This window comes from Protomyctophum parallelum, assembly GCF_964188405.1.
Source record: "Protomyctophum parallelum genome assembly, chromosome: 20".
In the NCBI taxonomy this organism is placed as follows: Eukaryota; Metazoa; Chordata; class Actinopteri; order Myctophiformes; family Myctophidae; genus Protomyctophum; species Protomyctophum parallelum.
In genome coordinates, this window is record NC_139718.1 from 21,150,404 (window position 1) to 21,293,019 (window position 142,616).

The 142,616-nt window shown below is 42.4% G+C and overlaps 8 protein-coding genes and 1 pseudogene across 10 annotated transcripts; 3 read left to right on the forward strand and 6 right to left on the reverse strand.

The window, feature by feature from the left end:
* The first annotated feature begins 1,488 nt into the window (after positions 1–1,488).
* Positions 1,489–8,781, forward strand: klhdc2 (kelch domain containing 2). Its single transcript, XM_083791363.1, has 14 exons — positions 1,489–1,611; positions 2,889–3,164; positions 3,300–3,379; positions 3,495–3,612; positions 3,821–3,933; positions 4,930–5,014; positions 5,154–5,237; positions 5,389–5,469; positions 6,024–6,082; positions 6,215–6,324; positions 6,424–6,496; positions 7,101–7,188; positions 7,294–7,346; positions 7,445–8,781. Exons 2-14 carry the CDS (start codon positions 2,904–2,906, stop codon positions 7,563–7,565), a joined length of 1,326 nt encoding a protein of 441 aa, XP_083647489.1. The 5' UTR covers positions 1,489–1,611; positions 2,889–2,903; the 3' UTR covers positions 7,566–8,781.
* Positions 8,782–8,975: 194 nt separating this feature from the next.
* nemf (nuclear export mediator factor) lies at positions 8,976–22,560 on the reverse strand. Its single transcript, XM_083791357.1, has 32 exons — positions 22,383–22,560; positions 22,057–22,125; positions 21,664–21,766; positions 21,384–21,509; positions 20,253–20,401; positions 19,932–19,999; positions 19,707–19,796; positions 19,487–19,560; positions 19,210–19,280; positions 19,037–19,112; positions 18,707–18,847; positions 18,044–18,252; positions 17,423–17,611; positions 17,274–17,337; positions 17,096–17,184; positions 16,870–16,973; positions 16,353–16,415; positions 15,183–15,295; positions 14,942–14,999; positions 14,689–14,747; positions 14,475–14,595; positions 12,920–13,196; positions 12,520–12,562; positions 12,342–12,391; positions 11,887–12,040; positions 11,227–11,304; positions 10,879–11,082; positions 10,575–10,610; positions 10,231–10,337; positions 9,886–9,929; positions 9,330–9,409; positions 8,976–9,196 (listed from the first exon to the last, which is right to left on the reverse strand). The coding sequence occupies exons 1-32, from the start codon at positions 22,439–22,441 to the stop codon at positions 9,119–9,121; spliced, it is 3,246 nt and encodes a 1,081-aa protein (XP_083647483.1). The 5' UTR covers positions 22,442–22,560; the 3' UTR covers positions 8,976–9,118.
* Positions 22,561–22,661: 101 nt separating this feature from the next.
* On the forward strand, positions 22,662–31,100 carry mok (MOK protein kinase). Its single transcript, XM_083791362.1, has 12 exons — positions 22,662–23,108; positions 23,817–23,931; positions 24,457–24,546; positions 24,675–24,745; positions 26,321–26,399; positions 26,500–26,548; positions 26,658–26,836; positions 27,159–27,260; positions 27,396–27,569; positions 27,810–27,969; positions 28,085–28,282; positions 28,530–31,100. Exons 1-12 carry the CDS (start codon positions 22,937–22,939, stop codon positions 28,605–28,607), a joined length of 1,467 nt encoding a protein of 488 aa, XP_083647488.1. The 5' UTR covers positions 22,662–22,936; the 3' UTR covers positions 28,608–31,100.
* On the reverse strand, positions 24,779–25,615 carry LOC310878451 (UDP-N-acetylglucosamine transporter-like; annotated as a pseudogene). The gene has a single exon. The product of its transcript is annotated as a UDP-N-acetylglucosamine transporter-like (transcript).
* Positions 31,101–31,630: 530 nt separating the features above from the next.
* On the reverse strand, positions 31,631–38,393 carry wdr20a (WD repeat domain 20a; the record flags this gene model as incomplete). The annotated part of the gene is made up of 4 exons (XM_083791361.1): positions 31,631–32,728; positions 33,608–34,960; positions 36,069–36,251; positions 38,133–38,393. The coding sequence occupies 4 exons, from the start codon at positions 38,391–38,393 to the stop codon at positions 32,675–32,677; spliced, it is 1,851 nt and encodes a 616-aa protein (XP_083647487.1). The 3' UTR covers positions 31,631–32,674.
* Positions 38,394–44,687: 6,294 nt separating this feature from the next.
* Positions 44,688–84,395, reverse strand: dync1h1 (dynein, cytoplasmic 1, heavy chain 1). Its single transcript, XM_083792617.1, has 78 exons — positions 84,021–84,395; positions 82,327–82,414; positions 82,006–82,179; positions 81,323–81,578; positions 81,007–81,193; positions 80,282–80,553; positions 79,911–80,138; positions 79,099–79,752; positions 78,530–78,952; positions 78,119–78,298; positions 77,829–77,978; positions 76,900–77,046; positions 76,585–76,725; positions 75,902–76,078; positions 75,678–75,788; positions 75,436–75,555; positions 75,108–75,347; positions 74,854–75,009; positions 74,629–74,742; positions 73,109–73,219; positions 72,738–72,947; positions 72,344–72,490; positions 72,087–72,253; positions 71,715–71,888; positions 71,173–71,527; positions 70,599–70,793; positions 70,175–70,457; positions 69,991–70,091; positions 69,665–69,824; positions 68,961–69,201; positions 68,089–68,272; positions 67,769–67,981; positions 67,350–67,588; positions 67,055–67,211; positions 66,516–66,740; positions 65,958–66,188; positions 65,575–65,715; positions 64,656–64,889; positions 63,896–64,102; positions 63,430–63,551; positions 62,911–63,076; positions 62,566–62,729; positions 62,241–62,370; positions 61,640–61,773; positions 61,114–61,228; positions 60,867–61,028; positions 58,977–59,191; positions 58,638–58,842; positions 58,172–58,345; positions 57,689–57,808; positions 57,402–57,522; positions 56,895–57,090; positions 55,973–56,090; positions 55,606–55,821; positions 54,995–55,207; positions 54,282–54,409; positions 53,989–54,142; positions 53,703–53,849; positions 52,909–53,059; positions 52,386–52,639; positions 51,946–52,080; positions 51,198–51,292; positions 50,908–51,082; positions 50,652–50,727; positions 50,372–50,532; positions 50,081–50,192; positions 49,924–49,984; positions 49,725–49,848; positions 49,501–49,614; positions 49,168–49,338; positions 48,493–48,710; positions 48,157–48,260; positions 46,995–47,203; positions 46,603–46,756; positions 46,108–46,250; positions 45,770–45,938; positions 45,371–45,495; positions 44,688–45,117 (listed from the first exon to the last, which is right to left on the reverse strand). The coding sequence occupies exons 1-78, from the start codon at positions 84,268–84,270 to the stop codon at positions 44,989–44,991; spliced, it is 13,923 nt and encodes a 4,640-aa protein (XP_083648743.1). The 5' UTR covers positions 84,271–84,395; the 3' UTR covers positions 44,688–44,988.
* A 1,043-nt stretch (positions 84,396–85,438) lies between these two features.
* Positions 85,439–92,712, reverse strand: tmem30b (transmembrane protein 30B). The gene is made up of 8 exons (XM_083791927.1): positions 92,616–92,712; positions 90,600–90,804; positions 89,469–89,576; positions 89,259–89,366; positions 88,966–89,053; positions 88,735–88,875; positions 87,561–87,767; positions 85,439–86,242 (listed from the first exon to the last, which is right to left on the reverse strand). Exons 2-8 carry the CDS (start codon positions 90,792–90,794, stop codon positions 86,064–86,066), a joined length of 1,026 nt encoding a protein of 341 aa, XP_083648053.1. The 5' UTR covers positions 90,795–90,804; positions 92,616–92,712; the 3' UTR covers positions 85,439–86,063.
* A 1,231-nt stretch (positions 92,713–93,943) lies between these two features.
* On the reverse strand, positions 93,944–100,565 carry pole2 (polymerase (DNA directed), epsilon 2). 2 transcript variants are annotated; one of them, XM_083791419.1, is made up of 19 exons: positions 100,454–100,565; positions 99,897–99,997; positions 99,679–99,754; positions 99,256–99,333; positions 99,024–99,117; positions 98,784–98,858; positions 98,548–98,631; positions 98,331–98,387; positions 98,110–98,158; positions 97,932–98,004; positions 96,759–96,931; positions 96,181–96,270; positions 95,848–95,902; positions 95,683–95,742; positions 95,520–95,597; positions 94,839–94,947; positions 94,371–94,547; positions 94,189–94,256; positions 93,944–94,091 (listed from the first exon to the last, which is right to left on the reverse strand). In XM_083791419.1, exons 1-19 carry the CDS (start codon positions 100,519–100,521, stop codon positions 94,073–94,075), a joined length of 1,584 nt encoding a protein of 527 aa, XP_083647545.1. In that variant the 5' UTR covers positions 100,522–100,565; the 3' UTR covers positions 93,944–94,072. The 2 variants fall into 2 exon arrangements, with proteins under 2 accessions (XP_083647545.1, XP_083647544.1); XM_083791418.1 differs by having other exon boundaries at positions 93,944–94,256.
* Positions 100,566–100,894: 329 nt separating this feature from the next.
* Positions 100,895–105,408, forward strand: LOC310878081 (kelch domain-containing protein 1). The gene is made up of 14 exons (XM_083792191.1): positions 100,895–101,003; positions 101,508–101,652; positions 101,763–101,833; positions 102,013–102,130; positions 102,316–102,428; positions 102,590–102,677; positions 102,842–102,925; positions 103,084–103,164; positions 103,294–103,352; positions 103,700–103,818; positions 103,905–103,977; positions 104,131–104,215; positions 104,617–104,669; positions 104,851–105,408. Exons 2-14 carry the CDS (start codon positions 101,527–101,529, stop codon positions 104,996–104,998), a joined length of 1,218 nt encoding a protein of 405 aa, XP_083648317.1. The 5' UTR covers positions 100,895–101,003; positions 101,508–101,526; the 3' UTR covers positions 104,999–105,408.
* The last annotated feature ends 37,208 nt before the right edge of the window (positions 105,409–142,616 follow it).

Consider the following 142,616-nt stretch of genomic DNA (forward strand, 5'->3'; position numbering starts at 1 on the left):
CATGTAAAAGGTTTTTAAAGGAACACAGACAGCATACAAGGCCTTAATACGGTGTCTGGCTTTCAGACATGATGCCATGTGGCCTCTATGGACTTTTAATGTTTGTCTTATTACGTTTGTCTAAAACCCAAAAAACAGGGCCCCCGAAAATCATCATGCCCCCATGTGTGACGCGGCACTGCAGAAATAGTTGTAAAGTTGCATTGCCTCCGCTCCATTACGTGTGTGCGCCTTTGTATGTCTGTCCCTGTGTCTGTCCATCTGAGCACGGAAAGCTGCAACACGGTAACGGTAACTCTGTAATTTCTCAACCGCCGCCCCCATGGGCGCATTCCTGGGGATCTAGATGTTACAGTAACTATAACAATTAATGTACAGTTGCACCGCTCACTTCACACAGGTGTGAGGTTTTTACAGTATAAAATTTTACAGTATAAAGGCAACTTTAGTGTTAAATTGTGATCAACTAGCTTTTGCTTCACTCATAGCGAGGAGACTTATTCTCCGCAATTGGAAATCTGATAAACCTCCAAAATTTACAAGTTGGGTCAAGGATGTTCTATCCTTTATACCATTGGAGAAGCTCAGATACAACAGGTACAAATCTCACCAGAAATTTGAAAAGGCCCCCTTTTTTGGTCCCCTTTCCTTGAATTCACCCTTTCACTGTCTTCTGATTCACTGTCTTTTGATGATGTGTCCTAAGTGTTTTCCTACATGTAATTTGGTTCACTGTGTAGCCCCTTAATCTAGTAAAAGGCAAATTTTATTTTATTGTATTTATTTAATTCTATTTTATTATTTATATCCTTTACTACCTGTTTATTTTATTTTGTTGTTGTTGTTTTTTTGTGATGGGGAGGGTGGGGTATATGTGGGGTTTGTCTACAAAAACAGAAAATCTTATAAATGAAGTTATATAAAATAAAATAAAATGTGATCAACTCTCTCTCTCTCTGTTGAGGGAACAAAGATAATTTATCTTTCGAGAACTTCAAAAGTAACCATTTGGTGTTGTTACACTCTCACAAATAGTTAACCCCTTTTGGACGGAATTAATTTCTAATGATGCAATAAAAATCAATCAATCAGATGCTAAAATAAGTTGAGATACTCAATTTGGATTTAGCACAAACAAATATGTAACTATGTGTCAAATTTGGCTCTATTACACTATTACACTAATTACACTATTACACTAATTACACCATTACACTGTTACACTATTACAATATTACACTTATTACACTTACACTACTACACTTATTACACTATTACACAATTACACTACTACACTTATTACACTACTACACTATTACACTAATTACACTGTTACACTTATTACACTATTACACTACTACACTTATTACACTATTAATAAGTTGATTAATTCATAATAATATTAATTACACTTGAGGGAACATAGGGCTGAGGGAACATAGGGCTGAGGGAACATAGGGACGAGGGAACGTATGACCACAAATGACGGATGTTATAAGACAACAACATCCGGCCTGCCAGCAGTGCCAGGCCCCTGGATGGACATATAGCGACGTAGCGAAATAGACGTAGCGACGTAGAAATCTGCAGCATAGCAAACATCATAAAAAGGTAAGGCCTAAATATAGACACGAACAAATAGCCTATCACCAGTTTTAGATGCACTGTTGTTTCGTGGCGATGGTAGTGACATAACTATGTTGCTGTAATACATAAGATAAATAGGCTACACGATTCAGCCTAACAAAAACATGCTGTGTGGTGAGGGCATGAGCCATGATGAGCGAACAGCTGAGCTGTTGTGAGTTAGCAAGTATGTTGATCGATCCGGGCTCATTATTTGAGCTTTATTAGTTATCTATAACTCTTTAAACACGGCGGCCCGCGACATTATAGGCGGATTTTGTTTCTTTACGCCAAACTTCGCAAAATCGAACCCAGTGTCTTTCAGGTGAGCTCTTAACTTGACTGAAAAGGTTCCCATTTATTACTAGCCCTAGAATGTTTGTTACATACAGGGTAGTGGTACAGTATTCCACATAACGGAGCCATAGAACAGTGTTCTATGGCTTGCGGTTGCAGCGACAGAACGGCGGCATAAATGTGATAAATGCTCCGTTTGTAGGCTACTCACCCATTAAATAATTCCAAAGACGTGGAGTGAGATATTGTCCTAGTTTCACATACATGTGAAAGTTTTGGCACAAAACGTGTATTTAGTCAAATATCTCCACTTTTTCACGAGCTGCACCCCAGGCGCGTAGCGTGGATCAAATGATTGACTGGGCAAGTGGGTAAATTAGCATCACGGGAAGGGGTTCATCCAAGATGCGATAGGTGTCGTCGATAGGTCACGGTGTGGACGATTTTGCCGACGTGCTAATGGGGGACCATTTAAACAAAGGCGGCTTGCATGCTGTAGTTTGCTACTAAACATACATTTGCATGCGCAAGGGCTGCCAAAGTAGGCTATCTTTTGTTGTTGAAGTTAGACTGGGCCAGCTCTAAACGGACTGGGCCACGGCCCACGTGGCCCCATGGACCCCGGACGATGATCACAAACGTCATCATCACCAATTGACCAGGGAAGCACAAATGTTTGGGTCACACAATTGGCAGGTGCCTTGCGATATAGGTGCTGGGTAACTAATCACACCACCTGCCAATTGTTAGATAACGCTATAATTTTTGGTGACCGTTGATCGCAGTTTACTATGAAAACGTGTCAGTCAGTCCGTCTGTCACGCCTTGTGACATGCTCCATATATGCAGGGCCGGATTAAACCCTGTACACTCAAGACACGCTCCATATATGGCCAGTACAAAATTCATTACATATGTTGATCTGCCCCCCTGAACCACTGCTTTAATCCTCTGTTCCCATGTAGCTAACCGTGGCAGAGATGGAGGACATCGGAGACGTTGCTGCAGCTGGGGAAAGTGATGACGAAAGTGTGAGTGATAGTGTGGAAGACATATTTGACTTCAATGACTTGATAGCTGATGAGGAGGAAGAAGATGAGGAAGAAGATGAGGAAGAGGTGGAGGATGACCAGCCAATCGATACGGAGTCTGAGACTTATGAGCTTGACTACCCTGCAGAACGCAGTGGTCATGTTGCAGTGGCTGATGGGAATCACATGTATGTCTGGGGTGGTTACAAGGTACGGATCAGTTAAATCACATTATGTCCTCAAGAGTTTTATTACTTAATCAGTAGGATACACTATAGGCGGTAGTTTGACTTCATGTATTCATTTAATTATCTGAACAATGTTCTATTTCCCTAACTCATCAAGAATGCGCAATCCCTTGGATTCCTCGACTTATACTTGCCAAGAAATGAGATCTGGGCATACAATATGGAGACTGGAGTATGGTAATAATATTCATACTTCCGTTGACAGAATAATAGCAACTAGTCTAGCACACACATTAAACATAATTAGTTAAATGAATGTGCATGAAAGCTGATTATCCATATATATTTACAGGACAAAGCATTTAAGTGTTGGAGCTCTGCATACGTCCATGTCTGGCAGCTGTGCAGTGTGTTTAGATGGAGTGCTGTATCTCTTTGGGGGACATCACGCCAGAGGAAACACAAACCGGGTAAAGTTTATATATTCGACCATAATTGCGCAGCAGCAATTTAGCTTGTGTGGTTGGAATGGAAACCCCCTACCCCTGAGTATGATGAAGTAAAAGCAAAATGTGAATATGGAATTTAAAAACATAATGTACTAGCTAATTAGAATGCAAATGTGAGTTTGCTGTTTATATACAGGTTTTATCATCTGATCTGTACTGTGTTACATAGATCTATCGTCTGAACCTGAGAGCTGCCTCCCTAGTCTGGGAGGAAATGAGGGATCTGAAGGGACTCCCTCCATCCTGTAAAGACAAACTTGGATGCTGGGTCCAGCGAAATAGGTGAGAGATTATGGGAATGAAAATAGAGTAAACGCACAGTATAACTAAGTTTTGTTTTGTCTGTTTTTATGCAGACATGAATCTTTGCCAAATGTAGAGAACTAAGAGATTTGTTAAAGGTGACAGCTTATTCAGACCAGCCTGTGCTAAGGATGCAAAGTTGCTTTTCATCAAGTGTCAAGTTCTTAGTGGACCTGAGATGCACCTTGGATTAAAGTTTTCAGTCATTTGGATTCCATAGCAGCTGGCATGTCTTCTATTGAAGCATTGTTGCACAGTGAGAATAGCCTATCTACAAGCTCTCAATGTGTTGCAGACATTTCTTTTTTCTTGGCATTTGAAGTTGTCAAATTAGCAATATGCTCAGAAGCATCTTCCATTAAATCGTAATAGTCTAGGCTATTTCATAAAAAGCAAACGTTAAATCCTCAATATGTAGAAAGGAGAAAGGAAAAGGAACAATATTATTACTAATATTGTGTTAATTGTTAGGATTCAGTGTGGGGAGCTCCTTTCACACTTAAATAGACTAGAATCCGACTGGCCTTACTGTACCGTACTGTAGCATACTGTACTGTGCCGTACTGTACTGCTGTGTGTGCGGTGGAAAGGGGAGTGGCCTAAAATGTGATGTAATTTGCATCACCGTGAAATGTGGCGCAATAATATTTCATGCAAATGACAGTAATTATGACAGTTGCGTGGATGCAACATAGTGCGTTATGTCTGGACAGGCATGCAGTAGGTATTTGGCGAGATTTGTGCAAACAGTGTGGTTTGGTAGTAGAAGGCGAACAAATGCGAACAGATAAACGGGCACAGGGCTTTCAATTAGTGGGGCGAGATTACTTTGAACAAGGAAGGAGCAAAATGCTAGTCATTCTGGGATTTCCTGCACAGTATGGGGAGGGAGCAGGTGCTGCTGGCGGTCGTTCTTGATAATAAATAATAAAGCAATTTTTTTACCCCCTCACATTTGTCATTTTCATGTGTCAGGTTAATATTCTTCGGGGGCTATGGCTATGCTGCACAAGGAGCTTATCGGGGCATATTTGAATTTGACGAGACATCCTCATTTGTGGTGCGTTAACAAATATACTCGTCATATTTTGAACTGAAACATAATGTTATATTTAGGAATCCATTTAAAATTTCATTAAATACATGGACACAATGATGAATTGTAAAATGAAGCTGATTTTCTATGTGTTCCACTACAGTGGGACAGCCCTAGGCGTGGATGGAACAACCATCTTCACCTCTTAGACTTAGAGAGTGGTACATGGAGCCAGCCCATTACCACGGTACAGCCAACATCACACCTGTTCACAAATTCAAATTTTCATCTATGAAGTGAGACAAAAGCTTTAATAATCAAATTATTTCCATGGTCACATGGATGGGTATCTTATGGTGGAATTATAAATCTAATTGAAACACAATTTTCTCATGTAGGGGAACACTCCATCACCGAGAGCTGCCCATGCATGTGCTTCAGTGGGCAACAGAGGTTATGTGTTTGGAGGACGATATAAGGTAAGAAAAAACACTGTCCTATTGTCTTTGGCTCGTTACCTCACATGTATGGTGGGAGTGATCCTACGCAGTAGACACAGAAAACAGTAGTAGATCTTTTTTTAATTAAGTTGTGCAGTTGAAATAAACATACCATGCATATTTGTGTAGAAATTCTGTTCTCCTGTCTTATCTGCTGGTAGGAACAGTGTGAGCTCCCCATTGCCTGTGTCTAGCCCATCACTGTGTGATCCTAGTCTAAATACACACCCAGTGCTGTCACTCAAGCCCGCCACCAAGTGTTCAATAATAATACTGAAAATGTGGGTGTAATATCCATCCTAATAGCTCCAACACAACCGATGTTTAGGCCCACATCGGTTATTTGAGAATGAGATGGTCCAAGAAACCATTACAAAGCACATCAACTATTATGATATAGTATATAAATTAGGTTTCCATATTTAGCTGGCTTCCATATTCTACCCACCACAAAATTAAGTGGAGGGTAGAATAAGGTCATCACTCAATCAATAAGGTCAATCACTCAAAAGATCTTGTTGTTCTATCCATAGGACTTCAGACTAAATGACCTGTACTACATTGATATGGACACATGGGAGTGGCATGAAATGTAAGTGTCACTTGCATCAGTCTATTAGCAATTCTAGAACTTTAACTCCTTAAGTCTGTCCTTTTTGAACATTACTTTCCATCACCCTTTCCATTAACCCTAATGCCAAGCCTCGGTTCTGACTCCTTGCAGGAGTGTTCCCCAGAATGGTCCAGCGGGACGATCTTGGCACTCATTCACCCCTGTGTCTTCAGACTATATCTTCCTCTTTGGAGGCTTCACCACAGGCAGAGAGACGTTGAGTGAGTCCAAGGCTAATTAAAGTGGCAGATTTATAGTTTATAGCCCACACTGCTTGTAAACCGTTAGATTCCACTTATTTACATTTTACTGTCTTAAAGGTGACGCTTGGCTGTACTGTGTGAGTACGAATGAGTGGAAGCCATTCAACCACAGTCACACAACAAGCCCCAGGTAATTCTATTTTTGTATTAAACGCATGTTTGTGTGCTTGCCTGCTTGGTATAACTTTTGCTATTCAGTATTTTAGCTGTGACGTGAGCGCCCCCCTCCAGAGATACTTCTGGGTCCTACTTTTGTGTCCCCATAGTTATACTGTGACGCTCCGTCGGACAAAATCTGAAACTAAAACCACGAGTCTCATTTTGCTGCTCTCCCAAATCTGGCTGTGACAGTCCGTCTGCCCCACACTGGATACTATCGCCATTTTATTTCATTGTCAACTAAATCATTAATTGCAAACTAGATTCAACATACTCAAGCCTGCACACATTCTAAATATGCCCCCGAAATATTGTACTGAGCAAATGGACTGTTACCACCTTCAATAATAATGATAATAGTCTGTCTCCACATCATATATTTTCTTTGTCATGGACAATTGTACAAAACATTAATAATTCTACTCTAGTTGGAAGCATTAAGACCCATTCTAACCCTCAATGGCTTACTTTCTGAAAAATAAAAGATAAAAAAAGATTCACGCGCGCGTTTAGATATTCTATTTACCATGAGATGCGGACGGGAGCTGGTGCTTATTACATTTTCTATGCTTCAGGTTGTGGCACACAGCATGTCCTGGTACAGATGGGGAGGTGTTTGTGTTTGGTGGTTGTGCCAACAACCTGTTATCTCACCATACAGCTGTGAGTTACACATTATAATTAAAAGCAAATACAAAAATCATTTTCACTTTCTTCAGTAGGTTACAGTGTTTGCTTCCCTAATCTTCATTAATTTTTGTCCTACAGGCCCACAGCAATGAGTTGCTCGCTTTCAGTGTTCAGCCCAAATCATTAGTCCGGTGAGTACTTGCACTGTAATGCAGTGATTGAGAGAAGTGGCATTAGATTTTACATTCTCAAAAGGTTCTGACTCCAATACCATTTGTCTTGTTATCAGGTTCTGTATGGAAGCAGCACTCAAGCACAGAGATCGTCTATCTAGTTCCTGGGACTACTTGCCTAAACACCTTCTCCACAGCCTCCAACAGAGAATGAACGGCAACACACTGGGATCTTAAGTCAGGAGAAGAATGGCTTATTTATGCTTCAGCGAACTCGTGTCAACACTTATTTTCAGTAGAAAAATACATTAGTTGAGTGACATTTCACACACTTGTTCACCTAAGCTTAAATTAGCCTAAAGCCATCAGACTGCTGCCAAGGATAGCAGGATAATATTTGTGAGTGAGAGAAAGGCTGAAAGTTATAGGTGGTGTTCAGAGGAAGAGTGCTATATGCATGCAACAGTGTGATAGCTTACTGCCACAGCTGTGGCAATGTAAATTTTTGTACTGCCGCTATGTTGCACAAGGATTTTCAAACTAGCGGATGTCAATCAGTTGCCCTTAGACCTAAGGTTTCAGTGGACTTCAGTAGCCAGTGCTCAGGCTTGTTCCAGCTTTGTATGTGCTTTAGCCAACCCTCTGTTCTACAGGTACGACTAAGTTTTCCTGAAATTTCTGAAATCAAACCAAAAACACACAGGTTGAAGTATTGGAAGCAATGCTGGTCCTTTTCTTTTTCTCCAAATTTACCATGGAGGACTTCTAGTGTCCAAGTGGGGGGCAGGAACTTTTATCCCTGCGCCACACATTTTAGTACAAGATTGTAAAGCTTTTTATTTTTTTTTGCAATATGGTTTTTGCACAAAGTCCATACTGTTAGTCAGAAATTGTATATTTGAGATTTCAATATGGAAGTTAAAAATCAGACCGGTCTGACTCTGAAGTGAGTGGTCCTGTACTCCTCCCGGCCTGTGTGTGCACTCTACTGGCTAGGTGTTGCAGCACAGACGCATACATAGCTCTGCATAGGAGTGGCTCTAGCACAATTCAAAAGCCTAGCGTTCAGCTTTCCGATTCGATGGGACAATTTGGAATTCTAATTGAACTGTGTGTCTGTCCCTACTGCCAGCTGCCGTTCTGAATTGTGGAAATTGGTCTTTATTGTGCCTCCAGTATTGATAAAGCAGCAAACCGGGCCACTGAGATAAACCTTAAATTCTGCAGATTCTTGATCAGCAGATGAAACTCGTCCTTCCCAGGATTGGATGGACCCAATACTGACTTTTCAGTGCTCGACTCTTTTTGTTATGTGAATTCTCTCAATAGAAAAATCTTTGGACAGTGAGAGGTTCTGTACTTACTTACCGATGACTAAGAAGTACCTTTTTGTATATATTGTAATTTGTGTTGAGTGAGGTGCTTTTGTTAATGTGGTTTCTGTAGCATTTCCATTCCATTTATCACAACATACAAGCTTTGTGTAGGTACACTGATGAACCACATTGCACTGAAATATAAGACTGTTTGCACAATTTTTGTATTTGTACTGTAGAGCACACCAAATTTGTGTTAAAAAAAAACAAATCAATGACATCTGATTTAAAATGCATTTACTGCACTAGAAGTCAATTTGCAAAGACTTAGCACAGTCTTCTCGTCATTTAATCAAATAAAAGGCATTGGTACAGTCAACAAAGAATGTCTACTTTCTTGGGTTCCTTCCTTGGTTTGCCCGATGAATAAATCGCACATTGGCTACTTGACAGGTCTGTATTCAACCCTCGCTCTTATTTCTTCTTGGCAGCGAGCAGGTTTGGTGCAGACACTTTGACTTTACCTGGCATGTTTCTAGACAGGTCTGTATCCTGTAACACGAGAGGATAACATGGTAACACTTATGCACAGATCCTGAACTTAATTCATAATCATTGTATCAGTTGCACTCAACACACTGCTTATGAAAAGTACAAGTTCATTATCTTAGATGCGTTAGCTTACCTTAACACTGCGGAATAGGTCTTTTTCTCTTGCTGAAGCCTCCCTGGCTTTCATGAAGCTGAAAACTGCAGTACGAGCAGCTGACAAGTAAACGGTCACAAACTGGGATCAGACTAACTTTCATTGAGATTATTTCTTTGAATCATATTGAAGTGGTCATCGCCGGGTCTAATGATTTCGGGGCCACTAGCACACATTCAGTGGTTTTACATCCCCCATAATAAGGACTTCATACAGTTTGTTGAAAAGCTGAATACGGTATACCATAATGCAGTGTGGTTATCACTAAAAGCGGGGGGAAAAACTGTTTTTTATCCATTAAAATATTTGCGGACATTTAATGAGACTAATTAGCGCCGACTTGATTCTGCTATGGATGGATATTATTTCTGTCAAGCATGTATTATGGTTGCTGTAAAACCACCAAATAGGTAAACACTTAAAGTGCACATGGAACAGCATCAGCTGAAAACACGCTTCAGGAGCAAAATAACAGAGAAAGTGTCATAATGTAAAAGCATACATCAGGCTTATAAGACTGAATGTATCATCGTACCTTTGCCTTTCTTTTGAGCGCCTGGTGTCAGTTTCACCTTGTGTCTGAAAACAAACAACTCATTAGACCTTTAGACTCTACGCTTTTTAACACACCATTATTAATGCAGGGGAAAAGGTGTTGTGCAGTGAATATCAAGTCTTATTTTCAAGGACTCACAGTGTATTGGGCCATTTACTTGGGGAGACTGGGACCCAAATCTACACATACAATCCTCATTAACAATGAATGTCCCGTTTGTTCACTAGGTGCTGCAGATCTGTAAGGGTCCATTTGTTTCACCAAGTATCAATCATCTAGAGCTGAGAACCAGTGGTGTAGAGTATGTAAGTGTATTGCACATACTTGTAATTGGACAGTGCGGTGTACGGAGCACAGACCGGCACAGAGAACAGCAGCACATCATCAGGATGAGGCTGGCCCGTAAGAGAGGTGAGCAGATTCTCTGCTTCCTAGGAAAACACAAAACGCCCACGAGAAGATGACATATTGCCACAAAATGGTCAAATAACACGACTCTGCTTCTCAGTAAAATCATTTGTAACATCCCATGTGATATAACACGTACCATAAATTGAATAAACACAACTACATCCATGTGTAGAATACATTTATAAACATAAAATATGTCTTTGTTAGCCTCCCTGCGTTTAGAACTATTGTTTGCACTGTAAAATAATGTTATGCACCTCTGCTCCAGGGTTGTCCGGGTCAACATCATCTTCCTGAAAGACAGGACATTGGGTATTTAAAATAGAAAGACAGGACATTGGGTATTTAGAATAGAAAGACAGAACATTGGGTATTTAGAATAGAAAGACAGGACATTGGGTATTTAGAATAGACAAACTGCATCTTGTGGGCTCAGACAGAACATTGATAGCATTGCTCATCAGCTGGTTTTGTGACGTAACAAATGGCATGTGATATGTCAGATCTGCAGTACTGGGTGGGTCTACTTGACATGCAGCAGGAGAGCTGGTCATCTCCTACCTTGTCCTCATTTTCAGCTCCAACCGCCTCCTCTCCAGGCTGTCCCTCCATGTGTTCTACTTCCCCTGTCCGCTCTGGCTTCCTCACAGCAGCCTCCATGCTGCGGGGTTTCTGTGGGGGTTTCTGAGGGACTTTCCTAGCAGGCTCTTCTCTCCCTTTCCCCTTCTTTCCTTTCTTTACCTTTTCCTCCTTGACACCGGCCGACTGTTAAAAGAGGACCAACGGTGAAGAGTTTATGGTGATCAGGATGTAGTGCCTTGCTCAACAGAATGCATTTTGTATCTAGGCTGTGATATTAAAAAACGAATTTACAGATCATATTGTGGTCAAATAGAAAGATCTTCTCACCCCAAGTAGCTTCATCATCAGCTCTCTGTCCTCTTCATCTTGGTCGCCATACTTTTCCTTCATCTTCTTCAGTTTGTTCTGGAATCACCCAAACACAGGTGGATACATCTAAGGGGTAACAGGACAACTCACCCCTTTTCCGTTTCCGTTTCCGTTTTCCTCCTGAAATTTTCCCCAGTGAGGGTTGGGAGAGGCTGGACAGCAGACGGCTGAACATTGAATTTTTCTATACTATAAACTAAATAAACTTTCAAGACAGCAGACAGCCCAAGTACAAATTTATATAATTTATGAAAAGCTACTACAGTGAAGTCGGTTCGGAGGTTGTTGTAGGCTATGTGGGGTTTATCTGACGAGGTACCATTTGAGTGGGCAAAACCTTACATAATACGAAATAGTTTTTAGACTCAATATAAGTAAAATAATATAGCCTTTCCATAGCAGTATCTTTTTATATTTTTCCAAAACAGGGGTGAGTTGTCCAGTATTCCATCAAAGGTATCATCTTAATCTAATTCATACTACAATATCACGTAATTTAAATGTATCACATGATACATACAGCAGCTCATTTATGTTACACAGGCAAACAACACATGCTGTGTTAGCAATGTGTAACATTGTCAAACTAGAAGAAGAAAAAAAAAACCTCTACCTCACCTTCTGACCTCTCTTGGGGGGATGCTGGGAGGGTCCTTCCCCACCCTGGGCTCCCTGGTTGGCTAACAGGCCAGTAGGCGAGTCCTGTGATATACCCTCAGCTTCAGCCTGGCACTCAGCAACTCCTGGTTTCGGCTTCTTCTTCTTATCCTCCCTGAGGACAGAGACATGCCCCAATAGGTTAAATGGACTATTACTGTAGCTTAATTGAGCAGATCTGATATGGAGAGGTCTGTGGCTTATTGATACGAGGCCCTATTTGTTTCCTGCGATAAGCTGAGAAAGGATTTCTCCCACTTAAGCTCATCTAATTGTCTCAGCAGCAGGAAGTGGTGTAGTACCTCATTACAGTACAGTAGGTGTTGTGTACTGTTGTAATGGAATTGGAGAAGAATAGACTTTATGCTTCAATGTAAGCCATGCTGGGGTGTTGTGTTTCTGTTCCATTATCTCACCTTCTCTGTTTGGCAGTGATGTGTTTTGTCCCTTGAGTGTCTATTTCAGGCTGGAGGGGAGAGAAGAAATAACATTACGATACAAGTATGATCTTTGGAAAGTGCACGTTTGCTTCTTCAAAGTGTAAGCTATATGAATGACAACCATTGTGTGCAGTTGACTGTAGTAACCGATTACCTGAGTGGTCACTTCCTTTTTAAACCCAGCATTCTGTGAGGTCCTGCAAAAATATATTGTTTTTATTAAATTAGTAGATACCGTGGTGGTTAAAGCCTGATTTATACTCATCGCAAGACTGTGTCGAAAAAAGAGCTACAAGCTCACAACGCATCACATCTGCTGCAATGCATTGTGACTCGTGAGCTTGTAGATTGGCTATTTTCGGTGTGAGACACCATTGTACGAGAAAATATAAATAAGGCTCAACTATGAATGTACAGATTCATGTAAAACTCAACTGATGAATAGTCAGGAAGTGTTTGTTTGGCAGCAACATATGTGCATATGTAAGAGCTAATGCCAAGCTGAAAATATCACCTGCTGGACTGCAAGTGAGAGAGGGAGATGAAAATATCACCTGCTGGACTGCAAGTGAGAGAGGGAGATGGTCGTATCTGGAAAGCTGATCTCTGCACTTTCTCCATCACTGTTTGGCGGTTCCTCCGCATCTATTTCATCTTTCACGTCGTTCTCCCCAGTGTCTCCTCCCTCCTCCGTGTCGGATGTGGATTCCTCAGGAACGACAGACAACTCTTTGCTTGCAATTTCCCCCTCCTCTCCTTCCCTTTCCACCTTCCCTCCGTCCCCTCCTCCGCCCTGCTCTTCACACTCACCCTCGTTACTGCTGTCATCCCCTGCAAATGGGCAGAGGTATTGGTGCTATAAAACATTGTAGGAAGTACCAAACCAAACAATTAGTACGTATTAGTGTTATCACATTTAGATTATTGTGCAGTGATCTGAACACAACAGAAATTAATTTGAACAGATTACAGGTGTAAAACAAAGCAGCTCAAAGCAGTGCTTCAATGCCCATATTGAACAAGAGTAAGTACAATGCACAATGATCTAGTGTATATAGGAGGTTGGATTAGTCATTACTGTGTTTTGTCAAAAACATCATCACAACTAAAACCCCAGCAATAATTTATCATTGTTCCACCGGCGTAGGGTCCATTCGGCCACGCGGCCCAGTCAGTTTAGAGCTTACCCAGTCTAACTTTGAAGTGAGGGGGCAAAAAACAAGACCAAAAAGATAGCCTACTTTGGCATTTCTGTTTAGTAGCGAATCACAGCATGAAAGTCGCCTTTGTTTTAAATGGTCCCCCATTTGTCGGCAAAACCGTTCACCTATCGGCCGGAGATGCTAATATCCAAGCTACGCGCCTGCATTGTTCTCAGATACACACAATTATTTTACTAGGCAGTCAGAGGGTCGGTTCCTGCTTCCTTCATGTAGAACAAATGTTAAACAGTACATTACTGAACAATGGTGGCATGGAACTCATTAACGATTTTATTGATCGCTGAAAGTGGCTATATGAGTTTTAGTTGTTTTTGTTCACGCAGGAGATGTAAAGGAGATATGAGCTATATACAGATCCCGATATAATATGGTATTTGTTTTGATGTCAATGTGAAGACTGAATAGTACTTGGAGCTAGCTATCAAATGTATTACTATGAGACGTGCTATGAGGTGATGTGTTGTATTCTATTGGTGTGTTGTATGAATCTTTCTTAATTGAGTGCGTGACGCCGTGACGCAGGCGTGCACAGTGTGGGTTGCCTCTCTCTCTCTCTCTCAAATAGTGTTTTTTTGTTTTTGTGGGCCACGGGCCGGGCGGGTTGTTGATTAATATATTGTTTTGCGGGGCAGGTTGGTGCGGGCGCAACACTAGTGTATGTAATGACATGAAATACCTGATGGTTTTGAGACCCCAGGAAGAGTAGCTGATGTCATGTACAGCACGCTAATGGGGATCTAATCTAAATCAAATGTCCTCATGTATGACATGAAGATGTAAAAATGTGTGAAGTGAACTGCTTTCATTTGCCAAACAACCTCCCTAAATTGCTGAAACGGGTTATAGACAAATGGATTATCAGCATATTTTATGTGCGTCTTATTACCAATCAGCTCTTCTCCCTCCTCTAGAAGCTCGGCTGTGCTGGAGGAGATCTGGTCCATGTCTTCCTCTATGGTCTTCACCTTCCTCTCCCCCTTGTGCCTAAACACAGACTCGTCGTCTACCTATTTAGCAGCACACAAAGTACATATATTACTGAAAATATATACAGTCAAAATATATATAATTGCAGTATACTTGCAGAATGTTGTATTTACCTTAAAAAGAAAACTGAACCCCATCATCAAGTAGGAAGGTGGCAGGAAGTTCTTCTTTCCTAATGAGTCAAATGTGTCATGTGTTCCGTCATAAAGCCTTTTTAATCATATCCACATTTATTCTCAATGTATGTTGGTTATTCGTTAGACTGCTTTTTGTTTAGTTGCTCATCTTCAGAGCTTCCCAAGTATAGAATATTAGGTGATAGTATTTGAAACATGTCTGTCTTGAGACAATAGGTTTCTACTGTACCTCTGATCATGAAACTTCCTGTGGTGAGGTATTCTCCAGTAGGAGCCGTCTTGGACACCTGTCCCAAGTAAGCACAGAATCATGCTCAGGAATCAGTCTCAATAAAAGCACATTTTTGCATATTATTATGTGAGATTTCTTTCCCCCATCATCAACTCTTTGATGCTTTAGTCTTTAGTCTTCTTTTACTCCAAATATAAGCACACCCACACTTTGAACTAGTACAATGGTACTCACTCACCTGGTGATGGTAGACCCACCAGGCACTGGTGACGATCTTGGCATCCCAGGCAGCACTGTAACACACAGACATAGTGCCAGCCTCTGTCAGGGTACGAGGAGGGATAGGATTGCCTGAGGGAGAGAACAGGAGTGGGCAAGGTACAAAGGAAAAGTGTTTGAGGAAAGTGATTTAACCACTTAAGCCCTATATACTTTGTCATATTATATGACGAATAGTGAAAATAGCCGATCTACAAGTTTTTAACACACACAACACAGTGTGAGCTTGTACTTGTAGTTTTGCCATTTCCATTAATTTTGAGAAACAATTGACGGGAAGATGTTATTTGGCATGGCTGTGTTGTTGAACACATACTGTACACAGCTTAACGTCGGGAAAGTTACACGACTGAACCACACAGGTGTTACTAATCACCGTAGTCTTACAGTGCATTACATGAAAACTCCCGTCGGGCAGTCGTTAAAGTTGATTGAGTTGGATACGGTTTCCAGTGTTTTTGGCAGCAAATTTAGATTTTAGTTTTAGTCACATTTTAGTCACGTGGAATGTTTCAGGTTTAAGTTGACTAAATATCATACGATTTTAGTCTACTAAATCTACAGTTCATTTAGTCGACTAAGTCGGCCTTGATGCCGTCGTAATGACTGATTTTACAAATCTACAAGCGCATCGCAGCGCGTTGTGAGCTTATAGATCGGCTATTATCCACTATTCCCCTCCTAACATTTTAGTCTAGTTTTTAATCTGTTGATGAAATTGTCAATATATTTAGTCTTAGTCATCGTAGCTTAGTTTTCATTTAGTTTCCATTGAGTTTGTCAATGAAAAAAGGAAGTCGAACATTTTTCGTCTTAGTTTTAGTCGACAAAAACAACACTGACTGTTTCTCCCTCTAACATTTCCTCATATTTCGAGTTTATTGAAATGATGTCATGCACATTTGTCCAGTGCATAGCCTACTGCAGACCTTGTTGACTAGATTTAGAAGATACATATTGTGTGGGCCTGTGGGGGTGGGGTGGAGTGGAGTGGGTGGGGCTTAGTGAAGGGTCAATTGCACATTAGCAAAAATAGGGACACCAGGAATGAAGTGGTTAATATACAAATGCCAATATTTGATATTTTCTTACCAGGAAATGCAATTGTGTGTGAAAAGAGTGGTTGTACCTGATGGGTTTTTGATGACACAGCTTGTTGCTCCATGGAGGTCAGCATGAACATAAACATCACCTAACAAGAGAAACACTTCCATGAAGTGCATACATATCTTAGCCATGACCTACCTAGACTATAATGAGGCTCATCCAGTTGTTTGTGTGCGCGCCTGTGTGTGTGACTGTGTGTGTGTTAGGCCTCACTCACACATTCGCATCTAGCATACAACATTGTTGGATGCTAGATGTAAACAAAGGGTAAGTGTCATGGCCGCCCCAATGCATTTCCAATGGAAGTCACATGGTTTGACAACATTTTTGTTGTACGGCTTTTGGCTGTGTTTCGACTGCCCCCCTCCCCGTCATACAACAAAAATGTTGTGTCAAACCATGTGACTCCCATTGGAAATGCATTGCGAGCTTGCATCAGTAAACATGTCTCATGCATCAGCTATACATCAATATGTTGTGAAGGTGTGAGTCAAAGTGTACTTTATGCAGCCTGTTTATACACAGGGTGGAACTCTTACCTGCCCTGAGATAGCGCTTGACAATCATCTCGTTCTGTTGCTGGTCCCGTCCTGCTATGACCAAATAGTTCTCTGAACTAATGAACCACAAGAACTTCTCAAACCTCAAAAGAGGAAGGAAGCAAAGAGATGTCATGTGTCATTAAGACAACATATTTAAGCAAATTGGGAAAAACTGAACATATTCTTATTCGTTTGATATAAGATAATCCACCGTGCATCTTACCAATAGACCTTCCTGGCCTTCTGAATGGTGGTCACAGTCTGCACATCCTTTAGTGTTTGCTTTGTCTTTTTCTCTGCTGATTTGAAAGCCTTGAATGACAGAAATGTGATAAATAGCATTTTAAATCAAAGCTGCTAAGGTTTAGGAAGGGCACACTATATTGACTGTGCCTTATCACCTTCTGTGCTGCCTCAACAGTCTTCTGTTCTTTCTTTGCAGCGGTCCGTTTGTGGTCATAGTACCTGAAACAACAGAGTGGTGTTGAGTTATTAGCCCTGCAACATTTCTTTGTTTTCTATACCAGTCGCCGTCGGCACCCACACCTACTTCTTGGCATTGGCGTAAGCTGACAAACTGAGGTCCACATCCACCAACATGGGCTTGTTCTTTTGCAGCTTGTTCTTTTGTCCTTTGTCCTTATTCTTGTTTCTTTTGCCTTTGTGCACCACCTCCTCCTCAGTCGCCACCTCCTCGTCCTCTTCCTCCCCTTGGTCTTCCTCTGAAATGTATGGGTTCCTGAAGAGAAAGAAGCAGTTTCAGTCACTGAGGGTCAATAAATGTGATCTTGGTGCTGGTGTCATACTGTATCTGATCAACTACAAGTCAGCTGGTAGAAAACTTCAAGTGTGATTATACACCAGCTGGAAGATAATGATCTTCATAGCACTTGCATAGTGCAGTTTTTCCTTTTTCTCCAAATGTAATTCCGGATTCCCTGTGTATTCTAGTCCCTTGTCACTGCATTTCTAGTTTGGGCATGCATTTATAGGTGAAAATGTTAAAAGATTCGAAAATGGCTAAAAATAGCAGATCTGCAAACTTGCGATGCGTTGTGAGCTTGTAGATAGTCTATTTTTTCTATTCATCATGTGAAGAAGTATTGTACATACTGTAGGGTGTCTGATCAATGGTACATTAACTAAGACGACACGTCAATAATGTTCTCACTTCAGCAGCATGGTGATGTGGTTGGTTTGCAGCTTTAGTTCTTTGATGGCGCAGGCCACAGGGTCTGCAGCTGCCTGGGCCTCCTTGACAATGAGGCCAATCTCAGTCCAGTCAACCTGGTTGGCCAGGGCACTGCGGACCACTTGAAGAGCCCTCTCCACCACAGCCAGGTTCATCTCCACCAATTCACCCTTGACCCTGTCCACCTCCTGCACAACAGATAAAGAGAAAGAAAGTGTTTCTTATTTAAACATTTAGTAGGAGAACAGACACTCAATCAGTTGACTGGCATTTACAGAGTAAGGGTGGTTGCACACTCGTGCATTCTTTCGCTGCCTTTTGCAGATCCGAAAGTAGTAGGCTATCACTAGCCGTCAGCTTGTCACTAGTTGTCACCAACACCCCACTAGACAGCTGCGGAAAACGGATAATATTGACCCTGGTCCAATTTTTTTTTATACAGACAAAATACCTTAAGAACACGAAACAAAGTATACTGGGATTAAGTGGTTAACTGATTTAAATTCATTCATACAAAGACTTTCATCTACATTGTAAAATCCTGAGTGATAATACCTATTTTAACTGAGTGTACAAATGAACCCTTTGAATTGTGCTGTAGTGTGCTACATTCATTATTCACAATGGATGGACAGTGCTAACCTGTGCTTGGTGCAGGGCTACAAGCCTGTGTTCATGGTCTTTCTTGACATTGTCCAGCTTCTTCATAGCCTGTTTCTCCTGCTGCAGTGCCTTCATATCAATCCTCTGGCTCTCCATCTTAGAGTAGAACTCATCCACCGCCTAGGTGAAAGTACTACTTTATGTGTCATGTCACTTTCTCATGGAGAGTGATAACATGTATTAGATGAGGGAATAGTTTACCTCCCTATCTCATTGTAAATATGACAATAAAATCTAAGAAACTTTCAACATAAAAGAAAGACATACTTTCCCTAACAAAACAAACGGGTCCAAATATGCAAAACTCACCTTGTTAAATGATTCAAACTCCACATAGTGGCTCTCTGCATGTTGGGTAAAGAGGAATGGATGGAATTCCTCATACCTAGAGAAAGAGAATAATAATTTAAAGTGAATAATATAAATAAAAGGAAAGTTTTGTCTGTATCTTGCAGGAGAAATAGATGCAAAATAGCGTTTACGTGAGCAGTTCTTCACTGGGTTTGTCAGGGGCTAGGCTTGGCTTCTTCTCACTCTTTTGAATGATGTAACCCTTGAATGAAACATGAAAGAAAATCATGAACGCAACAAAATGCTGTATTTACAGTGTGTAAAGCTGCAACTATACATCATTTTGTTGGTGATTATTTAAAGTATGTCTTTATAGTTTACTTTATAGCAATTTTAGTTTGAGTAACTGTTGTAACCCTACACATAATGTATCGTTATACTTTCCTTCAAGACTAGTGGGTTTCTTACTTTTCCACTGAAATGTTCAGTTTCCTCCATATACTTTTCAACCCTCTGCAGGGCATCCAGGATTTTAGGTGCAACTACAAAAAATGTAAAAATAAATACACACAGTAGTCATTACATTGAAGACCAAAACCTCAACGACAATCATTCAATCACCATTATTATTTTAACACTTTTTGCAAAAATGTTGTGCTAGCCAATGCCATGTCAACCATAACTATACCTTGAGCAGTTTCGACTTGGCTGTCAACTTTGACATTGCCCGAGAGTCCCACTTCCATCAAACAGTGTTCTATCAGAGTGGCTCCACAGGCTGGAAGAATTGGGAAATATATGAGTCTGATACACATAAGATACTGCTAGATATAAGGAGATTGTTATATATATGTTCTGTATTGTTATATATCGAGTTCTGACTGCTGACAAAACTGGTTGCTTGTCTACTTACGAAGGTGAGGGTTAAGGACTTTTTTCACTTGCTCTCCATTCTGTGCTTTGGAGAGGATTTCAGTGAGCCTATGTGACAAAGGAGAAGGAAAAAAAGTACATAAAAACACAATTACATTTCTCAGTACCTCTCCCAATGACAACTTTAACAGGACAGGCCATGGTTCTTCTGGAGTTTTAATTCTTCAGGACATATCCAACCCATGGTACCATGATTATGGACAGAAAAATACAAGCTGCCCCCGAGGTAGATTGGCAAATGGAACACTGATGACATGATTGATGAATATATTAGATGTCAGTCCTGGGTTTTAATGGTTACCTGTCCAAGCTGATGAGAGGTTCATGGGGCCGGGCACCCTCAATTGGATATCTCTCTCTCACCGCGATCTTCACATCGTTTTCATCAGCAGTGCGGAAACGCAGTAGATTCAGGATGGTATACTCATAGTCTGCGAGAATGATGTTACCCTGAATATGGACCAATACACATATGTTTTTACAAAGGTATAACCATGCATACATTTTTTGTATAGTGTTTTATGTTGTCTGTGTTTTTAATGGATACCGAGTCTAAACAAATAGTTGATTGATTGAAATGCATACAAACCTCAATGATTATTATTGCATGTTATGAATCTCCTATTTTCAGTGACCAATTATAGAGCCCTGGGGGACACCATGAAACTAAGTTTATAGGGTTCATAATGGCACTTACACCCGCTTCTAATGCAAAATCTCTCTTCGAAGAGCCACCCATCGACTTCTCTAACATACTGCAACCAAGAGCGCAAAATCTCTCTTGGTAGAGCCACCCATCGACTTCTCTAACATACGGCAACCTTCCCCGGCCACTGCTACAGAGCTGATCATGAGGTAATATCTTCCCTTCTTCTCTGGAATTCTGCCTCAAAGCAGACCAGAGGTAGAAAACTGTCGTTCCCTGATGTCATCGCTAGGAACACATGCAGTGTGTAAGCAGGAACTGGGGATGGCAATGAAGGACCGGGAAGTCTGGCGTGGCATTGTGAAATCCATGATCTCGACCACGGTCGAAAAATTAGGATGATATAGGGTTCAAGTGGTAAAATATTATGTTGTTGTTTTGGAGCTGTTGGATAGATGGACCATAGAATTGTTTGCATATTTTGTTGTTCATTACTGTCATGCTGTATATCTTATTTGTATAGGATCCTGAGGAAGGTTTTGCATTACCTTTAGTGGATGCATTAATAATAATAATAATAATAAATGATAGCCCCCTGGACACATTGTTTATTTATTTTGATTCTTATTTTTCAGCTAATGTATGCATTGTGTTTAGTGTATTATAATTATGCATGTGTTTGTTTGTTTTATTATTGACCAGAAAATCATTCATCCATCCATTCCTTTACCACCACATCACTGAATAAACAGTTAAATGGCTTTTGGATCCTTCATTCATGCTTACCCTGTCATAAAGTTCAACGATCAAGTGGTAAGCAGCCTCATCTGAGCCAAACTGGATGTCAATGATTCTGTCAACTCCAAGCTGTTTGACATGCGTCAACCGCCTTGATTTCAGATGTTTCCGGCACTAAAGAGAATAAAACAATTGTGAGGGCTACATCCAGTGATCACCAAATTCATACTTTAGTTGTTCAAATGCGCGATGGAAAAATGTGCTACTTTTGGCATGTGGATGATTAAACAGTCAACAGGCAATAATAGTATGACAAAAACAAACATACTTTCATGGCAAAGCCAGATGGCATCATATTTTTGGGCCATTCAAAGTCTGTGGAATGAATACGAAGCCCCGACTCGACCAGGAGAATAGCTTTGAAGTCAGGCCTGCAATAACAATATATGGATTATCTATTCTGATTGGACTCATAATAATAGGACAGAAAGGTTTGACTGATAGCTGATAAGTGTAGCTGATAAGTGTAGTTTTGTAATTGTAATTGTAGTAAATGTTAAGGGCCAGCACCCTAGAAGAGGCCCTATCACATGGAGGGTAACTTGTATGTTTATTAACTTCTGTTGTTGGCTGACAGGTTATGAAAACATTTACTGTAACGTGTTTCAAAGTGTAACAAAGCAGATTCCAGAGGTTGCACTTGCAGACAGACAGCACTTACTTTTGCAGTCGGATGAGATAAGTCTTAGTGTCGATGTCATAGACGTTGTTTACTCTCATGCCAAGATAACTGTAAAGAGAGTAGTGCCAGTGGACAGAATTATGAATGGGTTTATTTATGTTGATGATTGCAGATGAGATGACAGGCTGACATCTATCCTTGGATAGTCATTAATTCATATATGTATTTTTTCGAGTCTGACTTTTACTTTCGTATTTATGAGTCTTTATGACTCGATCGATAAAATGCATCTATGATAGTCTTGATCCAAGGCTAGGCTAACAGCTACTCTAGCTGTCCAACTCCCGACAACATTGATCACCTACTTGGCATTGATCTCGGCAATGACTGCCCTGATGTCCACCGTATTAAATCTGGTCTTCATTGTGACTTGAGTGGCGGCTACAGTTTAATGTAGATATTAAAGACAACGCATCTTCAGTCAAAGTGCAATAATACAGGCTGCTGCTGCAGCAGGGAAGGTAACGCCAGCAGACACTAACACATCGCACATGCGCGGAAATACACTTTTGTAGGGATGCCGGTCTGGGACAAAATAAAGTGAAATATTGGCGAACGCCACAGTTCAGGCACGTACTTGCAAGTACTCGCGCGCGCGCACACACATGTACAAACGCTCTCGGTCAACATGAAGCCATGGCAGACGCGCGCGCACATGTATGACACGTGCACGCGTAAAGAAAGCCTGGAAGAAAGCAATGATTGTCTGTGACGGTGTGCGTGATGCTGCCAGGTGATAGATAGCCATGAACGCAGTTGGTATCCAAGGAGTGCTTCGAGGTTTATTGACATACTGTATATAGTGGACTGTGAACAATATTACTAGTAGTCCGGGAATCTCTTGCTCTTGTAACATAGAATGATGCACTACTCCAACTGGCTTATTGGGGTGAAAAACAGAGCATTTATAAGAAATGCATGTAAAACGCCAGACCTGGAATGGAACAGCAGAACATTTGACATGGACGTGAACAACAATCCACCGCCTGATCGGAACACATCTGAGCTCAGCAACCATCTTTGGAAAAAAGGTAGGAGTGGATGTAATTCTCCTTCTAGCTATGTTGGGTGTATGACATGTATATCTATCTATATATACATATTTTTTTAGGCCTACAGTGCAGAATTGCTTTAACGTGGATGCTTGTACAGACAGGGCTGTACTGTAGCCTATTTGATGAACGATTCATGGATAGTGGGGCATATGTGAGTGGTTTTCACAGAAACTGTTTCTTTTTTCCAAATCCACCTCAGGTCAGAGTTGAGGGCGAGGCGTGCCTGGTTACCACGGCAACGGTCAGCTAACAGGGCTTGCTAGCGGGTTAGTCTAGCCCCCTTTAAAGGCGCCTTTTGTGCATTTTGCCAGCATAACGCAGACTAAATCCGTTTGCTAATTTTCCAATGAAAACACCGTGGTGTGTTGTACAAATACGCCTGTTATGGATCATCTACATGAATGCAGTTGGCACTTCGCAGAATGGATTGTAAGTTGTAAAACTACTAGCTATAACCGCTGCTCGGGTTATTCGGTGGTGACAGGTCAAATAGGAGGCAGCGCACATTGAAGCAGTCTACTGAATGGTTAACGTCTGCTATCGGTCGCCCGGCTGGCGACTGTAATTACATTTATTGCTTTGCTTTCACATCACTCATCAAAACAATTTAGGCCTACCGTGTAATCACTGTTGAGTAAAGAACAAGGTTTGCTGTGTATCTTAACACGTATATTTGTTGTGCAGGTTACAAAATAATCAAGAAGATTGGAGAGGGTACATTTTCGGAGGTGGCGAAAACGCAAAGCCTAAAAGATGGGAAATTCTATGCGTGTAAAACGATGAAGCAGCCAATTAACAGGTATTTATTTACACATCAGCAAATTGTGTTTTCCTGTTGGTTTATCAAGTCTGTGCTGCTCCCTTAAATTCCCATGCTCTGCTGCTTTGTGACATGGACCCACATGGACCCTTGAAATTTGAGCCAGGAGTTTGACACCCTTATCTAATCCTATTGGATGTCAATGGTCACTGGCCATGACCTTGTAGCGGTGCGAAGGATGTCTGTGTTTAAGACGATCTGGTGGTCCAGGACAATAACCCATGCACAGATTTGTATTGGTCACACATTTTTTATCTGGATATTTTTAATCCATCTATCTAATCCACTTCTAATCTACATTGTAATGATCTATCATAGAGTAAAATTCGTATTAGCCTAATTTCAATTTGTAAATTAGCACTATCGAGTGAATGGTGTTATTAACCCCATATGGTTGGGTGGAGGGCTCTATTTATGTATGCCTTTCTGTTTTCTGTTAATGTGTTCCCTTTAAGGGCCAAATTAAATGTTATTAATAACAAGTATATGTTCCCCTTGCAATAGTGTGGAACAGGCTAACAACCTCAGAGAAGTCCAGGCAATGAAGAGACTCAGCCCACATGCAAATATCATTCAGCTTCATGAACTGATATTGTGAGTAACCTACTGTGTTGTTCCCCACTATGTTTTAGCCTACTTGTAACAACGTCTTATATGCAATTTTAAATGTCTGTATTTTCACCATTTCTATGTATGTAATTTATGTTTGATTAAACATTTAGCGACAAAGAGACAGGAACCTTGTCCTTGATTTGTGAGCTGATGGAGATGAACATCTATGAGCTCATACAAGGTCAGTCTATGACATGTAATTGTAAATGTGTGTTCAATATGATACTGAGCTGTTGTTCACTATACTAATAGAACCAATACTGCAGTACTGTATATAGAACCCTTTGAGGATGTTGTCGGCATATTTCATGACCGCCGCAAGCCACCCAGAGCATTCATGACTATATGTGCACGTGATGCTGCTGTAGGCGTGAAACATTCCAGACTCTCTCACCCTGTGTCCGTCAAACACCATCATTCCTATAGAGCCAAATACAACACTGAACAAACCGAGCTGTATATTACGGACCATCAGACCGCCATTGGTCTTCTTAACGATCATCTCAAGGTAAATCCCGCCAAAACCGCTGGTGAGGCAGGCAGTCAGCACAGCTGCCACTCCCACGAAACGGCTGCCTCCGGATAGCGGCGTCTGCTTCGAGTAGCCTGTAGAGGCCACTGGTTCAGTGGGCCACTGGACCAGCACTACACTAAACCAGCCATCAGCATGAGCAAGGAGAGCCACTGGTGGAACTTGAGCCTCTTTCCCAACATGGAGACAGAGAATAGCGGCGTGATGAGAATCACCAGCTGATACGTCACTTGGTAGGTAGCCGTGTCCAGGTTGGACAAAGCTACATAGAGCAGGTTGTTCTGCAGGACGTAGATGACTGCTTGAATGGCCAACATCATGGTCTCCGCACAGGTTTGTCCACAATCTCCTTCTTCAACACGCAATGCAGTGCAGTGACCGGACGCTGAACCGCTGCTCTCCGAGGATGAGCAGGACGCATTCTGAGCATGCCGACACCACAGCAGGGGACACCAGGTAGCGGTGGCCCTCCTCCTGCTTGGTGCGCGAGTAGTGCACAATGAGCGGCAGTGCCACCATTGCGGCCGCCTGTCGCATTTACTATGAAATCATAAATTTTTGACTGTCAGTCGTCACTCAAAATCGTCACCCATACATGGGAAAGCTCCCATATATGGTGCCCAGGTCTCGTGACATTACGCAACATCATCAGGGATGGAAATCCCTGATGTCATAGTAAATGCGATCTGCTGTCACAATTAAGCCCATATATGGAGATCCCTGATGTCATCAATATTGGCCAGCAACTCCATATGTTGATCCTTCCCCATCCATCCTTCCTCTTCGATGTCTCCCTTTTGACTGATACCTGTCCATTCAAACTCTAGACGGGCCCGCCCCGAAGTTATTAGTGCAGCCGCACCCGGCGAAAACTAGAGTTCTCAACAGGCCCGAAAATTAAGGCCCGGCCCTCATCAAACCCTGTACACTCAAGAGAATGTCCCCGCTACCACCCTTAGATCTCCATATATGGAGCTGACCTGTTCTGACATTCCATATGTTGATCTGACCTCATCAAACCCTGTACACTCAAGATATGCTCCTTATATGGCCAGTACAGAATTCATTCCATGCTGATCTGACCCCCCCATGCCAAAGCGCCATCGCTCGCCCAGCAGTCTGCCGTCAACGAGGCGGATGTGTGCACGCAACCTTGCCCTACAGGGCGCTTCTCGCCCTTAGGCGTCTTATTGGTAATGTATGTGTTCTCTGTGTCCTTTGCAGGGAGACAAACCCCACTGCCAGACAGTACTATCAAGCAATACCTGTATCAGCTTTGCAAGTCACTGGAACATATGCACAGGTCAATCCTGAAAAGATTAATTTAACGCAACGTGTAATACAAATAAACACAATCCTGAATTCAATGTGCATTGAAACTCCTATCCTCCCTTTTTTGTCAGATGTGGGATCTTTCACCGAGATGTGAAGCCAGAAAACATTTTAATCAAAGTGAGTCTCGAGTGACCTAGAGATGATTTGTTTTGTAGGGTAAGAAAAATGTTTTCCTAGATGGGAGTCATACTAAGCACACTAATATTTTATTCCATGTTACTTTTAGCAAAATGTTCTGAAACTAGGAGACTTTGGCTCATGTAGGAGTGTGTACTCCAAGCCTCCCCACACAGAGTACATCTCCACACGCTGGTACAGAGCCCCCGAGTGTCTCCTCACTGACGGTTATTACGGCTTAAAGATGGACCTATGGAGTGCTGGTTGTGTCTTCTATGAGATCATTAGGTACCTTTCCTGGGGGTCCTGGGGGAGTATGCCAAGACTGTAGTAATTAAATATGCTTACAGATCAGGGTGGAATTCAGGGAAAGGCTGAGGTATGCATGAGCTAACGCCAAAGGGAATTGAATGGCCTTATGCTTAAATTTAATTAATCCTTAGCATATTTTCAGAAATGAATAAAATGATTAAGTGTATTCCTTTTTATTGCCTTGGGCTGCTGCCCAGTCTCATTGTAGCTGCAGGTATAAACAGATGTCAGACAGATGACATTTAAATTAAATGCCTTTGTTGTTGCAGACAGATAATATTGTCGCTATATATTTCAGCTTGAACCCATTGTTTCCTGGAACTAATGAATTGGACCAGGTTTCCAAGATCCACAATATCTTAGGAACACCAGACAGCACTCTGCTTCATAAGTTTAAACAGTAAGTTATTTATTCCATGATCTCCAACGGTCTTCTGGTTAGAAAAGAGACATCAATATACTCATACAAATCAAACTTATTCTGTGTGGATAAAAAACTAAATAACATACCATTGTTCTTTTGGATGTCTGGTAGGTCCAGGGCGATGCGTTTCGACTTCCCCCCTAAGAAGGGCACTGGCCTCTCCAGATTAATACCTCACTGTCCTGCCCCAGCTCTGTCACTGCTTTATCAAATGCTTGCCTATGACCCTGATGAACGCATCACTGCAGAAACAGCACTGCAACACACATACTTCAGGGATGTCAGGTAGTTTCAACTTTTTTCTTTTTTCAGTTAAACTTGGAATAGGTGAACATGTAGTTACATATTATCATGTACAGTATACAAATGCACAAGTGTGCATTTGTCAGTCAACTGAATGTTGACTTCGGAGATAGATATTGTTGCATGTCCACATGTGCCATTTAACAACAGACTTAGCTGTAAAATACAAAGGCTCAGATACTGTAGATTGCATTATGTAAAACATGGTCTCTACTTCCGCAGGTTAACAGAGAGAAGAACTGAGAATCTTCTCAGGGTTATTGGGACGGTAGATGCAGGAGAGCGTGGTGGAACACCAAATTCTGTAGATCACATCTGGCGGCCCGCAAGACATGGCAGACAAGTGAGGGCAAGACATATGAGGAAGGCATCATTCATAAGTGTAAGACAGTCAATCAAATTATGACTTTGTATAGTGAGGAAAGTGAGCAATTTCTCACTCTTTATTTCTCACTTTATTTTTGCAAATAAGTGCTACCACTTTATTCCTTTCACAGCACAATATAAAGCATGTAGCAGAACCCCTCATCAGACGAAATGCCCCTCACTATCCCGCAGAGTTACCCAAACTCAACATGGTGGTACCAGGCCCACAGACCACGTATGCAGTCCCCACTATGCCTGCTCTAACCATCACCCACAGAGGCTCATTGCCAGCCATCACGTCCAAGAAGTGCCACCCGCGGTTATCTAAGGTATAAATACTAATAGTCAAGCACCAGACACACGCTGCCACAAAGCTCCTTTCCACTACTGAACATAATCACCAGTAGAACGAGATTTCACCTGCAATTTGTTTAAAAATAAAATAAAATGAATTCAGTTGAAAATGAATCAAATAGCCCCACCTATCATGTCCACAAGCATTTTCCCAGTTCAGGCAGGTGCTTTCGATAGTGGTTTGTTGATCTGTCATCCAGTCTGTATTTCCTCTCCCCACAGCCCAGAGATGAGTCACACCGCTCGGCTTTCAAGAATTACTACATGCCACCTCTGGATCGGAAGCGTGGAGGCTACTGAGAGCCCCAAAAAAAGCCTCCCAGCCTTTCACTGGAGAACTGTTTCTATGGAACAAGAGACCGGCACACTGGTGTAAATAATCCTCATTCATCTGCTTGTTTGGAATGTTTAGAAGACAGAACACTTCTCCTGCTGTCTTTGAATAGTAATTCAAACAAGCTCAATTCTAAGAGGAAATGAAGACCTTGAAGTGCATCACCTTCAAATTTACAACTACTATCATTACATGTAACCCGGTCTGTACAGATAACAGATACAATACAATGACAATGCATTCAAGCAATACCTGGTGCTGTCAAACAATTGTAATTTTGCATTACCCAGAAAAGGTCTCCACTTAAAGGGCCACTTCACCCCTTTTGCAACCAGATGTTATTTTAATGATGCATGGGAGACAAGAAAGTTTTTAGATATTTTAGTATTTCAAAGTGTCTGATGTCATGGACACTGCCACTGGTCTCACTGCTGGATTACTACAATTACCATGCTTTGCTGCACTCACCCCACCTTGTGGATAGGGGCAGGGCTGTCTTACCAAAGATGGTCTTTGTATGAAGATGGGCGAACTTAATTGGAGCCACTAGAGGCAAAATGGTACACAAAGCCTACAAATGGTCTCCTAAATATAGTAGGCATGGTTTGCTTCTCCCCGACCTTCCCCCGACAACACTGACATCATGTGGATGAGCATTGAGAGCATATGGCAAATGTCATGATTCCCATTTCCAAAATCAGCCCCCATCAACCAAGGGTCTAAGACAGTTATGGAAAACTATATTATTAAGCATTGGAACACACATTTTATTTCACTTTCCATTCATTTCACGTTATATTCACATATTGTCATCTTAAATATGGGGCCAGAGCCCCCTATTTGTTGTCCGTCAAATTGCAGCTGGACAGAGAGAGGCTTCCGGACTCTCACAAGTTTGTTGCTGGGATAAAGAAATGTCGATAAAGTAGATTTTCTCCTGTTTTGTCTCGCTCAAAGAAGCCATTTTAGTATGAATATCTTGTAAATATTGTGTGTGTATTTTGTTATAGTTCTTCTATTTATAGTGACTCATAGGAATAGACTACTGTAAGTGACAACCAGGAATAGTCTGGTGACCACCGGAGAGACGGGTGGCAGCCAGAAATTAGACGGCACCCGGGAGCAGTATGGGTTAGCGCCCCAGCCTGTGTCTTCCGTGAGGAAGAAGCCCAACAAACCCACGGTGAGGCCTTTAGGAGGGCCATGCAAGCCTCAAGCGGAGCCGGCGGCACCACCAAGGGCAAGGTGGGGCCTGCAGAACCGTTGCGGCTTGAGAATCCACCATTCCTGAATAAAGTGCCTGGTGCTGGGAGTCTGGTGCAACGCACAGGGCCTGACCTGGTGAGAGCAGGAGTGGACCTGGTGAGACGTAGGAGGGGCCCGGACAGGTGTCAACCCACAGAGCCTAGTCCTTCCATGTGCCAGAATGGTACCTCCCAGTCCTGGCAGAGTAGTTCAGGAGGAATGGATTGTGTGGCCCTGGTTTTTCCCTAATGGGACTTATCGAGGGTAGCTACTGGGACGTAAGTCGGGACTTGATCACTCCCGGCTGGGTCACCTGAGTGAGGGGTATGATGTTGCGAGACCCGAAACCCCGATGACCTTGGGATACATCACTGAGGATACATCCCAGGTGCATCCATTTATGTATGTATTTTGTTATATGTGCCTTGTGACGATTTGGTCCAGTATTTAGTTCAGTGACCATGGAGTTAAGGAATGGTTCATAAGCTGTGTTCACATTCATTCTCCCATTGGAAATGAATAGACTCCAACATTCTTCCCGTCTCCTAATATTGTCCCCACCCCCTTCATGCAGATACGGGAAGTAAAGTAGAGTTTAACAAATTTTCCTCCTGGGTCTTACAGACATGTAGTGCAGGAAGGAAGTGAGACCAGTGTCCATGACATCACTGGCACTTTGAAATACTAAAATATCTAAAAACACATATTACCCACATAAAAACCCCAGGAAAGTGTTTGTCTCCCAAATATCGTTATATTAAGATCTCGTTGCAAAAGGGGTGAAATGGCCCATTAAACAGTTCATGTTTACAGTGGCTTAGAAGTACAGCAATTTGAGCTTCAAATAAGATAAGCAATAAGTATAGAACACAATATCGCTTTTCTAATTTAGTTAATTGGTGTAATCTTATATTAATGTGCAACAATAATTGAGTTAATTGGTGTTAATCATATATTAAGGATATGTGCTGCGTTTCACACAGCTCTGAATCCATTTTAGTGACAGACTTATAATTATAAAAGACAACTGCCTAGTGTAGAGTAATACACAGCAGCATAAACAATAACGTGCTTCAGATAGAAGCAACATAGTACTTGTATATCCAAATGTACTGTATGTTCAAAGGAAGGATAAATTGGCCAGGGATTTCATAGCTGCAGTTCTTGTTCATTTATAGACTTTAACATAATCTGCACATTTATTCTTTGATAAATATCATGCACTGTCAACACAAAAAGTATTGTAACAGAACAAGTTTGAGAATTGTATGCATTTTTTTTTATTAAAACTATAAAGGTCTATTCATATTAATTAAAACTATATTCACTTAATCTTTCTGTCTCCCAGTTGGTGTGTAGGGTCATTGAACTCTTGGTTGGTAATAATCACAAAATGACCATTCACAAAAACACTATCAAAGATAGTATCCAATTTAAAATGCCCTGATGATTACTTAACTCAAGTGTGGGAGGCTGAGCATGCTCCCCAGAAATGCCTGCTTTTGGGACAGAGTTGAAAGGAGAGAGCCTGTATCAAGTCGAGGCAGATCTTTAGAGATCAGCATGATTTCCTGTGCTTCATAGACTTCCACACTTGACCGTCCCTTTGTATGACTGACTTCTGCACATTTGCAGAGAAGTAAAAGTATTTTAGCCATGGGGCAGAATAGCACTAATGTCTAAAAAAAACATACAATAAATGCGGGTTAATCATGGAATGGAAGGAATAAAGAACAGAAACATGTGTATTCAAGATTATTTTAATATTATTAATATGTATACTTTAGGGTTTAGAAATATAACTATTAATGACAAAACTTCCACTGGAGTAATGATCATTTGCTTAGCGCCCTCCCCATCAAATCACTGAATTACAATATACACATTATGTTACAGAGCAGATTTAAATCTGAAAATAATATTAAAATAAATGCTCAATAGATTTTTTTAATCATTTTCTTCACCTACTGTATTAGCCCGTCTGTGAGTTCTGAGCACACCCAAACAATGTAAAGCCATTTTCTTCTAAACTAATTTAAGTGCAAACAATTAATTTTTTCTTTAAAAAGACTATGATTGCAGCATCCAGCTTTATAGATTCAGGTTTCGAGACAGAGGATGATGAAGCCAAGTGCAACAAGGCAGTCCTCAACCCTCCTTTTTTGTTCCATTCTAGTAGTTATAAAAACATAGCTAACAAAATCAGTGCAAAGTTGTTGATGGGAATTTTCTAGTCATCTGTCCACATTATGTGGAGATGCTAATTCTTATGATGCCCATGCACTTGGTTATAAAAAGGACAGTTCACCCAATATTCATATTTTAGTCAATAAGTTAACTCTCAGCCCCAGAGCATAGGCCAATGCACCAGGTTAAAAAGGGTTAACAGTACACGTTATGAAAACGGAATGAACTATCCCTTTATTCTCAAGCCACAATTGACCGGTTTGCATCTAACAAAGCCAAGCTTGAATTCCAGAGGAGGGGTGGGTGGGTGGGGGGGGGGGAAGGGTGAGATCTGAGTCAGAAATAAACTGACTGTTCTAAAACATTGTAAAAATTCTCGGGAGACAACACATTAGCAAAATAGTCAAAAATTGCACCACACCAATCTCTTGCTCCATTCATCCTCTAGTCTAGGTCAAGTGAGATGAAAATAATAATGCAATTAACATAACATGGGGAGGGAAGGGGGAGTGAAAGAAAAAGAAAACTTGCACTGCTTGCGGGGTGAAGAGCAGCACCAGACTCTGGGTTGCAGGGTTCTTTAGCAGCAGAAATATTGTGGCTATACTACTGTTCCACTGGGAGAGCTGGCTTGGTTTTGGGATGACAATAAACCCTGGAAAAGGAAAACAAGGAGATTTGCATTGGGAAAGTTCACAAAGGAAAAAAGTCAAGCAATATAAGAAAAAAAGAGAAATGGTTGCCTGGTCTTCACCCTCTCCTGCTTTGTTGAAAGGCCTGTGCACAGCAGTGAAAGTGGATGCTGATAGAGTAGCGCTAAGCCTAATACTGTCTTTCAGAGGATTGCTTGAGAGGTCCCTGTGTAATCAACATTTTATGACTGAGTCACTGCTGGTAATACGCAACAGATTGACTAATCTTGATAGTGCTTGATAAGTTCTAGATGCAATGACTAATGACTATATAGCGCATCACTCAAGCAAGTCCTCTCAAACACAGGCAATATGCAAGTATACAATAAATGCATAACCATATTGGGCTGTAAGCATTTGGCACGGCATTTGCAGAAATTTGTTTGGCAAATACAAAGGCCTTTGCATGAAAGCCAAACGCATAGGCAATCGGACAACCACTTTTTTGGTCTGTGCTGCTGCTAGGAATTGTGTGCAATTATTTAAGTTAATGAACACAGCTGAACTTTTCCCTCCTATAAAGCCTACACAGGAAGTGCCCAATATTATAGAGTGAATATAATTTCTTACCCTCTGTTAGATTTGAAACTTAGGCCTACAAGGTTTGCATGGGAAAGCAGATGTACATGAAAGTTGTACATGTTAAGATTACTAGACTCATCTGCCTGAGAAGTCTTAACTCTACGCCTACAAAATGCTACTCAAAATGTCCACACTTTATTATAAGGTTTCAGAATACATCGTGTTGCTCAAGTACATCCAGAGCAAATGCCATCTAAGAAGATGATCAGCACTTCTTCGCATTGAAATTCCACACATTTTCTACATTAAAAAGAACTTACCACTTTGCCAGGTCTTGCCCATGTGCAAATAAATCCCTCCTGACAAGCAGTCACTAAACAGTCCTCTAAAAATATGAGTACAGTCAGTCTCTCGTGTGCTATCTTTTTACAGATGAGCGGCTCCAGTAGGGGTACGTCCTCCATGCGTGGGCACAGCAGTGTGCCCAGTGTCTTAGCAGGGTCCGTTTTGGTTTTGGTCAGCAGGTTGAGCTTGTCACTGCTCTTGCTGCTGATGTGGCCCATGCTGTGGTTGCGTTTGTGGTCCTTCTCATGGTGGCGCTCCTTCCGGTCGTGGAGTGACAGCGTGGCAAACTTGCTCACACCCGTGGCGATGGCACTGTCCATTATTCCACTGCCGAGTCCACCAACTACACCACCGCTGCTGGCCTTGTTAGTGTTGTTTGCCGTAGTGGTAGCAGCTCCAGCAGAGTGTGGCAAGCTGTTTGAGCGTGGTAAAGTGGCTGGAAGGGAGTTTACACCAGGCGTATTGGCACTGGTATTGTTGCCGTTAGTAGCGTTACTAGGGTTGTTAGTGAGTATTGTGGCACCCGGAGGAGGGCTAGTAGCGTTCATGACATTAGTGTGTGTCCGTGTCCGCGAGAGTGGGAGGTGGGGGAAGAGAATGTCCTCTGTGAGATCCCATAGGCACAGCTGAGTGTCCTGGCCCACCGAGCCAAATCGGTAAGTTACACTCACAGGCCGGCTGTCTGTGGAGTTGCGCTTGGAGAGCCGAGACTGTGTGCTGTTCGCCCTGTCTCGCCCAAAGTGGATCATCTGATCCTGAAAGTCCTCGTCACTGCCACTAAACTCCATGGGGTCACTCTCTTCCACGCTGGTAGTGTAGTGATCAAACGCCACTACACTCACCCATGACTTGTGGCCGTGACCACGGGCGATGACCCGACAATCCAGGAACGACCACACCGTCACAAGGTCGTCCTCACCGCCCGCAACAATGTACTTTCCATCCGGACTCCAGCATACGCACAACAAACCGCCAAAGTAGCTCTTCATGGTGCCGTGGAGCTCCACCGCGTCAAAGTTGAACACCCGTAGGAAGCCATCTTGACTTACACAGGCTAGGAACTTCCCATCGGGAGAGAAGGCGAACTCATTCAGTGCCCCCTCTCCCACTGTCCATTTGAGGAGAGGGTTCCGTGTGGATTTGCTCTTACACGTGTGCACAGAGTAGTTTTCTCCCTGCTTGAGGAGCTGGTAGTGTGGAGCCGTGGTGCCACAGGTGTGTTCCACGTTGTACAGGTACATGCTCCCGCTGGCATGGGAGACCAGGAACAGGCTCTCGGAGCCTGGCACCCATTTCACACATGTTACTCTGGACTTGTCTATTAGTCTCTGTGGGGAGGGAGGGAGAAAGGATGGGGGGGGGGGGGGGGGGGTGTGATAGGGATTGAGAAAATTAGGGAGGAAAACACAATGTCAAGTTATATTGTAAAGACACAAGTCGAACCATGCACTGAACTAATAATGATCATGTCTACTTCCATATCACGGACTATAAGAAACCAGTCAAAACCCTAATGTTATTTTCGATAGAAACAGACAAATGGGTGTACCAATAATCAAATAAGTGACTGATAAAAAGGTTGTTCTCTTAAAATAACATAGGCCTAATGATTATTATCAATACATTAATATTATATCGCTTATATCCATAAGCCCAAGTGTTTTGTTCCAAAGTTTATATAGGGAAAATAAAACTACAGTAGTAGTGTAATGGAATTGTTACATCAAATAAAATATTTTAAGATTGTGTTTGTGTGTGTGTGTGTGTGTGTGTGTGTAAAGAAAGATTGTAGAAAAACGGGCACTCCCTGCCATCCAACTGCACTCCTCTCCGAGCTGCACTAGCTGTTGGTGCTAATCTAATAGCATGTGTTTAGTTAACTACTCATTGACAACAGTAAAGTAAAATCTGACCCGTCTGAAGTTAGTAGTGCTGTGCTGTGCTGTGCCTGTGTTAAACTGTGCAACAGTGACACTTGATGGTGAACAGACGCTATAACGCTATTTTTGTGCTTGGACAGAGACAGACCCAGGGACACACACTATAGGAGTGGTTGCACCACTCAAAAAATTTGTGATCCCAAAAAGCAGTTTATAGTTAAGGGATGCAATAAAACAATGACATCTGCATCCACGGGATGCACTACTGTACTGTTCTTTATTCTAGTTTATTTTGCTAGCTTTAGTTATAATAAGCATTTCTTATTCTGTTTTCTACATGAATATAACCACATTATAACCATATCAAATGAAATGAGAGTTAAATGCTGCAATTTGGAAAAATGGCAAAATATGACTCCTAAGTTAACGTTGTTAAAGTGGGACTCATCTAAAAGACCATCCCTGCATCCCGGGACTCATTACATTGTAAACCTATTTACATCACTGATCTCTGATGTTGAAAAGTGCAGCTTTACTTTCTTCTTCCAAAACGTACTTCCTCATTGAAGAGTTTGCTGGTCTCCTTCTTGATGGGGTCAATCAGCTGCACCTGTCCTGCTGAGAACCCCACCAGCAGGGACACGCTCTCCGCTGTGGCAGTGAGGTGGTTGAAGTCATGGCAGGTAGGCTGTGTTCCTTTGTAGATACGCTTATCTATAGGCTTGCTCAAGTCAGCAGCCTGCAGAGATTGAACAGAACAGACAGGCACGCACATCAAGTTGGTGGATCTAACGGAAGTCAGTAACCTACTGTCAAAAAAGGCATTGATGCACTATATCTTGAAGACAAGTGAAACAAAGGAATCAGCACCTCAAAATAAGGGTACAGTAGAACAGGATCTTATGTAGCCTAATCGCTTTTTTAACAATAATATTGTGCTGCCTGCAATATATACATTTCTAGGCTGGCATCCAGATAACGCTCATATATAACAAGTCTGCTGGTTAATGATTCACACGTTACACCTTCAGTGGAATGGAACATACTTCCAGTGGAAGATGACTCAGTTCTTCCTCTGGTTTTGTTAGATCATGCAACAGTACAATACTTCCAATCCTGGCCAATGGCTTTCCGAAACAGACAATCTCATACAGGTAGAGCCTACAAGCAAGTTACAAAACATCACATCAGTCATTACTGTCTGTTATATGTGCAATGCTTAGCCACAATTTGCAACTCTTTTTTTTATTATAGAGAGTTGCAATACCCTCCATTGACTCCCTACTCATCCAAATTGCGTTTGCAATCTGCTTGTATTAAACATTAAACTCACCAACATTGCAGCTCTAGGCCAAGCTTGAATTATCCTCTTTCAATCTGCCGAGTTTGTTTTTCATAAAAATCCACCGTAGACATGTTATGAGCTACTTACTGTCAATACATTCTAAGCATGTGATTATTTTTCTAAGTGCTGGAGTTTGGAAGCACTCGTCGTAAGTCACTGAACGGCCCTGCGTACCACCTGTTTAGAATTTGCACATAATGCAGGAGGCAGCAGCGCAACCCGTTAATAAACAATAAATGAAGGTTGCACTCAAAGGAATATGTACATAAGCCATTTATTGTGTTCCCTGGATTCAGTCTATCATATAAAACAGGGGTCAGTCTTCTTTCTCAACTTAATGGGAAGAGTGTCTAAGACAGAGATAGTCAATCACTTCCCTGCTCCACTTTCAGTTTTACACGTTTTATATAACATTTGGCAGTAGCAAACACTACCCGTCTGCAGGAAGAATGCAGACCAAGTGAGGCATATTGTGTAATTTGAATGGGTAGTTAGCCAGGAGTTTATTTGGTCTTACTTATAACCTATAGCACCAGTAGAAACAAAGTGAGCATGATCAGCAACCTGCCATATCATTACATCCTTAGAATGAGCCACAGCAAAAGTAAAACACTGAATTCATACAAATAGTGATCCGTCCGCAATTAGGCAACCTGTTATTCAACTAACATCATCAACGTCACATCAATTCTGAGCTGAAGTGACACGCCGACAGGGGGTATTTCACAGTCAAATCCCAAGCTGGCGTTAAATCAAATTGTGTGTTTTAGTCTAGTTGTCGATCAGATTCTAACAGAGTACATACATCATGGACTGAAATCCAGATAGATCGAGACCAACGTCAAAGGTGGCCTCTATCTATCTGGATTTATACTCCGGCGTACCACGGTGTGTGATGGCCAACCAACACAAGAACTGATGTACAAGCGTCAAGCGAAGCCAAAAACGCGTCGCGGGATGCGATCATGCGACGCATGTAGTAGATCAGCTCGTCGTACGACACACACACACACACACACACACACACACACACACACACACACACACACACACACACACACACACACACACACGGAGATAGTTGACGTTAGCTTATCCAGGGGCTTGTTAGCGCTGGTAGCTTTCAAAGTCAAACGCGTCAAAACAAAATCGAGTACCTCCGAAAACAACACTACACCTCAGATAAACCAGCACGTTTGTCTTTTAATATTCGATGCCGTTGACACCGCGATGTTGTTTGCCGTGTGCCACTGCCTGCGAGCCGAAAACGTTTACCTTTCGGACGCCTTTGTAGATGTAGAAGTAGAGCTCACGGCCCACATTGAAGCAGACCCTGTCGCCGTTGCCCGACTGGTCGTTGACGTTGACGAAGGACACTTTGACGGGGTTGGAGCCCTGCGAGTTGAACGGCACCCGGTTGGGCCGGCTGTACTCGGAGTGCGTGAGGAGTTTGTAGACGCCTTCCCGGGTGGTGAACTGAGTTTTAATTTCGTTCATCTCCTTCCCTCCTCCTCCTCCGCCTCCCTCCGCCGCCATCTTTGAAAATTAAACATTCATCCTTTTCCTCATCGTCGCGCCCGCGCGCGGGGTCTTTACGCACGCAGCGGAGTGCGTGCGCGCCCCCGCTTCTCCCACCACCGCAGCAAGATGCTTGATTTTTGATTGATGGCTGCTACGATAATAGTTGTAAAAATATGTAGGACGGAGAACCCCCCCATTTAATACAACTTAAAATGTCTACAACAATGTATACAAACTTAAAAGTATTTGTTCCTGTATATGTATGATGTAATGTGATTATGTGGAATCATATATTTTCATTTTGAAATCATCAATGAGAGAAAAAAATAGTTTGGTGTGGCATCATTTGTTAACAAAATATTTATTTAGTCCTAAGGGCTGCGTTCGAATTCATAGGGTTGTTCCCTTATACTCTAAGGTTGTTCCCTGGACTGTGATGATTTCGTCCGTCATGACGATTATAAAAACATTTCGTCTCTAGCTGGAACTATCCGGAACTATCCCATTGAGATAGAATGAGCACTTCCGCATTCCATTATTGGAAGTCAACCATGAAGTCAACGCTAGTGTTGCTACTCTGGTTGTTGCCTGCCTGCCTGCCTGACAATTGGCTAACCAATCACGGTTCAATCGTCCCTCTGGACTATGGGATTCGTGTGTGTGTGTGTGTGTGTGTGTGTGTGTGTGTGTGTGTGTGTGTGTGTGTGTGTGTGTGTGTGTGTGTGTGTGTGTGTGTGTGTGTGCGTGCGTGCGTGCGTGCGTACGTACGTCAAATGTCTTCATTGTTTACGTTAGAAAAAGTAATGTACATATATCAAGCATGCTGCGGCTTGCTGCCAACTCCAAAGAAAGCTTGGAACGTGCTGACTCTGATGAGTTGTATTTCTCTTGGCTGCTGCCCGCAAGAAGGACTCACCTGCCTAGGCTGCCTGCGTCACATCAAAGACACCTGGTACCTGCAATCAAGGTTGTTTGTTAAACAGGTTGATCTGAACCAGTACGACAACTTCTAACAAAGTGCCATCAAAGTTATGGGACCAAGGAGGAGACAACGGCTCCATTCTTTTTCAGGTAGTGTTATTTTGTTGTCGGGAATGGTGTTGTTTTCGTGTGGCTTGTGTTCTTAAATTGTGAAACACTGATAGCAATTTGAAAACCATGTATTAAACACTTTTTGGAGGCACAGCCATGTTCGGGTCAGTCATTCAACCCGTGTTCTTCCGTTACAGGTCACCATGATGGAAGTGTCAGCCAAAATGTTGATAAACTTGCTTTCAAATACATGGTGAGTGATTCAGTGAATTCTTAGTGTCTTTTTATCCTCTTATGTTGGAAGAAACGAGGTTACTGATGGTGCAAAACAGCAATTGCTTTGTGTAAATTTCAGTGCTTTTCCTAGGTTTTACTTCTAACAGGCATTTGAAAGTGGTAATAGTTAGCCCTCCAAGCAGAACCCAATGCTACTGACATTTGTTAGACCCAGTGCATTGGGTCCTGTTGCATCAGTATCCTGCCACCTGGTACGCAGACATTCATAAAACATAAACAACATGGATAACGCCTGTCTGCGCTCTTTGACGATTTTTTTTCGTGTGAGGGTTTCTGAATCTGTGAAGTATAAGTACCCATACACACGGCTTCCGCGCCACAGGAGATATTCGCAGCGGAATGTATAGGTACTTAAAGTTCCCGAATTCAGAATAACGCAAACAAAAAAAGGCAGTCAAAAGCCGCAGATTCAATCTTAGAGAGCATGTTGTCCGCGTTCGAGAATTCCCATACGGAAATATAGTCATGAACAGGGACCCTACATAAAACTCATCAAAATTTCAGAAAAGCTTTATGTAGGGTTCCGAGAGAGGCTAGGTAATAGTTAGAGCCAGTCGTGAATGATGGGAGAAACCGCTATAATACTATGATTGTGCTATCATAATGCTTGCATAAAAAAGTGTACTAGTTCATACTGTAATTCACAACATGTGTTGCTGCCACACTAAAAAGAGCAGAGTAATAGTCTGCAACTTTCTCTCTTTTTTTTCTTTTACCAGATGTGTAAAGTGCAGTCAAGTACAGAATCTGAGTCGGAGATCAGTCCAAGATGGTCCGACACCAGCACCTTGGTATTGTTTGTTTACTTGATTTATTTGTATTCTTGGGCGCACACACACACACATCTTTATTTGCATTCACATTTAACAAGAAATTATTGAACACAAACTATAGTGGATGGCAAACCTCTACAACAAGTGCTTCAGGATACAGATCACGGGTACAGAAAGCATCGCCTTCTCCATGGCGACTGCCAATTATTGCAGACACTGAACAGAATTGTGCAGATCCCTTAGCTCTCGGCTTGGGCATGCCTGCAATCTGCAGGCCCCTCACGACTGATCTATGGACATTACCGAGGCTTCCAAATATGAACACAAGTAGTTTACTTTTGTAGCCAAGCTGTATAATAGCATCCTTAAGGCGCTGGTACTTAAGCACCATGGAATGCCTCTTCCAGACACACACACACACACACACACACGCACGCACGCATGCCTACTTGGTGAGTCAGTTATGCTGATCAAAGATGGATATTGTTGATATACAGTCACACATGCAGCATAAAATACGTTATTTATTTCGTTTTCAGTCTCGTGAGTGACGATACATGATTAATTGTTTTGTCTAATTATACAATCCTTGAATTCTCAGTTGACGTTACTTGTATTATTTGAGTTATACAAGGATATGGGGCAAGTCGGTAGCCTACTGTACCGTCTGTCTGAATAAAGTATTTTTAAGACATTGGATAATTCAGTTACGCTACACTAATCATTACTACTATTGACAAACCCAACTGTAAACCAAGCCTTTGTGATTAGTGCAAACGTGGCACAGTCGGTAGTGCTTTTGCCTCACAGCTAGAAGGTCCAGGGTTCGATTCCCGCTGGGGGCGTGTTCTCTCCTCCGTGTCATCAGTGCCCATACCCTAGGTGGGGTTGGTGAAAGGGCCTTTCTGTGTTGAGTTTGCATGTTCTCCCCGTGTGCCCTAGGGTAGGTACCCTCACAAAAACATGCAGTAATCCTAGTCTCTAAAACTGCCTCCCCCTGGGCAATCGGGGCGCCAGATGCCTCCATCAGGCGCATCAGGGGAAAGGTTGGAATAACGTGTTCCTTCCACACGCTATGTCCAACCAGGGAATCTCCCCCTGTCAGGTGAAAAGAAGTGACTTGGACTCCTCTTGCAGTGAAAGAAGCCTGAGGTCAGTCTGTTGCTCTCCCCAGGTTGGCAGTGAGTGTAGCGCCCAGGATTACATTCGATAATTGACACTGGGTGAAACAATGGGTTACAAAAACCGTGGGCTAAAAATGTAAAAGTGAGTGGTGCAAACCCTGTTTGAAACTCCTTCTTGTTGACAATCAGGGATGTGCGAGCAGTGCCCCAGAGAGTGGAACTGTTCAGAGGACCTTGCTGTTGTCACATAAACCAGCGTCACGGCATCCCTGTTACACTCAGGTAAGCTTCTCAATTGTGAGAGAAATGTGTTCTGCAAACCAAAATTACACTGAATCTCAAAATGTTAAGGCAGGCATGCTCTCAGAAGCAAGACGAGACGAGCGAGTGCCAAGTTGGGAATCAATCAAAATGTACTTCAGAATTGCTCATACTGGCCTGGGCCATGGCTCAGCGGTCCAGGCACCTTGGCTGGTAAACCAGTCTGGCAGTGTGCCATGGGTTCGACTCCCGATCCCGACGGACTTTACTGCACGTCATCCCCCCATCTCTCTCCCCATTTCCTGTCGGCCTACTTTCTGTCCCTCCATAAAAAAAATAAAGGTGAAAGCCACAAAAAAAACCATAAAAAAATAATTGCACATACAGTCCATCTCAATGAATTAGAATATTGTGTAAAAGTAAAATTTCTTCCGTAATATAATTCAAAAAGTGAAACTTTCATATATTCTCAATTCATTGTACATAAAGTGAAGTATTTATTTGTACTGTGTTTGCAGTTTTTGGACCCCTACGATGGTAGCTCAGAGGATTCTGATGAATCGAGTACCCCAAACAGGCGATCGAGGCAGCAGGGAGGGGGAATAGGACGTTTTTTGGGTCGGAGCAGGCGATTCAGCCACCCGCCTGCTCCCGCTTCCCTCAGAGAGTCAGTGAAGGATGGGATTAGAGATCCCACTGCTGACCAGCATCAGCAGCATCTTGCGGATGTTCAGATGAGATCAGGAAGTGACTCTGAGCTGTGGGTCTGTGAGCTGGAGGCTCCGTCTTCTCTCACCGACAGGAGTGGCTGCACAGATCCTGTAGGGGAGATGCTTGGTGATCAGGCAGTATATGCTGGATCTGTGGATTCTGATGTACACTGCAGATTTGACGATTCGGGAGTGTTCACAACCAGATCCTCCACCCCCAGCACCCCTGTGGGAGAGGTATCATTCCAGCTGCCCGATGGTACCTCTGAGAGATCCCCTAGCCCCTGCACTCTCAGATCTCTCTATAAAAGGAAGCTGGCTCTCCCTGGGGCAGAAGTGGTGGAGTTGGAGGAGCCAAGGAAGAAGCAGTGTGTTAACATGGAAGAGGAGCAAGGAGACAGGGTCTCCCTCTGACGTATGTTGGTGTTGGGGTCACAGCTAGCCTGGCAAGGTCGGGCCAAAAATGTGACTTAATCTTGAGATATAATATGCCTAATTTATTTGTATTAGTGGCTCAAACTTGAAAATCATGCATTTTCAGCGAGCGACATGGTCATATATAACTAAGCTATACATTAGCCAGATCAGGCTGGCTATGTCACCACCTTAACGACACAGAACTTTAACCATGAACCTCTTAAACCCCAGGGGGAAAATCCCCCTGGGATCGGAGACCGATTGGGTCTCCATTGACCCGCTGAGTACTGTTCAGAGGTGGATTGCCTCAAGAGGTTTAAGCATTTCAGGGTATTTATAGCATTATACAGGGATCATTTGCAAGTCTCCAGAAAGGCTAACTGAATCTAAATTTGAACTCTTCAGAGATGCCAAATGAGATGTGTAATACCATTAAAGGACCACTTCACCACTTTTCAACCTATCTTCATATAGGTCCTCACTAATAATCATGATAAAATGGCACGATTCTTTCCTACTCAGTCTGTCTCATAGGAGGGCTGTGGGCAGTTTAGAAACCGTCTTCCAGTAACATCATTAGGCAGATCTTTTTTTTTTAAACAATTTTTTTTACAAAAATGTTTAGATTTTCATTATCGTGAGAACGATGGCTTCCATTCTCACATTGCATTCCCCATCGATGTCACTGGAAGACTGTTTCTGAACTGCCCACAGCCCTCCTATGAGACAGAGTAGAGAGAAATTGCGCCATTGTTTCATGATTAGTGAGGACCTAGTATATGAAGATGGGTTGAAAAGTGGTGAAGTGGTCCTTTAAGTATGACAATTATGCACTATTTAATATTCAGCCTTCACACAGTGGTACCGGTACTTTATTTTTGTTTCCTCCTTCAGTTCACATGCCTTGTTTTACGCAAATAATTAATTTGGCAAGATTGTGATTTTATTTGGAGAATACTTCATATAGTTTGAGTTGAATGTTGTATAAGTGCAGATAATAAGATTAAATAAATTGACTGTCAAAGCAATTTAACTTCTTATAAGGGCTATCTACTCAAAGTCACAACAAAAAAATATTTTCTGTCAAATGTGCGGGAACTATGACTTGAAACATACTGAATTGAAAGCTCAGACCATCCTGCTGGTTATTTTGTATCTATGCCCCGTTTATACAGTGACGTGAGTGACAGCTACCAGCGGTAATGAAGTTTGAAATGTATGCTAGGCATGAGGTACAAGGCACTTAATAAAAAGAAAATGGTGTACCAAAATAGGAACAACTTGTTAATTACTAATATGTATATTGTTAAGTAGCAGCGAAATGAGGGTATTATTGATATGAAAGTTAGCCTAACTAAATGCACCATTAGAGTCCATGCTTATCCTTACACAACTGTAAACTTGCCAAAGTGGCACCAGGAAATAAATGTTGGAAGCTGTCCGTTTATGGAGTCACTCAAATGGCATCCTCTGGCGATGCATAGAAAATTCCAAGTGCAATCAAACCTTTTCAGTTTTCAGTAGGTGTCATTTGGGACTGAAATTGCAAAAACATTGAGATGATCGTCATTAAATTATGGGAATGTACTGTCTGACTTGCTTTGTAATTAACCAAATCATAGATTCCAGTTTCTTCTGGTTCATAGACAACACATCCAAGAAACCTTAACGCCAAAAGATCAAAAACCAAGAGACTACATTTAAATGAATTATGCTGTTTATTTCGATCTATCCATTGTTTCCTCATAAAACCACATGCAGATTCTTTCATAAAAACATTGCATTACTTTCTCAGACTTCCCTCAACATTGACCATTTTCTTCCTCAAACCTTCCTAGCAACTTTCCAAAACAGAAATGGACGATGAAAAAGTTCCACAACTGTTACCAAAAATTATTCAAAATGGTAATACAACACATTTTAGATTTGACTACAATACGGTTAATAGCTGATAAATATTGGTAATTAAGTACGGCTAAATAAGACTTGTTTCCATCTACTCATTGCACAGAACAGCAACGCCACGCTCATAGAAGTTGTGTGGGTCCTCCTTGGTAGCAATGTCAAAGTCCACAGTGAAGATGAGGTCTGACCTTGTGAAGTTCAGATACACAGGCAGAGTCACCTGCAGAGAAGAGAATATTTGAAATGTAATAATTACTTGTGAATCATTAGACCAGTTGGATATGCATTAGTACCCGTATTGTCCCGAATAGAAGACTGATTATAAGACTAATTTGTGGAAAAAGAACATTGAATGTCAAATAGCCTAGTCCCCGAATATAATACGACCCCGTTTTTTAGGATATTTCCATTGGGGGGAAAAAAACGTCTTATATTCAGGCCAATATGGTATTAGATATGTTATGGCTTTGTACCATGTGTCTCTTCTCAGCGTTAGCTTGCTTGATCCAGCGCAGCTGAGTGAGGGGCAAATCAGTAGAGATGGTGTTGGACAGGGAGAGCTTGTTGTTCGTACAAATAGCCCCTTGCAGTTTCAGACCTAGAAGAGACATTGTATATGGATCGCATTAGGATAATGTAACAGAAAATCTACATAAGGACATGACAAATACAATTTTATGTAGATGACAGGCAGTAGTAGTTTAACATAATACAACTAAACGTATTGCTGTACACTAATAGAATCTGTGGAGGACATTTTCCTTTCCCTGATTCACAGTCAGCTGTTTCCCCCCATTCAACCATGCTGTGCCATCAACAACATTAATCCCCTCACTCCCTCCCGGGTACTGCAAACATGCTGGTTGTCGGACCTTTGATGCCGAAGCTGCAGGCATCCAGTGCAGAGCCCTGGGCGGTGGTGACATTGACCTCCAGGCACAGCTCTTCCAGAGACCAGCTGTTTGCCTGAGCAACATACTGACGAGTGGCGGTGATGTAGGCCTCAGGCACAAAGAGGCTGCCTATGCACACATGGATGTTCTGATGAAAAGAGAGTGGGAATGGAAACATGATGAGTTGACATAAACAATAGCTTAAGCAAAGCAGTGAACGAGAGGAAAAACATTGGTGCTATTGAATAGAAGAGATCCCAAGCCTGTTAAGAGTTCTATACAATAATTATGTACATTTTATACAAGGACTGCCATACCTTAAGTTCCTTAGCGCCCCCACTGGCAGCTCCCTGGGAGATCTGCTGAAGTTGTTTGATTCTCTCACTGAAGTCTGCCACCCACAGAATCACTGTCATTGTGGCAGGGACGGTGTAGCGACACCAGCTGCGAGGGAGAATGCCTGGAAGACGGGTGCAGTACTTAGTTTAGACAGTTTTTTGTTTAGACTAGTCATTGGTTAGACCAGTCATTAGTCCTACAACTACAACCTATCTCAAACCCTCACCCTAAACCTAGCCTCCCACAGGGCAGCACACCTAAACCTAACCCATGTCTAAACAATGACTAGTCTAAACTAAGTATGCACTATGCACCCCTGGAAGACAGACAGGCTCCACTGAGGTAAACAGGAAAACTACACAAGGAGCAGGTAGTGGCTGAAATTTAAAATCTGGATGGAACATACGTTGTTTTCCTCTCCATATAACCAGTGAACCTCAATAAAGTATAAAAAGCAAAAACATGTATTTTACCTTTAACAAGTTCATTGATGAGTGTGCGTATGTCATTAGTCTGTTTCTTCTTGCCCTCGCACACTGCCACCACATCCGACAGATCCTGACGAACGTCCTGCAGCATCTTGCCTCCCATCTTCACCTCACGTTCAAAGAAACGGAACAGTGGATCCTGGAGAGAGTGTGTGAATGCATGCGTGTTGGGGTAGAAAACAAACGTATATACTATTTAAATAAACACTTAACAGAAGAGATGAGTGTGAAACAAGGCAGCATGTAATACAAATATTTCTGCAGTAAAATGCGCCAAACCAGAATAGCTGTACTGACAAATAGGAAGTGAACAAGGCGTGCACGTGGAGAAGCCACACCAACTTCAGCACGCCGCTGTCTCCCATGCTTCCAGTTACCTTGATGTTCTCCACTGTGCGTTTGAGGGGGTTGACTGCTTGAGGTATGAGCTGAAGCCAATTGCAGGCGGTGGTGTGAAGGATCCTCATCCAGGCAGGCTGGGTGTCTGACGTGGACGCGCTGCGCTGCTTTTTCTCTGTCTCGTAGGCAAGGTCATCCTCATCCTCCAACATCTGCATTTTCAGCATCTTACCCATCATGTCAATGCCTGCCCAGCCCAGCAGCGAGCCAGTGAACAAGGATGGACGTGGGGGTGAGAGGTGGACAAGCCCATGGTGGGACAGTGGGAGGTAGGGGGAAAATAAATTAATTGTGGAACAAAGACACAAGTTGCTTTGCCTCTAGACGGTTAATAAGTGTTGCTTTGGATAAAATAAAATAAAAGCAGTTATGCCAGTCACACAAAAAAGGAATTAGGAACACATGCATTAGGATCACAGATAAAAATGGCTTCAGGCACAAACATAACATAACTTCAAGGATATTTGCATCAAAATTAAGTAATTAACATTTTATAAAAGGGAGACCGTGGCTCTTGAGGTACACACTGAAATTAAGCAGATTTGAAACATAATGGGATCTGTTGTGACAGGAATGGAGGTGTGGGGGTGATACCCAATGGGTGGATGCTTTGTAGGTTCAACCATGGGACTTGGCAGGCATGCAAATCATTCCCAGAGACAGGGGATGTGATGCAGAACTAAAGGGGTCAGGGGATGCATTTGGACATCTGGTCTGGGGTCAGTGTCAGAGCGAAATGACATGATGGATGTGAAATACAGCTGCTGGAGGGTGAGGAGAGGCACACCGCGCACACTTCCTATGGACAGAACACCTCCACACAGTATGTATATGAGTGTTGGAAGGGGATGCTATGAGAACAAACTATGAGAAGAGGCAACCAGAGGAACGAATGAAAGAGGGGAAATCTAGATAAAAGAACAGTTAGTTGTTTTAAGTCTAGACAGACAAAGACAAGACAAGACAAACACTCCACTCCAGAAGTCTGTCAAAGAAAAAACACTCTCCCAGGGAGTCCACTCCATGCCTGTGAAAGAGCCACACTAATAATCAAATTATTATAACAACAGGTGAGGAAGGAGGATAAGAGCAGTGTCGTGGTGATGCTACATAAGATTCCCAGAGACGACATTGGCATACCAAATGTGGTGAGCAGGACCTTCTCAGCGTTGCTAGGCAACCCGAGCCAAGACGGAGTCTGGGTGTCTGGAAGCATTTCCACCCAGTGTATGAACTCCTCACGTCTGGAAAACATAATTAGAAACACCTGATGATTAAGGTGTCTTTTTTAATTATCAGTCTGGCATTTCCATTGTTTATTCGTTTTTATTGCTGCATTATCTGGCAAAGTCACGTGGAAGTGCTTTGGCAGATCTTCTGAAACAATTATCCATTACACACATTAAAAATATACTACAAAAGCAATAATCTAACTACTACCCCTTTATTCCCCATGTGCCAAAAGCAGCCACTGACCGGATTCCGTCAGGCATCTTGATGTCCTTGTGTCCATCCACTTTGAAGGCCAGTTTGAACTCGCTGTCAAAGCTGCCAGTGGTGAAGATGCGGTCCAGGAAGGTGTTGAGTAGCCGCTGGTCAAACTCGTTGTCGATGCGGCCGCCATAGATGGACTGGGCCATCAGGGTCTTCAGGGCCGCCCATGGGATCTTGTCTGGGGAGATGTTCTGACGACCCTGTGTGTGTGTGTGTGTTGTGAAGGAGATGTCAGCCATAAACCTTTAACCCATTAAGACCTGGAATGCATCTGTGTCACCTTAGCTTATAACCACTTTAACCATTATTTTAAACTTTAGCTGTTGAAAAATAGCATATCTACAAGCTCATAGCACGGCACGCGGTACGAGCTTATAGATCTGCTATTTTTGAAAAATCATGAAATTCTGATCCCTTAGAATATATATTCTTTCCCAGCGAATGTTTTTAACTCAAATCTTTGTTTCTGGAGGTCCCTGGAACAAAATATTTTGAGATGGAGGTCGGCGGCCAAATACATAATTCTAGGGTTTTCTTGACATGAAGAAGTTTGAGCACCACTGACAAAGAAAACCGTCAGGATTTAGAAGACATTTGTAGAATTTGGTAACAGGTCTCATGCTGTCAGGTTTGATGCTTGTCATTCTTCTGACTGACCTTAGCCGTGTCGTCCAGCCAGGTGTCTATAGTGTCGCAGGCAGAACGCAGATCAGACTCTCCAAACTCGTATTTCTTGGACCAGCCCAGTGGGGCGTAGCGCAGACGCTCCTGAATGACAGCATGGAACCATGCCAGCAAGAAGTAGAGACGTGCGCGTTCATTGGGGGCCTGTAGGAGAGACGAAAAGAGGTGAGTGAGGATGATCCATCTTGGATGAAAAGATTGAACGGAGGAAATCATTTAGAGGTTAATTAAGGGGGGGTGTGTGTGTGTGTGTGTTTGTGTGTGTGTGTGTGTGTGTGTGTGTGTGTGAGAAACAGTTTTTGTTACCTTGCACATGCGTGCCACTGGGATGTTGCTGAAAGTCCTGAGCATGTTAGCCTTTACACCTGGAGGAGGTTCAAACACAAAGATCCTACCGGCACGTAACAGGTTCACTGGCACCTGGCAGGAACAACCAAATGGCATTAGAAGTGAAACTCAAGAGAATATAAAGGGAAAATATGGGGTGTTCATGAATTGGTAACTGTTGATAATCACTGAACACGGTTTACCTTGGGATTGATCTCCATGGTAAGGAACAGCCTGAAGCTAGCATGCGGCTGCATGGAGTGGAGCTTCTTCTCCAACTGCATCAACCAGCCAGGGGCCAGGTGGACGTTCTCCAACATCACCCACCTGCAGGAGGGGAGCCGTTAGGATAGGACCGGACACCCGGAGTAAGCCAACACACGTATAGAGAACATTACTCACCTGCCAGACTTCACAGCGGTGTTGATGTCTCGGTCAGCCTTATTGAAGCCCTCGGCAGAACCTTTGGACAGATAAGAAGATTTTATACAATGTCCTTATTTATGTAGCCTACGTAGGATCAGAGCATGCATTTACTGAAAAGTATGTGTCCATTTACCGATGGAGATGGAAGTGATGTGTTTGTTCTGTTCTGCTGCCAGATCTCGGACCAGGCCGCTAGCATCGTAGCCTGGCACAGAGCACATCAGAACTGGAGTACTGGGCTTCACCTACACAGGTGAGAGAGAAAAACCACCGCACATCAGGGAATGAGAGTGAAAACTGTGATTCAGGTGAATTTCGAACATGTGTGTGTGTGTGTGTGTGTGTGTGTGTAACACACACACACACACACACACACACACACACACACACGTCACTAAATTAATTGAACAAGACCGGGTATAACCTCATAGTCCACGATGTTAGACAGGTCGAGGGGCTGATCGATGACGGTCATGAAGCTGTCTCCGAGAACTCTGGACACAAAGATGTGCGACATGGCCAGCAGGCGGTCTGGACGGAAGGCGTGGATCAGAAGCAGCTGGTGTACCGCCTGGCCAATGGAAGCTAAGCAGGAAGTGACGGTAGGAAGTACACATAGGTTAGAAAAGGTACATGTAATCGTTAGCAAAGGCATCATTTCTGAGTCCAGACCATTGAGAATGCTACGGTGTGCGATTACTCACAGGACTGCTTCTCCTCCGACCATAGATAAGGAACAGACAGCTCAGGGGTGTTACTCTCCATCCACATGAAGAATTGCTGAAGCAACACAAACATGAAGCGATTAATGTCACGATTCGAAAATATAGGTTATCCATGAAATCTTCAACAAAGAATGTGTCCATGTTTTAGTTTAAGACTGCACTGCACTGTCTGCACTTGCCGAAAAGAACCCATCTACAAGAGAACAATACAGCACAAGTATAAATTGAGCTTTACCTCGTCAGCTTGGACCTTGTCCACAAGGTCTTTGAAGGCCGGCACACGGCTGAGGCGGATCATGGCCTCACACTGGTCAGTGGTCAGATCCTTCACTTTAGGCACATGTGTGCCCGTCAACACGATCTCCTTACTACGGAGGAAGTGACCGAACTCTCCGTCGTATGAGGGCTCACTGTGAAAGAGGATTTAGTTTGTAATGGTGAGAATTAGGGTTTGGAAGTTTGCACAAATGTTCAAATCAAATACTGTTGGAAGATAAAGAGGGCAGTATGGTGCATCCATCTTACTTGGTCATGCCCTTCAGATTGATCCTAGCCAACAGCATGGCAAACGTGATGTGGTCCTGGTGTAGCATGCCTCTTGCCACGCGGTTAAACGCCACCTATATCGAAATATTCATAGAGTATAGAGCAGTGGTTCCCAAACCTTTTCATGACAAGGACCACCAAATTGACACTTATTAGCCCACGAACCCCCATTTGAAAATATATGCATATAATATATATATATATGTGAAGATTTGTACGGCTCTAGCAGTGATTCTCAACCCGTTTAATTTCAAGGACATATTAGTCTACAGACCCCCATTTAATGGCATTTCTATCTCTGGGACCACAATTTATATTGTAAAATCAATGTTAATTTAACTCGGAGAGTGTACAAACTATCATTTAGCTGGGGACCCCCTGGAACTCCCTCAAGGACCCATGGGGGTCCCCAGACCCCACTTTGGGAACCACCGAGTATAGAGATTCTCATATAGAGAACCACTGTTCTCCAACATTTTCATATCAATAACCCCAAATGAATGCATTTGACTGCAGAACCCCACTTGGAAGATTGTCTTTTTTGTCGTTTTTCTCAAGATTATTCAAAAATAGCCGATCTACAAGCTCACAACGTGTCGCATCGCAACACATTGTGACCTTACAGATAGGCTATTTTTGAATCGCTGACAAATAAATGAGGTAAATGTTTATTAAACAGTTCCGTCATTTTGCGGGGGAACCCCTGGAACACTTTTTAAATACATACCTGGAACAGGTCTTTGGTAATGAGCTCAAGTCTCTGGGTGTGGTCAGTGATGCCCTTGAGGTCTGCGTTCTCATACAACACTGTGTGGTACGTGTCCAGGAAGAAGTGAAGAGAGTACTGGTACAGGAAGTGCATCTGAAGAGGCAGAGAGACATGTAGTTTGTACTCGAAGGCTCCTTAGCTTGATGTGTGACTGAGAGAATGACGGTAGTGTGAGTTTCTTTCCTTTTGTTACTTTTGATTAATCAAATATTTTGAGTCTGTTATTTTACACTTCAACAGGTGTCGTGCACATAGGTTAAATGTTTCCCAAATAGTGAAAAGCTGCTATTTTCACTGACATGACATGACATGCCAAGACAGGAACCGATTTACTATATAATTGACTATATTATGAAATGATTGATTACATCCATAGTATAATGTATTAGTGTCCAGACCTGGTTGAGGGACTCCATGGTGAAATAGATGCTGCTGCAGGCGGAGGACAGAGACAGGTACTGCTGGGACACTGCCTCCACCTCGGCCATCACAATGTCAGTCTCCTCCACCTTCCTGGTCACCTCGGCCGCCTCCTTCTTCAGGTTCTCCAGGGTGGTGATGATGGTGTCGTCGTCCAGGATACGACCCTTGACCTCATTGAGTGCCTGCAGTAGGGACTTCTCCAGCTGGCGAAGACGCAGCTGGAATTCACCTGCGATGAACACACATACTCTCCGTCATGTAATGTTACGATTCCCAACCTGTGGGCCAGGGCCAAATAGTTGGCAAAACACTACGATTTTAATGATAATATAAAATAATCGAACCAGGAAACTGCAAGTACATATGTTACTCTTTTTTTAGCACTCTTTATTCTATCCCTTTGTATGCTACAAGCTTGTAGATTTGCTATTTTTCAATAGCTAAAGCATAACAATCCTTAAAACACCAAAAGGGGTTCCCGTCCTGAATGGGGCTCACCCTGAAGCTTGAGGAGGTCAGAGCGCTTCTCGTCCACGTCAGGCCTCTCAGCCTTGAGGACCTCGTTCAGACACTGGCTCTGCAGACTGCTGCGTGTCACCGTGAAGTTGACGAACGTAACACGAGAACACAGGTCTGGAGGGAACTCAACCTGCATGGGTTAAAACCACAGGTTACAGTAGCTTCATTTAGAGGTATATGCTGCATTTGGAACTAGCCTGACAGATGTTGTTCTTAATTATAAAAGGGATGATGTGGTAGCCTATGACATTTATTGAAGGCCTAAAAATTGGTTTGTGTGACCATATACTTTTTTCCTTTTTTTTTTTTTTTTAACATTCTGTTTATCAAAAAATTTATATATTCAGGGACAAATTGAGTGAGATATAAACAGAGTAGCAAACAACACATACACACATGAAGAAAACAATAATACGAGACAATTCAATTAGTTAAAAAAAACAAAACAGAACAAATTCTCCAGTAAAATTAGTATACAGAACAGTTCATGGTCATAAACTCATAAACGCATCCAGTCAAGATAGGCATGGTCTAGAAGGCAACCTTACATGTCAGTGAGGTGGTAACCAGACATACACCAAGAGGTTGTTATCACACAAGAGTGATTACCGTCATAGACGTAGGTTACAAACTCAATCGGGTTCAGTCGGGGGCACAAGTGCAAGATTTTCAACGTGCGATAGAAAATGCTGCCACGCTTTATAGAATGTGACCATATACCTAAAAGCTAAATGCAAGGACAGACGGAAAGCTAAACGACAAATCCGACTCACCGTTGGGTCACGCGTGGAGAGGAAGATGACGAAGGAAGGCGACAGGTCGATGTCCTGGTCTCCCAGGGTGATGAGGACACGTCCTCCAGTCCTGCGGACCTCTCTGTTCAGCACTGGGTTCAGGATTGGATCGTAGCTCTCCACATCCTGGCGAAGAGAAGGACACCAGGAGGGAGACGAGAACAGTGAATGCCGGATGAAGCAAGCAGGTAGCTAGTCAACAACACTCGCGTAAAAACATCTACAAGAGTCGAGCTACAAGCACAAGAGCACAGGGGCTTTTTACCTGGACCAGCAGCGGGTTTCCAAAACGCAGAGCACTCTCCAGGTTCTTCCTGAAGGCGTCGTCCAGGAAGCTGGTTCTGGTGATCTTGCGGTCCTTGTACTCGTTCATGATGAACTCCGTGGCCTGGCCGGACGGATCGATGATCAGAGGGTACCTGGAGAGGACAGCAGGGCTGTTAGCGTTAGCTCAACCCAGGGCATGTTCAAATAAAACAAAAACACTACATTGGAAAATCTATCAATATGCTGAGGTAGTTTTTCATTTTGTTTTTAACACCATGAACAAACAGTAACCTGTTGAATCTCTTCAGCATGATGGCATTCTCAGTGCAGAGGTCATCAGCTGGGAGAGAGTTGGCCTGCCAGCGGAGCCTCTCATCAGCGTTGGACAGGTACTCGGTCCTTGCGATATCCGTACGGAACTAGCAGTGACATGCAGGAGAAAGGCTGTTAGGCATGCGTAAAGATCTAGGCCTCTCATTAATAGCCAGAGGTGGCCATATATATGTGTAATTGGGTCAAATGCCTCTCAGTGGAGCTCAGTATCACCACATTAACTTAGCTCATTAACTGAAATAACATTTCAGTTAATGTCCCGAAATTATTTTGGGGGGGGGGTCCCAAAATAAATACAAAAAGAATGGCTGGAAAATGAAAGTCTTGAGTTTAGTACACATTACTTAATTTTTATATCTGGTTTCAGTATTTATTTGTGATGTATTTTCTCCATTATTAAGGTTATTGTAGTGGTCAATTTGTATTGGTGGTGGGGAGGGGAGGGGGTCGGGGCAGGGGTCACGAGACATGGCCAAAGCATTTCCAGGGGTCCCCAGCAACTGGTAACCCTTTCCCAGTTTCTTTAATTAATTTGTCCCCGGTCAAAAATTTGACATCTACACAAACCTGATCATACCTGGCTATGTATTATGCAACCCTAATTATTCATTGTTTGGAATAGTCTACTACAAATTGTCCCCATCTGTCTGAGAACAACAACTGCTAAGTACCTGAATGTTGGCCTGCTGCAGGTGGTGAGACCAGGTGGTGAACAGGTTCTGTCTCATCTGCTGTTCAAAGTAACCTGCGTAGGCGATGAAGGCGGCAGAGAGCAGACAGTCCCCGGCGATGGTGGACATCTGGTTCTTGAAGGTCTCACTGGTCTGCTCCCAGCGCTCCCTCTCTGCTGACAAGCTCTTGAGCAGAGCTGTGCTGCGGTTCAGCTGAGAACAGAACACAAAACACAGTATACTGTAGGTACGAAAAAGGGGCACAAGACCTTTGGGTGTAATCACGGAGCAGTACGCAGGCAGGACTTACAAGCGTGCAGACATCTGTTACTATATGATGGGGAGGAAAGATTCAAGAATCTATCGTGACAACACAGCTTAGATTTTAGATGTGCAACACATGGCTGAAAATCATACTGGAGATGTTGCTACTAGCAGAGCACAAGAGATACGTATTGCGCTACTGACAATAACTGTACATTATGTTTTGCAACAGTGATAACGTACACCCTGATTGTGTGGCGACACCATGATAATTTCCCCAATGGTGTGCATCTTTACGTGACAATTTCTTAAATCTAGTGCTCGACTGGACGTGGATGAGCATCTACCTTGGCCTCGACTGAAGCCAGGTCAGATTTGATGGCCTGAGCCTCTGAGATGAGGACGGCGTACTCCTCTTTGTAGCGAGCAATGCTGGACTCCAGGTCTCTGATCATCTGCTCCACTTCCTCCGCCCGATTCTGGTTGTCCTTGGCGTCGTCCTCAAGTTTCTGCAGCTCATTACGGAGTGGCTCCACACGCTTCAGCATGTCAGCGTAGTTCAGCTGTAGGAGAGTGTGAAGGTATGTTGAGGAGTCGGTCACAAACAGGGGTGTCGGATGAAACATTACCGACCAAGTACACTGGGAAGGTAATTGAGGTAATTGACCGGATATTCCCATAAATCATACATCAGTGACCGCAAGACTCATTTACCTGAGCGATGGCCCATTTAACCATAGGCCCGCAAGCCAGAGAGGCCCTGTTAACCTGCTCATAGTTGAACCCTGGGTTGGACATGTAGTTCTTCTTCATCTTCTCACGGATTGAGTCACTGGAATTAACACAAGTGGATGTTAGCAAGATTATAGTAGCTGCAAAATGTAATTAACAGTTGAAAATGTCCAGAACAGAATGTGTGTGTAGGTGAGTGATTGTAAAGTTTTATTCATTTTGAATATGATTTAATGATTCATTCATACCAAACTCAAGAGATAAATCTTCTAATTATGGCCAGAAGTCAAACCTGGCCAGCTGCTGGTGTGGACAGGATTATTCAATCCCATAAAGACAATCACAATAAATAATGATCAACAAATCATTCCCCTCCCCGCCATCAATTCCCCCAAATATAGTTGGCATATGCCAATTTTCGAATTTTCCCGAACCAGAATCTCATTGGCATCATCAAGCAGTAATCACAGATCAACTGATTGAGAAAATGATCTTTGCGTACTGATTGAGAAAATGATCTTTGCGTCCATCTGAAATCTAGGTAGACAGGCAAGTGGAGACGGTCCGACCGGCCGCGGTACCTCATTTCCTCTGAGGAAAAGTTGATTATGCTGCTGATGAAATTGTCACTGATAATAACTTGTCTAATCTTTTTCCAGTCACTGGTCTCCTCGCCCAGCAGCAGGCAGATAGACTCCAGGGTCAGCTTGACCGCCGCCGGTGGGTTTGTCATGGCCCGAATTTCCACGAGATGGTGCCGCTTTATAGAGCTCACCGCTAAAGGCAGGGCAAGTGTGTGTTTGGAGGAAAGGAAGTAAGTTGTAGTGAGAGAGAGAGAGAGAGAGAGAGAGAGAGAGAGACAGACATTTTAGTGAATTCTTGTATTGAGAACTTTTCCTTTCACCTGATCTCGTCAGCAGAGAAGTTGACGATGGTAGGGATGAAGTTCTCCCTCATGATGATGGAACGAATCTGCTTCCAGTCCGTGGTGCTCTCTCCCAGGAGGAGACAGATGGACTCCAGGGCCAGCTTCACGGCCGACGGGGGATTGGCCATGGAACGCACCTCCACCAGGTGCTGCTTCTTAATGGACTTAACAGCTACCAACACCAAGTGGAGGCAGATGAGGTTTAGGAGGGGTCAAGACGGAGGGGATACGAGTAGAAGAAAAATAAGAAAAGATATCTAACTGGTCAAACTCTTGACAAAGATATCTTTGTCTGGACTATAGGGAATATTATCACAAAAGGGTGAAAGGAGATATAGCTCCAAGAGAAGAATGTAGCTCAATAAGCAGTACCAAGAATTCTTAGTGAAACATATATACAATACTCAATGTGATCCAATGAATGACAGAACTTAGTGAAGGGCTAATTCACAGAGAACCATGTAGAGAAAAGCTAAGATATACCATTCTGAGACTCAATGACAGCAGGCTCCACTTGGTCCAGATCTTCTTTGACACTCAACTGTTTGTCCTTGATCACTGCTTGCTGCTTGTACACAGATTCCTGGATCTCCTGGCTCATCACCTGAAATCACCATAGAGACAAACAAATGTAAAGAAAATGTATAATACTACAGATTCTATTATATTTACATTTATTTAACATTACACATTCACAACACAATCCTGAGCATTCATCGATTTAACTTTTAAGTACGGTATACAAAAGCATTAACAAACTCAATGGTTACCTTTTTCTTCTCAGCCTCCTGCTGGTCTTTGACCATCTTCTTCAGCTTCTCATTGGCAGCTAGGTTCTTCACCTCCAGCTCCTCACTCTTGATCCTGAGGTCACGACGCAGCTCCCCCACCTTTGGAGAAGGAGGAACATTTAAGTATAAGGAGACCGCTGCAGAGGATCCACAGGTACTAGGTAAACACTGATCAAACGTTGAACTTAACCCATTTTGACCTGAGAAAAATGTCTTCTACATCCTGACAGTTTTCTGAAAAAGCTTTGTTTCTATGTCAGTCGTTCTTCGATTTTTCAAAAATAGCAGACCTACAGATCTTGTAGATCTGCTATTTTTCAATAGCTAAAGTATAGCATAATGCCAACACCAAAAGGGGTTCCCGCCCAAAATGGGGTAAGGTCAAGACAGAGCTGAACAAAATGCATCTGATGTACACCAAAGAAATAAAAAAACGGATTATCTTTACAGGATGTGCGTTACCTGATCGACGGTCTCCTTGATCTTGCGGAGACCAACGTTGAGGTGCATCTGCTGCTCCTCCAGCTCACTGCGTTTCTCGTTGAACAGGTCGGCGTAGTGGTTGATGAAGTCTAGGTAGTGGCGAGGAGTGATGGCCATGGTGCGACCGCCACGCTTTGCCAAACGGTTGTTCGCCTAAAAAAGGGATCAACATCAGGCTATGGGAACACCTCACATGTACAGTATACTGCATATTATTAACAGAACCTGTAGGCTGTGATCCCAATTTATTATTCATTATACAGGTATATAGTAAATCAGTACTTTATAGCAAAATATACAATTGAGCAAAAACAAAATAAGAATATAAAACATAAATTGGTTTACTACACATGTCACTCTTGAAACTAAATAAACTTCATCGTATATACAATTATACACACAATATTATCTCAGTCCTGCCAATAAATGGATAAAAGAGTCTGACCTGGTGCAGTGTCTGGTGTACAAAAACACATCCATTGACGATGGCCTCACGGTGTTGGGGAGGCTGGGGCATTTTGTCGTAGATGATGGGCATGTAATCTGGCACCTTCCAGTTGGGTTTCTCCAGGTCCAGCTTGATGGTGAACTCCTTACCCACCTGGTAAAGGGCCTCGGTTGACCAGTCACCAAACCAGTTCAGCACACACCTGGCACGGGGGGAGGAATCAATTGACTTTGGCTATTCAAAAACAGCAGATATGCAAGCTCATTGTGCCGTGCTATGAGCTTGTAGATCTGCTATTTCTGAAAAATCGTGAATGTGTGAAAAGTGTGGGAGTACCTGTTGAAGAGAGCAGGTGAGGTGGCAGCCCTGTCCTTCAGGCCCTCTGAAGAGGGGTTCATGGTGAAGACCACATGGAGGTTCCTGATGACCTGGCTGGTGAACCACTTGTACAGCTCCTCGTGAGTGTCCAGCATCAGGCCCTCCTTCTGGGCGCCCTCCTTACACTGGGTCATCAGGGTGGCATACTCGTCTCCCTCAAACAGGCCCGGCACCTGAGGAATGCGCGCACGTACACATGTCAAAATGGAGCTTCCCTAGTTACTTGCGCGAGCAGAGCGTGTGCAGGTAGGGTTTTCGGCTGTGTATGTCGGTGACACTCTCGGCCAATCAGGGCGCTGCGTGCGTACGCTCGTGAGCTAGGGATGGAGCTCGTTAATTTGTATTGATAACGATCACCTTACCGAGCAGGTGCTATTATTTTGTGGAAAGATGAGAGATAATACCTTCTGAACAGAACCTTACAGTTGTGAGAGTTTGTATGCCATGACACGTGTGTGTGTGTGTGTGTCTGTCTGTGTGTGTGTGTGTATATTTACTTATACAAACAGAATATGCATATATTTTCTATAATCTTCTCTTTATTTTAACCAACCAAAACATCCTTTGCACTACATTTTACTAGGGCCTTGAAATACAGTACTTTTCCAACAGACAGAACTGTTAATTGTGTACAGTCACTTTGAAAGCGCAATGTATACGTCAATGTACGACGGTGTCACGCAGCAAAATAGCCAATCTACAAGCTCACACTGCGTCTGCTTGCACCGCGTTGTGAGCTTGTGGAGCTTGTTGGACAACAAGCTCCACATGTCTTGGGTGGAAGAGGACGGTTGATCTGCACACGGCTCTTGTGTCGTTTCAACTCAGTGCAGACATGCAAAGGTATCGCATTTGGGTTTAACCCATTCTGACCTGAGATCAGATTCATACGAGGTTTCCGCCGGACACACACTGGTCCTGATGAACCCATTCTGACCTGAGATCAGATTCTAAAAATGTCAGTCGCTCTTCGATTTTTCAAAAATAGCAGACCTACAAGCTCGTATCGCGCCACTCGGTGGCGCGATATGAGCTTGTAGATCTGCTATTTTTAAATAGCTAAAGCATAACATGATGCCGACACCAAAATGGGTGCCCGGTCAGAATGGGTTAATACAATGCATTATTGACAGATGTCTATGCATTGTCGAAATGTTCTCTTTCGTGCATGTACTAATTAATAACTGTGCTACATTATTGCATTTAGCTCCCCTCTTGTCTTTAAAAATATATATAACCAAACGTTTTCACCCGTTCCACCATACTTCCAAGGCGCAACCATGACGCAACCCTTTATCACTGTGGCCCAGTCAGTTTAGAGCTTGCCGAATCTAACTTCGAAGAGACGAGAGGGGGCGAAAAAAACAAAAAATAGCCTATGTCTGTTAGTAGCAAACTACAGCATGCAAGCCGAATTTGTTTTAAATTGCCCCCACATCATTAGCCCGTCGGCAAAACCGTTCACACTTCACATCTATCGGCCAGAGATGCGCTACCCCCCTTGTCAATCCTTTAATCCACGCTACACGCCTGCCCCTTGTTATTATATAGCGATGCCATGATGTCAGCTGCTGCGGCTATACCCGATAACAGGCTCGACAAGCCAAAAGCTTATTGATAGTCGGGTCTCGATAAATGCCGAATGGGGTTTGTAATGGACCCGATTTTCGGCTCCATCCCTACTTGTGAATGGCTCAGCCAATCAGAGCGTGAGTTGGCGAGCTTGCTGCGTATGTCGGTGGTCCCTTTGACCCTTTGGATCGAAATTTGAGTCAATACATTTTCACGATTTTAACAATAACTTGCCTACGTGAAATAAAATAAAAGCTGAAAATGACACCGTGTTACCTCGCCGTTGGCCAACAGGGTGTTCATTCTCTCCAGGAAGCCGGAGTCCAGCATGTTGGACTCATCCATGATGAAGGCAATCTTCTCGTTCTTGCAACCGGAGCGACGCAGAACTGTGCGCAGGTCCTCGTCAAAGTCCTCTCCTGTGTACTTCCTGTGCACCTAAACACATGCAAACATCGCTCAGCCATTAGAAGGAATCCAACAAGTACAGGTATTGACCTAAAGCAACAGCAGGGCTACCAACCTTGATCTGATACACGCTTAGTCCATTCATCCAGGCTACGAAGCGAGACAGGGTGGTCTTTCCCGCCCCACTCACACCGATCAGCAGCAGATGGCCTTGGGGTTGGCGGAAGATTCTAGGAGGGCAAAAAAGGAAATGCACTTTAGACTGGCTCAACACAAAAATGGGGCGCCTGCCTGGCGGGTCATCTAATTGGTGCACACTGCACTTTTGCCTATTTGCTCCTGGTGAGCAAATGGGATCAGAGTTTGAATTTACTCGTCTTGTCTATACTCTCTATTCCCATCGTTTCCTGTCTCTAGTCTACAATATCACGTCTAAAATGAAGCATAAAAATGGCAAGATCAAATAAAAAACTAACTCGTGATGGACTCGAATACAGAAAATAACCACAACTTGTCACAACATTGATTCGTGTTCCACCATGACAAAGGCAATCACCAAGTTTAATGACAGCAACTCTTATTTCAATTCTCGAACCACGCTAGACCGCAAAAAGTAGCATAGGCTGGAAATGGTTCCTCACCGGTCAATCCTGAGGACATGGTCAAGCACCTCGTTGAACAGCACCAGAGGAACATCCAGCTCCTCTTCGTAGAAGACCTTTAGACGGGCCTTCACGTAGTCCCTCAACTCCTCCTGCTCCACTGGGATGTAGTCCTGCAGGGAGAAGAGGCTTACTACAGTGGTTCCCAAACTGACTCATGTCAAGGACCCCCAAATTGACACTAAGTCATTCTCAACTATTTTAATTTATTAAAAAACACAGGAATATACATTATATATAACTAGTGCTGCAACGATTATATTCTTAGCGATTATTCTATTGATTACTTTTTCAATTAATCAAATAATCAAGAAGCACGTCTTTTTGATGTTTTTACATTAACAAATCAATAAATAGACAATCTACAAGCTTAGAACGCATAGCATTGTGAGCTTGTAGATCTGTATTCTTGCAAGTCATTCATTTTCATTTTTGAAAGTCTATTATTCTTAATTATTGATTAAACTGATTACTAGTTTGATTAACTATTGCCACCCTAAATATAAATTTGCACAACCCAGCGGAGTGCTTTCGAATGGCAGCCATTTGGAATGTTATGTCATGTTTGTAGGCTGTTCACCTTGGACAGCCAGTTGCTGTAGAGGATGGGTCTTGTGAGTGCCTTCTCTTTGTCAATGTTGGGGAAGTGTTTCAGAGCCACCATGTCGATGTTCTCATCCGTCCACCGTCTCTCCTCATCATCAACCAGTCTGGATAAAGCACCCAAATTATTGATACATTCAATTGTTGATAAATGCAGTCCATTTATAGTATTTAAGGAGCTGCTATAGTCTCTTGAAAGACCAACATTCAAACCAACATGGTTTTCAGAATATAATCTGAGATTACCGTTACAGCAGTCGGTTCTCATGGCAGCCACTGGTACCAATAACACTTTCACCCACCTGTCCTGGAAGAGGCGGAGAGCCTCGTGAGCCCAGACGCGGATGAGGCCCTCCACAGGAAGGGTTTCCAAGGGCCGCAAGGCCTCAAAGATCCCCCTGACCCAGCGGGTCATCTCTCTGGGGGAGTAGATGTAGTGGGGCTGAGTGTCCTGGGTGAAACGCTCCTGTAGGCATTACAGAGGGTGATGAGATTTCAAGCATATAAAACAGTATACCGATTCAATAGATTTGATCGATTTATTCTCAACCCTAATTTAACAAAAAAATAGGACAACATGGATATGGGACATGATCAAATAGGACAATATGGATATGGGGTAACGGATAAGTTGTGTTGCGTGTTACCTGAGAAATGGCATAGAACTCAACCATTGCAGCAGTAAGTGGTTCTGCATAGGTGCGTAGGGTTGGAATGAGGCGCAGCATGGCACGGTTGAAGGTTCCGTAGATCTGTGTGAGAGATGCAGGACCTGGGTAGTCCACGTACACCACAGGGACATGGCGAAGGAACCTGCATATCACACAACACCACACAGCTCAGTGACAAACCTGTTTTTTCACCCCATTTCAGAATTTGATTTATCTTTTGGGGTTAGTTTTTTCAGTTTAAAAAAATTATGAAACTAAGACATTCTGAAACTACTCAAAGAGGGTTCCCTTACTCTCCTGGAACTGTAAGACCCGTTACACCATGAAAGTTAATGATAGAAATGTAACAAATGACCTGTAACAATTACGAAATGTACTTTGATGCCCAACATGACCCACCTGTGCACCGAAAAATAAAAACAAAAACAAAGTTTAAAAAATAATAATAATTATGAAGTATGGCTCTAAATGGAGGAATGTCGCCTTGTACTGTACCTGTGTGTTAGGGGCTTCCTGCCAGGGTCAGTGGGAGGATTACAGGCTCCAACAAACTGGATCCTCTCCAGTTTGACCCAAGTCTGGTCGGATGTGCGGTAGAACCCGCCGTGCTCGACCATCTGCAGAGAAAACACAACAAGCATTAGTTTAGTTAGGCATTTAGTATTTGACTATCAGAGATCTCTGGCTACTGACATATCCGGTGATATCTAAAGTCAATCAACAGGCTACACCAGTGTGAAACTGAAACAATTCAGAAATAAAATAAAAATAATATCACTGCAGCACCAATGCAAGGACGTCATGGCGGTCCTTCATATTGGGACAATATCAGGATTGGTTTTCAAAGCAGTATGCGCTGGTTTTACACTTTTTCCTCCGGTATCAGTAGGTGGAGACGTGAGATTAGCATTGAAATAGAACATAAATACTGTATCGTCTGTGTGTGTGTGTGACATTATACCTGTCTGAGGAAGGAGATGACCCTCTGTGTGCCGTACTTATCCATGTCAGGCAGATTGATCTCGTCACAGAACAGCACCAGCCACTTGCCCAGCTGGATGGGGGCGAGGACCACGCCGTTGGGGGTACGGCGGTACTCACAGTAGTGGTCAAAGGTCTTCAGTAGCAACTCTGGGGTGGTGGCGCTGGAGAAGTTCAGACCCACCACCTGGCAAAGTAGATAAAGTGACAACATCATTTTAAAACGTTAATCATAAGTGAAAAATATTTGATAGAATAAATGTAGTAGGATTAATTAGCGAATATACAACTATAATATTAACAACTATACTAGGTTCACTGAGGCCTGGCATACAAAATGAGCTTAACTCAGTCGCATCTAGTGGCTGAATTCGAACTTGAGGAATGCCACAATGCAAGTCAACTGTGAGAACCATCAGATTTTGAAAGCCGTTCATTCGGAAACGGAAGACAGGAAGTGTAAAACCGGCTATGTAACGTGTCCGGAAAATGTTATTTAATTCACCCAAAACAAACATTTTGTAACCATGAGCATAAGATGATTTATGAGCCACAAATCAGCCTTGTTTTCGACAAAAACGCAGCCTGGAAAAAGCTAAATGGATTTAAAACAAATCATAAGCGTACTGACTTTTCTGTTCATTTCCGTCGCACGGCAACCGGCGCAATACAGACAGGTGCAGAACAGCGAACAGTGAATGAGTTTAATTTGAACATCTCTCAAATGGTCTTCCTCTCACCTCCATGTCAGGCAGAGCCCTGAGAGCGCTGAACAGTGTCATGGTCTTTCCAGAGCCTGGAGGGCCACACAGCACCAGTGGTTTGTGCTCGGCCAGCCAGGTGTACAGCAGGGCCTCGTGGCGAACAGTATCCAGCGTGGGAACCACCACGTCTGGGGATGCCACCTTGTGGGTCTCCACCTCGATCTGGGGAACCTTGCCCTGCCATGACTGCCACTCACCTGAGATGCACACCTGGGAGCAGAAGGAGGTGATGTCAAACTACAAAATAGATTTTTTTTGTTTTATTGTGGCTGATTTGTTAACATAATTATGAAGAATCTTTATTAGAATCTTTATTTATTCGGTCGATTAGACCTTCATCAGGACAGACAAATTTCTCAAGATACCCTTTTTAACATATGAAGAGTGACATCATGTTATTACATGGCTTGGTCGAATGCTTGATTCTGATTGGTAAATCACTGAATTCAGCAGTGTGTTATTTCTTGATAATGACCGCTCCCCCTCTATAACAGACTCTAGCTAAACATTGATCTCAAGAATGTTTTTGAAAACATTTGAAGCGAGAAATGGACAATGCAGTAACTGGTGCAGCTGGGCAGACGGCCAGTGCGACACTTATGGAATACTTCCAAATCATTACCGTAATCAAGGAAATAAATAGCCATGTAATAAGCAGGATAATGTATGAAAAATAATGCCCTGCAGGATGTTTAAACATCCTATCGGTCATTATTTTCCAACAACTACCGCCGTCATACATTATCCCTTGCATAGTTGCCAAGAACAAACTGTTTTGTTTTTTTCTTTTGAAAAAAGGGTGCTATGGCTTATCACTTTGATTAACAACCATTTTAGAGCATCAAATGTAACCTCTTCGTAAGAGTTTAGAATACAATTTGGAGTGCTTGCGTACCTCATAGTCGATAATGGGAACATTGGGAGCAGAGGGGAGTGGCACCGTGGTGATGCGACGGATGTACTCTCCAAGTTCCGCCCTTATCTTCAGCCGTCCATCACCAGAAAAGGACCAGAGCACGGCATAGATCAGATACCTCTGTAGGGATACAACCATATAGTTACGTTTCATTGGTGGCTTTGGTGCATTACACTCAAAACAGCAAAAAACATTTACAACGACTATAACTATTTACTAAAAATATAAAGAAGAGCATAAAGAAGCCATAAGGCGCTATATGTGATTATGCAAATAAAATAAAATCAATGATACAATTAAAATCGTGAATCTTTACTTAAGAGCATATTTACTTAAGCATATTTTAGGCCCATCATAAGTACCTGCATGTATCTCTCCAGCTGGTCGATGGGCATGGGGAAGTCAGGGTGGTTGTTGTTGTACTGTGCAACGTTCCGGCAGGCCTGGTGCAGCATGGAGAACAGCGAGCCCATGCAGCGCAGCCGGGTGAAGTCCATGATGTGCTCCAGCTTGGAGGCATGCTCCAGGGCCTTGATGACCAGCCCTGTGGAGGTGAAGTAAGGCTGGAGGATGGATGCAGAATCTCGTTGGATCTGGAGGTTCAAGGAGAGCATAGTGTGTTTACAGGGTGTGATATCCTCTTCAGGCCAACGCTGATACTCGATCAGTCACTGAGCGCATATTGGCATTGGTTGTTAGATTTCCGCCTCGTCTGCTAGTCAACTAACTACTGTACACTGATACTGAAAAAAAACGAATGGGTTAAACAGATACATATTTTGGGCATGTCATTGTAGGAGAAAACTTTCCCTTTTTTGTTGTCAAAATGAATAAAACAAATAAATAAATGTAAAATATACAAGTCTGCATTTGTCATGTTATTTTCAAAAGTTACGGCCAAACTAGGAACACAAGTGCACCTGCAGCATAGGCGACGCAGTCTCTTCCTCATCCTCGGTGGCTTTCCTCATGCCCCTCATCTCGTCCTCTCCCTCATCCAATGGGATGCTGCGAAGGCGAGCCAGGAAGTGGTTGAAGATCATGTCAGTGCTGAGGACATCCTCACTGAACCAGACCATGCCGCAGCGAGACACGGTGGCCAGGGTGGCGTACTGCAGGTCCTGCACCTCAAACATGATGCGTACCTGTGAAGAGAGGAAGTAGAGTACATTTAATGAACCTTGCAATAAAACACACAAGACAGACAAACATCTCATGCATATCCAAAGGATTGCTGTAATGGAATGGTGGAATTTAAAGTTGTATGTCTGTATTGTAACTGGTCCTGCACCAGCTAGAATCTAACTTTGTAAATGTTTCAATGTCAATTTGCTGATGCTATGATATCCCTAGTTGTTGCAGGCACCATCAATCTTGTCAATTGCCCATTATTTGAGTTCCATCTCAACACCCATTTAATAATCACAAGGGGTGAAGCGAGAGGTTGGGATCTCCTTACGTTGGGCGGAAGGCTGAGACGCTCTCCATTGGGCAGGGTGAGCAGCTTGTTATCATCCAGGACAGAGTTAAGATTCTCAACCCACTCTGGGTCAACATCACCGTCGAAGATGATCCACTGGCGCTTCTGCAGCTCACCGCGCACATTGTCAATGATTCTGGGTTGTAGAGCATAAATTAAGCAAGTAGGTTACACGTCAATGCAGTTTTCCTACTATTTTACACCTCCTGCTGGTCAACAATTGTCATACAAGATCAAGTGCAGCAAAAAAAGACACATATGCAAAATAACTCACTTCCTGAGGATGTGTGTGAACAAGCCATCGGTCCATTCGCGGGTGTTGGGGTCCAGGGTTCCATAGAGGTGATCCTTGATGATGGCCTTGGGGTCGATTATATGGGCCACGCCCTCGAGTCCCTCCAGCCTCTCCAGTGCCTTTAGCAGAACCCTCCAGGCCATGGTCTTGCCACTGCCCGAAGGACCCACCATCATCAGACCATGGTTGATCTGGGTGATCTGGTACAGCTGCAACACCTGGAAGACGCATGAATGATAATGTGACGTTAGAGGAAACACACACACACACACACACACACACACACACACACACACACACACACACACACACACACTGTATGCACTGCATGTAGTGTATACAGTACATGTTTTATATTCAAAGGATACCCGATATACAAGAAAACATGGGCTTTATACCTTCTCGACCCACAGCGTGCCCACATCATCACCATCTCCGTAGGTGAGGTACATCTCTGCGCAGACCTTCTTCAGCTCCTCTCTCAGAGCAGTCATCTCACCGCGGTGGTACTGTATTCCAGGGAAGACATCCGACAGCAGGCTGAACAGAAGGGGGATGTCCTCGGCCACCAGCTTGGGAACCATGGTTTCGCAGACGCTCTGGATGAGAATCTAAACAGAGAACAGAGCAACATGACCAATCAACTTTTTCTGTACATCATCGTTTGATCAGATAAGTTGGGGGAAATCGTGCAAATTATTATAACTTTTTTCATTACCTCTTGCTCAGGCAGGTTCTCTGCGATCTCGTTCTCGTCGACAATCTCCCCACGCTCACGCTTCTCTCTCTTGATCTTCTGAATGCGCTCACGCTTCACGTTGCCAGCGCTGATCAGTACACTCTTGAGAGCACGCAGGCCGAAGTCGTAGTGACTCTGGGATGACAGCTGCTCGTCGCATAGCCTGAGACAATGCAGGGGAGAAGTGCCCTTTACAATGCAAGAATTTCTCAGGAAGAAATCAATTTATGTTTTATTTACCAAACTACGATTTTGTAACCCGTTTTTTCACCCAGTGTCAATTATCTAATGCAATCCTGGGCGCTACACTTCTCTGCCAACCTGGGGGGACTGACCTCATGCTTCCTTCTATGCATGAGGAGTCCAACCTGCTTCTTTTCACCTGACAAGAGGATAGTTTCCCCAGCCGGACGTAGTGCGTGGAAGGAACACGTTATTCCGACCAGTTCCTTTCCCCTCCATCAGGCGCCCCGGCTGGCCAGGGGGAGGTAGTTTAGAGACCAGGATTACTTCATGTTTTTGTGAGGGTCCTACCCTAGGGGACACGGGAAGAACATGCAAACTACACACAGAAAGGCCCTTTCGCCAACCCCGCCTCGGGTATGGGCACTGATGACGCGGAGGGAACACGCCCCCAGCGCCCACAGCAGGAATCGAACAGAGGACCTTCTAGCTATGAGGCGACAGCACTACCGACTGTGCCACCGAGACCCAAGAAATCCATTTTTGTTGCTCTAGGGATTCCGTTCGTAGAAGATTATACAACAAACAGGAACATTATACCAGAGCACTATGGTTCTACCTCTCACACGCCTTACTACTTGTACTACCAAGACCTACAAAGTACATACTTGAAGAAGGGCACAATTTTCTTGGCGAGGATCTCGGCCGTGCGGAAGCCTTGAGAGTAGAGCATGACCTGGGCGATGAGCTGGCGATCAGGCTTGGTCATGGCCAAGCTGCGGAACAGCTTCTTCAGGTTATCAGGCAGGTTGGAGCGGCCGGCGTAGCCAGGGTTCATGGTGATGAAGATGGCCATGTCTGGGCTCACCTTCACCTGCTTGTTCAGTAACTCAGTGGTGATTGGTGCACCTAGGAAGGAAAACCCAACACAGATATGTAGCATAGTACCATAATCACATTCTGAAGTGGATGAGACTCTTAGCTTAACAGGGATAAGTGAGAGGGGCTGTGGGTTGATGTATTCCCCCCAGTAAAGGGTGAAGGATTCGGCCTGAGACGGCTTAGCGTTCCAGGCACCTTGACTGGTAATCCAGCATTACAGTGCGTCGCGGGTTCGAGTCCCGATCCCGACAAACTTTGCCGTTTGTCTCCAACCTCCCACCCATTTCTCTCCCCGTTTGTCGACTTACTATCTATCTATCAATAAAAGGCAAAAAAAAAATATATATATATATATATATATATATAAATAAAGTGATAGGTGAAGGATTCGATTATTCATTCCAGATCATTTCTAATGGTTCACGAACATCACCCTATTTTGCGCTCTTTATTACATGGTACACAAAGTAAGGGGTATTTGGGTACGTACTCCTGTCTCTGTTGGGATTGCTGTGCTCCTTCAAGGCCACCTGAATGTATTGGACCTGCTGGGAGACGGCAGACAGCATCCTCTCCTCCAGACGATTGAACTCATCAAAGCAGCCCCACGCTCCCACCTGACAAAGACCAACGAAGATACGACCCATGGCCTGAAGAGGAAGAAGAGCAGGACGTTACAAGCACAAACAAAAAGCAACTTAGCGTAGGGCTGCTACGCCACATAGCAGCTCTGTTCATCTCATGGCTTTTTGTATACATTTTGTATGTTTCTCAGGTTGGCCTATAAACGTATTACATGAACACAGCTGTGTGTACCTGGAAGTCAAAGGTCTCATCACAGTTGAAGACCAGGACGAAGCGTCCCAGCTGGTGTCCCAAAGCCTTCACTGACTCAGTCTTTCCTGTTCCGGCAGGACCTGGAAGAAGGAAAGGGGGTACAAGTAATGAGTACCTGAGTGAGTGAGTGAGTGAGTGAGTGAGTGAGTTTCCATCTACGTACCAAATGGTGATCCTCCGAGACGAGCCTCCAGGGCCTGGGTCATGGTCAGGTAGCAGCGGTCAGTCAAAGGAGTCTGCACCAACTTGTCCTGGACGCCCAGGTATTCAAAGCCGTAGTTGAACTTGGCATTGGCCATCTGGATGGACAGCTGCTGCAGGACATCCGTCTGCTTGGGGTCAAAGTAGAAGCGCATCTGGCTGAGCCACTCGAAGGACTTGGGATTGTCAATTTTGTTCTTGATCAGCCTCCTGGACACGTCACGCTGGTGCACCAGCTCTGTGATCTGAGAGGGCGGGAGAGAGAGAGAGAGAGAGAGAGAGAGAGAGAGAGAGAGAGAGAGAGAGAGTTTTTATTAGACAATATTTGACTTTCATTCCATGACTTCCTCTAAATGTATTTTGCACAATCATCTCAATCTACAGACCAGGTGCTCCAGTTTCCTCCTGCGGAGAGGGGGCTGTTCCATTAGCACGGTGTCAGCCAGCATGTTGAGGGTTGCCTCCACGTTGGAGAGCACATCCTGCATGGGCTTCAGGTCTCCACCACCAGCGATGGTGGTCAGGGCCGACTCGATGTTCTCAGACCACGCAATCTGGGTGGACAGAACCACAAGCTGGGCCTGTCGAGAGGAGAGATGGATGTAGTGGAAGGTTGTCAGTATTTGAATGGTAAGAACATGAGGACCGCAGCAATTATCTACTCACTAAATTATCTGTTTCTGAATGTGCCATCTCACCTGATTTTACAAGTTATGTTGTTATAGACTAGACTGATCTGAAGCATGTTATGTGAGTAAATAGTTCTCAAACCACATTTGTAGATATTATTTTGTTGGGCTATGTTCTAACAGGTATTTGAAAATGGTTAAAATGCTGCATTTCAAGTTATCTTTGTGTAGACTCCTAATACATTTTCAAACGATATGACAAGCAGGACTGAGAAGGAATCAAATATTTCAGAAGTAGTCTGTGCCTTTTCCTAGGTTGATCGTTACCTACCTGGTAGCGATCGATCCAGGACATGTACTGTTCCAAGTCGACGGCTGTGCCTTTGTTGAACGAGGTGACCTCGGTGACGGACTCAGCCAGCAGCTTGGCCAGCGTCACCCTCATCTCCTTCTCCACCATCGTCAGCCACTCATTGATCTTGGGATGATCAACGAGGGAGACTGGTGTCTTGTAGAGAATCTCCTCACCCTCACGGGAAGAGAATCCCAGCACCACAGTGTTATCCTCATTGAGCAGGATGCTGTGGACGCCGGCAAACATCTTCTTGAAATGCTTCTGCAGTTTGGGCACGTTCTTGCTGTTGCCGATGATCTCGAGCAGGTCTTCATCTCCCACAAAGTAGAACCTGGGGGCAAGGGATGTCCATGAACACTGTTTATCAGTCAATGGTTGAATGGGTGGATCTATTCTATAGGACTGGAAATCTCAAGAGTGATTCAGGATTAAAGGCCGATATTTATCAAGCCTTTCACAAGGCTCATCATATTTACTGCACCATAAGTATTCACATTTCCCTAGTATTGACATCCTACCTGGGAAACGAGGACCTCTCTCTCTCCAGGTATTCTCCCAGGGCCTTCTGGATTTTGCCCAGCAGGTCAGCCAGCCTCTCCAGGGACCTCTGCACTCCCTGGATGTTCAGCACATCCATAATAAGAGGAGACTTGGTCACCTTTTTCATCAGTGCCAGGAACTCTGTGCTGATACTGGGGAATAAAGACAGTCAGATTATAGTCAAATGATATTGTGGTTGTTGAATATACTAGAATTATTTACTGTGGTTTATTTGCAGGTAATAATGATTATGCTAATTTAACAATAATTATATTGTCAGATGTAGGAGACTGTGTTGGGCTTTAAGGGAATTTGTGCCTGTCCCAGGCAACCTGGGGTCATCCAATTACCTGGAGAACCTCTGAGTCTCAACAGGCAGCAAGTGTTTAATATCAGCACTGCCAGTGAAGATGCCTTCCAGGTAGACCCAGCGACGCTGGACGTCAATCCAAACGTCAAACAGAGCCATGATGCGGTTCAGTTTGTCCTCCCAGCTCAGGGCATCCTCCTCAAACACCTGGCACGACGAGAAGGAGAACGACAGAGTTTGGTTTTTGGTCTTTTTCATATGAGAATGCCATTTTTATTTATATAGAATTGTACCAACCTTGTAGTAAGGGGACAGCTTCATGGCAGACACGCTGTTTATATGTTCCTTGACCTTGTTGAAGAGGTCGTCCCAGCCTCTGATCAGACGACACTTGTTCTGATAGTTTATCAGGTCCAGTTCATAGGAGTTCCACACTTCACGGATCTGCGAACCAGGAGGAGAGAGGCATAGGACTATAATTCAAAGATTGTCAAACACCAGCTCATTTTAGACATCTTCAAGTTGCGGGTGAGGTAGAAAAGAAAAATATAAACTATATAAATTAAGTATGACTGGACCTACCCAGGGTAATCCATGGCCTCATCACAGAATACATGATGAAATATTACTTTCAGTCGCAGCATTTCATTGCAACAAAAGCATGATACTTAGAGGATCTTTTGCTCGTCACCTGTTTGAGGAACTCCTCCAGAGCCATCTCTCCCTGGGCCACCAGGAGAACATCCTTCACAACCATCTCATTCCTCTGCAGGTCCACATCCCAGATCTGGCCAAGGGTCAGTTCTGAAAGGACCCAGTTGACATGCAAACGCTTCATCAGCTGCTTCCAGTGACGGTCCTTGAGAGCCTCAGATTTCAGCTCGATCACCAGCATGTTGATCTGAGAAAAGTAATACCGGATTATAGCAAATAACCAAAGTCTTTGCTTTAGAAAGCAAGAATATATTTTTAACTCTGCTATTAGCTATAAGTATCAATAATAGATGTACAATTGTTCTTGCCGATGTATTTAGTACGTTTGAACGGAAGGACGGGCCTGACCTTCATGTATCCCTTGAGCAGTCTCTGGACAAATTCGTAGGAGGCGTACTGCCGTAGTCTTGCAGGGAAGTTCTTCAGTTGGTTCAGGAGGCCGTCTAGACTCTGACGAAGCTACAAATACAGAACACATTAACCGCTTAACCCTAGAACACTAAACGTAACTTTTGTCAAAGCATCACTAAACCCAGGTACATTTGACCCAATGTAATGTAAAACAAACGGTGCCAACACAAACATTAAATGCCATTAAAACAGTTTAACTGCCAGGAATAGTTTAATCCAGGTTACTGTCGTTGCTATAAACGACATTCCCGCCTTTTGTTTTATGTGTTTAATCCGCCGTATTGTAATAAATAAAAATAAACTCTGCCTTTGCCGCGGAGATAGAGACTAGATGGTTTCGTTTTGATGACGAAACCGGAAATAGTCACATGCTGTGGGCTGCTAGGGCTTCTGGCAAATTGAGACCAATGCAAATGAATGGGGTACAACGCCTCATGGAGACGGGTCTTGTGTGCGTCTTCCGGGTGCACCAAGATGGTGGATGGTGCAATCGGATCATAACAAACTGAGGGACATTTTTGCGCTGGACTTTTTTTTTTTTTAAAGCCCAAATAATTCAGCGTATGCTCTAAAGGTAATACAACAATCTCGGCAGCGTAGGGTAGTTGATTAAAATGCGGGTTACGCGTTTTTAACAATAAAGAGACAATATGACGTAATGAGGGACAATATGATTATTAATAATTATTTCTCATCAAAATAAGTAATATTGGCCCAGGCCGTAGCGTAACGGTCTGGGCACCGGACTGGTAATCCAGTCGCAGTGTGCCGCGGGTTCGACTCCCGGACCCGACATGGCCTTTACTGCATGTCATCCCCCCATCTCTCTCCCGTTTCCTGTCAGCCTACTGTCTGTCCCTTCAAAAATCAATAAAAGGCGTAAGCCGCAAAGAAAATATCTTAAAAAAAAAAAAAAAAAAATATTTAAGTAATACAGCTATACATGGCAACTTGAGGTCCTCTGTCATATTCCATCATAACTTTCACAACAAACTAAAAGATCACTCGTGTGAAGTGAGGGACACTCTTATCATCATACATCACATTCCGTGCTCAGCCAATCAAATCATTTCCGTGATACAAAGACAAAGCTGGGGGAAAAACGAACAATCACACCTGCGTGAAGTGAGGAGCGCTATTATCATACAGGGATGTGGACAGGGGAACAAACCTAGCTTCTATCATGTCACTCAGCATCATGAAGGTATTGAAAGACCCACCCACCTCAGACATCAGCAATTTTATGAAAATTACAAATATATAATTGTCTAGGTGAAAACCACCCGGGTTTAGTGTTCTAGGATTAAACTCTAGTCAAATAGTTTTTGAAAATAGCTAAAAGCTCACAATGTGTCACGATACAACAAGTTGTGAGCTTGTAGACCGTTTGACATGGAAAAGTCATTAAGATCAATGAATGACCAGATCACCATACTGCATGCTTGTGTCTGTGTTACCTTGCGTGGCTGAACTGACACCCATGGCTGCTCCTTCGCCTGGTCAATCTGCTCCCACACCTTGGCCAGCTCCGACCACACCCCCTTCAAGTCCTGCAGTTCCTCCAGCGCCACCTACAAGTGAAGGCAACAGAGGCCTTGGTTTGGTATAGCCATCTACTGTATGTTGTTGTTCTAGACAAGATAAAATGTAGTGGGCACACAAATACTGTGTTACTTTGTTACCTGCACCCTCTCCTCACTGCCACTGAGCAGGCCAGTGTCGGTGAGCTCCAGGGCCTCTTTGGCACGGGCACACTTCTCTCGGTCATCCTTGAGACGGCCAAACTTGCCCTCGTATATGGTGAGAGACTGGAGGGCTTCCTCTGGACGCAGACTCCCCTAATGGAACAGTGTCAGTTAAACATGACGGTGAACGACACGCAATCCCTCTAAATAACCTTTTCTTCATGTGTCAAACGGTTGTCCATTTGTCTTACAGCGACTGGTTTGGTCTTCTCCCAGTCGGTGAGAAGGTCGGTAGTGCGGTTCTCTACTGCTCGGTCCTCCTGGATGATCTTTATCTGCAGGTTGGCCACCTGCTGCTGGATGGCGGTGTCCTTGCGCTTCATGATGTCACTGAAGGCACCCCATTCTCCCTCGATGTTGTCGATATAGAGCCACGATGGAGGGAACTGGAACCGCTGCTTCTCCAGGAGACGCTGCCCATTGCGGAACAACTGTGGAAAGGATAGAAGGATATTTAGGACCCGGCCTGGTCTATCAAGAAGGCACGCTGCTGTATGAAAGCACACAAGTTGCACATACATCCACATTCTTCTCAAACTGCTTGATCTTCCGTTTGAGAGTCTGGACGTATGTTATGAAGGTAACGGCATCCGAGGTGCTGGCTGTGTCCACAGAGTGCTGCTCCAGTTCTTGACGAGACTAGACGGAGTAGAAAAGTACATTGTTGATTTCCTTCAAATTATTACAATCAATGTAAGCAAGTTACAAATAGGAATATGATATGATTCTCCACATCTTCTCCAGTCCTACAACCACATTACCTTGGAGATCTGGGAGTGGAAGTCCTGCATGTTGTTACCCAGCATCTGACCAAACTTGCTTAGCACTTCTTTGTGCCAGGAGTCATACTTTAAGTTCACCTTGGACTGGACCTGTAGTCAGGAGTATAAATAAATAGTAGCATTTAATAAAAGGCCACATTAAAGGAATATGTGATAGCTCAAGTGTAGAACACTGAAAACGTCATGAGTCCGGTCATTGTTACCTTGCCATAGTCAATGACCACAGGTCCAAACTCCTTGCGTGTCTCTGCATTGTCAAAGGTTCCACGGGCCTTGCGGATCTGGACGAGCAGAGCCTGCCACTTGGTAAGGTCTTCACCAAGACGGTTGTAGATGTTCTCAGCCTGCATGTCCCACAAGCACTGGTACTGCAGCCACACCTGGTAGTGTAAACAAAAGATATTGATAAGGAAGAACATCACAATTGAATGCATTAAGAAATAATACACACACAATAATTTGAAGAAATTATTATAAAACATAACAAAACACAGTACAAGATAGACATTGACTATTTGTGTTGACTCATTCAAGTTTTAAGGAATATATTATACTTTAGCTATTGAAAAATAGCAGATCTACAAGCTTGTACAGTAGGTCTGCTATTTTATTTGAAAAATCGTGAAAATGTGGCACAAATATATATTCTTTCAGATCGAATGTTTTTAACTCAAGTATTTGCTTCTGTGGGGGGGGGTCACTGGCACAACATATTTTCAGATGTGGGTCCGCAGCCAAATACAGATAATTCTGGGGGTCCTTGACATGAAAAAGGTCGAGCACCACTGACATAGAAACATAGGTTTTCAGAAAACTTAGATTTTTTTTTCTCTCTTTTTAGAATCGGCCTCAGTCCTAAATGGGTTAAAAGTACTCGTTTCCTTACCTTGACATACTGCTCCACCTCGCCGACGTTGTCTTCCACTGCGTTGTAGGACTCCTCCAAGGCAGCAGGCCCATCAGGCATTCTGGTGAGGGCGTTCCTGTAGAATTTCTCCTCCTCGGACAACTCATAGTGGACTCCCACCTGACGAATAAGTGGTAGAAAAACTTTTAAGAATTCCATGCACCACTGCAACCGCCATGTCTTCATTATGCATTCAATATTCTGTATGTTTATGCATCTTTTGGATCTCCCCTCCCTTGTTGAACACACAATGCACAGCCAAATTCAAGACCTGATCATTCCAAGTCTCCAAACCTGGTATCTCTGGCTCTGGATCCTGGGTAGCGAGAGGATGACCATCTTCCAGGCAAACATCTCCTGATAGAGCTTGTAGCGACAATCCTCAATGGGTGGGTTCAGGTAGATCACCTGGTTGGTGATCCTAAGCTCATGGACAACATTCTGGAGGACAGAGTGATTCAAAACCGTCAGGAGCACCCACAAGACTGTTGTTGTTTTCAGCATGTTTATGTGTCTGCCAAGATAGAACTACTGCCATGTCTCAAAATGTTCCCCAAAATGTCCTACTAATGTATAGAATTGATGTTCTAGTCATTTATAGTTGTTCCACTACCAATACCAGTATAAGTGCTTGTGAGTATTGTCAGTCTATCTGCCATTCCAATACCATGGAATTTGTCACGTGATAATATGTCATTTACAGTCATCAATTATTCATCACGTCAATCCAAGCTCTTTAAAGATTATTGCTATACAAATCATCCCTAAAACTGTGAGAGGCGGTGACAGACTGAAACAGTTGCTCCAGAGAGAAACCTTCTGGATTGTAAAACCCTCTTCCTCACACACTTTGCACTTCTGTGGTGTTCCATCTCAGGGCATCCGTCTTTGATTTATTTTCTATACATTTACTATAGTTGTATTGGTATATGGTCATGGTTCATGAATTTTTAAATAGTGTGGACATAATTATGTTATGATGTATGACATTGATTGTTCTGACATTGATTATTCCCTGAATCCAACTTTTAGAGCCACTTGTCCTACATTATTTTTTAATTACACACTGGTTCCGGATCGGTACTCTGTATCAACCAAACGCAAGTTATGGGAATTGAAATCGGTATCGTGGAGGAAAAACGTGTACACCTTTACTAATTTAGATGTTATTGTCAAGGTCGACATAGACAAACATGATGGAACCGATGTCCACTTCAGGCTACCTTGATCTTGGGTTCTCCTCCAGGTTTATAGCTGACTTGTGGAGCCTCAGTGTCCATATCCACATCAGCCTTGTCCTCCATCTGGCCCCGGAGCACCTGGGTCCAAGCCCTCAGGCCGGCCTGCAGGCGCACTCCCAGGATGCGCTCAATCTACAGAGAAAATAATTATACTAAGTTTAACTAAATGTTTCGAACACATAGGTAAGCCATGTAGATAGAGTTCATTCAGTGCGTTATGTACCACAATATTTTAGCATGCACTGTCATGGGCTGATCACTTTCAGGCTGACCTCAATGTCAAGTTTGTTGACCCAGATAGGCAGATTGGAGTAGGAGTGCAGGTTGAGGTCATCCACAGCCTTCTGAACACGGTTGAGGATCTCAGAGAAGGTCTTGTGTTCAAACATGCAAGTATCCAGAGAACGAACCTCCAGATCAATCTTCTCCTCAATCAGCAGCAGGTCATCCACCTGAAACGAGAAATTACTTCTTCAATGTTTGATTGATACAGACAACATCCTGAATAAAACCATTTTTATTTGGTACTTAAAGTGCATTTTAATTAGTCTATATCTAGACTGCATGTAAATGTTACAGGTCACCAATAAAAGAACAAACACTTTAGTTTTATACTTTGATGAAGACTCTACTCAAGACTTAAAATTCCCTACATTTGACCCAAGCCAGGTTTCCACACAAACCTTCTCCTGGAAGTTGAAGACCGTCTCGGCCAGCCTCTGGACATATGGATCCAGCTTGTAGGATTCCCAAACCAGAGCGATGCCCTCAGTAACCAGAGCCTGAACCTCCTTCTTCAGCCCAGCCACCAGCAGAGAGATGGAAAACCTCTCCTCCACCTTCTCACATGTGCGCTCATACGTACGCACACTTTCAATCAGAGAGATGGCAAATGGGTATAGCTGGTTAGCCTGGTGAGCCTTGTTAACGATAGCCAGCGGAACACGGAAGCTCAGCCATTTGAGGTTGCGGACCTCCTTGGAAAGGGTGATGATCTCTGGGAGGAAGTTGACTTTCAGTTTGAGCATGTTTCCTGCGCGGCCGCGGGCACGGCTGTTCTCGATGGTGAAGATGCGGCCAGACACACCGAGGTTACGCTGCTGTACCTGATGTACAAAATAGATTCAATTACGATGGATGATAATGGTAGAAAATAAAATGGTGTGTGTGTGTGAAAGCCAAAGTTATTAGCTATAAATAATAATATTGCCCAAAGAAATCAAATGGCATCAAGCTAAATGATAAACCATACCTTACGAGCCCAGTCATCAAAGATCTCCTGAGTGTTGAGTTTGGCTCTGAAGCTGTCTCCATCCTGCTTCAGCTTCAGTCCCTCCACATGGTTCTCCCAGCCTTTCCCCAGAACATCCTCCACCCTCTTCATGTAAGCAGTCAGCTGACGGTCGATTTGCTTGGCCCAGATGATGGAACCAGACACAGGCGGCAGGTCACGTACATGGCTCATCTTACAAGCCTGGCTCTGAGGATATTGGACCTTGAACTTATCGTGAAGTGACTCGATGTCGTCTTTCACGCGCTGGATGAGCTGCGTCTGGTACTCTCGAATAGCGCCACGAATGTGGGGGCGCACAAATAGCGCGTTGAAGCGGGAGAAGATGCGGAACATCTCATTGGCGTTCTTGGCAGTTCCCAGCTGGTCACGGAGTCGTGCGGTGATGCGGGTTTCCACACGGTCAATGCGCTCATCATAGCGTTTCATGGCAGCTTCCCAGGCTTCCATGCCCTCCTTGGACACGTCCAGGCCGTCAACCTCTTTGACGTTCTCGTATGCCAGGTTAACCTCCTCAATGGCATTGGCATCAGCGGCATCAAACATGACTTCAGCCACCTTGATGTCCTGGGGCTCCACAGTCTCTCCTGCGGCATGCTGAGCGATAGCAGAAACCTAGAACCAGAGCAGAAATGGTGAATGAGACCACACAACTCCATATTCCTTTATTGCCGATTTACAGAATCATACATGTAAAGGTAATGGCATATTATTCATCGGACAACTGCCATCATTGATGACCTCTTGTTGAATAACCAACTACAACCATCTACCTGAGGTCTGAGCACACGGACGATGACAGCCCTGAGCTGCTCGTGCTGCCTTCTGAAACGTCTCATGTGGTCCAGACGTGACTGCAGTTTCCGATGGGCGGGGCTGAGGCGCCACACCATTTTCAGGTTCTCCTCTCGCTTCCTCTTCACAATGTCCCTCAGAAGCACCTGGAGCTTCTCATATTCATCCTCCCAGGTTTGGAACACCTCAAAGCATGCCACCATCACCTACAAACAGGAGACATATACATACAGACTAAACATATACATACAAACTAAACATACAGCTGCACGATAATTGTATTGTAAAATAATGAATCATTTTCTATTTCATGGCGAATGACACTTGTGTGTCAAACAATCACACTTACCTTCTCAAACTCCTCATAGGCAACATGCATGAGCTTCCTGGTGCCCAACACCTTGAGGAGCTGGGAGCTCAGGTCCCTGGAGATGGCCTCCACCAGCCTCAGGGCTCTCTGGATGGGATATTTGGTGTTTCGGATCTTTTTCAGGTGTGTGAATATAGCCATAAGAGCCTGGCGGATCTTATCAAGCTCTGTAGCCGAAAGCAGGTCGTTGAGAGGGAAGTCCTTCATCAGAGGGTTGTAGTCGTTGACGGTCTCCACAGCCTGCTTCAGACCTGGGAGAGAGAACATATGATTAATGAATCGTTCATAATAACAGTAGAGTCCTAAAAATATATATTTTGGTCAGTCATGCACATCCGGAGCTCTGCAACACATTATAAGCTCGTAGATCTATTTTGGTGCACAACATCCATGTGCAACTAAGTATAATTCAGGCTTAAGACTGTTTCCCGGCCCAGGCCGTAGCGTAACGGTCTGGGCACCGGACTGGTAATCCAGTCGCAGTGTGCCGCGGGTTCGACTCCCGGACCCGACACGGCCTTTACTGCATGTCATCCCCCCATCTCTCTCCCGTTTCCTGTCAGCCTACTGTCTGTCCCTTCAAAAATCAATAAAAGGCGTAAGCCGCAAAAAAAATATCTTAGAAAAAAAAAAAGAAAAAAAAAGACTGTTTCCCAACCAAGCATTAAAATACATTTCACCAATTACAATGGACAGAATCTCACCAGTGTCTGTGTCAAAGCTGACGGTAGCATGGAAACGTTTGCCATGCTTGAGGATGTCCAAAGTAAGCAGAACCTCAGGGCTCTCTCTTTTCTCCTGGATCCTGTTCAGGGCCCGCTCCAGGTTCAGCCAGAAACTTATCTCCTGCAGGGCTGTGCCTGAGGCTGGGTCACGATCAAGCTTTGTCACCTAAGAAGAGGACAAGTGGAGACCTGATGAATACGACTGGGTCGCTTGTATCAATTTGAGCACATATTCATCGTTTCATTTCCCAAAGTGGGATGGTTGTCCAATTTTATTCTCTCAGTTTCTTCTCACCTTCTGAATCTCCCTGATCCAGCGGTTGACACCAGACTGCAGCTGGTTCAGGAAGGAGGGGTCTTCAACTTTGTCACCAAAATCGGTGACCTTGGGCTTCTCTCCACGCTCGTAGAACTGCTTGGCAATGTTAGTGATGATTGGATTTATCTGTAGGCTGATTTCTGGAATCTCTATGTTCTGTTGCAGGTGTAGAAGGCCCATCTCCAGCTCAGCAATCTTCTTCTCAACATTGGGAGCCATTTTATCCCCATCCCTGGAGGGAAGGATGGACATTATACTTCAGTTCTCACCTCTGGGTTCAATAACGCCATCTTATTCTACATCTGTTTCACTTCATTTTGTGGATGAAACAATTAATGGGATTGTCAATTGTCAGGATTTTCTTAATCAAATAATGGGTTTAGTGAACCCTTTTTATAGTGCATTGTATATGGCATTTACACTACAGAAAATACACAAAATATATATTCTGGTCCAATTTCAAGTTGTCTGTTTGGGTATAGATAACTTATGGTGCCATTTACCAGCATTTTGTACATTATTTTACCACAATGTTATGCTTTACTATGGTCACACAAAAAAATTATTGGCAGAATACTATGGTCACACAAAAAAATTATTGGCAGAATAAAATCGATAATAATAATTATTTCATAAAATACCTAAAATCAAGGTCTCACCTATCAGCTTTGCCAGACTCGCGAATGTAGGACTTGAAGAAAGGAGCGACAGCATTGCTGATGAAAGAGTGCAACGTCTCATAGGGAGAGTCCTCGCTCAGGGTCAAGACACGAACCTGCGTTGAAATGGGCTTGTCTGCGTCGATGACACCCGTCCTCTTGATAAGGGCCAAGCTGAATGACAGAAATGGTGACAGTGTGAACATCCACAAGGATTTGTTATGTTGAAATATCTATTATCTAATGATAATCAATGTAGTATAATGGCAATGGCAATGAGGCATCCTCATATAAAGTTCTTAGATTTGATTTGTCAGTTACCTGTTGGATTTGAGACCATAGTGGACATCAATGTTGATGTTGTAACCAATGCATTCCTTCTCCTCCTCTCCTTCATCACCTACATCCTCTGAGAGGAGAGAGAGAGAAATTTAATTAATGATGAAAAACAATGTTTGATAGTACCATCAAATAATTCCTCATCCAAGCTGTAATGAAATAAGGAAGTAAAGATATAATCTACAGAGCCAAGTGGGCAGGAAAAAAAAAGATCACACACACACACCAAGAAAGCCTGTCTGTAAACACTTCCTTAGCACAGAGCAATATTGCTGCTCACTTAGGTGCCCATATAACGCCACTGCGCACGGACAGCACCTTGCACAACGCCCTGTGCTCTCGTCTCAATGTGCACTGCTTACAAGCACCAAACATTTGCTTGCCTTGCACCACCTTAATTTACTTCATTTTCACCTAAATCCAGCGCCTCGCAGATCACGTGTCACAGTGAAATGCACTTTGGGAGTCTCATATATATATATATATATATAGACTTCGTTCCGTTTCCACTGTGGCTCCTCTGTTGAAGCATGATGACAGTGCAAAATAGATAATTCTGCTTCCGTCCATCCAGCTCCCCACCCTCCCTAAAAACAGTGAGGTCACTCACTGGGAAAAGATACCCATGGAATCTATGAGCTCTGCATTGCAGCATTTTAGCCACCTCATTCAGTGAAATTAAAATGGGTCTGTTTTAGTTATTCTCCAAGACAAGTTGGGAATCCAAAGCACGCGCACACACACACACACACAGTCACACACACACACACACACACACACACACACACGAGAACAAGGGATCAATGTTCACCATTCATAGTTAAGCAGAACCTCCTAACCTGGAGAGAAACGAGAAGAATATGCACTTTGACAGAAGCTGGCTCACATGATCTGCCCCGAGGGCAAGAAGCCATGACCATAGACATATAGCCATGACGACCGGTTATGTTTTAGGTTTAGCAAAGGTTGCAGAAAACGTCTTGTTGACGTCACATCATGATATTAGTTTAGCCTTGGATCAAGTCTATAGCATATTAGCCATGGTTCATGACAATCATCATGGCAGTCATGTTTCAGGGCTAATAGCATATGTACTTTGTAACATACAGAACCCTAACTGAGTGCTAACCCTGAGAGCAAAGCAATCACAGGGTTGTGTTGTCATTGGTGTCATCATATTTCCTCATAGCTCCGTTTGGAACCTCAATATCTATGCTTAGCTATTTTCTTCATTTAATATGACTGGTCCAAATAGCTAATGTAATGTATGATGTATCTATATAATGTATGATCTATATAATAATACAAAACGAACCTTTAAATGGTAGCTGTCAATAGGTGTTAGTTACCCACAATACAGAACATTAGATAGTAGATACACAATGCATTGCCTAGGATAGTATTTGTCACGTTTTTCTTTGATATAAACAGTAAACACCATGCTAACGTGATTCAGTGTTGTAAAATTGGATGAGATAGCTGGTTGAGTTAGCTGGTTCCTGGAGTCGACAATAGCAGATCTACATGCTCACTACGCCTCACGCAGCAACGCGTTGTGAGCTTGTAGATCTGCTATATTCTCCGCGCGACGCCGTCGTACACCGAAGTATACGTATAGGTCCATGGAGACTACTAAAGAGAATGGATGCACAAATGTGACTTGATGAGACAAAAACCTTTGAGACAGCTTCTCTCCACTAGGATGGTGTGAACTTGGGGATCGGAGAGGAATTTCCTCATCTGCTCAATGGAACTCTTCTCTTCCAGGGCGGTTTCCAAGGAGGCCGGGGCCTCGCCGCCATCTTCCAGGAGCAAAGGGACCAGTTTGCGAATGTGCTTCTGCAGCACCGCGGCGTCGGCTACAGTCTGAACCGCCGACACCTCCATGGTGCCGGAGTTGTCTTCCCCCCCTCCGCCGTCAGACATCTCTTCAGGAGCAAACAACTCGGGCCGGTGGACTTGATTTGATCACACTGAACAAAGAAGAAACAAGGCTGTATGCGTGGGCCGGACTATCGCATCTAGCCTACTACACACACTGACTGAAGTGATGCAGGGAGGGAGCTGTCAAACAGCCGCAGCCAAACGTATTCGTGCAAAGGATTGTGGTACTTGTCGTGGAGAGGAGGCATGCAGCTTAGGCACACGCGCATGGTCTGTGATGGGAAACAACTACTATACCCACAATGCAGTTTAGCGGTCTGTTGTACCATCTGACAGACAGGGGGAGGAAGGGAGTTGGCTTCGATCCTTTCTAGAAAGCCCTCTGTCATATACATAGTATTACAATGAAAATCAGTAATCACATGTGTATAATACAATAAAACAAAGACCATCAAAGGTAATAATTTGATACAATAAATATACCGGTATAACACAATAATTTAGTCTGTCTACCGCAGCGCTGCTGTAACCTGACGCTGCCAGATCCAAGAAGCTTGCTACACAAATAGCGCTGCTGCTATGACACCTACATTTCCTTCAGGCTCAATTTAATTACATTTAAATTAGTAAAAATCTAAGCTACATTTTATTCAACAATCATCCCAAAAGTAGAAAAGTTGCTTGAACTATGTCCCCAAAACTCAAAAAGAAAAAGACTGTGGGTTTTTGTGTTTTTTATTCAAAATATACTTGGAAAGGAGAACATTTAAAGCATGGCCACAATTAAAAGCATTAACATGTGCAATAAATACATTATATGTATGTAAAATAGGACAATATGTTCAAACTACATAGCCTAGTCATTACCAGTATTATCCCTGAGATAGAACAGTGTATTTTACTAATTGCAGGAATATTTTGTAATTGCGTATCAAAATGGTGAAATGTGGCTTTAATAGAATCTTAAAAAGTGAAAAGCGATTTCACTTTTTGATGTAACCACTATGGCTTCAAAAACCTAGATACTATCATTGAGCTTGACCATTTCCAAAGGTACAAACATGGTAGACTTATGAAACACTGACTAAACTAAATGTACTATTTATCCTACCCTGGAATAGTGTTTGAGCTCTCCGTTTTTACCCTGCATACATTATAAACACAAATACATTCACTGCCGTCATTATTTTGTCATCTTCTGTTGTACGGGATCAACTAAAAAAGACCTAAATTAACATTTTAATTAATTATGTTATCTATTGATCTTCCTATGATTTCATTCAGTTTAAAAACAAACTTGGCATACTCCCGAAAATAAATCAGAGAAGCACTACTCAAATATGAGATTTCATCTAAACAATTCATAAAATTGGTTCATTTTTGCAACCAGACCTTCAAAATCTCTTCCAAATCCATCAACAAGGCTGGAAAAATATGTGCTTGACATTTCTTTTTTAAAACAATATTTTATTAGGAAAACTATTGGTGGAGGTTTGTCTAACCCATGTTATGCTTAGCTGTGAGTGCACCATAGCAGTTTGGGGAGGGGCAGGACATACAAATGTACCTGGAATTCACAGCAATTCACTGTCACATTGTCCATGAAGGTGATCTTTCGAGACAGTGTCTCGATTTACCCTCTTTGTAGGTTATGTTGTGCACGTCTCCAAACTGTTTTACTAGAATAATATGTAAATTGTATGTCTTATTATCTTAGTTAGAATTCCCATGTGTATGAGCCTTGTGAAAAAACATATATTCTGTAACTTGAGTCTTGAGGTTCATGGTGTACACCATCTTCAAACCAGTCACCTGTAGTCGAGAACTGTAGGTGATCATTCTTCATCAGGGAACTTGAACTTGGCGTAGACAATGAGCATGACCATAGACATGACCACACACATGGAGCCAATGACAAGATAAGCAATACCTAGGAACTGGTTCTTGCCACCCATCCAGGACACATTGCTGAACACTACTTGCTTTCTCCCACCAAAGCTCAGCACAGGATAATCTGGAGAAAACTCAGTTAAGGATTTACATAAGAATCAGAGGGAGGAATGCTATTAGGAATGCTTTACAAGCCATTGTATTGGCACAATATACACAGGGCTTTCTGAGGTAGAAACGAATCAACTGTAGATCATTATATTATTTGCATAGCTCAATTCAAGATATTTGTTTTGACCTTTTTCCTACTCATGACTCCCAATGTCTTTGTTTTCATTATCTACCAGCTGAAAATGAGAGCCACACCCATCTGGTACAACCAGTTAGCCTAGGCTCCAGCCAAACAATTACATGGTGTTGTAACATGAAACAGCCAATGAAATCAGTACTACTAAGAACTCTGGACACTGACACATGCATTACTGCCGATTTAATCATTTCTGATTATGTACTGCAACATAGATATAGAACGGGGGGCGTCTGTAGCTGCAGGCGCCATGTTAGAAATGGCAAACTGGAAATCAAAGTGACTACTAGCCAATCACAGCACGTCTTTTCCATGACAGGCAGAATCTATTCTAGTTGGGACTTAAAATCGGGACTTGATCACCCCGGCTGGGTCACCTGAGTGAGGGGTATGATGTTGTGAGACCCGAAACCCAGAGGACCTTGGGATACATCACTGAGGATATGTCCCAGGTGCATCCATGCAATGTTTTTGAGGCCCCTCCTATACACAGGTTTAATGTTTGTCTTTAGTAATAGTTCAAAGTTTGTTTAGTAAACGCATTGACAACAAGTAACTAGAACTGCACTCTGTCGAGTGCATACTTGCTTGTTGCTTGTAATAAAGGTAAAATATACAATGTGTCGTTTATGTCATATTGTCCCTTTATTGTTAATGACGTTTAATAATGTTTGTGTTGGCACCGTTTGTTCTACATCACCTAATGAGTTAGACTTTAATATATCAGCACCCCTCACTTCACACGGGTGATTTTTTCGTTCTATACAACTACATTTTGACAAGTCCCAGGAAAGAACTGCTGTGATTGGCCAGCTACTCACCCTTGAGTGGCAGTTTTTCATCCCAAATATGGAGGCCGCGATACATGGTATCTAATATCATGGTATACGCTCCAAGGTATCTAATTATAATATCTATGTACTGCAATCCGTCACTGCCAACCCCCTCTGTGGAGGGTGTAGGTAACCAGCAAGCACTGTTGGAGCGCATGACTGTCGGGAATTGAACCTGTGCCTCTGCATGGTGAATGAAGGTTTTACCTTCTGTGCCAACTGGACACCCCTACTGTACATGCTTTAATAGTTACAAGTTGATACTTTCTCATCTTCTCTTGATTTGTAATTAAAAAGGATACTGTAAGTAATTTCAAGGGAGTAGTTGCCTGCTGGCAGACCCTCTTGGTAGTCCCCTTCTGTGATACGACGGTACAGTTTTCTGAAGTCTGGCAGCGCTGCTCTCCTCATCCAGACCAGGAAATCCTGATTGATGAAGCCATTGTTCGCTGGATCACTAGGATCTAGCTCATAAGCTGGTTTGGACCAATATACAGGCTTCACAGTACCTGTGAATTAGTTTATTAGTTATGTCTATACCAAATAACAAAACATGTTCTTTCTTATTTAGACTAGACGCAATATGTGTTTAATCAACAGATCCATCATCAACTCTATAGTATATCCAAGTATGATCTAATCCTAACAGTTTCCCAACATTTTGTGGTCCAATTTAATGCCACCCAACATATACTACAAGGAGGATTTTCTTTTTGAGTGGTGCAACCACTCCTACAACCAGCTTGCAATGTCCTCGTACGTGTTTGTGTGTCTGTGTGTCTGTGTGTCTCGTACTTGTTTGTGTGTCTGTGTGAGCATGAGTATGTGACTTAAAAATAGCAGTAGGGGGCGCCAGAAACAGTGAGAGGGGTAGTGACTCTAATGAGAGAGAGTGAGAGAGGTAGTGACTCTAATGAGAGAGAGAGATAGAGAGAGAGAGAGAGGGGGGGGGGGGGGGGGAATTGCACCACTCAGTTCACACGTGTGTGATTTTTATTTAACCAGGGGAAAACCCCCATTAGTCCGGCAGCTGGGGTTGTGGGGTGGGACATTTTGTAGGCCTAAAATATTGTCTATACATACATACTGTAAATTCATGAATCCACTTTTTTATAGGGGTTTATACCATTGACATCCTATATACGGCAAAAATGTCAAAATATCAATGTATATTGCTCAATGCAGACAGCCGGTCAGCAAGTGGATTCATGAATGTATGTATATAGACAATAATCACAATATTTTAGGACAATAAAAAAAGACTACAGTATATACACCAAATTTACTTTTTAAAGTAGTAATAAATTACTCCTATTGGCCTAAATTGTTTGACATGCACACGCTCGCCCTTATATCAAACATCTGGCAATATTTACTTGTCACACTCTTAATGTGTACGATTAATATACAAATATACACGTGTTCAGTCACAGACAACCTGCACAGTGATAAATAAAAATAATCAAAGTGAAATACCATTGAATGCGTTCTTTAGAGGCGTGACAGATGGATTCCTGTATTTGATGTTGTAATCCGTCCACCAAGCAATCCCTTTTCCATCAAAAGGCACCTCCTTCCTTTTTCCATTCGCCATTTCCTGGAAAAGCCTGAATGTGTCTACATTGGAAGAATAAAAAAAAAAGGTTTAGATAATATTTTGTGTTTAAGCAGTGGACATCTATCTATAGTCTGGCATCTATCATGTACCATTGAACATGCTGTTTGCTACTGCTCCACAAGGTACAATTGGTTTATCGTTTGCCTTCTGATAGGGAGCGCAGTTGTCACTTGGTTCCTGTAAAAGAAACAGAAAGCACAGTTGAAGGGGGAACCAAATACCATATAATATTTTTTACACTGATGTTTTTCAATAGATAATGTGATAGATCTTATCTAATATGCAGCAGCAAAGAAATTTCAATTCAAATTTTGTACCATGGGCTTAATCCATGCATTGATAATAGTCAAAATACCCTACCGTACTTTTTCATATTTTGTACCTTAAAGTTATCCAGCTCTCCAGAGAGCTGTACGTCATCTTTAGAAACACCATATCTCCTGTAGTTCTGGAAGTAGTTGGTCAGACCATAATAAAAGAACACTGGGCCCTGTGGATGACAGTGACCAATACAATCACAAGTTAGAGCAATTATGTTTTACTTAACATTAAAGTAAAAGTCTCTGTGTATGTGTGTTAAACTCATATTCACCACAAATAACTTGTCCAGAGAGAATTCCAATGTGCACGGACAGTTTTTGGTACCCGAGTCTGAGCACTTAAAGCATGGTGAGTCTGTCTCTAGTCCAGTGTAATCTTTCTGTGAAAAGAAGATAACCCGGAAAGTTTGCCATTAAATATTGATACATACAAGTCCGAACTTCATTGTGTGGAGTTGTGTTACTGACACTTCACACTCTGTGACAACAAAACATATGATACTATCAGTGACAAACCCATGAACCAACTAACAAATGTCAATTTCCAGGGAAATGTAAGCATCACATTAATATTGCTAACAAACATCCATAACTTGTTAACTCATTGTTAAACACCTTGTGTCAACCAGCATCCATCAATCCTAATGGCTGAGTTAGATTCCTGGCTCCTCCTGGCTTTGTTTCGGAGACAAAATGTCCTTGAGCAAGATATTGAACCCATGACTGTTCTCGATGAACAGGTGGTTGATGCCTTGCACTTGCATGGGTGCCTTACAGTCTATGTCTGAATGTGTAACACTTAAATGTGTGTCTGTGTTCCGCCATTGTGTGTGAATGGGATAATGTAAAGTACACTGTACACGCTGTAAGTGGAACATGCTAGAAAAGGCACTATACAGCATAAAAAGTCTGTTTACACAAACCCCTCCCCAGATTACAGACTACATCTTAAATGTTAATTGTATCTTATAATTTCCTATATGGCACTGTATTTGTGAACTCCTTTCTGTCATGTGTTCCATGCCAATGTAGTTACAGTAGCTCTGGTCCATAGCTCTAATGTGCATTAGAGCTATGCTGCTCTTCCTTGTCTTCCTGCACTCGCATGAATTGCAGACCAGCCTCTCAAAAAAATCTTTTTCTGGCCAAAAAGTCAATATTATACGTGGGGGGCTCAGAGTGCGTCCACCACGGAAAGTAGGCATTCTAATCACACAAGCCGTCTTTGTATTGGTGAGTGGCAAAAAACTTAATTTTTATTTCCGCTACAGCCGAGAGGCTGGTCTTGGTCTGCATTTCATGCAAGCGCAGGAAGTAGAGAGTAGCATAGCTCTAATGCAAAGGCAGGTCAAATTCATATGTATCTGGCAATACATTTTACTGTGTATTCAGCACAGACATACCTCCAAAACTTGGATGTTCCGTGATGTAACAAAGAGTGCGACACCAATTCCGATGAAGGCCAGGCCAATGAGGACAAACCCTGGGATTACAATCCCAGCAGACAGCATAGGCTGCCAAGCCGGTAGCCTCTGCTGGGTGAAGGCTGTGTTGTCAGGCCGGTTGGGGTATGTCTTCTCGTCCTCATCTCGAGCCATTCCCACGGTTCTGTAAGTTGAATCAGTCCATGAGGAGTTATTACATAATTATTTAATGCTACAATTCATAACTTGTATCGCTACCCAAGATTAAAACCTGTGTTTCCTGCTGCATAATCAAGCAATCTTTATTTCAGACCCAGGAGGATCCTGATCACAAACAATACAATAACAGTAAATACAAAATAAAAATAAATAAAAAAGGTAAATAAAATGCACATATCCCACTGTTCAGTTTCTGTGGGCATGTGGGCAGTGGTTCCACAATCCCGATGAGAACCTGAGTGAACGGCGTGTAGGGTCCGTTATTACAGCGATGATGTCGTTTATTGACTCAGATGCCCTACAAATGAACCTGTACATAAGGTTACGTAGTACAGCAGAGCAGGTAGGTACTGGCTAGCACTGGAGCTTCTTGGCACTCTCAACAGCAGCCTCATACAATCATTATAGGCCACTGTGAGTCTTCTGATGCTGCTTTGTCTATAGCTATTAGCGGCACCATAGGTGTGCAGTATACAGCGGTGTACAGAAGGATCTAAAGAGCGATATCTTCACAGGAACCGAGCACATGCTAAATTTGCGACACAGCATGTTTGCTTGGGCATACAGCTTCCGTCGCTGTCTATAGATGTCCTTGTCAAGAGACCAAAACTCAGGTAAAAGGAAAAAAGGCTTCAACAAAGGCTTTTGAGGGGCACGGTGGCACAGTCGGTAGTGCTGTCGCCTCACAGCTAGAAGGTCCTGGGTTCGATTCCCGCTGGGGACGCTGTGGGTGTGTTCTCTCCTCCGCGTCATCAGTGCCCATACCCGAGGCGGAGTTGGCGAAAGGGCCCTTCTGTGTGGAGTTTGCATGTTCTCCCTGTGTCCCCTAAGCCTAGGGTATGTACTCTCACAAAAACATGCAACATTCTGGTCTCTAAACTACCTCCCCCTGGCCAGCCGGGGCACCTGATGGATGGGAAAGGAACTTCCGTGCTACATCCGGCTGGGGAAACTCTCCCCTGTCAGGTGAAGAGAAGCAGCTTGGACTCCTCATGAATAGAAGGAAGCATGAGGACAGTCCGCTGCCCCCCCAGGTTGGCAGAGGAAGTGTAGCACCCAGGATTACATTATTAGATAATTGACACTGGGTGGAATTTTCTTTGTTGCAATTATTTTTTTGTAAGTCTTTTGAGCTTTGCAGATGTAATGGGCTAAAGTGTTATGCTATCATTACAGCCCATTACACAGACAGTAATACTTTCCAGCCAGTAGGTGTCGTACCCTACCGGGGTACATTTCTCAATGGAAGACCAAACCACTGCAGGTGGTGTAGTAGTGGTAAATGGTAATTTAATCAACCATATACGGATTGGATAAAATAAAGTTGCATTAAATACAATAAGTTCCGGGCCGAAGCATTAAAACGTGCAACAGTTCAACAATAGTTTGAAAGGGCCTTAAATTCTTCCTGAATCCTGCTGATGGAATTTGGGCCCATCGTCCCACCCTAAACAGAACTTGTATCCACGAAAGTTTTTATTAGCAGAAGCCCCGGAAGGCGATTGCTATCCTTATTTCGTTTTGCTCCGACAAATGTTCAAATGGGCATTCGTCCATATAAATCTTCACCCACACAACTATTCTAGACACAAACTCTACATGTTCTCCAAGTGGAAAAACAGCAAAACAATGCGCAGAACTGAATTTCCGCTTTGCTCGTGAAAATAAACAAACATCAGACAATCAGATCAACCTAAAAAGTACATATTTTTTCTTACAGCTAATACTAGCCTACACAGTACACACACAACAATTGTTCTTTTGAGTTGTACTCACATGGTATGGTGAACGATCGAGAAACAAAGTAAAGTAGTAAGGCTTCAGGCTTGAATTGTGGACGGGACGGAGGAGCAGCAGATCACCTTTACCTACTAAACCTGCCGATCAGGTTTTCGCAAGGTGACGTCATGCTTGATTTACATTCTGTCACGCGACGGTGTCGCGCGCCCATCTACAAGCTCACACCGCGTCGCGGTGAGACGCTTTGTGAGCTTGTAGATCGGCTATTTTGAGCGGCTAGTCTGGGATGAACCCCTCAAGGCTATTCCGAACAAATTGTTTCTTTTGGCTCCTTTTTATCCGAAACTGAAGCCAAGGGTGGGGGGTGGGGTGTGTGAAAAACCTTTAGGAAAGCACAACTAGCATGGTATAGATCAGGAGTACGTAGGCAACCTTAGGCCCGGCCACGGATGCCAACATTTGCACAGTGAAGGGTGATCACAGGCACACTGGCATAAGTGTGCAAGAGATGATTTTTCTTTTTAAAATAACATTAAATTACGCTCTCTCAAATGCATGCAAATCCTGCACAATTCTACATTCATTCAAACTGAACTGTGACTGGGGACGGAGTCTTGGAGATAGGTGGGTTATTATTAATAATGATCATTACAACTATGTCCTGATGTGATGTGAAAGAAAATAGTCAGGAAGAAGAAAGAAATGTTATATTCAACATCTGTTGGAATGGCAGTGTCATAATTCAACATAATGTAGACATGGCACACTAACTATCAAGACAATAAAAACACAGCACTTCTATAATCTATACTATAGATTATAGACAGCACATTATGCAAATGAATCAGTGCAGAATCCACTCCCTCGTTTTGACTGACATCAACGGAGACAAAGCCTGTTTCATGTTTGAGGTTGAAAATCTACCCTCCCCAATCTACCTTCCTGATTCTGTACATCCATGATTATGAGTTTATGGAATAAAATAAAACAGTGCACATCCTCCGATCTTGGTGCTGAGCCAAACTGTTAAACTAACAGATATCATGAAGAAAAGCAAGGGCTCGCAACTCACTTTGTAATGCTCCAAGTATTAATTCACATCCCCACAGGCAGGACATACGTTTCGACCGGTATTGGTCTTTAAAGACCTCCCTGACACTCATCAATTAACTCCTGCTTCTCAACTGTGCCGTATTAAGAAGCTCTGTTGTTGTTTCAGCGACCTCGCCCTAAAGGGAGGTCGCTTCTCGCCCTCAGGGCGTCTTACTGGTAGAAATAAGGCTGGAAGGAGTATTTACGCTCAGAGTGTTCTATTTATACTCAATGGAAATGTATACATTTGAAAATAAAAAATAGGACAGCAATATGATAATGTGAACCTTTATTGTTCATAATATAAATGGTAGATTCAAAATAAAATAAGCCAGTGGTTTAGAACATATTCTACAAAGTCATTGTTCCACAACAGATCCATTTTCAAATCGATATCGTCTTTAGAGCCCTTGAAGTTTGCTGTAAAGACAAGAGGACAAAACCATTATTTGTATAGTTTATTTCTGTATCTATCAAGTAACTAAAATTTAACATTAAGCCAAGGAAAATATCCCACCTGTCTTCAACAGTTCTGCTGGATGGGTAGTACACTTTGAAGGTGAAGCCACTTTTTGGGAATGAGCCCTATTATAATAAATGGACAACATATTGACAATGGCCACTTCATCTGTACCAGCAGTGTCTTAAGTATTTACACACTCACAATATTACTAGCCTCATATATATGCAGATATATACCGGGTTTATGCAGAGACAGTCTGTATTGGTAATGCTGAATGGATCATATTTGTCTGCAAAGATGATGACGTCGGGGACAGGGTAGACCCGTAGAGCATAATCATAGGCCCAGAACACAGGACTGACATACAGAGGAAGAGGAGTCAGGTGACCCTGAGACAGGATGGTCTTCACAAACTGGGGAAATGGGGACACAATATTGAATAGTTTAAAAGTATGATTGATATTTGGATTAATCTAAACAGGCCAGAACACTAAAACATTTCCAAGACAACAACATGAGTCAAAGTTCATGAGAGACAGTTTTAAAGAAAGGTTGTAATGCCACGGTTATGTATCCGAGAACTATGGATACAACACACTACTACACAGTTAAAGGTTTGAACAACGTATGAAAAACATGAATGTAGTTCGCCAACTAAATCATAAAACAAGCTTTGAGACAGGACACTTGAGCCCAAAACTCACATGGTTTGGGATGTCAAGATTGGTACTGGGCAACCGCACACAGTTCCTGCACATCTTGTTGACCAGGTCCTCTCTGATAATGACAATCTCCTGACTGCAGTACTGGATTCTGGTCGGAAGAAAATTATCAAGAATCAGGGGCCATATTCATGAACTAAATAAATACATTTGCTGTTCCTTTTTTTAAATCTAGATTCTAGAACACAATAGCTCTAGGAAATATGTGTGTGTGTGTGTGTGTGTGTGTGTGTGTGTGTGTGTGTGTGTGTGTGTGTGTCAGGATTGACGTCACGCCTACCTAGTCGTGACGTCACCCCACCCTTTATAAGGCATGACGCCAGCACTAATCCTTTGTCCGATTATAATTTCACTAATTGTCTCTGAGAATCTAAAAGACTAAGCTTTGCAACTTAATAACTAAGTTGCCCCTTCAGCAAAGGATCAAATCCAAGACCAAGACCAAATCTTCCCATTACACCGGCCTAGGTCAGCACTTTCCGCTCTTGTGACGAAGAACGCCTCTACCAACCATCACAGTGTGTGTGTGTGTGTGTATATATATATATATATTTATTTGGAAACTTTAAAAGCAAAGTGTGTGTACTCGAATATTTAAACTTAGATTTTGGCACAGTGTGATATGCCCTATATCATACATATTTCTAAATTCCCCATATTCACCTGCATGGGTTGGTAGTAAACACTGAGCTGGGTACCCTCTCCCTGAAATCCCCGGTGATATGGTCTGCCAAGGGAGGCCTGAGCAGGAAAAATAATACAAATGTATATGTATCCAAACCACTCAATGAATGACGGGACTGTGTGTCTCTTAATTAATACTAACCTGGGCAGGATAGTGCTAGGACCAGGGTCTTCAGGACCAGGTACAAACACAAAACGACTACTGTAAGATGAGGAATAATGTGTTGAGTTACTTGAACTTGAATAGAAATCAACCAAATACAATTCAACAGTACAAAACAGAGAATGACCACAATAGCAACATTACCTGGCATGAATGGCGGGGTACGCACATATGGCATCAGCAAGAGCTTTCAAGGACTCTAAAAAGATATAAGCAATGTCATATAGGCAATCATTTATCTCACGTCTAAATATACCACCAGATGTCACATAGAAAACTGTGACTGATAAGAACTTTAAACCATTAAAATTGGGAAGCAGAATAGCATCTCACAGCACGTCACTTAGTGCTTGTACATCTGCTAGTTTTATTACATTTTGGGAAAATCTTGACATTGTGAGAACTACCTAGGAGGTGAGAACTAACTAGGACGCATTCGCAGAATCGTCCTCAGGTCTTAATGGGTTTGACTCTCACCTTTGAGTGACTTTATCTGTGTTTTCCCATAGGGAGCAGAAGAAAAGTTTCCGCAGAAGATGAAACAGGTAGGAGGCATCGCAGCATAGCCTAAACCAGACAAAAAGCAGATAGCTGTTGTATTAGATTTAAAGTGGCTATGACATTGCTTGAAAATATCAGTATATAATATTATGAATAAAATATCATAATATTGTACATCATATGGTCTCAGTGAAAACAGCATATGACTATGAACTTAGGTTATAATGTAGGCTATATAAATCTGAGCTATATGATTAGAGAAAATTCATCATGTAGCATTAGAGGTAAAGTGCTGCTAATTCTTGCTCAAGTTTCTGTCAAGTGGGTGAGGTTAATTTGCAGGAACATAACGACTGTCACTGTCTTAATTATTATATACAATGGACAGCTTAGCAACATAATGGCCATTAAGTTTATAGGCTTTCTTTTAATAAGCCTTCCAGTTTAGCTGAGTTTTGCCATGTTGTACATAAGGTATGCATAATATTGTTCAGAATGCAAATGTAGAAACGTGGTGATTTAGCAAATAGCAAAAATGTGAGTCAATTGCACACCTGAGAACATGACGTGGATCTTCTCTATCACCTCTACACTGTCCAACCACACATCTGAGAGAACTACAAACATGGCGTCCTCATTATCCTCCTCCAACTGCTTCAGCTTGGCAGATGCTTTGACGGACGTGGTGGATGGACCCCCAAAGAAGTTGATGTTACCATAGTATGCCCTAGAAAAACAGGTTTTGATGCAGATTGTTTTAGGAGACACTTTACTACCACGGTGAGGGTGGGGTCACTTAAAGCTGCATCACATTAAGTTTCATTTCCTACCCGGGATTCGAACCCAGGTTACCAAATTACAAATGGCTCCGCAATATGAAATGCTCACTTGGCCAGGTGATATTGTGCTCATGACTCATGAGCTTCAGGCAAGTACAGTAGGTGTCAACTGGCCTAAGTGACAAAGGGTCTATATTTCTCACGTATATCTATTCTACGTCCGAGCATAGACATGGTGATTGGCCTACCGACACTGCCGGCCTTACCAGACTTTCCTCAGAGGTGGATAGCTATATGCTGGATAGTCTGCCAAGAGGTTACTCCATGGTGGGAAATAAATAAATAATAAGTACGATATAATACAAGAGAATGACAGCTTGGCACGTGCGACAGTAACTTTTATGTTTTGTAGAAGAGGCAAATTAATGTACAGTGTAAACTGTAAAATGTGTGTACAGTGTAAACTTAAGTTGAAACATTATTGTACTGTAAAAAGGTCTCTTTTCCCTTGATCTTTATCATTTTTAGCATAATAGTATTAGTTTACTATAATTTGATTAATACACGATAATCAACACTAACCCTTTAATTTAGAACACACCCAAATCAAATCATACAAATACGTGTTCAATCAATCAATCAAAGCAAACGACAAACAATATTAGTTTGCCTATTCTACAAAAATAAAAGTTACAAGTTACTGTCACGTGTGCCAAGCTGTCATTCTCTTGTACTTCCCACCTCAGACGGAGGACAGTCTGGTGAGACCAGCGTTATTCTGTAGTGTCGGTAGGCCAATCAGAGGCAGGCGGGGCGTTACCATGTTTATGCTCAAACGTAGAATAGATATACGGTACACATATTTCTCACTGGAAGAGTAGGAATTCAGACCTCCAACCACTGCAGATGTACTTATTGTACTAGTACACTTTCTTTGGAGCTTCTGACCTTGTATTTGCAGATGGCTCTGTCGGTGGGAACCCAAAAGCATTGATATGGAACACAGAGTCCTCGTACCAGCCTACAGGAGAGAGGACAAGGCTCGACTTCACACTGCATAATACTCAGTTTGAAAGAAATTGTACAGTCTTCTGGTCTTTGGTATTATGCCTGTATGTCCACTTACCTTCTGCCAGAACAAAGCAGGACTCTGTGTATAGGCCATTATGGAACTGGTGAGAGCAGTTAAGGTATAGATGGTACATCCTGATACTCAACATATTCATTCAAATAAATAACTATACAATATCTCATAATTTTACTAAATTATATTGGTCAGACTGTTCCCTACTTCCCTTGTATCATAAATTCACATCAATATTGCCATCAAGTACAATGAAAGGATATTCCCTTGGACATATCCAGCTGTACTGTTCCTGTTGGGTCCTCTAGGTAAAATTTACCCTAGAATATAGAAGGTGAAAAAAGAACAAGATCCACAAATTACACATGTTGAAATTGTACATTTAAAGCCATAATTATTGTGGTTGAAAACATTTTGAAATTTTCAAGGCACAAAAGAACATTTTGTGTATGTGCTTCATAATAAACTAAAGCGAGCCACCTCTTTCATCTGTGTGATCATTCCCAATACGATCACCTCTCCAACTTTAGCTGTGCTACCCAGGAGCGCCTCAACCGTCTTCAGCTAGAAGAATAAATGACATGTTACTAGGCATTATTCTTACATTAAAGAAAACCATCACAAAATACAAATTCAGAAAATGTCACTGCGTTGGGTACATCATGTTGAAGCCACTGTAGCAGATTTTATATAATGATGTGATTACAGCTTGGTACCTGAAACTTATTTCTGCCCTCATCTACAGCAGCGCCTATTGCAGGAGGAGTGAAGAGCTCATGCCGATGCGTTCTCTACAGAGGAAAAAAATAAAGAAGTAAAAGACAACCTCTCATATGAAATTCTACTATAGTCTATAGACAGAACCTCTGTGTACAACGAAAGGTTGTTTTGGGACTTTGCTTTGGCCATAAACGTTAACACTCAGTCAAACGCATCCTGAAGTAGAGCTGACTGACCTGTTGTAGGAGTGTGTAACGTTCCCTGAAGAGTTCAGCCTTGTCTCTGGCTACACCACACAAACTGGGAGTTGGGTGGCTAGTCATATTAATACTAGGAGAGACGGATGAATAATTAGCAACAATTTTGCCATCATAGCACGGCTTGAGGTGTGTAAATATTGAACATTTGAAACAATCAAAGTTTAATCCTTTTTGGCATGATGGATTGTATATAGAAACTTTCACTTACGGTACAAACTTCTTCCTCTCTGCATTGTAGATATATCTGGGTATATCAAAAGCTCCAATGATGTTGAAAACATTATCACTGCAAAAGAGTTATTCAACTCTAATTAACAAGTACAATTGTTTTGTTATTATGGGTACAAGATATAAACTATTTAAATTAGTTATCAAATTGATGATCAAACACATGACAGATGAGTACATGGATCATTTAACTTGAATATATAATTCTCCACTTACTACAAAACAATCATACAAATAAAACTATACTAAAAATAACAGTATTAGAGTTATTTTTAAACACTACTGCATTTGCAAGCATTGATTTGCCAATGCAAAATTGCTTTTTTCTTGTAAATAACACATCACAATTAATCCGGTCATTAATCAAGAAAGCATTCAACTGAGGAGGAAATATAGAACCTACAGTCCTTCATCACTCGACTGACTGCAGTCCTGCACAGCAGTTTCCACAATAGACAGCTCTATCATATTGGAGGACACTGATGGAAGACAGTGTTCTTTAGTTGAAACCAGTATTCGGATAAACACAACAAGCAAGCACACACAGGGAGATGATAAACAAAAAGCAACTATACTGAAACTACAAATGTAATTTTCGCCAAAGTCAACTGATTTACTTACATGGCTGTTTTTCCACTGCATCCAAAACCTTCTCAATGATATCATCCAGTTCAATGGGACTGACAGACTCCAGTACCTCCACAAGGTACCTGCTGGCTTCACTGTAGTAAAACACAATATTAACATTATGCACAAACAACACAATAGTATTAGCCCTATTCAGTCAGTCAGTGTTCAACGCTGGTTTTGTGGCAATTGGGAAATAGTCTGAAAGTAAACTGATTTGATCACGCTTACAATTTTGAGATTTAAGGTCTAGTATTTACGTATACAATTGCTATAAATAGTAGCCAGACGTTATGGGCATAAACAAGAAAGTTTAAGGGCAAATTACTGATGACGCACCGTGCATTTTCAAATCATGTTTACTTTACAATTAGGCCCTATTCAGACCAATTCGTCTTACTTTTTAGTCAAAGAATAGACATGTAACATTAATGTGCCCACAATGTTTAGGTGCCAACTATATTCCTGTGTTCGTGCGAATTCAGAACAGAACTCAACACACACACAACCCGTTTACGAATGCAGTCGGTATGAACATTGCAGATACATACGGTCGAAGGATAAGTCCTCGCATCTTGAAGCCAGTAGAAACTTTAGTCTTTATTTTGCGAACATCCATGACTACTATAGTACTAATATGAGCCAAGAAGAACAACAGTGACAACTCAAGGTTTGGCGCTAAATATCAACTTCCGTTTGTACTCTGTATTACATCACTTCTGGTTCTGGCTTCTGGGGCAAAAAAGACCGCTCCCCTTACAGTACAGCCGACATCCGTAACCTATCGAATTCTGTGTCGGCGTTGCAAAAGACTACATTTGAGACTACTGTTCACCATTTTCCATCAGACGAGTGTAACTTACACAATAGATAACCCTCCAACGTGCACGAAAATCGTTTCAAGATACTCTCACGTTGGTTTGCAATGAGCTATGACAACATTCGATAAGTTACCAACTTTGGTGTAACACTGAGGAGAGCTGTCAAAACATGTCATCTGCCTGTGCCTCATGGGCATGTTGTTATTATGTTGTTTTCGTAAACGTCCGCGTCGCATGTGAAAAATAGAGTAGATGAGCAGCTCAGGGCCTGATTTAGAATGTGAGTATGTTTTGCATTTCATTATCTAATATAACGCCATATTAAAGCTATAGATTTATACTACAGTTTTGTATTAACCCCACTATGGTCAATCAAAGTGCTTCAAATGGACTGTGTCAAAAACGAACGAGAAACACTTGTTTTTGTGAGCTGCTAAACATTCCATAACCAATCCAGTTGACCTAGCCCAAAATATTTGAACTCTCGTAGATTTTGACATGTTCAATCTACGCGCGTTCAAAGATTTATAGTTGGGTGCTTTCCTGGTTGCCCCACCTGTCCGATTATTCTCCGGGAAAGTGGATGACATAATCCGAGACCGAGTGGATTAAAACCTAAAAACACCTTTTTTTACGAGAGTTCAAATTTTGGGCTACTGTCTGTTCTCTGTTGTTACCATATGTCTCACTGGACATATGTCCCTAGATTCATTATAATGTATTCCACGACCACTAGGCTACTCTAGTCCATAGTTTAGTTTAGTTTTACTGATTTGTTTTGTAGCACTATTACAAGTACATCCATGGATCTGGATGTGGATTCGGAATCCGCACAACGGAGGCACTGCGCGGAGCTGGTCGCCCAGGAGCGAAGCGGCCACACGGCGGTGGTAGAAGGCAATCGGTTATATGTGTGGGGGGGATACGTGGTAAGAAAATGAAATCCACCATCATCAGCTAGCCTGCCCTGTATTACATCAAATGATAAACATGTCAATGTCAATGTCAATGTCAATGTCAATGTGCAATCAATCGACAGTCAATTGGAGACGATGAAGTTTTTCTACCCAGTGATGAAATATGGGTATATGACTTACACCGAGGTATATGGTAAGAGTGTGAATTAATGTAATATCGAATTATCTTGTTTGTGTCAAAAAAATTATATTATAAATTATATACAGTATTAGTACACACAGTAGGCTACTACAATAAAAAAAAGTAATAAAGTAACATACAGTATGTTCTGATGAAGGACAACACCTTTCCTCCACCTTTGGTCTGTGAAGGGAAATGTTCAGCATGACAGGGGAAGTGCCACCTTCAATGTCTGGGACTTGTGGCTGCTACTTGAATGGACATATGTACATATTTGGAGGTTGTGATGACAATGGACAGACCAATCAGGTTAGCATGAGTTTTTAGGAAATTAAAGGTGATTGATTGTATGTGGAATGGATTTAATTATTAATAGGTAATTACTACTGTAGTATCAGTGTATGAAATGTAATGTAATGTGGAAGTTGAGGAATACATCAAATACTGTATAAATCAAGTTAGTTCTCTGATGACCAGTGTTTGATTGTAACTAGATCTATTGTGTCAACATCCTGGATGGTAAATATGCTTGGAAGAAAGTCACACCCGACATCGGTTCTCCCCCTTCTCCTCGAGACAAACTGTCCTGCTGGGTTTATAATGGAAGGTACGAACGTGGAATTTACTAGTCTTCTCTTACCAAAGGTAGACTATATTGTGAAACAGAACGCTCATTTTTTGCAAATACCAATGATTCCATTAACTGGAACTATTAACTTCTACAGCCACCACGGTTAATTGTTAAAATTGTCCTTAATCACTCTGCAGGATCATGTACTTTGGAGGGTACGGCCGCAAACTACTAAGGGACATTGACAGCAGCAACAGGAGTTTCATTGTGGATGAGGCTTCTTGGGTATTATTGTTATAATTTTAGTCTTTAATTTCTTTCTTAATGCATGTAGTTCTGTCTTTAGACCACAGACGCAATGTGTGGAAAAGGCCACTCTGGTTTATGAGTGCTGGGTATGATGTTATTCTCATTGAATGTGCATGAAACTACCTTTACATGATTTTCAGGTTGAAGATGTCTTCTTTGGATGGAACAATGAGGTCCATATGTTTGACCCATCACAAGCCAGTTGGAGTGAGCCACAAACCTGTGTAAGTCTGTTATTCTACACAGAAATTGTCTGAATGATAGCTGTCCTTGTGTTTGTAAGCCTAGACCAATTGCAGTAAAGGTTGATGATTATAAACAGCAGTTACAGAACGTGGTGCTGTTGTGTCTCTGGTGTTGAAGGGATAATGTTTGTGCACAGGGTCGTGCCCCTGCCCCTAGGGCAGCCCATGCCAGTGCAACACTGTGTCACAGAGGATATGTGTGTGGAGGCCGAGTTATGGTGAGAATTCTACATCCATCTCAAGTCTACTGCATGTCAGTATTCTATGGAAAGTGGAAGATTTTGATCATAAAATTGAGTGACTCACTAGTAGTACATACTGTAACACTATTCTTTTTTTAAATGTAGGAAACCAGGACAAATGATGTTCACTGTCTAGATCTTGAATCATGGACATGGTCAGAAATGTGAGTTAGTAGTGCAATAAACTTAGACATAATCAAATTACATACTCTTTAGAGTGGGCAGTCCGCACATTAGTATTATCTGACAGATACAGTATAAAATGGGGAGAGAACAACATTGGGCTGAAAGAGATTGACTGACTGACTGAGCGGTTGGTTGGTTGGTTGATTCATTGATTGATTGATTGACAAAAAAATGCATATACATGGACATATATATTTTACATACAGTATGTCAAAGGATAAAGCACAAACAACATACTCAAGAGCACATTGTGGTCCTTAAAGTGCACAAAAATGTTTGTGTAAAATGAATGAACATTAACATTAAATCTTGTATGTTTCCTCAGAGTTCCAATCTCCACCCTTCCCATCATTCCGTTGGGCAGATCATGGCATACCCTCACAGCAGTTTCAGATAATGTCTTGTTCCTGTTTGGTGGACTGAGTGTTGATTGCAAACCAATGAGTAAGACATTAATTATTTGTATTTCAATGTCCTTGATGGTATATCATTTTATTTTATTCAATAAAAAAACAATATTTCCCTTCCAGGTGATGCCTGGTTGCTTGATGTTGAAACAAAGAAATGGAGAGAGATTGAGCATCCGTATCAGAACAAACCAAGGTAATATTTATCACCTAAAATGCTGTCATAAATGTAACTATATTCATCTGGAAATATTGTTCACTTAGCATTATTGACCAAGTTTAAGGTGATCTGCTGTGAACAAATTTATTGTGAGAATGTTTACTGTCTAATTCTATTTTCCTACGTAAGGTTGTGGCACACGGCATGTCCAGGCAAAGACTCTGATGTGATTGTCTTCGGAGGAAGTTGTGACTACATCCTGCTTGTTGACACTGTAGGTATTCTGAGGGTGAATACCATTGACTGTATATAAACAAATGGATACACAACAGACTGAATTGTTTTAATCTCAGACTTTTGAACAGTTGCAAATCTGAAAACATGGAAAATTAAATCACGTCTCTCCATTAAATTACACTAATACCAACATAGTCCTAATTAAATTACGTTTAAATATGCAAGATTAAGTGAAATGCTAACCGCTTGAAGGAAACAATGAACTTTAAGTCAAGCCTAAATTACAATCACAATCACAAATGTTTACTTAATTTAGTGCCATAGTTCTTTCCATCAAATGAAGTTGCAAATTTGATAAAATCATTGCCTGTATAAAAATGTAAAAAAGAAAATCACCATATGTAGAATAAGGAAGGTTTCATCTATATTTCTCTTCAGGGTCACTGCAATGATGCACTTGTTTTCCAGACACAACCTTATCCCCTGTTCAGGTAAAAAAGAAAATGTCAGCATTGTATGATTCACAACGGATATAAATACAGAACAAATTATATAGCAGCTGTTTTACAAAGATGTCATTAAAAAAAAGTATTCATTCAGCTACCATTGTGTCAATGACAACTTCTACTGTAAATATGGTGTAATATTTCTTTATAACCTTTTGTCTTACAGGCTTTGTGAGGATTACATTGCAAAGAATGCGAACATCAACAAGACACTTCACAAACATCTCCCGCTCCTGCCACCTGTGCTGCTGCAAGCAGTGCAGCAGAGAATGTCTTACTATAGACCTTTAAAGAAGAAACAGCATTCAGTCTGATACACTTCCTTTCAATGCGTTAAATGCAGGTTTTTATTTATAGATTATTATTATCATTATCAAGGCACTTGTCCTCCCATCAACCTTGATCTTCCCAACCAGGTTTAGTGGAAGCATTTTAGTTTTGAAACATATTGTGAAAAATGTTATACATTTGGATAGGCCTGTACTTTATCGTTTTACACATATTTTATACAAAATACTATATTTAATGCTGGGGGGGGGGGAAGTGTACTGTGACTGTGTTAAATAAATGGCACAGCAGAAAGGTTGTGTCTTGTCTTTTTTTTGTCTTGTCTTTTGTCAAATTACTGACCAGTTATAAATACTAAATGACACACATGCTATATTGGCACACGTAAGTGCACACACACACTTCCACCTCTTTATCATGCATGCCTTCAAGAACCGTTTATACAACATAATTACACTGATCATTGAAACACCCATACTGTAAGACCATACTGTATGTTTTGCATACTGCTGGTCTTACTTCAAGACCACTAGGTGGGAGTATAGGCCTTTGCATTGTATGTATATGTAGCTGCCTGAAACTTTTCTTCATCAGCAGAAAGGCAGCTGCCAACCAAGGGGCCTCGATAATCCCCTTCGAATATCCCCATTGCCATGCATTCCTTCTAAAGGAAGGGAAGGGTGGAGATTGGAGAACAGGAACTGTGCTCAGGAAATGAACCTTAAGTACACAGTCCCAGCTCACATACCTTTTCAAAGTGGCTGTATATTATAAAATGGAAAAGGCACAAATGCACAGAAATGATGGTGGGAAATAGTCTTGGAATGGTATACCAATAATATCAGATACTAATTCATATTTGGTGTAAAAACTAAGCATTATTCATCACTGGCTAGTCTCTCAGTATGTGTGAAAAATAAAACATGTGGGTGGAGCTACAAGAGAAAAAAATCTTAGCCCAAACAATGTCCATTACTGCATTACCCATTAACAGAGAAGGGAAAGTAAAGCAGCTAATTGGTTACTTTATAAGTTACTGCACTGCACACCCTTTGTGAGGAACAGCAAGTTCCTCTTGGGGCGGCGGTGGCTCAGGGGTAGAGTGGCTGTGTATGGTAACCGCAAGCTTGCCAGTTCGAAACCGGGTTCCCCAGAGTCATTGTTGAAGTGTCCTCGAGCAACCCCAACTCTGAACCCCAAATTACTACTGATGTGCTGGTTGGTGCCTTGCATGGTTTCCGATGTATGAATGTGCGTGTGAATGGGTGAATGTAATTCACAATCTACCGTTTGTAAAGCGCCTTGGATAAAGGCGCTATATAAATGCACCATTTACCAAGTTTCAGGGGTGACAGTGACATGTTGGTACCTTACCATTGCAGGTGCAAAAAAAACAAAAACAAGTTGACATAAAGGGAAGAGTCTTCTTGGTGCAATTACATTTCTTCATTGTTATACATTTAGGAACAACAAAAAATAAAATGTATTTGGTTCTGACATTAAAAGGGCTTCACAATTGTTTGTGTCCTATTGTTTACACTTGGTCAAATATGCATGATTGTTTGTACTTTTTGTTGTTTTGTGTATCTGTAGCCTACTCAATTTTCTTTTATTCTATTGTTTTAATGATGACGATAACTGTGTGTGTGGGGGGGGGGGGGTGAGTTTAATATAAACATATATTAAAAAATGGGGCATCACTCTGTTCCTGATAGATTATAAAGGGCCTCTATAGATGAAATAGGCCTGGACAATTTAAAATTAAACTCCATCGATTGTCAGAATGTATTGTGACTTCATTAGCAATGAAGTCATTACTTTGCCTTTTCCTTAAAAGTCTCCCACCCCTGCACTATAGTGTTGTAACAACACTGTTGTTATCTCAGTTGGGGGTCAACTACACTCTCTCTCAATTGTATCCATCAGCTCCTCTTCTGATCCATCGAACAGTACAGGCATGGCGGGGGAGTTGTGAAGAGATCTGGAGAGCATAAAGAGGTAATATAATTAAAACAAAAATATTTGTGTTTCGTGTGTGCGTGCGTGCAAACTTAAAAGCACAATAATAATTTGACCGAATTGATCTGGTTAGGCTAAAAGGCACATGTGGAAGTATTGTTTTGATGGCTTTTTGTCTGCCTGTTATATCTTGTAAACAATGGTAGCCTATGCTATATTTTCAAGGTAAATGTGATCCGCCCCTGGGCGGCTTTCTACTAGAACTCGCGTGTGCGCATCACTGAGCTCGGAAATCAATAATTGAGCGGTGTACTTACGAGTGTTTTTCTGATCTGGGAAGAGATTCCACACAACAAGGACCCTTTGTTAGCGAACCCTGTTGAACAGTTAACACAATAATTATATGATCGTCCTCTATTGAACAATTATTTATTTATTTTTTACAAAATTTGTGTCAAAGAAAGTCAAAGATATAAAATAAAAAAAAGGCAAATAGGCAAATATAATCTTACATTCTGGAAGGGAGGTGTGTGTTTTTTGAAGTTGCTGAACAGACCATTGCTCTTCTTGTTTACGTCAATATCTGGGCCACGTGGCTCTTCACATAATTCTGTTGTTGGCAAAAATTGGGGAGTTGAATTAAAGTCGCTGTCGACGTGGACCCGTCTAAAATTACACAAACCGTATGTTTTGGATCGAATAGGCGTATAAGATTTCTTGGGGCTATTTTTCCTTTTAGAAAAATCCTCGTGGTCCTCGTATTTTGCCAGAACCCGGTCCGATTCCACAATAATGTCATCGTCCTCCGCAGAGCATTCAGAGTCGTGTCCTTCACTGTGGCAGTCCATCTGCGCGCGGGTGCGCGCGTTGGTAACTTTTGCAAAGTTGGGTATTTTCAATGACCTGAAAGAATGGCTCACCAATTTCTGAGAATAAGTGTCATCTCTTTTGGGTACATCTATCTCACTGACACATGCAGGTGCGACTTTCTTCCCTCTGCTCGTCCCGCTCCCCATGACGTATGAGTTATATACTATAGGCTGCCCAACACCTATATTAGCCTACATAACTGAGCCTGCAGCCTACAGTAGGCTACACTACTGACTACACAACTTCATGGGAGATGCAAGGGCACGCTCCCATTTCCAGATTCCCTCACCCCACCACAGTCAAGTGCTGCCAAGGTTGAAAATTAACTGAATTGACTGCTTTCCACACAGTGGGGGACTGGCATTCACTCTGACTTAACTTGAGGCCAGCTGTCGAAAAGGTTCAATAAACTGAATTCCCAGAGCAAAACAAATTTGTTAGCAGCCCGCCGCCGCTACTAGGATATCCACGTCCTCCTGTCATGTAATTCCTCTGGGATAGGATAGCCTCTCATCATTGGACGATACTTTTTATTAGTAGGGGCATATATGCTAAGTCTCGAAAAAAAATCACTAAAAATAAGTTTTGAGAAGAGACGGACTCTCAATTTCCCATCTTATGAAGAAGCGCAGTGCATCAGCAACGGTCCATGGGAGCTGCAACAGTTGGCCAAAGAGCTAGAGAAGAGACGAGCTGTGTCCGTTACATAACACTCCAGGCTCAGACACCGCGGAGAAAACTCCGCCTTCTAAGTTCTCCATCAAATTTATAGACGAAAGAAACTCCCACACCGTTTCGATTATTTCTATTGGATGGGAAACAAGCATCAACTTCTAAGAGCCTTGCACAAGGGAAACATTTATTTGGACTCACTAGTCCTAGATCCTACCTATAAATCTGTGATCTAATAGTGAATCCATCAGGGGGGAAAGGCATAACTTCTAGGCCAATGACCATGGCTAAACAGTGACAGTGACACTGCAAACAATTCGTTTGATTAATCTCTACCACATGTGACATGTCATCAGCAACAATGCCCAGCCCATTGCCTGTCTGTGTTCAGCTAATAGGGTTTACTGAGTCTGTCATGTGTGAGAAGAGGATCGAAGGGACATGCCCCCCCCCCCCCCCCCCCCCACACACACACACACACACACACACACACACACACCACCCCAGTTCCGCAGCCCCAGTGTTCAAAAAGCCACACTGACACAAGAACAGGGGCATTCCATTCCAACAGCTTGAGCTTCCCAGAGATCCCTCTAAGCTTTTGTTTGGACCACTTGCATACACAAAAGACCCAGCAGGGGCATCTCTCTGCCAGGGCCGTCCAGCTAGAACCTCAAGTCAACCCCACTGAAGAAGTTGTTTGCCATCTTTCATTAAGTTTTCCCCTCTCGCACTCTCACCGCCTGTCTCTTTATCTCCCTTCTTTCTTTCTGTGTGTGTGTGTGTGTGTGTGTGTGTGTGTGTGCCACAGCTGTGCAACCTGCTCTCCCTGGACGTAGACCAAGTCAAAGACACCTGGCGTTTAGGCAACTGACATGCCTCACGATCGTGTAAAAACAACAGTCCACATCAGTGGTTCTCAAATGTTTTTTTTAATCTCAGGCCCCTGTAAATAACCTTTTCATCCAAGGCACTCCTGAATTTCATTGTTAGCCTTTAGTTTACAGAACCTTACATCATATTACGGTATGTAAATATGTAAATCTTTCAGTATGTATCACAAGGAAAACTTGAGAGAATAGTAGCCTAGTTTCCATTACGATTGAAATTAACTTCATAATTGACAAAACCTCAGCATCCCTATTCTGGGAGGGAACATTACCCAAAAATTGCCGATCTACAAGCTCACAGCGCATCACGTGACACTCTGTGGGCTTATATATAGGCTATTTTTGGCGAGGAAGTTTGATGGTCCATCTTAGTGGTTAAACTGAAGTGATACATTCCAAAGATAAATAAGTAATTTGCGGCACCCCTGGACTTGTGTCACAGCACCCACTTTGAGAACCACTGGGTCCAACACTTTTGAATTCCCTTTTATTCTTAAAATTGTTTTACAAGATCCAGCCATTCTCTATGTTGTTGAATGTTGTCATGAAGCTATGTTTGTGTTTTTGAGCACAGGGCCCCTTCTCTCTGTTCACTGCTATTCTCAGTTAACAAGCCATAGAGGAGGTGGAATCGGCCACATCTGGACAACAACTCAACGGCTTCCAGATGAGGGGGTGTCTCTGCAGCTAGGAGGAGGGAAGGAGCCCACAGCCCATTTGGCTGCATAACTGTGGTTTCTATGTGTTCTCCCAACTTCAGGAATATTCCTTCTCCCTTTGCACGGAGGGCTCGATAGGCTTGGCAAGTTATTTTTCTGTAGAAGTCTTACAGATTTCCTTTGCATAGTTTTGTCATTTTGTTTTGACCAAAATGTGAACACTATAGCCTGAATTATTTTGTGTAGTTATGTCTCCCAAACAGGAGAACAGCAGGAGTTGATTGATTCGTCATTCTCATTTGAAGGGTAACAAATACGAATTGCATCTCAGTGAAATGTGTTTTTGTTACGTGTCTCAAGAAACCAAATATTTTAACGAGCCAGCTGCCCACTGATAGGTATTCCAATAAAAAATGTCTGGGCCTCTTTCCCTACCAGGTAAACAAACACTATATGACAGGCTGTTAAGAACAAACACAAACTATTTTGGATCATTATATTTGCCTTGCTGACCTTATTCCTCAATATTCAAGATTCCTTTATTTGTCATGTTTTTCCATCTGCAAGGAGCTTTAGAATTGTTTTTATCCTATTTAAAGACAGCACACACACACACACACACACACACACACACACACACACACACACACACACACACACACGCACACACGCACACACGCACACACACACACACACACACACACACACACACACACACACACACACACACACACACACACACACACACACACACACACACACTGTGGTGTTAATTTTCTCACATTGATTTAAGCCTACAATACACTTAAAAAATGGACATAGAATTTTGTTTAAGGTCAACATCCCATCTTCAGTGACGTTTTTAGAGACAGAATTTACAGAATGAAGGTTATATATAGGGTTACAGTTTGCTGGACATATTTCTTTGCAATCAAACAGAAGGGCCTCTAACACTTTGTACACGTAATCAGTTGAACAGATGAGCAAAGCTGAAAGAGGCATATTGTAACTCTCAGTGACACAGTGACATAAGGTTGTCAGGGTAACATCCAATGCAGCCAAGAAGAGTTCAACTGCAGTAAAACAGTCACAGGCAGCCCCATTTATCTTTGAGCCTTCCCTATCCATCTGTTAGATTACTGCATGTGAATTAACGCTTTTGATGCAATGACGACATTGAATGTACGTCCCAGACAGGGCTGGATTAACACCTCTGAGGGCCCCTGGGCACTGAAGCTGGAAGGCTGCACATGCACATGCAAATCTTTGCAAAAGTTTGTCCGTTTTGGGACATTTTGGGGTGGTTTTATGCCGTTATATTGGCCTATTCTCGGCCGCCTACCCCGCCCCCAGAGTGACAGCCAGGCAGTAACAAACACATTTTTTTTATTTGACCCACATAGTAAGCAAATGGGTGAGATAATCTGCCAGTACCAGGCAGTGTATTTCAGTGTTTTTTACCTTTTCTGTCAAGCCACCTGACGCGCTATGCATGCAGAATGTAAACAATATAAAGTGCCCCGGTTCCAGCGAGCCTTCCCACGTCCAAAACGGTTGAGAAGTGACATTCCCGGTAGATATATACCGGTAAATGGTATCTTGACCTTAATTTACTCCTAACTTTTTTCCTAAGAAATGAGGCCTCACTTTTGCTATTGTTGCTCTGGCTTGCCAGTTATTTGTCTTACATGAGTACAGAAAAGGTGATAAGATGATTGCCACCAGCAGAGGGAACCAGAATTCAAGGAACTAAACTTCATGAACAGTAAGGGGTGAGTTTGTATAAGACACTGTATTGTTAACTGCCAGTGCAATTTTGTTTGTCTGGGTCAATAAAGAGAATGTATTCTATTGAGCTTCTTCAGTGTGATATCAAGTAATAGGAAGTACAAACAGCCCTAACCTGATATTGCACTGCACAGTGCACATTCAACAGAATTGTCTCCACCAGGCCGAAGGCATGGGGAGAGACTGAGAGTATGTGTGTGTGTGTGTGTGTGTGTGTGTGTGTGTGTGTGTGTGTGTGTGTCCGTCCGTCCGTCCGTCCGTCTGTGTACAGCTAATCTCTGGCACCGTTAACCCGGTCGATGCCAAATTTTGCACACACACTCCCTGGATGCCAACGATGAAACCTCTGCCCCACATTTTCCAGAACGGCCTGTTATAGCGCCACCAGGAGGCAGACTTTTGAAAAACATTTATTTTTATATTATTCCTCCAGATTCTGCCCAAAGATCCTGCAAATCGTTACACACTATCTCTATAGTCATGTTGGCTATTACATTGGCTTTCAAAGTTGGCAGGATTGGCCCGTTTTGAACAAAAAGCCTCAAATCATGAACGCAACGTGCAATTTACGTGAAATCTTTTACAGACTTAAAAAGAATAGGCTGAGGAATTTATCCCACCCTATTCACATTGGCCTGTTATAGCACCACCAGGAGGCCACAACCTGACCTGCCCTGGTTGAGACCTGTGCCCAGAGGGGCACTTTATCTAGTTGTCAATTATCTGCATGTCCTATCCAGTTATGCAATACCCATTGTACCCGTTGCCAACAGGTACTCTACCTGTTGTACCCGTCTGTCTGTCTCTCTGACGTGTCCCTTTTATGCTCATATATGGATCATCATCATATATGCCTGATGGTAGTTCTGGAGAAGCCCCTATCCGACCGACTTGAAGCCAGACACCGCACTCCTTCTACTCAGGTCCTCTTCGATGCACCTGCCGAGTTTGAAGTCGGCCTGTCCCATAAGCCATAGCTCACCAATGAGATTCAGAGTGAGTAGAACTAAATTCTGCCATATTAACGATATAATACTTGAAAATGGACAGATTCATATTTCATACAAAGATGGACCTGTATTATATTGTACTAGTAATTCCAAACTTGGTCTGTAGTTACTAATCCCTGCCCATGTTTATGTCAAAAGGCAACATAATCAGCAGGAAGCAATTACTGCTTCTGAGGCCTCATTCACACGTGCCAAACACCAATCAAGCAAATGTTTGGTAATGTTTTAGTTTTTTTGGGCCACCACAATGCTTTTCCAATGGGAGTCAATTGACCAAACATTTTTGTTTGATGAGGGGGAAGGGGCAGAACACTGCAGCAATCAGTAATCAAACACAAATGTTTGGTCAAACCATGTGACTCCCATTGGAAAAGCATTGTGCGTGTTTCCTCCTCCGCGTCATCAGTGCCCATACCCGAGGCGGGGTTGGCGAAAGGGCCTTTCTTTTTGGAGTTTGCATGTTCTCCCCGTGCCCCCTAGGGTAGGTACTCTCCCAACAAAACATGCAGTAATCCTGGTCTCTAACTACCTCCCCCTGGCCAGCCGGAGCGCCTGATGGAGGGGAAAGGAACTGGTTGGAATAACGTGTTCCTTCCACGCGCTACGTCCAACCAGGGAAACTCCCCCCTGTCAGGTGTAAAGGAGCAACTTGGACACTCAGGCATGAAGGAAGCATGAGTTCAAGTCCGTTGCTCTCTCCATGTCCCCCATATATGGGGACTAGGTTGGCGGAGGGTGTGTACTGTGTAGAGCCCAGGATCACATTAGATAATTTACACAGGGGTGAAAAACGGGTTACAAAATTGTGGGTTAAAAAATATTACAAAAAAAGGAAAAGCATTATGGTGGCCTAAAAAAACGACCAAACATTTGCTTGATTGGTGTTTGATACATGTGAATGAGGCCTCAGATTACAGTCTCTCAGAGCACTCAATATCACCACCTGCTCACTTCCTAATTACCTAGCAGGTAATTCTTGTATTATACTCAGCTTGTATGTCAGAAAACTCATTATCCAAATGTAATGTACTGTAGGTTTTGGTTGAACTCAATTTGAGTATATTCAGTTTCCTTCAAGTTTATTTCAATTTAGTTCAGTCCAATTTATGCATACAGTATGCTTTGATTATTTTAGGTCAATCAGTTATTAGTTTCTTTCACAATAATTTGGCCTACTACTTTACACACTACTGCTATACAGTGCTGGAAGTATGGTTGCACTATCACTTTCACTCACTTTTAATCCATTTGCTCCCAGGCTAGCACTAACCTGGTTCAGCCACCACTAGACACAGTTTTAAATGTCCCTCCTTTGTTCTTTTTTCCCTCACCATGCCGTGGCAGACAGTGGGTGCAATTTTGAAGATCCGTTTTACAATGGGGTAATACATAAATTGCCCTCGCTCTGCGCACAATGGTATTATGAAAGGCATATCGGCCCGTGTTGAACGCACTCGGCCCGTGTTGAACGCACACACATATGGCATACGGCGTTCCTGAATATTTTAGCATTGTGGGAGTGTCCATATGTTAATTATTTTCGCTTTGCGCAATTTGCTATTAAGCCCCTTGACCTAGAAACACTCTAAGCGCATAACGATTAGACGTGGGTCTGACCACCTCATAAACGCAACAAGCACTGTTTGATTTTACACTTGAGCGGCTCTGGGAGGCTGCTAGAGTCTTGCCATGTCTGTTTATTATAAGCGGCTTCTTTTTCTGTAAAGTTGCTTGTAAATATTGGTAGTTGTACTATTTTGTGGTTGCTTTTCTTGTTTCTAAAGTGGTTATTTGGGCTTTTCTCCTAATGTTGTTTAAACCAGTGATCCTCACACAGCACATTCCCATTTCAAGGATCCCCAGATGAATGCATTTGCCCAACTAAGGACGGCTAATCCAAAAATGTAATAAAAAAATTCCAAGATTACTTTTGAAAATAGCAGATCTATACCAACTCACAATGCATCACATTCATTCATTAAAACTATGAACTCTGACTGCAGGGGGATATATATAATGATCATTATAACAATGTGCAAGAACATATTTAAAAAGAAGGAAGAACTTTATATTTGTGGACAATCAAAATATGTTTTTTTATTTTAATGTGGTGTCATTAAAATGAATCTGGATATGGCAGACTCACTATCTAGAAAATAAAAACATGGCACTTAATTTAAAATAGGTTGCAGACCCCTGTTATATGCGCTTACTTTTATAGACCTATTTACTTGTTTCTATGAGACATGGCAACAGCCTTTTTTTGGTCTTTTTTTTGTAAAATGTTGAGATTAGAAACGGCCATAATTCTTTCATTTCTCAACCTTAAAAATAAATAAAAACATCTCCATAATCCTTGGGAAGTTTGCTTTCATATGCTGTATTCACACCCGATTCAAGTCTTCTTCAATAAAATGCTACGAGCGAAGACAATATACCATTGGGGCCACAGGCACAGCATTAAGCAGCAGCATTCAACTCATTCCTTCATCATGACTTGAATGAAATAAAATAATAATAAAATAATAAACGTTATTTTACTGGTGTTTTTCAATAGAAACTAATTATTTTGAGGCATAAAGGTTGCCTATTGCATGCAGTGCAATAGGAATAATTAACCCAAATGTGACAAAGTCATGTCATGTCTTCTATGGTGCCAGCCTGAAGAAATGTAATACCACAATCCCCAAAGTGGCATTCCGTATGTGACATCAGCTGACTGGTAAAGAGAATAGTACGGACATGTTGATTGGGTACGTCTCAAACACGCCTTAAACACACCCATGACTAATTCAAGGCCGTTTTGCGCAATCCACGGGGTGTCGAAAGCACTTCTTAACATGCCCAAAATTGCAATATGACATACAACACGCCCCCAGCTCATAAAACTGTAATATGATTAGTAATATTATTTGAAGTCCTAAATGGCACCCACAGTGTGTCATGTCGATTATAGCAAGTTGCTGTGAAGCAGTGCCTCAGTCAAACAAGTCGTGGCTCCGATGCTGATGTGGAACATCCCCCAGGTTCTTACTGAGCTGGCTTCTTGATCTTTGTGCATTAGTAATGCTATGCTGCAGACAGTTCTGGAAAACACATTTTAAGGGTGTTTATGACAATTGAGAAGTTGTGTGCTTGAAACCTTCTTCCCAGGGCTTTCTGGGCAATAGTTATTACATAGTGGTATCATACCACTACAGTATGTACTTTTGGTTAAGTACATTTTGAATTCCTGACTTTTACTTACTAGTATTTCTATATTGCCGTATTGACACTTTCACATAAGTAAAAATGTGAATACTTTTTCCACCACTGGGCATGGGTTTGGTGTAGTTCAGGCCAGGGTAAGTATATCCTGGAGGGTGGTTATCTAATGAGATTGTGTGACCTCAGACTCCTGGATTCACATCAGGGAGAAATTGGGTGCTGGAAGCTACCGGTTCACAAGCCATGAACTACTGTGATTATTATACTGTGTTACTCTCTCTCTTTCTCTCTCTCTCTCTCTCTCTCTCTCTCTCTCTCTCACACTCTGATCACAACTCCCCAAAAGGTGGTTCTCCATTGTAGACAAAGTACAGTATAAAACATTCCATATCCATTTAGTGTCATCATACATTTAAAATAACTTATCTCCACATGCAATCTATTTAGGAAGGAAAGCATGCAATATACTGTATAATCTTCTAGAACATACAATACATGTATTTACAATTACATTTTTTGAATGGATCAAAATCAATCAATGACAGCCACAATGTTTCCTCAAAATAGAAAAATAAAGGAGGGTGCTATACAGTTACGTGATTGTGTAGGTTACTATACTATACAGGTATGTGTATTATGTGTAGGTTACTATACTATACAGGCAAAAAACAAATCAACTCAATTGATCCATGCTTTCTCAGTGATATCTTCTCATCTCTCTTTTTTGAGTGGTGCAACCACTCCAAAGAACAGCAATGTCCGTGTTCACCTATGTACCTATGTGGCCATGAGCACCAGTATATGACTATGAGTGCCAGTAGGGGCGCTGTTGTGCCAGAAACAGAGAGAGAGAGATAGTATTAGTGCTGCACTGTTGCCTGCTAATGAGAGAGAGAGAGAGAGAGAGGGGGAGGAGGGGGGGGGGGGGGAGAGGGGAGTTGCATCACTCAGTTCACACGGGTGTGATTTTTTTTCTTCAGAAAAGGCATCACCAAATTCACCATTGATGCTTTTCATAGTGCTGACAGTTTTATGGCCATGGAGTGGATTGAATGGAAAAATGATCTACATTTATATATGGGATCTAAACTGTGACACGTAGTGACGCCAGTATTATGGTCCTGGCTGTAAATCCATGATCCTGGGAATACAGTATATGCCTGACACTGTGTTTGTTTGTGGGAGATGTGGAAAAACCTTTGCATGGTGTTCTCAATGATTTTCTAGTGAATTCACTGTAATATTTGTGTCAGCATATGAATGTCTGTTGCCCATGTATGAAGCAACTTGCAAGTATGGCAGATATACTGTAGTAAAACAAAAGTGTAGTATATAACGCAAGTAAAGGAGCCATATGCATGTACCCGCCTACCCCATTTTATATAATGGGACTGTTGATGGCTGAGTGACACTATCATTTGTCTTGTCTTGGCCTCAGCCAATCTGAAAATATGGTTTTGGATTCCAACAGTGTGTGGCTTTTATGTAACTGAATTGGAAATGGTTTTGACCACAAGCTGTTTCGACAGAGAGATAGTTGTTATTGTTGTTATTGTATAATAACTGACTTCATTTATCATTTAGATTTTAAGCTTGGATTTTAGGTTTTGCAGGGCAACAGCTCCTGGTGATCTCATACTAATTTAAGGTCAGAAGAACCCTGCCGGCATTGTTTGTGATAATTATAGGTGGTTACATGGTTATAATTTTACAGCCAGGAAGCAGTGTTAGTCAGACTGAGACTCCTCTTATATCAACCATAATTGGAAAGTCATGTTCTTGTATTGAATCTTTGACTTGGTGTTGGTCTTTTCACTAGAAGTGTATACAATCTCTTTGTTGAGCAAAAACTTTTAAAAACAATGTAATTTTATTTTCTTCTATGAAAAAGATATCTTAATCAACTCTGTTTGGCCCATTGCCATTCAAAGATTGCTCTCAGGTTTGATTTCGGCTAGTATCTAGTCTATAGTCTATATAGTGTCTATATCTTGTGGCAGTGTTAACCAAACTAACCCTAACTCCCTTTTTTTAAATACATGAATTTTCTAAATGTTAAATTTCAAAATCTAAGGTATAGGCCTATTACAATCGTCAGAACATTGCTTCATTTTAATCACAACAATAAATAAATAAAATAAAAATACTATTGCTCAAATATATGTTGAATACCCCAACGTCGAGGAACAGGGTTTCAGATCTTGTGGGTATTTTTTCTATATTGAATTAAACAAGCATGAAAGGAGAAGCTGGGCATTGAGATAGACAATAGACCAAGGTCAAACTGCATAGTATATTTCCTGATCTAGATGTAAGAGTGCAGAATGCAGATCGTATAATAAACCATCTAGTCTGGATGTATCCAAATCTACATAATTCTTGGTGTCTTATATTCGTTCCTATGTATTCTACTAGTGTTCTACTATTTTGTTATTCACATAATCTGTTGTTGCAGCATCTAAGAAGTAAGAACTAGAATTTGCAAATAAGCAGTATATGTTAATTTTATATTTTGTATGCTCTATGCTTTTCGTTTTTGTGTCTTTTTGTCGTTGTCAGTGCCTTGTATGTATGTGTTGGCTACTTCCTTTTAGCTGGTTGTTTTCTTTTGGATGCTTGTTTTTGTTTCATCATTTTCTCTTTGTGGGGGAGAGGGATTGATTTGTTGTGTGTATGGTTTTGAATTGATTATTGTTCTACTTGTCTGTTGTGTGAAAAACATTTTTGAATAAAAATATTATAAACCTTTCTAAATATATTCAGAATAGCAGATCTCCCAAAAATAGCGGATCTATAGGATCACAATGCATTGTGATCCGACGTGTTTGTCATACAAAAAAGTAGATAGGGCTTAAGTGGTAATGGGTTTAGCAGCTAGTGAAGCAGAAGGATGTAATCTGTGTGGAATAGACTCACCCATTCTTGACAAATTACACTGGGTAAGCAAGTCTAGAAACACGTTAGCTCAGTGTTTGTAAGATTTATGAGCACGTCGGCATCCACATCTAATTCACTTGCATCTGGCAGACACGGCACAAAGTCCATGACAGGAAAAAAAGAGATTTCCTCAACATTTTTTGTGAGGACGTATGCACTTCCCCTGTCGTTCAAAAGGGGATTGTAAAAGTTAACTAGCGATAGCAATGCAGCAAACACATGCTGACATATGGCACATTATGCTGATCAAAGCCTTAAAATGGGGAGGGTTGACTTTTCAGCATTTCTTCACACTGTCTTGCCTAAAGATCTGGAAATAAGAGAGAGAGACCTTCCTAAATAAAGGTGTTTGAATGGCACACTTACAGTAGAGTAATTCAGCCAAATTTCAGATATGCTTTCTAAAATAACGACGTAGCTTTTTCAAATAGCCTCTCTGTCAATGTGAAGCAATTTTCTTCTCTAGCTGTCTTACAAGGAGTATATACCCCTGTTGTTCAACTTGACAGCCAGAGCTCATTGGACCAGACTGAATTATTCAGGCTCCCAGCACCTCTCTCCTTAAGTTTGGACAGGGGGGTCGGGGGGGGTGGGCTTCCTTAATTTGAGCCCTGTCCAGCCAGGGACAATAAAATAAAAGCCAGGGACAATAAAATCGCGCGCACGCAAAGCGTGCGCGCGGGTGTCGTTGGCCAAGCAGTCGCACCCCCAGGCGTCAAGTTCAAGCTCCGCCTATGAAAACACCTTGGAACAAGGAGGACGTAGACCTTATTTTGTGTCTCTTCAAGCCAAGTAAAGTGTTGCTGATTGGCCAAGCGAGTACACAGCGAACCCGTTGTGGAGTCTCGCCAAAGTACCACCAGAATAATGAAGAAAAGCACCTTGTTGATGTTTACTGAAGAGAAGACATATAGTTAACTGTGTCACGTTAACCCTGAAGACTGTGAAAGAAGAAGACCTTGTTGATGTTTATCGAAGAAAGCATATTCTAGTCAAAGTGTCACCTTAACCCTGTGAACGAAGACAGGCCGTTTGTGTTCAGTTAAACCCTTAAAATACTTTAAGTTGGCGAGAGCCCCGCCTTACTCCGGTGAAAGAAGACCGAGACTGTGATTAGAAATATAGTGCTCTTTTCTGTTAACCCACTGGCTGCCTTTGACGTACCTCTACGGCGACCCCAGTATATAGAGAGAATTCAGAGTATAAATGCTTGTGTACCTACCTGTTGGCCGAGCCTAAGGGGCCCTAGGTTACATACTCACCCGGTCCCGAACCAAGTACTTTTACTCTGATTACTCGCCCAAAGGTATCCGAGTACTTCTACTCAAAAGTACTCTTCTGTGCCCTGTGGATAGAAAAGACTACCTAACATCGTACCTACCTCCGGGGGAGCCTCCTGGCACCCTCTGGACCCTGGAAAAGAAGAAGAGGAAAGTTATAGAAAAGTCTAGTTGGTAGATAGCCTAGACCGGAGTCTCAGGCCCCAACCCTGTACTTACCTTGTGCTCTGACCGCTTGCTAACACCCCTCTCATCCTCTGCAGTGACGATCCAATCCAAGGAGGCCTGACTTCAAGGAAGAATGTTATCTCATGCATAATCTGATATTGACTTTTGTCTGACATTATCTGAAATAAAACAAGGGGCGCCACCGTGTGTCAAACCCTTGATACTGCATTCTGACTCCTGATTCCCACCGACCTCCCACACCGTACATTTTAAACGGGTGGGTCTCCTGTCAACTACGTAAGTACATTTGTACACATGGTTAAATGTATTTGAGGATGAAGCAACAGATGCCAAGCTGCAAGAAAATACTTAATACAATTTCTGCAAGAGAGAGAAATGAAAACACGCACACGCACACGCACAAACACACAAACACACACACACACACACACACACACACACACACACACACACACACACACACACACACACACACACACACACACACACACACACACACACACACACACACACACACACACACACACAGTAACAACATAGCAGAAATAGAACAGGCAACCTCATGTGACTGCATGTCAAGGTTAAGGAAATGCAACAAAGCACTGGAGTGTGTTCATAGGAAATCAATACTGCAGGGCCTCTCATTAATGCACTCATACTGCTGTGTTAGTAGACAGGCTGCAAGAGACAGCAAGTCTGTGAGGAATGAGGATACAATAGGCTATGCTCAATTCAGACACCATACAGTCAAGAAAAACTATTCTTGGTATGTAGAGCTGAACATGCAATAAATTGTCAGGAAAGCATAACGTTTAATGTACGTTCCAGGTTGCATACAGTAAAATATGTAGTGTAAAAATGGACAATGGACACACTCTCAAAAGGGTGGCTAGTGTAGCGGGTTCGACTCCCGACCTTTGCCACGTGTCACCCCGCATCTCTCTCCCCATTTCCTGTCACCATACTGTACAGTGTACACTATCCAATAAAGAAAAACAAGGAGTGGATGCTGGGGTGGTGGTGGGAGCCCAAAAAAACAAAGCAGCAGTAGAGCAGCAGCCAAAAGAATGAGCTGTGAGCAGGGATGTTTGAATATCCCGCCCTAATCAGATAGAGTGAGCATGTGACTGATCAGCAGATTGCACCCTTAAGTTGTCTGCTAGCAACAACTAACTCTGCAGGCTTCGCATCATTAATCTCAAACTATGGTTGAAATCAGATCAACTGTGCTCACATGTATAGCTCCTGACTGGTTACGAGAATGATTATGTTTACTTTTGTACTGGAGGTTATGTAATGTACTGTAACCTTGCTGTAAATTTCACTTGAATGTACTTTTTATTGAATGTACTTCTTATTTTTAGATTGGGTGTTCTTTTAACTTTGTATTTTCAGAAAAGTCTCCTATGGACAAGTGGTGAAAACTAGCACTCGTGCTAACACACTGTAAACGATGCATCTACAAGTTGTACAATTGTGCAATGAGCAATGTGATTGTTATGTCCATATCAAATAAATAAACATAAACATAAACATAATGTAAACTCTATTGTTCGCTAGCGGCACATCTCATCTGAGATCTGACCTCAAGCCAGGGCTGGACTGGGAAAAAATTTCGTCCCGGTCATTTTCGCGAGAATTTGGCCCAGACCGGCCCACCACAACCAGATAGCGCAGATAGCAGAAACTCTACCACCCGATCCGCCGAGGCACACACAAACAAACAAGCCCTAATACCACCCCTTTTACAAAACAACATAAATGATACAAACCAACAGACAACTACCGTAATTATAAAGCACACCTGAATATAAGCCGCACCAGCTAAATGTAGGGAAAAAAACAAATGTGTACATAATGTGTAGCCAACTCGGATCGTGACAAATCATGACAATGAACACAATGTTTTGGGCCGATCAAATAATTTATAAGAAGAAAAACAAAACAAATAGTGTTGTCTCCTGCCTTTATTTTCTTCTTTCTAATGATTTGATCGGCCCAAAATATTGTGTTCATTGTCATGATTTGTCACGATCCGAGTTGGCTTTGTCTACGGTGTAACCGTCTTTAAATAAATACTTTAAGAAAAGCCTATGGGCAAAATGCATTGAGATTAATTTCCTGGGCCACTCGTTGTTCTGAAAGGGGGAGGGACTGCGACGCTCTATAGGCCGCAGGGTTCAAAGCATGGTAAAAAAGTAGTGGCTTTTGGCTTATAGTCCTGAAATCACGGTACACAACCTTTGTTGCTCTCACAAGAATGATGCTGGCAAAAGGATTCAAGGTAGAAGAAGGGTATATTTGTCACTGTCAAATTATGAGGGGGAGTGTTGGCTGATGAATGAATATCAACATCCTAATACATCCTGATACTGGGGGGGGGGGGGGGGGGGGGGGGGTGACTCACTGATACAGGTACAGTGAAATGATCATGATGGCACTGGCAGAATGGCAGCAGGCCCGAACCTTTCCCGGTGGCCTGCCACCTATTAGAATGCCTGCCTGTCATATCATAACTTGAGCGGCCCCCTACGGTCGCGGTACCGGGAATATGCCCGGTACGTCCTGTGGCCAGTCCACCCCTGCCTCATGCTTTCTTTGGACCCCTGAAAGACCTAAGCATCTAATCAGCTACACAAGTCTGACACGGACATTTCTGAAGCTTAAGGTAAGTCCCAGCTGTGGAAATAAACAATTTCTGCCAAATCTCTCTATATGAATTATTATAATTTTAGGAAAAATAAAGAATTATGCCAAAATAAACACCTGTGAGAGGTTCTCTTGGAATAACACTAGATGCCTTATGGCTGATAAAAAATATTTGTATTTAATTCTTGGAAGATTGATGGGTTTCCCCTCAGTTATCAATATTGTCATGTAGACGCTTTTGCTCCATGCTGAGGGCCAATGGATCATCTTATCAGTAGTGCTGGAAATTACCATTTTGTTTTACTGTGGATTATTTTAATAGCTATGGGTTCTCAGTCAAGGATATGCTTTTGTTTGTCCTCTGCTTTTTTGTCATTTAATGTACCTGTCACTATTATTTATCTACCTACCATCACTCAATTTATTTTTTGCCTCGTGAAGAAAAAGGTTTACTATGTAAAATGACTCCCTCTCATATTAAACAAAACCTTTTCTTCTTTTTCATTGTTCAGTGCCATAGGCCTTAATTAGCATCTCCTCAATTTTGGTGTGCGCCCTTGTTTTATCAGTGTAAATGGCATCCTCCGATAGTAGATTCAGAGAGCCTTGAATTGTAATAGCCCTTCACTGTCAGTGCATTAATGCCAGAGAATAAACTCAGCCAACAGCCCAAAAAGGCCATCCCTGCTTAAAGCTCAAATGTATACCCCATCACATGATGGTGTTGCTTGTCAACAAGAGCTATGCTTCGCATTGTGACTGAGTATGAATTGGGCTCTAGCTTGCAGCTGACATCAGTGTTATTTCCATATCAAGGAGATGAGTCCTCTGTAATATTGACTGAAATTCAAGCCTAAATAGTCAAGCATCTCAGACAGTGTGGAAGGAAACAGGTCACATTACTTAGCTAATGCATCATTTATGTCATCCAGAGATTGCGTACGTTATTTCAATGCTTTTTTGTTGACACTGTTGGTGTCACTGTTGGTGTCATAATTGTATGTATTTGATGTGCAAATGCAGCACAGGCACATACAGCGGTGTGCACATTTTGTTCTGCACTACTGCTAAGTGTCCTTCTAAAAATAAATTGTTCTTAAAGGGACACTTCAACATTTTTGCAGAAGAATATATGTTAATGACGTTTAGACGATTTCGAACACGTTCCTGGGGTCTTTATGTGTGTAATATGAGGTTTTAGCGCTGTCCATGATGTCACAGACACTGGTCTCACTTCCTTCCTGGACTACAATTCCCATAATGCTTTGGTGCACTGCTCCTCGTTGTGGATAAGGGGAGGGCTGTCTTACTGAGACAACATGTAGTCCAGGAAGGAAGTGAGTCCAGTGTCTGTGACATCATGGACACTGCTAAAATCTAAAATATCTAAAATCACATATTACACACATGAAGACCCCAGGAAAGTGTTCTAAATCTTCTAAACATCATTCTGGGCGGGAACCCCTTTTGGTGTCTTACCCCCTCAGGCCGGGAACCCATATTTGGTGCTGCTATATACATATTTGAAGTTTTTCAGAAAACTTAGGTCAGGCTTTAGAAGGTGTTTTTAGAATCGGCCGTAGGCCTAAATGGGTTAAAGCTGATATTGACAGTTTGTACACTGGAATTCAAATAGCTCCCCCCCCCCCCCCCCCCCTGTCATTCTATTGGCCGAGCCAGGTCACTTCAGGCTATGGGATTGTTGTTGCTGCTGGGAGGGACGCTATGGATATTGCGCTCGTATGGCTAAATAAAAAATTATGAATTTCTATTGATATCTTAGTTACAACAATGACATTGAATTGACATGTTTTTTAAGGGTAACTGTAGCATAATCGCAATATCACACGACTGACACGACGAGTCCCGCAAATGAGCAAGTAGGAAGTTGGAGGAGACTCACTGGCTCTCAATTCAATTCAAAATATTTTATTTGTAATCGTGCATATAAAACATATATTGCCCTTCAAATGCCCCAGCCACTACAGCATCGTTCATGTGGACCACCCAACCATGTGCTATACATAGCGATTCTAATAATTTCAATATCCCCCCCCGACTAGTAAACTGTAGTGGATATAAACAGTGCATTCAGCCAGAGGGGGCCAAAGGGAGAGCGTGCTGTTGCAGGAGAACACATCAGCATCAGTGATGTTCTCTTTTGACGACTATCATTCTTTATCCTCTAAGCTTTTGTGAAGTGAGCTTGAGTGTTGTATAGTTGTTTGGTTATGACATTTTGATTAAAGTAATTTCCCAGGCCCTTTCAGCCATATTAGTTATGCCATCCACAGATAGACATCCATAAAGTTACCTACCTACAGTATTAACAGTGTCAGGTCAAAATGAATGAACCAGTCTATGACCTGACCTTTTACAGTACCATCATACAGTCACTCACAAATAAACCTCTACTAATAACAACACTGTGTTTCAATTACGTAGCACCATAATGATCGCCCACTACCCAGAATGCCACAGCCTGGAGAAGGTCACGCTAGCCTTTTAGAAGCATGCCGTTTAGGACCTATCGTGGGTTGACCTTTCCCTGTATTATCCCTTTCACAGGCCAACACAAATCTCTGTGCATGAGAGATCATCAGCCCTTGGCCATAAACTTGTCCAGTATTGGTCATGTGGTGTGTGTGCTCGCTGTTTAGTGTAAAGGCAAGGGTGATTTAAATACTTACGTTGTGAGTGCTGGTGTCAAGCACTGAAAATAGCCAATCTACAAGATCACAATGTGTCGCAGTGCGAGTCTGAGCAACACGTAAGCTTCTAGATCTGCTATTTATATATCTGGGGGGGCGAGCTGTACTATGTTGCAACAAAGGCATGAAAGAGAAGTGGCGAGGGACCAGCTTTGCTTTTGAGGACATGGATTTAACTTGTCTTGACTGATTCACTCTTGACAGAATTCATTAATCTTTTATATCTTGCCTATAGCTATCATTACTAGAAAAACTGACAGGTTCGTTCCTTTATTCTCATAGGGAGACCGATACTTTCATCTTCACTGTAGTGGATAAGTTTGTTGTTGTTTACCAACTTCTTTGCTCCCTATCTTGATGTTCTGTAGTGGGGGAAGCCATCTTCTGAAGAACAGAAGTCATTGGATAAGGATCACCTCCTTCAACTTGCCATTAAAATAAATACATAGGCTATATTGAGGGTTTGGGTGTTGATTGTACAACTCAAGCACTTGTGATCATACTTGGTGTCACAGGTTGAGATTAAAGCCTCTGAACATGGCCCAGGTGCAAAATATGCACATTTACAAATTAATAACTATAGAGTTGTGATAATGTTATTCCATTAGTGTCCACTAATGGAATATGGAATAAGTGTGTGTGTGTGTGTGTGTGTGTGTGTGTGTGTGTGTGTGTGTGTGTGTGTGTGTGTGTGTGTGTGTGTGTGTGTGTGTGTGTGTGTGTGTGTGTGTGTCTTGCTAAGCAACTCTTACGGGTACGTTTGGCTTCCGTGCAGTTGCATGCCATACTGTACATCGACTGTCTAGATGGGGTCCACAATGATTCCTTGTTTTCTAATGAGGTTAACTGGCCCTGGTCAGGGTAATCTGAGAGTGGTTGCCCCCCTATATAGCATTGCACCATAGTTGAAAGTACAAGTCTAGAAAATAGTGGACAGACCATTCATAGTTTGCATGAAACAAAGCTGTTCGTTCCTCATCGTTATAACTACTGCATAAAGAGAAACAATGCAAATTAAATAGATCTAGTTACAGACAACATTGCTTTGATTTGATAAATATAAACCGGGCCCTTTTGGTGCTGTAGCAAGTGAACCAGTTAAGCTCCTGGAGTCAGAGAAGAGCATTAAATATTAAAGCACCCCAGCTTGCCACAGGGCAAGACTCTGTTCATGCAATAACAAGGAGCCTGTTTACTTATCCTCATCATGTAGTCCTAGTCGTGAGCTTAATTTCTCTGTCATTAGTTTTGCTCCTGGAGGTTTGGCATAAGTGGGCCAACAAGGACTCTGTCTGTAATTGAAAATGTGTAATATCCCTTTCCTCTCAGAGACCTCTCTGGGGGATGCTGTGTTTCACATCTGAAGCCAAACAACACAGATGACCCCAGGACTTATTTCACAGCATAAAACAAAAGGGAGATTTTGTTTAATAAAAATATATATCTTTAACTTTATTTCAAGCTATGGAGCTTTTTATAGGTTTTATCCACTAGAGGGCACAGTGTTGTGTTTGGATCCCTCTCCTAAGGGATTTTTGAGCGGTGCCAAACTGCCAACGCTGCTATGACTGTCCCTGTGTGTCTATGTATGAGCAAGAGTCTGTCCCTGTGTCCAAGTACAGACAGCTGCAATATCTAAAGGCCAGTACAGTGTACAGTGCAGTACAGTAAGTACAGTAAGCTGTGTGTGTCTATCCCTATGTCTGTCCCTGTGTCTGAGTAATAGTATGGACAACTGCAACACAGTACAGTACAGTACAGTACAGTACAGTACAGTACAGTACAGTACAGTACAGTACAGTACAGTACAGTACAGTACGATTACACTATGAGTACACGAGTACAGTACAGTATGAGTACAGTACGAGTACAGTACGAGTACAGTAAAGTGATTACAGGTGTGATTTTCTATTATTTGTTCTTTTTATTGCCTCGCCGCACTTTAAGGATGCGTGTTTGTTTGTGCATGCGTGCCTGTGTGTGACTGTGTGTGTGTGTGTGTGTGTGCATGTGTGTTCCTGCATTTCTGTATGTATTTTTATTTGTATGTAACTATGTAAGTTTGTGTGTGTATGCGTGTGCGTGCGTGCATGCATGCGTCTGTCTGTCCCTGTCTGTCCGTATGTCCATCTCAGGACACTTTTGGAAGCACTTATCACCACGCTGTTCATCGGCATCGCCTCACTCAAGTGTATAAGTGTCACAGGTGTTGACACTAAGGGTTGCCCACCAGGTCAATAAAGGGTCATCTGGGGGACCTTCCCTTCCGGGGGTCCCGACCTACAAGTTGAGAACCACTGGTCTGACCTACAGTGGACACTCATTAGGGAGTTGGCCGGTTGATCTAGTGTGAATTAAAATACATAGGGAACAATAAATCATAGGCCTAACTTTCCTATGTATGTCAACGAGTACGGCAATAGCGTTGGTTGACCACCAAGTGTCACCGTTGCACAGCCTAACACACACACACACACAGACCCATTGACCACTGCAGCACACACGCACACACACACACACACAGCCTGCACCGCTCAGTTCAGACGGGTCTGATTTTTTTTCTTGAAAGATTTTTTGTAAGAGAGCAAAGAAGACCACACAGAGTTCTCTTAAGGATAATATCTTACTTGGGAAAGAAGTTGTGATAACCTATCTATTAAATTCAAGAGGGTTATATTTGTCACTCACTCACTCATACAAGTATGCAGTGAAGGTATAGCATGTTCCACAAGACCGGCCGTGCTATACACTGACACGAAACAAGACAGGAACGCCCAAAAACGTCACAGCCGGTTTTTTAACAAGACAGGAACGCCCAAAAACATCACATCCGGTGTTTTACCCTGGGCAGAATTTTCTATGGCTGCCAATGCAACTTTTTCCAATCCTTAATCACATACGGCAAACACCTATGCCGATAATATCTAACTTGCGGAGGTAACGTGCCTTGTCCGCGGGCAACAGATCTTTCAACGTATGGCATTGCAAATACGTTAGATAATCGCTACTCTGCGCAATATTGTTTTGAAAATGCCGCAAATTGCATTGCAGTGAACGAGAGCAAATCACAAATCACAAATCTTACCCTGGGGGGTGGGCGGAGCCGCGGAGTCGCAGCTGACGCCCCTCCCTCCGCTCTGATGACGCGTTGTTATGTCAATGTATATAACAATAGATATAGAAAAAATAAGAAGAATAAATAAAACTCAATTTTGTTTTTGGCAAGAGTACAGGTAAAACTTTATCCGCAAGGGGAAATGTGCAGAATTTGGGTGGATTATCTAGACTCCAGTAAGATTTACAGGGTACAGGGGCGCCTGCTGGCCAAGTGGTCCAGGCGCATGCCACATATAGGCTTTGTTTGGCCTGACAGCGTGTTGCGTGTTCGAGTCCCGTTCGAGTCCCGTTCATTGCTGCATGTCTCTTCCCTTCTATCTCTCCCTCTTTCCTGTCCATCTTCACTTTAATATCAATAAAAGGCAGAAAAGCCAAAAACAACATCTTAAAAATACATTGAGAATAATACACATTTACATAGATGCACTTACATTTTGCAAGTAACAGTGTGAGCAAAAACTACAGGGTTATTTTTAATCAATTTTTACTTAAAAATTATACTGACATGCAAAGTATTTAAACTATCAATAACCACAGGGAGTCCTGGAATATTAAGTTCAGATGGACATCTGTTCTGTTTTAAATTAATGGTACAAATGGTCAGGTACACACCAAAGATGCTAAGTTGTACATTTATTATTTCAAGTGTAGTTGTGACGGCAGGTCACATTTACTATGGAATCGTGCATTTCCCATCAGTGTGGTTGGTCACCCCAGGCAAGCCCCCATATATGGTGCCCAGGTCTCGTGACATCATGTGACATCATCAGGGCGACCTGCTGTCGCAGTTAAGCCCATATATGGAGATCCCTGATGTCATCAATATTGGCCAGCAACTCTACATCTGACCTCAAACCTCAAACCCTTAGATCTCCATACTGTATATGGATATATTCCAGAACCTGTTCTGACATTCCATATGTTGATCCTTCCCCATCCATCCTTCTCTTCGATGTCTCCCTTTTGACTTATACCTGTCCATTCAAATTTCAAACTCTAGACGGGCCTGCCCCAAAGTTATTAGTGCAGCCATGCCCGGCAGCTGGCGAAAAATAGAGTTCTCAGCAGGCCCACCTGTCCATTCAAACTCTAGACGGGCCTGCCCCAAAGTTATTAGTGCAGCCGCGCCCGGCACCCGGCGAAAACTAGAGTTCTCAACAGGCCCGAAAATTAAGGGCCAGCCCTACCTGGGCCCTCATCAAACCTGTACACTCAAGATAATGTCCCCGCTACCACCCTTAGATCTTTATACTGTATGGAGCTGACCTGTTCTGACATTCCATATGTTGATCTGACCTCATAAAACCCTGTACATTCAAGACATGCTCCTTATATGGCCAGTACAGAATTCATTCTATGTTGATCTGACCCCCCCATGCCAAAGCGCCGTGAGTGTGGAAGAGCAGAGACTGTTGTCCACGCCCTATTTGAGTGTGAGAGATACAGGGCAGAAAGAGCCCAGCTATGTGAGGAACTAGCCAATATCGGGATACCCACTGTGGAGTACATGACCCTGTTCAGCTGGGGAAAGGAGCAACATGCTGTGGAGAGGAGCGTCCTAGCCTTCCTCCACAATACAGACCTCTATAAGAGGATATAGAGCACAGAGCGGAGTATCATCATGAACAGTGGAGGGCAGTAATATGCGAAAGCGTCTACACTGCCGGAAATCCCAACAGAAGAAGAAGAAGAAGACATGGGGGACGAAAGGGGCACAATGCTGGAAGCTCTGCCCAGGAATGTCCACACTGGATGCAATTTAAGCAAGTCATTTAATTTAGTTATTTTCATTTTATTTGGAAGTTATATTTTATTTTTGTGCAAGAAATATTTTTTCTGAGGCATTTTTTGGAACATTATTTTTGGAATTGATTGATGAAATAAACCTTTGGCAACGATGGAGATGTTTGGTATGTGCACCTAGCCCTGTGCACCTAGCCCTCATCAAACGGACTCATTTACACATACATACATACATACACGACTGTAAGTCGTCAAAATGATAGGCACAGAGAAATCCCTCATCAGCTTAACCTAGTTTCAATGGAGTTATGTTTTTGTTTCCAACCTGAGAATTTTCCTCAGTTCTTTATAACAGCTTTGTCGCAACACCCCCTCCCCCTTGTAAACTTCAAAGCATTTCTCCCCCTTTTTAAAAACCATTTCACATTTCTTTCGCTACAGGCATGGGCTATGTGAGCTCCACGCTCCCTTTTTATAAAGCAATTTTCAATAACGTCAGCTTTGTTGGAGAACTGGGCACACCATCTGCCATGGTGTCAAAATAGATGCAAGAGTATTTAACTGAAGCCTGATCCACATTTAACGACATTGGTTGGGAAATGATGATTGAGAAAAAAACCTCACAATGCTTTTAATTTGTAGGATTGGAAAGGGGACGTCAATAATACAAAGGTTGAATAACCTTGTTTAACTAGACAAAGGCAGAGGTGTCCTCCAGGTCAAGTAGGTTATTGTGAGCCATCAATGTTTGGAATTCGCCAATCACGATGGAATATGAAATATTGAACGGATCCATCTTGATCACTTGACTATATAGAGTTGTGTAGCAGTTTCACCGCATTCGGACGCTGCGTTCATGATTTACGGCATTTTGTTAAAAACGGCGGCCACTTTTCAATAACGTCAGCTTTGTTGGAGAACTGGGCACACCATCTGCCATGGTGTCAAAATAGATGCAAGAGTATTTAACTGCAGCCTGATCCACATTTAACAACATTGGTTGGGAAATGATGATTGACCAAAAAAACCTCACAATGCTTTTAATTTGTAGGATTGGAAAGGGGACGTCAATAATACAAAGGTTGAATAACCTTGTTTAACTAGAAAAAGGCAGAGGTGTCCTCCAGGTCAGGTAGGTTATTGTGAGCCATCAATGTTTGGAATTCGCCAATCACGATGGAATATGAAATATTGAACGGATCCATCTTGATCACTTGACTATATAGAGTTGTGTAGCAGTTTCACCGCATTCGGACGCTGCGTTCATGATTTACGGCATTTTGTTAAAAACAGCGGCCACTCCTGCAAACATTAAATGTAAATGCTAGCCAATCAGGATGGAATTGATCATATGACCATAGAGATCATGTGTACTGTTTGTGTGAAATTTTGATGCAATCTGAAATAGTAATATAAATATTGCTTTACCCACTCCTGGTGGGATTATAAAGCCAGATAGGGAGTACACCATACACAGTTTTACACAGATGGGTGCAGTTATAGGTAAAACAAGAATAAGACTGTTACAGCGCCACCATGAGGCTGATGTGAAAAGTGTAATTTCTTCCTTGGCCTAGTGGGAATGTGCAAGCAAAATCTCAAGGAAATCACACGCTGTGGTCATGATCAAAACAGAGCACTCCTGCAAACTTTGGAAGCCAATCTTAGCAAATCAGGCTGGCCATGCCTTTCGGTGGAGACAATGATACAACAAAAGGCTGTTAAAACAGATCATCTTGAAGGCAAAAACATACATAAATAGTAGGACATACACACTAACACATTCTCCTTGACTTTCTCATGTGTTTGTGTCATTCAACACACTGGAAAATAAATGAACAACATTATAGGCTATGCACAAAATCAGTAACAGATTGCTAACTTATTTAACCACTAACCGCTATATGCTACTATGAACAACATAATAGGCTATGCACAAAACCAGTAACAGATTGCTAATTTATTTAACCACTAAACCGCTAAGCTACTTTTTTGCTTGTACACTAAATCTCTTCACAGAAAAAGCTGTAGACCTGCTATTGCTGATGAATGTTCTCTCCAGAATACTAGGGTTCAATCATGTGGTTTTAACTGTGACTTCTTGGAAGTACGGCTGTTGTTGAAGAGCAGCCGTTCAGGGTACACTGGGTTACAGCTTTGCCCTGTGAGATCATGGTTAAGTGTTTGAGCTTCTTCTTAACTCTAAACGCCACCCTCTATTAGTATCTTGTCGCTGAGTGTCCGTGACTCCAGACGAGCGTCATTGTGTCTGTTGATGTCTGTGTTTGTGGCAACAGACTGTGTTCCAAACAGAGAACTGCACAGTGCAGGACAGGCAATAGGATTCTAATGTCATCCTGACATGAATGACATTTAGTTATACAAGCTGAGCTGTCTTGAACTTGAAGTTTGTCATTTTATAATTGTAGTCAAAAGTTTAGCGAACAACCTACATGACATGGAATAATTTCAGTAAAGTACACTCTATTTCTAAAGTTTATAGCATTACATTAGGTGCATTCACATTGCGTGTGGGCTGATAAATTGTGTGCATGTTTATTAATTAAGTACTTTAAGCACATTTTCATGCCACAAAATTTCACAACCTCAACATATACTGAAGGTTACCTTGAACTATTTCTCAAGGCAGAGGTATGTCCTTCCCTGCCCACTTGGTTTATTGGCAATATAATTAAGCCCCTAGGGAAGATTATATTATGTCATAATTATGTCTGCCAGAAAATATTACCGTTTCAATATGTTTTACGTTTAATTAATGCTCCAACCTTGACGTATAAACACAATATTTTAAGTGACCATGTATGTATGAATCACAAAATAAAAATAAATAAAAAATAAATAAAACAATATTTCAGTATTGTGAGACTACTAGGCTTAACACCCTCTGACATATCATGATTACATATTGTTAAAGCATTAGAGCTGCATCGTTCATAACAATATAATATTGGAAGTATCTGGTAAGAGGTGTGGAGAATGTTATCATTTCCCCTCTGATTGCTAAAGAATGCCAGTCAGCTTCTGTCTATTGTTACACATCTGCAAGTTCACAGCCTCCAACTCAGACACGCTCTGCTCGGAGACAGACAAAACAGAGTAGAAGTGCTGTACATCCAAACACAGAAAACCTTGCTTGTTGGACCCAGAAAAACGTCCTGCACTTGGGTCAGCAATCCTTCTACCCCCCCAAAAAGTGCAGCCGCGGGGCCTCTATCTGGAAAGATTAATGACCAGGCATTGATCCCCAGCGCAAGCCGCGAGGGCAGCAGACCACTGTTTGCCTCCACTCCCTCCCTGTGAGCTGTAAAAACCTCATTACACTCTTTCTGAGTCTCGGGTTACCTCTCTGCTGCAGTCCTTATACCATGGCCAAGGACAGTTGTTCGCGCTGCACGCTTTGTTTTGGCCTGTTCAACCGAGCGCATTGAACTGGTCAATGGCTGCTTGTCAGTGCATTTTATTGGTGGGTTTTATTACAATTTCTCTACTGGCTGACATTTCCTTTCTACCCGCCCACACCCCCCCTCCCCCTTTTAGATCAAGCTACTGTATAAACAATGTGAGAATGCAAAGTGAAAAAGGCATAATATGAGCTACAGATTTGTGCCGTATATACAGTATATAACATGTATCATGTATGGATAAAAGAGAGCTAGCTTGTATAATCATCTGCATGTTTTTTTCCCCCATTTCCATGGATGACTGCATGACCAATCAGATGAGAATCCCGAAAACAAAAGGAGTGCATAGGGTCACTTTCTCTGTTTATCAGTTCTCTCCCTTTTCTGGTCTGCAAGTAAATATCTTACTTCTGCCATGAATACCCCCTTTGATGTCAGGGAAAGGCTAGAAAAAAAGAGTGATTAAAATTTAAAAGTGCGTTCTTTTCATCCCCCCAGAAGGTATACTCCCCATACAGACTTTTAAAACTGGCTGGATTGTAGATAATTGACTCCTTTAATAATACAAAAATTCAATGTTTGACGCCTTAATAGTAGTAATGAATGATGTCATTATAAGCTATGACTAATGCAGATGTTTCAATCTACTCTTCTCCTGGGAATCTCACCCAACACTTTAGATGTTATAAGCCTGGCAGGGAATCAGCAAGTGATCTGGGTAGGAGCTTGTTAGAGCCTTCAAGTTATTCAGCAACAGCTCTGATGATGGAATAATGGCAAATGATCTCAAACCGCCATGTTATTTGAAATAAATGATCTAAAATCTTTTTTGGTGAAAGCTAGATAGATAGATTACTGTTCAGTTTGACGATATAATAATATTATATTGAATGGTAGTTATTAAAGGTAATTTAACATAATGGAGGACCACTCCATTATGTAATTATCCTTACAGCATCCTGTTCTCTTAAATATGTTAATGTCTAACTGAATATAATAAGCATAATGTAACATACAATTTTCGAGTGCACAATTACTCAGTTGCCAAACTATACCACACTCTATATGTAAGAAAGAAATATAATTCCTCTCCAAAAATTAAGCTATAGTGCTGTATAAGCACAGTAAAACAAGAATGACTGAGTCATAATTGCCAGCTGCAGTAAGCGCTCATTTATGAATAGCTATAATCAGTATGTGTGCAGCAGCACAACTAAAATACTATATTACCGGTACTAAAATCAAAAAATTAAATCCACTTACAACAAATAAAAAAAACACCATTACTTCATAGAGAGACAGCTATTGCACGATAGGAGTCCTTATAGCAGCATATAGGGATAAAGGTTAGGGGATAAAGATATGGGGATATTGCATTTCAATTCAGCCCTCCTTTGACTATGCTTCCACCTCTTGGTTCTCCAGCATCAGAATGTCAGTTAAGACTAAGATTCAGACCTCCCAAAACAAACTCATTTGACTACTTCTCGGCCTGGAGCCCATGACCAACCTCTTTCCAACCCATTTTGCTAGTCTAAACTGGCTCTGTGTAGAAGACAATTGAAAATGGGAATTGAAAAGGGATTGAAAATGGGATTGACATTCAAAATGGTAAATGCAGCCTTGCCCTCAATGCCCTCAGTACCCACATACATGACTAACTACCTAAAAAAAAGTGAGTGACACCCACAGCCACAATACTAGAGGGAGCATGAACAACTGGTACCACCCACTTTCAAAACAAATATGGGTAAATTCTCATTCTACAGCACGGCCACCCAGACATGGAATGCCCTGACCTCCTCCCTCAAAAAACGCAGATCACTTACATCTTTTAAACAGGCCTGAAAATCCACCTTTTAGCAGGCCCAAGGGAGAGGAAATTATCCTTCCCCCTTAAACATGTGATCACCTCCCCCGCTTCCTTTCCCCCCGCTCTGTACATAGTTTTTATTTTTTTCCTGAAATATATAGATTTTGTTGTTGTTATTGATGATATTGAATTTCGTTGTTATTCTTCATGTCATGTCTATGAATTGATTGGAAACAAGACCGCAAGGACTTTTTTTGGTGCTATCCCTTTTGGAATAAGTGTTTGACTGTAATTACTACTTAGTGGTTTCTTTTAACATTTATGTCTAATAAACTATTCTTTTGTTCTATACTTCCTCTGCCAACCTTCTACAGCATGCATGAGGAGTCCAAGCTGCTTCTTTTCACCTGACAGGGGAGAGTTTCCCCGGCCGGATGTAGCGCGTGGAAGGAACACGTTATTGGGACACGGGGAGAACATGGAAACTAGACACAGAAAGGCCCTTTCGCCTGCAACCCCGCCTCGGTATGGGCACTGATGACGCGGAGGAGAGAACATGCCCCCGGTGCCCACAGCGCCCCCAGCGGGAATCAAACCCAGGACCTTCTAGCATTGTGGCGACAGCACTATCGACTGTGTCACCGTGCCCCCTAATAAACGATTCAATCAATTAATCACAACAAGCTCATACAGTGCAATTACATCAGTCCACATTTGTGAGTCTGCTCCCTAAATGTTCAAACATATCGATGATCTTGGTACACTATGTTGTACGCAACACTGCAACACCACTGCAGGGACATTTATATATAATATATATAATTTTGGTTGTAGAACTGGTTCCGTTCTAGATTCTTGGGAACCTTAGTGCTTTCATGGAACCAGCAGAACCGGTTCAACCCCAGTGGAAAAGAGGCAATATAAGAACTGGGCTCTGACTGAATTTCAGTAGCTCAAAACTCATGCCTTTGTTTTGTGTAATCAAAGGTTAAATGGATGTGAGTATAAGCCCGTCCTGACACACATCTCACACATTTTGTGATAGAGAAGGACTGGGCTCTGAGGTCCCTTTCCCACCAAAATAACTTTGGTTCTAGAAGTGGTTCCGTTCTAGATTCTTGGAACCTTGGTGCTTTCACGGAACCGTCAGCCATTTTCTTGGTTCCAGAACTTCCAGTTCCGAACAACTTTTAGGATTCTGAACCACTTCATTTACTGGTTCAGTATTAGGCGGGGGAAAAAGAACTGAAGCGGTTCAATCCCGGTAGAAAAGAGGCCTGAGTTTCAGTAGCTCAAAACTCATGATTTGATTAGGTTTGTGTGATCGAAGGTTAAATGGATGTGGGTTTCTCTGTGATGGACTGGTAGATGTTTTGGTTCCCATGCAGGTGATCACATTTCTACTCCTATTGTGTTAGGTAAGGTAAATAGAACACAGTTGAACACACTGATGTTGCCAAATGAATGCATTAATATAATATTCTAGTATATCATAAAGTGAGCTACAGTACTGAGGTCAGTGATCTGGAACTGTTATGGTGCTCACATTAGCTACCCATAAAGCCACGGTGAGTAAACATGCTGTCACTGCAGCCCGATCATTAGGACACAAAACAAGGAAATGCTCTGATCGTCACTAATCGTTCAAGATCAAATGCATTTTAATTAACCAATAACATCTGCTCATAGCAGCCACTCTGTTTGTACACCATATGCTTTCTAACCTCAGTGGTTATTATGAAGAGAGATGTATAGCTTGGCTGTTGGCAATAAAGTGCAAGCTAACGAAAAAGATCAACGCACATACATTTTAATGATCGTATTTTAGCACAGAAACTTTAAATATAATGTGACTCACTAACTTCAAAATGTTCTCATCTGTGAAGGTGGATAAACCTAAAATCTTTATAAAAAATTAACATAATGGTTCATCATCACCATCATCTTTATTTACTGTATACTTGAGGGCATGCCCTCATTTTCAGTGTAGCCGAGTTTACAATACAAAACAATTCAAATCAAAATAAAATGACCAGGAAGACATGCTTTAATGGAATGTTCACCTTGCACAGATGGGATAAAGAAAACTAAATAAGAAAAATACCAATAGAGGCTGTCAGCATAATGTATCCTAAATATACGTTCTCACTGTGTGCGTCAGGGATGCTGGGGGCGTACTGGACCCCAAAATATAATCTGGGGGAATTATAATAATAATCATCATCATTACGATGTAAATAGGGCTTTGCACTACTGTGCAGTGCTCTGGCCCTAATAATAGAGAGAAAAACCTGATGGCCTGGTCATACACTTTCTTTAAAACACTAAAACATTTTACTTGAGAAATGGGTAATGCTGAATGTTGATTTGACCTGCAAAGCCTAGTGTGACAGTTTGATCTGGGTTTCATGAGCCAGGACCTGACTTTCGTACACTGGACACTTTTCCATAAAGTTGCAGTCAAGTCGTGATTATGCAAATTGAGAGTCAGTGGATGGTCCATCAAATTGCAATGCTGTATCCATCATCATGCAGCTCAAGGCCGTTTCATCTACTGTGCATAGAAAATGAATGGGGTCCGTCGACTAGACATCTCAATGCATCCAACAGATGCTCCGTAAGGCCTTGTTCACACTCAAGCCTTGTCCACTTGCCGCCAAGTTGCCAGTGCGTAAAGATTGTTGCACAGCAGCAAAATGATGAAACACTGCAAGGCAACGCTGATAATTAAGTTGTGACTATAGTTCAACTTTTGCCAGATAGCATTGCTGTGTATATCATGTAGCAACGGATTGTGATAGATAGCATATAATTATGTATTAGAATAATATCCGGTCAACTGCTCAACAACAACAAAACACAGAGCCACAACAACACAGACTCGTCCACAGTTCTGCCATATGGCAGCCCTAGGCTGATGTTTCAATACTAATTGAACACTCATCGAAATACATGGGATAAGTTGTTAAGTTAAGTTGTTTTTTGGCATTACATATCACATGATCTGCGATGGTCTTCCAGACCGATGGTCTTCCAGACCATCGCACCTGATCTGCTCCCCTTCATCACCTCCATCATCAACACCTCAGTAACCTCAGGCTGCGTCCCATCTGCCCTCAAGTCAGCCAGAGTAACACCACTCCTCAAGAAACCAACCCTTGACCCCTCAGATGTCAAGAACTACAGACCGGTATCACTCCTTTCATTGTCTCCACCAGGCCGAAGGCATGGGGGGAGAGTATGTTTTGCACTCCGTCCGTCCGTCCGTCCGTCCGTCCGTCCGTCCGTGTGTGTGTCCGTCCGTCCGTGTGTCCGTGAGCAGCTAATCTCCGGCACCGTTAACCCGGTCCATGCCAAATTTTGCACACACACTCCCTGGATGCCAACGATGAACCTCTGCCCCAAACTTTCCAGAACGGCCTGTTATAGCGCCACCAGGAGGCCGCTTTGTGCAAAACAAGTTTTTGCACAGTACACCTACAGATTTTGTCCAAACATCACGCAAATTGGTACACAGTCTCTCTAGAGCCATTCAACGAAACCGGTCTTTCAGATTTCTCAGACTCCATCCTGATTGGTTAAGATTGGCTTCCAAAGTTCACAGGAGTGCTCAGTTTCAAACAAAATGCTGCAAATCATGAACACATCGCGTGATTTCCGTGAAATTGTGCACGCACATTCCCACTAGGCCGAGGACGAAATGCCACATGAACAATTTCAACTCAGCCTCAAGGTGGCGCTATAACTGGCCGAAAAGTGTTTTTACCTCTAACTGCACGGATCTGTGGATAACTTTTTTTTTTTTTTGTTTTTTTTTTAAGATATTTTTTTGCGGCTTACGCCTTTTTTATTGATTTTTTAAGGGATAGAAAGTAGGCTGACAGGAAACGGGAGAGAGATGGGGGGATGACATGCGGTAAAGGCCGTGTCGGGTCCGGGAGTCGAACCCGCGGCACACCGCGACTGGATCACCAGTCCGGTGCCCAGACCGTTACGCTACGGCCTGGGCCATCTGTGGATAACTTTGTATGCCAACTCCCTAGAGGCCAAGGAAAAACCTTTGCCTGGAATTTTTCACATCTGCTCTTTATAGCGCCACCAGGAGGCCGACATATGTAAAACACATTTTCTATTATTACTCCTTCAGATTTTATCCAAATTTCACGCAAATCGGTACACATGATCTCCATAGTCATGTGATCAAGACAGGTTTGTTTGATTTCTCATATTCCATCCTGATTGGCCACGATTGGCTCCTACAGTTTTCAGGAGTAGCCCGCTTTGTACAAATCGCCACAACTCCTCAACGCAGCGTCCGATTGCGATGAAACTGTGCACGCATATTCCCACTAGGCTGAGGAAGAAATCCTGGTGGAGACCTGTGCCCAGAAGGGCACTTTTTCTAGTTTATTTCTAAAACCATTGAACATGTTGTCTCCAACCAGCTCTCTCTCCATCTCTCACAGAACAACCTGCTGGATCCCAACCAGTCCGGATTTAAGAAGGCCCACTCCACAGAAACTGCCCTGCTGGCAGTCACAGAAGCACTACATGCTGCCCAAGCTGCTTCCCACTCTGCAGTACTGATTTTCCTAGACCTATCGGCAGCATTTGACACAGTGAACCACCAGCTGCTCCTAGACACCCTAGCGGATCTAGGCATCGGTGGAACGGCACTAAAGTGGTTCTCCTCCTACCTCACCGACCGGACCTACCAGGTTTCCTGGAAAGGTCTGTTATCATCCCCCCGAACCCTCCAAACTGGGGTCCCACAGGGATCTGTACTTGGTCCCCTCCTTTTTTCACTGTACACTAAATCCCTTGGCACTATCATCTCTGCTCACAATATATCCTATCACTGCTACGCCGATGACACACAACTGTTTCTATCCTTCCCCCCCTCTGCCACTCAGGTGGAAGAGCGCATCACTGCATGCCTGGCTGACATCTCACAGTGGATGTCCTCCAACCACCTCAAACTGAACCCAGACAAGACTGAGCTTCTCTTCTTCCCAGCTAAGTCCTGCCCTATGCGGGAGCTAACTATTTCCGTAGACAACGCCCTGGTAACGTCTGTCCCAACAGCCAGGAATCTTGGTGTTGTCCTGGACAGTCAGCTCTCGTTCAAAACTCACATCACAGCTGTCACTCGATCCTGTAGGTTCACACTCTATAACATACGACGAATTAGACCGTTCCTCACCCAGGAATCAGCCCAGCTCCTAATCCAGACAACAGTCTTGTCAAAACTCGACTATTGTAACTCCCTCCTTACTGGCCTACCAGCATGTGCACTTAAGCCTCTCTAGCTGATCCAAAATGCCGCAGCTCGCTTGGTCTTCAACCAGCCAAAATTCTCACATGTCTCCCCCCTGCTCCGCTCCCTCCACTGGCTCCCGGTCGCTGCCCGCACAGAATACAAAACTCTGATGCTGGCATTCAAAGCAACCAAAGGTATGGCTCCCCAATATCTTGCAAGTATGATCGAACCCTACAAACCCTCCCGCGCACTCAGATCAGCCAACGCAGGGAAGCTGGAAGTACCCTCACTAAAAACGCCGGGACGACGCTCCACACGTCCCAAACTCTTCTCCCTTCTGGCTCCAAAACTGTGGAATGTACTTCCCATTTCAGTCAGAACTGCAGCATTACTCCGAATCTTCCGCCGTAGTCTGAAAACCCACCTTTTCAGACTCCATTATGGCCCATAGCACTTACCCCACCCCCTTAGATAGCATTTCTGTAGACTTAGATAGCATTTGATACAGACTTATAGCATGTTATATAGACAGCACTATAATTGCATTGTATGTAGTCATAGCACGTCATAGTACATATGTATAGCATAGTAGTATATGTATAGTTTATATGTATAGTTTCATTATATAGATATTCCACTGTTACTTTCTTAGCTTACGCATGTTTCATGATAAATGTTTTTATGTGATGTATTCTCATGCTTTTTTGTTCTTGCTTAATGTAAATCGCTCTGGATTAAGAGCGTCTGCTAAATGCCTAAATTGTAAATTGTACAATGTGTAACAAACAACTTTGTGCTTCTTACTATTGCTACAGTAGGTGTAGTAACACGCGCGCACGGCACACACACACACACACACACACACACACACACACACACACACACACACACACACACACACACACACACACACACACACACACACACACACACACACACACACACACACACACACACACACACACACACACACACAGCTTTAGGAGTTGAGGTCTAAAGGGCTGTTTACAACAAGCACTATCTATAAAGCAATATCTAATAATAGTTCAAAAAATCATTGTAACTCAAGTGGATGGTAATGTCTACTCTATACACCATAACTATACTACGGTGAACAATATATCTATCTGACATCAATTGTATTCACGTTAACAGCAGCACATAAATAATCATGTGTTCTTGAGCATATTGCATACATTAACTGCTCCAGTGGAGCTGCTCCATAGCCAAGGATGTATTTGAACAGGGCAGCTCCCAGGTGTGAATGTGTGTAACTGTATGACTGAGAAGCAGGGCAGTGCTGAAAATGAGCATTCTTGGATAGATATAGACGGATCTATCTAAAAACGTATGATGAATTCATGGCTTCATGGGGTGTGTAATTGGTGGAAAATAAGTCATTTTTGGGTGAAATACTCCTCTAACAGTTTAGAAATGTGTTGGGGAGTCTACGTCTTTTTCCGTTTAG

What these genes read in the sequence shown, in the direction of transcription:
- klhdc2 (XM_083791363.1), top strand. Translation starts at nt 2,904, where the DNA reads ATGGAGGACATCGGAGACGTTGCTGCAGCTGGGGAAAGTGATGACGAA. An exon ending in AATATGGAGACTGGAGTATG is followed by an intron (nt 3,380 to 3,494) that starts GTAATAATATTC and finishes ATATATTTACAG; the next exon opens with GACAAAGCATTTAAGTGTTG. An exon ending in GGAGCCAGCCCATTACCACG is followed by an intron (nt 5,238 to 5,388) that starts GTACAGCCAACA and finishes TTTCTCATGTAG; the next exon opens with GGGAACACTCCATCACCGAG.
- nemf (XM_083791357.1), bottom strand. Translation starts at nt 22,441, where the DNA reads ATGAAGACCAGATTTAATACGGTGGACATCAGGGCAGTCATTGCCGAG. An exon ending in AAAAGGAAGTGACCACTCAG is followed by an intron (nt 12,392 to 12,519) that starts GTAATCGGTTAC and finishes TCTCCCCTCCAG; the next exon opens with CCTGAAATAGACACTCAAGG. An exon ending in CGGACAACCCTGGAGCAGAG is followed by an intron (nt 10,338 to 10,574) that starts GTGCATAACATT and finishes GTGTTTTCCTAG; the next exon opens with GAAGCAGAGAATCTGCTCAC.
- mok (XM_083791362.1), top strand. Translation starts at nt 22,937, where the DNA reads ATGATGCACTACTCCAACTGGCTTATTGGGGTGAAAAACAGAGCATTT. An exon ending in CAACCATCTTTGGAAAAAAG is followed by an intron (nt 23,109 to 23,816) that starts GTAGGAGTGGAT and finishes TTTGTTGTGCAG; the next exon opens with GTTACAAAATAATCAAGAAG. An exon ending in GCCACCCGCGGTTATCTAAG is followed by an intron (nt 28,283 to 28,529) that starts GTATAAATACTA and finishes CTCTCCCCACAG; the next exon opens with CCCAGAGATGAGTCACACCG.
- dync1h1 (XM_083792617.1), bottom strand. Translation starts at nt 84,270, where the DNA reads ATGTCTGACGGCGGAGGGGGGGAAGACAACTCCGGCACCATGGAGGTG. An exon ending in AGCTGTCCCCTTACTACAAG is followed by an intron (nt 72,254 to 72,343) that starts GTTGGTACAATT and finishes TCGTCGTGCCAG; the next exon opens with GTGTTTGAGGAGGATGCCCT. An exon ending in TCTCGGAGGATCACCATTTG is followed by an intron (nt 70,092 to 70,174) that starts GTACGTAGATGG and finishes TCCTTCTTCCAG; the next exon opens with GTCCTGCCGGAACAGGAAAG.
- tmem30b (XM_083791927.1), bottom strand. Translation starts at nt 90,794, where the DNA reads ATGGCTCGAGATGAGGACGAGAAGACATACCCCAACCGGCCTGACAAC. An exon ending in GGAACATCCAAGTTTTGGAG is followed by an intron (nt 89,577 to 90,599) that starts GTATGTCTGTGC and finishes TTCTTTTCACAG; the next exon opens with AAAGATTACACTGGACTAGA. An exon ending in TCTAAAGAACGCATTCAATG is followed by an intron (nt 87,768 to 88,734) that starts GTATTTCACTTT and finishes ACTAATTCACAG; the next exon opens with GTACTGTGAAGCCTGTATAT.
- pole2 (XM_083791418.1), bottom strand. Translation starts at nt 100,521, where the DNA reads ATGGATGTTCGCAAAATAAAGACTAAAGTTTCTACTGGCTTCAAGATG. An exon ending in TTTACTACCAACCCATGCAG is followed by an intron (nt 94,948 to 95,519) that starts GTGAATATGGGG and finishes TCTTCCGACCAG; the next exon opens with AATCCAGTACTGCAGTCAGG. An exon ending in ATCTTGACATCCCAAACCAT is followed by an intron (nt 94,548 to 94,838) that starts GTGAGTTTTGGG and finishes CCATTTCCCCAG; the next exon opens with TTTGTGAAGACCATCCTGTC.
- LOC310878081 (XM_083792191.1), top strand. Translation starts at nt 101,527, where the DNA reads ATGGATCTGGATGTGGATTCGGAATCCGCACAACGGAGGCACTGCGCG. An exon ending in ATGTGTGGGGGGGATACGTG is followed by an intron (nt 101,653 to 101,762) that starts GTAAGAAAATGA and finishes ATCAATCGACAG; the next exon opens with TCAATTGGAGACGATGAAGT. An exon ending in CAACCTTATCCCCTGTTCAG is followed by an intron (nt 104,670 to 104,850) that starts GTAAAAAAGAAA and finishes TTTGTCTTACAG; the next exon opens with GCTTTGTGAGGATTACATTG.